Genomic DNA, 144,179 nt, shown 5'->3' on the forward strand with positions numbered 1-144,179 from the left:
TATCATTACCTCTGTGCACACGAACAGTGCCTTCAACATGTGATGGATGGCAGATTAGAACATGCTCTCTCAAATTGCAAGGCAATCCCATCCAAACAGACTGAGTCTGAAATCATGGGCATCTATTTAGGGTGTCTGGGAAATACTCACTGTCAGATATCGGTATTTCAAGGATCAGTCAATTGGAGCCATACAAATCAATTAATTGCTGAATACGTTGACTGATATATGTGGACATATTGGTTAATGACTTCTTTGCACTTTTGGTTGTTGTGTATTTTCAGTACAGTAGTCCTAGTACAACTGTGTACTATGTCAAATGACCTCGTGAAATATGTCTCCTATATATATATATCCTTGTAATGATGCATTATATATATATATATATATATCCTTCTATTGATGCATTATGTCTGCAGAAGATGATGTTTTGGTACATAAATACATCATTACAGAAAAGCTGATACATATGCCATCTCTGTGGCATCATGTTAAAGTGCTAACAGTCACTTACACTCTACTTCACAGGACTGGATGTATTTAAACTACTTCTTTAAACCTCTGTCAGGTGTGAGTAGCCCTGAAACAGAGAGTTAAAAATGGGAAGTAAACAAAGGTCAGCTTTTTGGTAGGCTTTCAAAGGCCTGCAAAGGTCTGTGGTAAGTTTTAAAGTAGTGTGCAGTGACTTAGGAAAAGATCAGGAAAATATTAGGAAAAGGTAACGGTGATGTATCTTTTTTTTTCAGAAAAGATTAGTCCTACAACTCATATACCCTGTGCTATTCAAACAAAGCGTAACTGAAACCACTCTAAACATGTTATGTAATCAGTAAAAAATAAATAAATACACCTCTCATTGTGTCAGTGGTCTTTTGATTTGCTGTAAGTATTTAAGCAGTACTGGCCACCACATAATATGATTTAATTCACTTTCAGAGTAAACTGTATAACAGATGTTGACTTTTTAAACCTCTCTTTTACACAACTGTCCACCATAATCTTTAATTGTAAACACTTCCCTCTAGTAGCTGAGAGATGGGGACCAGAGGGCAGAAAGAGAGAAAGAGAGAACGAGAGAGAGAGAGAGAGAGAGAGAGAGAGAGAGAGAGAGAGAGAGAGAGAGAGAGAGAGAGAGAGAGAGAGAGGAAAGAGTGGATGGCTTTGAATCATCAGAGGAAGGGTCACGAAGAGGGACAAAGACAGATGGAGGAAAAGTAACAAATGCAGGAGATGGAGGATGAAGAGTGAATGTGATGGGCGTAAAACACACACATATATTCCCAGGCTGCTCGTGGCTGACTTTTTTCCGTGCCTGAGGCCATGTGTCCTGAGCTTCACGCTCTCTCACCTCCCATCTGTACTGTCTCGAGAGTACTGCCATCCCATTTAGCAACTCTGCAGCTCTCTCAGAGCGCCAGCAACTCCCCAGGAGCCAGAGCTGACCCTAAGACCCCTGCCCGCCTCCCACCGATCCCTTACTCAATGTATGCACGATTCACCAATTACGTACACATCAAAGTGTGCTTTAGGCATGGGAGAAGTTGTGACAGAAAAACATCTGAGGGAAATTCTGCTGGTGAAAACTTTGGGTAGACACACTTGAAGTTCATATTTGTTTTTTAATGGTATAATCCGTTATGTCAGTTGTCAATTATTTGATTATGATTTGTGTTTTCATATAAGCAAGTAAACTTTCTCACAAATATTAAAGAAAAAATATTTACTTATTTTATATATTTTATATGGAATTACTATAAACTTATGACAGTACATGTATAGGCTAAATACATGTTACATAACAATCATACTATCACCATATCATCACTTACTGTAATGACAGGGCAAACACCCCATTACCACAACATTTTTAATGTAACTGCAACAGGTTCTCTTCTGTCACTTTGTTGTTGAGATCCTTATATGCACTTAAAAGCGAGCCATATAGGCCACCCACTCCTTAGCAAAGAAATGTATTTTCTTTTTATGTAATTTATACATGTCTTTAAAGATGGTGCTATAGTGAATTTAGAATTCAGTAGAGCAGTTAGTTGAGAAGTTAGGTATAGCTTCAGCTTGCATCCTTCAGATAAAATAACCCAGGGGAACCTCAATAGTGATGGTTGGCTCCCCATACTCTGTATTTGTGTGTAAGCGCCCTTCAGCAAAGTCAACTATATGCTACTCTAGTTACAGTGAACAACTGTTGGAAAGATCCATCAGTCTGACTGTTTGTTGAATTGACTCCTGAATTCCTAAAGTTTTTTAAACATTTGAAGCACCATTAACTTATTAGCTATCACCCTTCTCATGACCTTGTTTTCTTATTAATTTATTCTTAGCTGCGGGTTCCCTCTCAAATACTGGCATGTCTAACCTGATTAAGATCTAGACTTATTGTTTACTTTATTCATGAAGTCATTTAAACAAATGTACAACATATTAATTTATAGATGGTAATTGAAGCTTTAATTTTTTTCTGCTCTAAACATACCACTTTTAAGAATACATTGTGGTTTCCAAGGTTAGCTTGTTTCATTGTACCTAATATCTAGTGGTAATCCCATGGCAGCCATAAAGCTTCTGGTTTCTGAAAACCAGGGGAATTCTTTTCCTCTCTGTATTAAGCTATCATGGCAATTTGAAGCTGCTGAGAGCAGATTAATAGAATTCAGAGTGTGTTTAATCACACCAATTAATCATGTCACTTTGGTCAGGGTGTGACTCTCACGTGCTTAGGATGTATAATTAGACATCAAAGGTCCTTGCAGTCATAGAGAGCCTAAGTTAACAGATGTTAACTGTTGCTTTGAGATTGTGGAAACTACAATTCTTCTGTAGCATGCATTACCATGGAGAACCAAGCGTAAAAAATAGCAATGTGAAAAATGCTGGTGCTTGATGTGTCTGAGGTGAAAAATGGCTGTGCCTCCATGATATTTTGGTTTATGGAGCTGAGCTCATTACACTTGACTGACTGTGTTTCACAGAGTCAGGCTAATCGCTTGATATTACCCTGCCACACATCACAGGCTTGGGCTTCCTAAAAGTAGCAGAGCCTGACCCTCTTCCCACTCTCACACCAGCAGGCACTGAAACAGACCAAGTCCACAAAATGCTCTGGCACATTTACGGCATGCAGCTGACACTTTTATCCAAAGCAACTTACAATTATGACTGAGTACAACTTGAGCAAATGAGAGTTAAGGGCCTTGCCCAGGGGCCCAACAGTAGCCACTTAGCAATGGTGGGGCTTGAACCAGCAACCATTCAATTGCAAGTCAAGTACCTGAGCTACCACTGCCACTGTATGGTGTACAGTCTGCATACACAAGAACCCAAGTTTCTGCTTTCGGTCTTTAAACCTTTATTAAAATGAAAAATTTGAAGGAGCGCTGTTCTATGCAAGTCAGCTATATACTGAAGACAGAGGCTTACTGGGTCTCTAACCGGTCTTTGCCTTTGTTCCAGCAAAATGGAAAATGACTCCAATTTTGTAAAAAGGTTTTTAGTAGTAGTCACATCTTACCCTTGCTGTTTTTCTTGGCTAATAACACAGCAATAAACATGTCTGTGGATAAGCATTCACTAAAGTATAAGACTTTGGGCAATATAAGCTCTCCTATCATTCACAAAAATCTTGCAGTCAGGTAGACAGGGACTTAATTTCCCTCAAAAATAATTACTTAACATACACAGGCTTGTTGTTACTTGTTGTGCATTTACTACTGTATGCACTGTATGCTTTGACATTTTATTGAGTTTGAGAGACACTTAAATAACTCATTTAGGCATCACACATTAAATGTTCAGATACAAACAAGACATTAAACCTGTAGGTATATGTATTAATTTGACAACTAGCATTGGTAACTAGTTGTAATCAAAATAATGCAAGCACAAAACTAGAATGAAAACAACAGAAATGCACATCTGCTAAGGTAGTTCAGATGATTTGTCAGGTTCCAGCTGAAGTTATACAGGAAAGCCTTAGCATAACGTTTTCCTGTATATTTAAGTATGATGCAGTCCCTCAGCAGGTTATATGCATCTGGGCTCTGTCCAACATCCAACCACCTGAGTGGACCATGCGTATGAATGTATATGACATGGTAGTGGTCAGGTTATTATTCAGTTATTTCTTTTTAGCATAAGGCAAAGTTTTTTATTCTAATTTGACATTACCACCATATACTTGCTTTTTATTGGTGTTTGTAATGCAGTTCCATCAATATTTATGTATAAAATCTTTGTCATTTGAATCTGCTGCTAGAACCAGAAGATAATTTATAAATGAATGTCATTCAGGTATTTAAATACTTCAAGAAGAACCTTTTATTTCCACTGCGAGGACAATTAAGGGTTCCACAAGGCATGTACAATAACTGCATGAGGCATATACAAAATAATATTAGTAAAGTAATAAAAAAGAGCACTTTTATAAGATGACTAGAGAATATTCATGATCTTTTGTCATTAATTAATTTTCCATTTAAGTACAAATTGAGTTGTTTTTTTTGTTTGTTTGTTTATTTGTTTCATTATTGGTACCAGTTTATTTTGTTTATTAAATTTATAACATTTTTGCAATTAATCTTTTTTCCCATTTTAAAGCTTAAAGGTTTATTAAGACACTAAAGGATTCAATTATTTTACTAACATTTACCTTTCATGCCAACAATGTAAAAAAGACTAGTTACTCATAGCCTTATGATCTTCTGATTTCTATGATGTGTAACAACAGTCTGCAGTATTGAAAGCACTTAAGACTGTGTGAGTAGATGGATTACGATCACTCTTTCAAATTAAGACAAAACAAAGCATTGCAATGCATTTATGGAGAATACCTTCCAAAAAGTCAATAAATTATGTTTTTCTTCTTCCTTAAAAAAGTGATTTGGTAAGCAGCTAGCATTCTTTGGATATGCTTTGGCACTTCTCAAGTTTTTTTTTTTTCCTGTTTATCCAACACACTTATTCAGCTGGGGCTTTTCGCTCTGCAGATCCTTATGAAAACAATTATTGCTAGAGTCCAGAAAATGCCTAAATTGCAAAACTACGAGGCAGTGAGGGAGAAACTGGGCATGTCTCTGTAAGACAGTATTTAGCCCAGCTGAGGGGTAATTGTGACAGTAATTTCTGCAGTTGGCCACGTGTTGCTGATGACTCTGGAGGGAGACAGAGACTGAGTGGAACCCATCACCATTACCTTGGTTTTTTTGCGGCCACCCTGCTGCCATTTCTCTTTTCCCACAAACAGATGGTAGCCTCCAACACTCGCCAACTATTTAGGGAGAGGAAAAGCCACAGCATGTTCTCTGCACCCATATTTTAGCATTAATCTGTTGAGCTCACAGCTCCACGGAAACATCGCCTGGCTCCTTCCTCTGCAACCTCATTGCTCCATGCAAGATGAAGAATGAATAAGGAAACCAAGAACAGGGCATAACAGATTCAGGACTGAATACAGGAGTATAATAAAACAGTTGCTCTTCAAAAGTGATGGAAATTAGAGGTGAAAAAACCCATAAGTATAACTTTGGTGGTATTACATAAACATAAAAGCTGCAACTGCTGAGGAGGTGCTACCTGTTCACGATGTCATGTTGGGTCAAGTCACACCAGAGAACCTCTACCTTGGCATATGCTAAAACATGCCTGCAAATGAAGCCCTGCAAACGAAGCCCTGAAAACTCAGTGAACATGCAGAGTCAACGTGACCGGGCTATCACCCTGAATTGCCCCACAGATGTGCAGGAGAATCTGCCTCAGGGATAGGAATGAAAACGAGAGGGAGAGAATGAGCGAGGGTTGTTTAGATCATATCTTTGGGTTTTTTTAAACCTTTCCATGTCTCTATTATACTTTTTTTTTTTAAATTAGCAGCGACCAATTAACTACAATTCTGTGGACAGACTGAACCTCTTCCACAAGGAAAACTAAACAGTCTACTGGTAAATCAAACCATGCACATTCACAGTTATCTTCTGCACATGTGGAGGCCATCAATAATGCTGCTGTTAGTTTAAGTGCTGAAAAGAACGCACACGCATGCACACACACATCCACCCACACATGAGCGCACAAAAAGGGTAACGCCACAATAAACAATATTTCTAGCCAAGGAAGCAGGATGATGTCAAGGTAACTTGTTCAGAGACCGAGCACGTGCTGCTATACCATAGTTTAAAAAGTGTGTGTTGTCAAGAAACTTGTTCACGAGGTATCAAAACCTATGAGCGGAAATGTCAACATCAAAGAAGTGAAATGTGGAGGAATTCCTGTCACCCCCAACTAACTGCTATCAGGAACTGTCTGGCACACATCTAAGACTCCTTTGTGCATGACCTGAAAGACTGTATTGTTATGAAAGAAGCAATTGGGAGAGAAAGGAACTGGTTGTGAAGAGGAGCACAGAGCTCATGTGTGAAACAACGCAAATCGGATCCCCTCAGCAGAGCTGAACATGCTGCAACATGCTGAACACCATTCACAAAACCCAGTGCCATCAAGCCTTTAGCAAGACACAGCACTCGCAAGCCCCTTCGCACCCAATCCCCATCTTAGAACTATCCTTTGGGTATAAGATATCTCTCTGTGGTTATCAGCAATGTTCACCCAGGAAGCTCAAGCAGTGAACAGCAGTGAACATTTTTTTTCTCCAGATCTCGTACCTTGAGTGGGGTCAGCTGCACGCCTTCAGGCCGAGAAGATGATCCGCATGGGGATTTGTGGTTTCAGAGGACTGGTGTGGAAAAACAACGGTGTAATGAGACCAGGAGTGCATGTCTCCCTCCCCTCTTATAATCTGACATGTTGTGTAATGTCACAAAGAGAGCAGAGGGGATACTGGGCAATTGGTGGACATCAGACTGTCATTGTGCATAAGGCCTGAAAGGCCATTGTTAAAGACTTCAACAGAAAATATTAAAGATGACAGAAGAGCAAGTAAAAATATATTGTTTTTCTTCAGAGAATCTGAGCACATTTTGAATTTGACCAATCAATTCACTTACTCAGCTTCAGCATTTAGTGTACATTTATTACATGTATAGTAATTCATTTGTAATTGAAACGCACAATTGAAAATTCAAAAAACCATTGGTGCCTGTCTATAACCATCTATCTTAATTCAAAAAACAGAACATGACCAAATAAAGTTCTGTTCTAAGGATGGATCAAGAACCCACAACTGGAAATAAATGGTTCATTTTATAGCAGATAAAAATAAATTATATTGTTCCTTTTAACAAAACTTTATTATTTTTAACATTAATTTTTTAAATGACATTTGTCTGCATATATCCGAGGTGAAATCCAAATCATCAGAGGTTGAATCAGCTCCTAACCAAACTCAAAACCAAAATGTATTCTTGAATTTTTATTACCATCACATAACAATATGACTTAAATTGCTGTCTTTTAGTGGTTAGACCTCACTATGTCATTTGTAATTCTGGGTTGTACGTTTTGCAAGTCAAGTGTTTTAGTTTGGCCTAATACATGTTTAATGAGTGAAATAATGACATTACAACTGACCCTTTTAAGCACATGATTTACCAAAAGACATTATCTATAAATATGTAATTACAATACTAAAATCTGAGCAGTACTGCCTCACTTAAAAATGATAATATAAAGGAAAAAAATATTTAATCTTATTTAACATCACATATCTATCATATAGATTAACATATAAAAATAAAAAATCTCTATTTAAAAGAAATATTGGACATTATATACGTTTTAGGTTGGCATTTTTGGAGCAATGCATCTCTGCATACCCGCGAACATAAAACCTCTTCTGGTAGTAGCCATTTAAAATCAGTTATGTCTGGAAATAGCCATTTTACCCAGTAGTTAATATGCTTTGGTATTGCATAAATGCTTAAGACAGTTGGGTAAACAGCGGTAAAGTCACAAGACAGCCTTCTGTTCAACAGTGCTTGGGCTGTTTTTCATGGCAGGAACTGTTCTTGGAGGATCATTACTTGCAAAAACACAATGTTCCAGGAAAAAGTCTGAAAGAGTATAAAACAGTCCAAATGACAATGAAATATCATTAAACCTATCTTAACATTCTATTCATGGAATGAACTGGAAACAAGGTCAGAAGTTGTTCATTTAATGATAAACCTGTATTACATAACGCAAACATATGTATGGGTTTCTGCTTTTATGAAACATTAGGTAATGTAGCATTAGGTCAGGTTGCAAATAGTAAATTAAGACGAAAGATCCACTTCACAGCTGCTTAAAAGATAGGAAGATATTCCAACCATTTTATTGGAAATTGCAATTGGGATTTCTATGCCACAATCAGATAGAGAGAGAAAGAGCACAAGGCAGAGCAGAGTGGAACTGCAGTGTTCTTGGAACATCTTTCCTGACATTGCTGACAACATGATACTTGACCGCTACACTAGCAAAGTCCAATCCAGACACTGGATGCAACCCTGTTTTTCCATGGAGTCACAAATGTTTACATTTTCAGTACTGAAAATGGCTTAAAATATCTTATTTCTTTGTATAAACCTGGACTTTGTAAAAATATTGTTTGTGAGGGGTTCAAATATCAAATGTATTCATATCTATGTACAAACACACTTTATTGCAAGTAAATCCTTGTTCTTCATTTACAGAAAGGAAGCAGCTACAGAAAAAGTACGACAAAAAGATTTAAATCACTGCACACTGATTGGGTCAGGTCAGGATTAACAAATCTATGATCAAGAATTCTGGATCCATTCCTAATGCAGACAGAGAAGAATGCATCTCTCCTCAACACCATTTACTCTGTCCTCTCCTTGGAAATTTCTACACGCCAGTTCCAACAGCCCTGCATCTTTTACTGGGTTTCTTTCTTGTGGAAAAAAAAGCTGCTTAGATCAAAGTGTCTGCACTGGACCCCACACTCCAGCTGTCTCCCACTCTTATTGTAAAAGCTGGTGGATGTGGTGATGAGATGTGGACTAGTCATGATTAATATCGCTGTTAAGTCTTCACTTGGGAAGGATCCACAGAAGCTTAAATATATAATACATAGTAGATATCCAGTGTCTCCTACCAGCTCAGTGTCACCTGCTTTCTATTAATTTATTTTGCTTTTGGGATAAGGCCATACAAGTTTCTGATGTAAAGCAGCAGTATGGAGGTTTGTCCATTATATAGTTCTACTGGAAAGCAACTAAGCTGCAGATAAACAAAGCTCCTGAAAGACTCAGCTGTGATCCTGCTACTGGCCCAACCAAAGCCCTGACACAAGATAACACACAGGGCCTGTGTTGTCTTCCACACAATGCACCTATGCCTATTCATTTACACTAATTCACCTTAGACAGTCAGACACACAAGACATGATGCATGGTAAAATATATAAAAGACAATCTTTGTTGTGCATTTTGAGTCATTTTTCATTTTGTCAAAAGCTGGGAAAACACTAGGAACTTCAGGATTAAGAGATAAAACACGCAGACAGACCCATTAAGTAGCTTTAAAATGTTTTTATTTTCTACCTTGTTAGAATACTACATTCCTGAGCTTTCTACCCCGATCTTAAGTTACCTTAACATCCCAATATAAATGACTGACTACTGTGCAAATGGTCCGCCACTCTGACCCACTTCAGAATTGCAACTAAGGTTAATGTGTTTCAAAGTATAGTATGAACTCTGGTATTTCTCAGAAAACAGAAATAAGAGGAAAAACCACCCTCCTGTCTACAGATGGCACTATTGCATTATCTTGGGGCACATTTAGTGTCTTGAATTTATCATTCACACATCAAAGTGATTGACATGTTCCTTTTCAAACCACTTACAAGTATTTAATAACCTTTACAACAGAGACGATTTACTTCTTCATTCCCTGGTTGCCTGGGAGACTGGGTCCACATGTAAATGATATTCCCCCTCAAATCAAACATCCTTGATGGCTCTTCAAAAGACGTGCTTCAGTTCAGTGGTTCCCGTAAAAATAACCGCTGTCAGTCTCCCCTCAAAGGTCCCTTGGCTTTCATTGGCTTCAGCAGTTTGGAACGCAGAATAAAACGCAGACACATCCACTGACCAAGGTATTAAAACGGATGAGTATATGGGTTTCACTGCTTCTACTTTGAGCTCTTGACCCCTTTACAACTCTGGCTCATTGCACAACAACAACAACAACAAAAAAAAAAAAAAAAAAAAGAGTGAGCAAGCGAGGCCATAAAATCCGCGCTCAACTTTTCCGCCAGCCTGTGTAAAAATATGAGACAATTTCCACAACTTAATAAAAAAAAAAAAGAGATGGAAGTAGCAGTTGATCCTGCACGGGTGAGTGAGAAAATAAGACGCTCGTTTAGCCCTGACACGATTCAGCAATTACCAAACTAGTGCAGTAGGAAAGCAGACCTGCTTTTCACAACACCTCTACTGCTGGCTGGACCCAGAGAAAGCTCTGCCTGGTTCACGGGCAGTCCTTGCATTGGATGTCTTTGTTTTAATTATTGGCAGTGAAGCTCCAGCGGGACAGCCGCTCGGCAGGGCATTCTTTAATGGACATTTGTGAGCCTCCTAAGTGATCCAGCAGTTCCCTACACACTGCCTGCAGGCTAGAGCATGGCTGTAGCCCTCTCGCTTGTTCAGAAAGAGTTAGCCGAGGTGGAATTACATGAGAACAGCAGTGACGTTTATTCTACTTCATTATCGCCATCGCAGCAGCGTGAGGGTGGTCTGATATGAAGAGTTTGGAGCAGCTAGCTCTGGGTCCAGGCTCCTAACCGCTGTGGTCCTCACTGTGTGGAAAGGAGTTGATCTGCCAGACATGGGGAGCAGTTGGTCAATTGAAAATGACTTGCCAAACATCTCCTAAAAGGAGGGTGAGGGGGTGAAGGGAGTACATGTCTAGGATGTCCTATATGGAACTGATTATTGGGAAATGTGGACACATTGAGGACTCAGGCATATTGGTAAAACACTGAAATTCTTTAATTAAAACAGACATGACCAAAATAGACACCAGTCATATGAAAATTGACATCGCACACACAGAGCACAGTATTCAGTCTAAATCAAAATGGCGTGTCCTATAAATATCGGCTAAAGTCTATTCACATTATAGTTGTTGATCTTAAGTCATCTATCTGCTAACAAACACTACTGGCCAGCCCGGACACTTCAGATATTTGTAATCTATGCATACCTGTGCAGGTAGTTCCTCATTTACTGTCTCTTCAGCCCTTGACACATGTACTCAGGAGAGCTGACGGCGAAATAAAGTCAATATGTAGAATGACTGGGGGTCTGGTCGGCTGGACTGCTCTTCAGCGTGGAGAACAAAAGCGAGTTGGAGAGTGAGGCGGGGACGGTCGGTGTGGTCCACTCTGTGGGTGGTGGTGTGCTGCAGTGTGCAGGGAGAGCTGCCACGCTGTTGTGGTGACGGAGGATAAGGAGGAGAGAGTTGAGGCTTAGGACATGGTGATGTGCATGGACTCCAACATCTCCTCTACCGCCTTCATCGAGCATTTGTTCTCCTTCTTCCCACGACCAGCAAGCTGAGACAGAGAAGTGGGGTGCGAGCGGAGGGGTGGAGACAGAGAATAAAGGGTTGAGGCAAGGACATTGCTTAATTCATAATGGTTCTCTACAGATCATGGTTTAACGCAAACCTTGTGGTTCAATAGATTCAACAGGAAAGGAGATCACCTTACAAATAGATTATGTTAAATGACAAGTATTTAAAAACATTCCATATCTAGCTGCATATATTGGATCCAAGTTTGAAAGGATGAATAATGTGTAATATGAATGGAGTTAGCTGTAGCTATAAACTTGCAATAGGAAGTGGAACAGCTCCTCAGGTTTAAGGCCAGCTCTCTGACCCCTGTGGATCCTGTTCTGGCATGGCCTAATTGATATGCTAATTCAGTCTCAGAGGTCACGTTTCTGTCTACTTTCGCTTCATCTAGAGAACACCATGGAGAGGAAGTCCATCTTAATTCCTTTTAGTCTGTTGTCATTTGCTCAAACATTCCACTTTTTGTAGACAATTTCTTCATCTAGCCTGATTCACTTTGAGGACCCCTGTGCCCTCGATCTATTAAAAAAGAACAGAGATGATCATTTCAGCCATGCCACAAGGCTCCATATCCCTCGGTCCAGTGGGACTATGGACTGACACAGCACAGGCCAAGGGGCCCACACACCATTTCTCCTTATTAGTCCTGTCTAAAAGCCATGGCCAATCCAGAACTATTACAGAAACAAAGGGCACGCAGTCAGTGCTTCGCTCAGCAATCTCTGCAGTAGAGCGGGGTGGGTGTTTGTATATGTGTATACATTTATATGTGTTTGTGTGTGAGCACGTGTGTGTACAGTAACAGCTGTGGGTATGCTGGCACTAGCCAAAAAGAGGAGCATACAGTTTGAGTGAACTCACTGGATAAACAGAGAGAGAAGCAGACGGAGCATGGCCAATCACACTGCAGTGCTGTTTCTGGACTGGAGAGCACATTTCTCCGTGTCCTCACTGGTAACTCATTAGCCCCAGAGGAATAGTACTCCTCCCCACTGCCCCTCAGCGCACAAACACACCGTGAAAAATGGTACTGCCTTACTGGGAAACCTTGCTGGATAAATAGGCCTGATGTGTGATACAAATGTCAAAAGAACACAATTCACCTTCTCCTAACATGCAACTCTCTCAATTGCCAGTCTCATGTTGAAGCAAATCATATTTTTCCCCTCATAATTCAGCCATTCTTACAAGTGTTAACATAAATTTATAGAGGATTCTATACATAGTGAGGAGAACTATACAAAACATCTGTGTGTCCACTACTCTGTGCATGTCATGTGTATCGCACACGCAGACACACATTCTCTGTGTGCTTTGTCAGTGTTTTCCATGGTTAATACATTTGAATTAGTCCTGGCCAGCAGCCAGCAGGATAACTGCAGTGTGACTCATGCATTAAGAAATGGAGGGTTTAAATTCTAAACTCATCTCATCTCTGGGCCATGTTCTATCACTTCATCTGCTCTGCATGCAGGATGCTCCAATGCTACCAGCATGACTTACAAAATGTGAGCCGAGTAACGTGTAATTAGCAGCTGGCAATTGCGGCATCTATTGGGGGAAAATGTACTTACATTTTTAAAATACAAAATAAAAGATATACTTAAAAAGAATTGAAGTAGTAATTGTTACAGCCATTTGATTCTTGCTATGGAACCAAGAAAAGACCTGAGCTGTCAGACAATAGCTTCCAGCATGTCAAATCAGACTCTCTTCCACAGTAAACAGTAAATCGCTGCGATCATGAGCAAGACGGTAAGACTGAATCCTGAACTGTGCACCATATCCTAGCAAAGCCATGATAAGCATGACATAGGCTGCCCTGTAAATACTAGCTCCTGACACATGCACACCTTAAAACAGTCATTCATCAAGCATGCACTGCTTAATGGTAAGAAGTGATTCAGTCACCCCCAATACATCTGAAGACATCAAAGCATTTGTCCCAGGCCGCTTCAAAGCAGTGTAGACAAATGAGAGCTCACCGCTCTTTCTGCAAAATGACATGGCAAATACACGTGCCTTACACTGTAAAATGCAGCCATCATGTGCCACAAGTCATTTCTTTTGAACTTTTGAAGTTGCATAACAGCTATGCATATTTCACACCATGCCCATCTAATAAGCAATCAGAGGTTGAGGTGGCTGTGCTCCCTGAGTATAACAGTCAATCAGTATGCCTGTTGCTCCTCTGGTATTTCCTTCAGCTAAAAACATTAAAATTCGATACATTACGTGAGAACAATTGTAGCCCACACAGTCCACTGCAATTTTTGTTTTTGGCAAAGCTCTGGGTAAGAGAGCAAATTTTGATGCAATTTAGAGCAGAACAGCAAAGAATGTAAGGAGGAATTTTTGTCAGCACTAGTAAAGCATTGTGTGCCAATTGTGTCATCCTAAACCACTACCCTTTTCTGTAGTGAAGACTCCTCTGAGAAACATGTCTCTCAACAGATTCAAGATGAAAAGCCCCAAATGACAAATGAGCAAGAAAGATTTGTGTCGTGTTTAGTGAGTCAATTTTACCTGCCAACAACTGAAACAGTAATATGCCCCGCAGGTCAAGAGACATTAATATGCTACTTCTGAGAAGAAGAAAACGAGCCACATTATCAGGAAAAGAGCTTTAAAACACTGTTTGTCAGAGTGATTAGTACATGGTTCTGATTTAAAACCTTCTCTCAACCTTACTGACAGTCTCTCTCATGCTGATCTCAAATGATGCAGAATTTCTTGTCTGACGGAAAAGTGGTAATGGCGTGTGTAGACACCTCTGAGGAAACCCCAGCAAAAAGCAGAGACTCCCACCAATGGTGTCAAAGGAGGGGGCTTTGTGACAGAAGTCCTCCAACCACACAGGAACCTCACTGCAAGTGTGTGTGGGCTGGATCAGGGCTTGACCACATCTGCTGAGTAAGGGACCCTTTATTACACATTTAACTGTTAATTCTTAAATAAGCAACATATATGGCCCTGACAGCAGTTAAGATTTCTATTAAATGCACGTTTGTGCTTCATGTGCCATGGCAACAGTGTAAACCATTTTAGTGATACCATCTGAGCTGCTCTTCAGTTTTTCCTCTGCAAATCTCAATCCGTTATTTACCCCTTTCCCTGCAGAGGTGGTGCATGGTGTGAGTGCTGCATTTTTCCCTCGTCGGGCACAGATGCCCATATTTGGCACCAGCTGGTATGATTCATGTGGAGGGGAATCGATAGCAGCGCTTTAACATGCAAACACAGAAAACAGCTGTGTAACACAACGCCAGCCCTGTGGGCTTAAGTCAACACATTAGCTGAGCCACCCCTGAGCAAGCGTACCGAGAGCAGATCCAGCATGTAGGCAGAGCAAGCGCTCACTACACTGCCGCTTTTCACTTTCTCTATTGGACTGGGTCATCATGTACGCAGACACACAGAGAGCAGACTCTGTGGTACTCACCTGATAGGCTCTATTGATTTGAGAGGCAGCCCAAGCAGCATACTTCACATTGTCCTTCTTCACCTTTGCACTGACTTTAGTGTTTGCAGCTATGTGACTTGCTGACTAGAAAAAAAAGAGAAAGAGCTTGAAGTGAGAATGCAGAAGAAAGTAAGACAAGCGAGAACAAATGAGATTCAGTCACGCACAGCACAGTAAAAGAGAAGGATGGCTGGTGTACAGAAGGTCACACAGAACGCCTGCAGAGATAAGCGAGCTGCTCACTGTAGAAGGATGGTGAGGCTTGGACGGCACAGCAGACTGCTCTTTAGAGGGAGGAAAAAGTGAGTTTTTCCCTGCTGCTGTGCCTGCTTTCTCCTGGTGCTCATGGTCCCTTAACGCAGTCTACTTTCTCTAAGCGGCAGAGATAAACGGTGCTGACAGGGGTGAGAGTGTCTGGGAAGCGGCGTGTGGCTAGTGCGGTGCGAAGTGAATCATGCGCTCCATGCCGCCCAAAAGCTCTCCCCTTCACAACCACAAAGCCCATGTCTTTCCCATGTTACTGCCATCAGCCCCACAGAGCAAAGCCCAGAAGATCCCATTGGGCAACACATGAAAGCGCTCACTATAGACGTGCTGAAATTTTAACTACACACCAATCAGCTTCTCTTTGAATGCTGCCAAACAACCTCTGCAGCTTGTGGAGTTCTGTATTTTTTTCCTCTCATGATATCAATTTTAATTGTGACTTTGAATGCAGGACCGCTATCAGTGTCAGAAAGAGCAGAGTGGTTTAGTGCTCGTGAGTGTTTCACACCGGGCCTGCTTCTCATATTTCTCAACCGAGCTGCAGCAAGATACAACTTGCATATATGAAAACAGGGTGGGACTGCTGATGCACCTCCAAACATGTAATGAAAAAAGGGCACCCACACAGTCTGTCTACTGGCCACTGTGGAGGACACAAGCAGCGTTTTTGGCAGTGGCCTGCCATGCCATGCCTGTGACACATGCAAACAGCACATCAAAGCAAGGAGGCTGCCTGGCTCTGTGTTTGAACTACTGAAACACACACGTGTATGCATACGCATATGAGAACAGTGTGTTTCTGTGTGCGGCTCCCCCGCACAGCCTCTGCTTCCCTTCTGCTCCCAGCTGCCTGTTTGTGTTCCTATGTCAGGAGTCACTTACAAATGATGCATTGGTGTTAATGGACAACTTCCTGTTTAAATAAATACGCAGATGAAAGGCTTATTCAGCGCAGATAGGACTCAGAGCGCAGCAGCAGCCCACGTGGGATAAAGCAGTGGCCAGTCCGCTTCCAATCTTTTACTGCCGGCAGTTTATTTATCTTCCTCATAAACATAAAAATGCCCCGCTAAAGCCTGAAGAGTTGTGTTTCACTAAAATCCAGACTGAGCCTTTTCTGTGGTAGGGGGTGTGAATGAGGATTGAGTCAGCAGTGCTCAGCCCCATCCGAGAGCTCATACATGGGGGGGGGGGGGGGGGGGATCAGAGAGGGGAAAAGGGAAAGTAGTAGGGGGTTGTAATAGGGTATTTGTTGTTTGCTTTTTTTGGCTTCTTCGGCAAAAGTCATGACTCACCATGTATAGGCCAAACAAGGCCCTCATATTTCTGTTGTTCAGTTTCAGTGCCTGCGCAAAATACTTCCTGGCTAGTTCCATGTTCTCCATCCCCCCCTGGGTGTACTTCACCTAGGAAACACAGCAGGGAAAAGAGCCAGAATCAGAATCACTGACATTTAAAACACCTACAGAACAGCTGAAGTAAATATATGTTTATGAATATTTATGAATAGAAGAAAAGTACCATAAAGGACAATGCAGCTACTGACGATGAGCAAACATACTGATAGTTAAGAAGGAAGAGGAGGAATGCTATTAGTTCTACTACCTCTGCATACTGCTCACAGTACAGGTGATTGTGTGGATTGGTCATCATCAGTTCCTCTAGGCAGAACGCTGCTTTTGCATAACTAAAGGAGCAAAGAAACAGAACAGAATAAATAAACAAACAAACCGCACATACACACCTGGTAAAAGTTCTCAAAAAACATTATTCTGTATACCATGACCAAGTGTAACCTAGTGGATGTTGTGTAAAGTAAATTTTGGTCTCGCTGACAGCAGGAAAATGGACTGCCCAAGGTTTTCCTTCTATCAGTCTTTATAAGGACTGAAGGAAATGTGTGTGAACATCCATATGGTAAAATGATGGATGTAGCTTTGCATTAGCAAAGGCAATTCTGGCGTATTTTCCCCCACATCTCTTACATTCTTGGAAGCTGATGATGAGAAAGCGGAGATAGTGTGAGATCTCCACCACATTTCTAGACACGTAGCATCAATCTGTCTGCCTTTATCCTTCCAGGCTTAAATGTGCAGTTAAAGGCTGACTTGAGGTCATTGTTGAGTAGCAGCAAGCTGTGTCACCCTCAGATGAGATCACTTCTCTCCGCGGCCTGCTGAGCTGTGGACCTCAGCCTAATCTGTAGCCACTTCATGTCTCACAGACGCTTTCCCCTTCGTGGGCTCAATCAAAGGGGTCGATGGAATTCTCCCATATACACACACAGACTTTCCAACTGCTCCCTCGCACCAAATAATCAAACAATTTTACGAAGTACGAGGACTATTACGATGAAGCCGCAACACACAAAAATGGCCAGAGGGTGTCCAAAACCTGCAGACGAGTTTAAGGCTCCAGGCCCTTCGAGTCCCCAAACCACAGTGTTTTCAGCTACCGTTAGAGAGTTCTCCATCTAACATCAAGCACTGTGCTGAACGTGCCCATGCACAAATCAATTTATTAAAACATGTCAAATTCAAAAACAAGCACTGGAATGCATCCAAATTGGTTGTGGATACTAATCTAAAGCAATCTTACTGTTGGCGAGCAGACGGGGGAAAAAGTGCTCTGACGTAAACAAGGTTCCTTTGGCAGGGACAGAGCACTGGCATTACTCCCTCTCACGAGATGAAGAACCTATCAGAACACTTAAGAGTATGTTTAAGAGACTTCAAAGATTGAGGGGGGCAGGGCCAGACAGTGAAGGAGTGTAGAGAGCAAGAGAGAGCAACCAAAGAGCAAGCAAAGAGAAGGCGAAGGGAACAGGCTATTCGGAAGGTTGCAGGCTGCTTGCAATTACCACTTCCTTTCCATAAAGACTTTCAGATGTGCTCCTGCAATGGCCCGGGCTATAGCTGAGCAGAGAGAGGGAGATGAGGAGAGGGGGCAGGGATCAGCACATACCACCACACAGCTCAGCAGACCCCACCTGATCTAATGCTGATGCCGAATGTACACTACTACATTTTCGGTTTCCATTTACACAGACAAGTTCTCGCCGCTGCAAGCAATTTTTGGAGACACAAATGATATGGCGAGCAGACTAGGCACTAATGGGGTTCTAATGTTAAACAGGCTTCAATATAGGCATCTGTTCTTCCACTCCAGTCCTAGATGTCTGATATTGCTAGAACTTGTGACACTGCTTGTGTAGGTCTGATTATTGGGGCTCTGTAATAAGGTGATATTCATAAAGATTGGGACATAGCTCTCTCTCAGCAGGGCTTGGGAAGTGGCTCTAACTAATTTGAGGGAAAAATAAAGATTAAAAGTCCAAAGTCTTTTAGACCGTGTCACACCCTAGTGTATCTCATTACAACGCCTGGTCAGAGAGCCTGCAAAGTGGGGGATAAAAGAAAGCAACAAAGGTGGTGAAACTTGTTAACTGTCTCGTTAAAGTCAAGTTTCTAAGTTGTTTTTTTTTAAATAATATATTATGGAGTTTTATAGCAGGTGGGCTGGCTGATACATGGGCCTAAAAGTTACAAACATGTAAAAGATGATGCATTACAATATCATTAACCAATATTTCAGGATATCCCAAAGGGAGCTGAGGAATAGGTGAGGAACAGAATCTTCTCAGGGCCATATTCTTCTTTGTCATCTTCAATTCAGGTATGTGGGGAGGTCATTTCTAGAAGTGAATCTAAGGCAAGATTTACACTCCTGCTATTAGATAAGATCCCAACAGAAGGTGAAATTAGCCTAATTTATTTAGCTGGCAGGGTGCCATCACAGAGATATGCAGGGAGTTTATTTCACTTCATCTCTGCCCCATCAGGTCTTGTTTTTACTGGCTGGGAGAGTAAGTGCCAACACCTTCTCCTGGGAATCTCTTTCCCAGCTCACTCACTCTCGCACAGTGTGATAAAGAGAAGTGATAATACACGGTTTGGAGGAAGAGGAGGGGAAGGGAAAAAGGGAGTCTGTGACCTAAAATAAAGAAAAGAAACAAAAAGGAGGTGAAAAAAGAGAAATTGACACGCCCGTAGATAGGGGGTTGTCAGGGTGAATGGCGTGATATTAGAAAAGTTGGACTAAGCGGGACAATAATCCTCTCACCCCTGGATTTCCTCTGGCCACTACAGCAATAAAGGCCCCACACAAAAACATGAGCTAGCCAATATACAGCCCCCTCCCCGGGGTCCTGCATTCCTACAGCCAGTGCCCTCCAACCAGGGTGACCATCTCTCCCACACACACACCCCCACAATCCCAAAACAATGATTAAAGAAGGATGGAGAAGTGGGACAAACAAAATTATTTTCCTACAATGTTTATGTCTGGCAGACACTAACCCCTAGCAACAGAGATATCAATAGAGGTGGAGGTGGGGGTCTTATCCTGAGGTCTTAAGGAGCAAATCCCATTAAACCCATACTCCATGTGACAAACAGATTCTGAGCTCAGTGAAGGCCCCTGGCTGAGACTGGCATTTCTCTTGCGTTCCCTGAAGCTGTCCCACAACCCCTCAGGAGCCACTGCTCATCCACTGAGGGACGCCCCAAAGGACAGCATGATGGTTTCCATCTTTAACCCATAGACATGAGACATGGTGGTCTGACTCAGCACTCTTATAGAGAAAATGGGCTAATCTGGTACAATTCCTGATATTCCATGAAGATAATAACAGCCAAAACTGCTTTAAGAACCTGTTTACAGTGAAATAATTTTAGCATGCACAGTAAAATAAATTTTGTTATTCAATGCAAAGATTACAATATCTAAGCACAATGACTAAAGAAATGAGATCAATTGTCAATACTCGTGTTCGTTGATGTACAGCTCTGACAGCTCATGCCACGCTTCCTGGTCTCCCACAAACCTGTGAGACAGAGAGGCAGTTAGGTTCTTTCACAGACAAAAGAGGGGTTAAGGCAGGGCTTGGGGGGCAGCTCAATCAAATGCAAAGCCCCTTTTAATTAAACCATGGAGGGGAAGAGGAGGAGAACAGGGCCCCAATCCTCCTGTAAAACACTCACTGCTCCAGATATTCGTTGAGCTCACGGATGGCATCAGTGTTCCTGCCCTGCGCTCGCAGAATGGAGATCTTGCGCTTCCTTGCTGCCTGTGGATTGACATCAACAGAGGATTAGGATTCTAAAGCCTCAAGTGTTTAGTGGATGGAGGAAAAACAGGAGGAAGAAAGACAGGGGATGTGTAAATGATCAGGGTAGTGAGTGAGCTGCTGAAAGCCCCACTTCCCCTCTGGTCACATACTCCTAAACCCATGCTGTGTATTCAGTCTGCTTATTTATCAATGTTAGAGTGCCAAGGCAGGTTTAATTTCCCTATATCCATATATGCATATAGGAACGCATAAAAAAACAAAAATGTGATACTAAATTAGATCCTTTTCTGAAATGAAAACAAGGGCCATGGTCTTCTTTCACTTTTCCCAGCCGCTGCAGGGCAGGACTGCAGCATTCAGCATTGCCTGGGACTCTTCTATCCAGCACACTGATCAAACTGTGACTACTACAATAAACAGCTATATTTTCTGCTCTTATTCTGGTTTCATGCTCCGACTAACAGTCATTACATTTTCACATGAAAGATAGCACTGAGGCAGCCATTTATCCTCTATGAGTAGTACTGCATAACCAGATTCCCCCCTCCTCAATCCCCGCATTCTAATAAACACCCTTGCATCACAAACCACTCGAGAATGATGTTCATCTAAAAGCACATTATTGACGACACAGCTGCCCCAAGCCTAAAGTGGTATAGGAGATCAAGAAAGGTAAGGGCTTTATCAGAGAAGAACACTCATGGACTCTGGCATCACACATCATGAGCCTGCTAACGAAGAATGGACAAGGGCACTGCATGCTTAGCAGGAGCAGATAAGTGGTGACTCATCCCATTTAAGTAGAGAAAACAGCACATTACCCAAAAGCCCAGGGCTGTGCACATTCATATGAGCTTGTGAGGCCTAGCCTGCAAATGCTCCAAATAATGTTCACATAGCCTTCTGCTGTAGAAATGACCTTCAGGCAGATTAGACCCTCATCAATCTGAATCAAAGTACTATGCTTACTTCTACGACTTTTCCAAAAGCCATCTTTTTCTATACTCACAAGTGTAGAGCAAAAATTAACAGCTTTACCCACAGAAGCACACAGTCTTGCCACAGAGATTATTTATGGACTGCCATTTGATAGAGTGGGTCTTCCTCACTCCCACACTACAGACCAACCCCTGTTGAGCTGAGCATGAGTCACATCTGAGCAGCCATAAATCTGGAACTGTTCTGACACCATTGGCATTGCATATCCACTTATCCATCATTGGTGCAGGCAGGCAAAGTCACTGAGTGGTCACAGCATCCCTGTTGGTTACAGGGATTACACCACTCACTCAATCTACTTTCAGTCCTGCCATAATCTGACCTGACTTTATGGTCATCAATTATCAAATAATACTTAATATGGATAATGTGTCAAACTGAAGTTTGTTAACTTCTCCTACAGAACTAGGATTTTCAAAAGACTGAACTGTTCTTATCCACCTGTTCTCATGGACATGGACTAACATCCATCTTTAATTAAGAAGAATCTTCCTGTCATGCTGATAAAATCTCTTTTACAATTCTAAGCAGTAATTGTGTCCTGAAAGACATCTCATTGATCCCAAATGATTTAAAAAATAATACCATTACAGAAAGAAGAAGAAGGCTGGAATTCAATATATTATCTGGCTATCTGTATCAATGAACAACTAATTAGTATCTAATTAAGATATATTTTTATATACAGAAGTAATGGACATTTTGCCAAGGGAGCAAATTGACACCACTTCAAAACTATGGGAGGGTGTGAAAAAGAAGGCCAAATAACAAAAATTGCAAATAGGAGCAATGGAGTATGACACCAGATCATTGCTGTAGGTACTGGAACACAATAAATAGTGGAAGGGCTAGAAGTTCTAGCATTTTTTGGACACCACCATGGCACAGAAACCTTGAACAATTTTTGTTGATTCAACAATTTTGGTTAATGGGTACCACATCTATTCTACAGCCTATAATTACAACAGCTCAGTTTCCAATCTCAGCTCAGCATGCTGGGATGCCTCACAAGTCCTTACAGTAGTCGCCAATTTTCCGCCATTTTCTTGGCTCTACCCTCCCTTCCCCCATTCCATGTTGATAAAATAGCGTCTAGATAAGCCTCATTCAACCAACATTTACAGACAGGTAACCTAGATGATGTCATCCCCTCCCATACCACAACCTCCGCCACACCATCTGCTAACCAGCCAAAGAGCGCTGGATTGTGGGAGGGAAATGGTCTGGTCGACATCACACCACAGCTCCATTTTGTTCCACTCCCGCCCCCAGGTTTGAGAAGCACACAGGAGCTGATGGAAGGTGGCGGGTGTTTGGACATCAGGAAATAGGCTGATCTCAGAGAAATCTGGGCTGGGTCTCAATTTGTCAGGATAGTTCACAAGGCACCTGCTTACTGACATAATGTTCCCACAAGTGGGTGAATCCTACAAGGAAAGAAAGCATTTCTCCAGTAGCACATTTGTTGTTTTTAGCCTAGTAGTGCTGAAAGAAACTGAAAATGTGTGTGAAGCGCAGTGCAACAGGAGAGATATTATATATATATATTATATATATATATTATATATATATATATATATATATATATATATATATATATATATATATATATATAAAGTCTGGAATAAAAAAAAAACATTTAACCTCCCGGAAACTGTCACAGACCAAACAGCCTGTTCCTGCAATATCTCTACCATGACAGATTAAAACGGTCTATCAAAAATGTTGCTGCCACCTAGCTTACCTATACCTTACCTGTCATAAATTAATATATTATTTAATAACCATCATTCATAAATGATTCTGGCACATGGCACAATCTCTTTACTCTCCATTTAGTCAGATAAGAGCACAATAGATTTGCATTTCACAATGATTCATGAAAACATTCAATCCATAACAAGATACTGTCTTTGAAACACTTGACAAACAAGGGTAATTATCTTCTTTCACCTTCCTAGTTGCTCTAGGGCAAGACTACACAGTTAGTTAGTTAGTTGGTTAGTTAAACCTGATACAATAATACAGTTTATTAAATCAAACTTATTTCCCCACATGCAGGATGTATCAGCTATAAGAATTAACCATTTGGCTAAAAGCAGAAGGTAAAAATACCAGACATTTGAAATGTTTTCACTTCACATGTACAGGAATTTCATACATTGCTCACTACAACACTACCCAACTTGATTCTGATTTTCAGGATTTTTAAAAAATTTTGTTTTTAGTTCATTAGTAATGCTGACCTACACTGTACAAAGTCCAATTTCTAAAGTGTTACTCAAATCCTCTTTTTGGATAAAACCTTGACAAATAAAAATGACTTAATTTTTACAACCATTGGAAGAAAGGATATAAACATAAAAAATTAAAATATGATTTCTTCAAGCAGTTACTTAAAAATGATATAGGCTTTGGTTTTGTTATAAACACTTGGCCTAAAATTGGTATGTCCGGATGGCTCACACTAAAACAAATGATTAAAAAATTCTTTTACTGCCCTGGGCTCTGTCATCAAGCAACTAAATATTTAAACATAGTTCAGCTGTACTATTAAGAAACTTGTTTAGAAGGAGACAGTCTTCACTACTTTCCTCCATCATTTTGCATGAGCACTTTATTTCTTTGGAAGAGGGGCTCTAGGGAAACAAGGATCAAGGATTCACAAGCCCACCTACTTTGGCTAGGTGATTCCCTATCATTTTTCCCCTAACCCGATACCAATACCAAGCTAGTATTGTGATACCAATACTTATTTTTGTGACGGTGCAGCTGGGTGGCTCCTCAATGCTTGCTGGGGATACTAGAGCTGTTTGCATCTCCGCCAGGTGATCTGGCTTCCTTGTCTGAGGCAGCGAGGGAGCCATTATGCAAGCTCCAACCAAGGGAAAAGAACCTCAGCCAAGACCTGCTGTTGCCTTCCCTTACAAACTAAAGGTTTTGGTGTCCGTAACCAGCCCGGTTTCGTCGGGGGGTAGGGGGAGTTCTTAGCAGTCCACATCTGACCACTATATGGGCAGGCCAATCGGTCTGGAGGTGTGCCTAGGGGTCAATAACCAGTTGTGCCTTGTTTTGCAGGTGCAAGCATGGTTGCAGTCACCCAATGGACAATAGGGCGATCATCCCATTGACGCAAGTGGTCACCAGCTCTTCCCCAGCTGACAAGAGAGGGCTCAGTCGATGTAGGGGGCACCATTTCAATTGCCCTGTAAAATTAAGGGGTCCCAGCTGCTGTAGAGGGACAGTGTAGTTGACTAGAGGGGGCACTCTCTCCATGCCCAATCAGCAAGGGGCCCAAGACGGGCCCCATCGAGACAACAGGGCAACTTTCTGCATCTCCATACCTAGTTGACCTTGAGGGACCCTGTTGAGAAAAAAGGACGTGTCTCCACACATCCGTATGCAGTTGGGGAGAGACGTCTCAATGGAGGAAGACGGTGGCCAGTCTCCTCCAGATATGTGCATCGTCATAGTGCCCAGGGCTTCGGGAAGCGTGGCATCTTCCATGCCCTAGGCTCTAGGTGGCACAGCATGCTCCGTGCCACATGCCCAGGTGCGTATGGTGCCCACTTTATCCCCACACCTTTGCTTTGCCACTGCCATTTGATTGGGGGGGGGTTTACTGTGATGGCTTTGTTATAGTTATGGTTTGTACCCTTTGATGTTTGGTTTTGTTAGTTTCATTAAACTCTTGAGCTGGAGACTCCAAGTTTGCTTCCTCTTTTTGTCTTGCGGATTTAAGTTCATATAAGTATGCTTAAATAGTAACGGTGAGTTTGTTGAACTTCATATAGTAGCTTGAATTAACTAAGACAACTTTCAAAATGTTCACATAACAGTATAGTTGAGTTGCTTCAAAATAACTCAAGATTGCTTTATTTTTCAAAATGTTTAGTGTAGCAAAACTAGTCATTAACCATTTCACGGATTGTATGCAGGTAAACTTTATATATTTATTGCTGAATTTAAACCTACTTCAAGCATTGATTCTTATTTCCTGATGCACATACTCTCACTGTAACTTTCCAAAGGCAAAACAAGCAACAGACCTTGGTGGGTGGTGTTGATATGAGGTGCAATAGTACACTCAGAAATTAGATCCCAGTATCTATTTATGGATAGTTCTCGTGACAAACAAAAATCAAAAGCATACACTGCTCTTCTCAATTTGCACTTATGTCTTTGCACAGCAGTTCTTTTTTGTCCATTTGTTGCAATGTCCATGCAAACTGTGTATCTGCAGACTGTTATGAATATTATGTGTAGAGAGTACTGCATATTGGAGGTTTGCTGAAATGACTGCATTAATATTTCAACTGATTTTACGTTAAGTAAATATTGATATAAAATTAGAAAGCCTTGACTACTTGAGAGACAACAAATATACAATTAAAAGTACCATGAAAAACAAAAAGGGATTTTAAATGAAAAAGGACCTATACAGTATAAGCAAGTCAGCAGTAAAGTTTTTGTTGCCCTTGTTTTTGCTGCTGAAAAAAATGCCTTGCAAGCAACAAAAAAACAAAAAACCCACACAAACAAAAACCAACACACCTGACAGTATTGGAATTTGATTTTAAAACGAAGCTGTCTGATAAAAACTGTGGTTGAGTGATTTTTTTCAGTGCAGACAATTGTAGCAATGGAATATTTGATAGCTTTTATGGGAAGAAAGGCTCTACACAGTCCACACATCAGGAATATATAGTTTATGCTGGCATGAAGAAAAAAAAACACTAAAGTCACGCCAACTTCCACTTGGCAGTTAAACCGCAAACTGGAAACTAAATGATTCCTATATTCAGGGCTAACATTGTAAAACTTAAGAAAATGTGTTTTCTAAATATTATTAATGCCACATTTGATTTGACCATCCATGTATAACTTGGACAACACCATTAAAGGGGAAAACAGGTTTCCCTCTGGGGGTGTATTGTTTTCATACCTTCTGAATGTTAACAGAAGGACAGAGATACGATTACCAGATTGTGAAAAATAACTTGACCGCACTGATTTGATTACAACCATTTTGCACTAGTATTCTCAACCTCTTGTTTATGCACTGTTCAATGTGCTTGCAATTTAACTGTGATCATGGGAAACAGGGAGTGTGTCTTGGTTGAAATGCCTGAAAAACAAACAGAGGATTTCTACTTTTCATATGAAGAAAGACTGATGGGGCCGCTTTAGTCCAATAGAAACAGATAATAAAACAAATAGCAACAGTAATGATAAAGGGTGGAGGGGGGTGTTAAACAGGCAGTGAATCTTTGCTAGTGTGACAAGGAGGACCAGAGAGGAGAAAGAAAATAAGAGAATGTGAAGGGCAAAAACAAATGAGAGAAGTGACTGCATGAATGCACATGAGGGATTGTTGACTTTGTCAGCAAAGCCTCCCTGTGTTTGAAACAGACAGTTAGGTGTGGAATCCTCAGGCGGAGTCCAGAGAATAAATGTCTGTGCTTCATCTTGCACACTTTGCCAGCCCAGAGAAAATGTTTAATATTACTAAGCAAGTCCATATGTTAGAGAAGCACAGGAAATGTGTTGAGTGTCTTCAAGGGAAAGCCAAAACAAATAAGGTCATAGTTTCTTTTGGAAACCATTCAAAACCTTTATTTTCTTGTATGACCACATGTCCTTTTGGAATCAATTAACAGCAGGTACATTGTGTTTTAGGGTGATGGCTGGGGTGGGTGGCAACGAAGGGCTGCCAAAATATTGAGCAGACTTGGGTGTTGCAAATAATTCAACTGAAACAATGTAAATCAAGTATTCAGAAAAAAAAGACTGATGAGTGACACCAGGAATCTGTAACCTTCCCACTGTTAACTGAAATGCAGTCTAATTATGAGAAAATGGATAAGAGTAAAAAGTGATCGATCCCAGTCTACAGAAACGCAGCTTTTATTTTTGTAGAAGTTGCCTGCAACATGGTGAATACTACTAAGGTGGATAAATCAACAGTTGTTGCTCCTTCTCTTGTATGTTGTGTGCATCTGCGTTGTTGAGTGAGTGGGGGAGTAAAGGGAACAAGAGAGAGAGAGAGCAAGAAAGAAAGGGACAGAGAGATGAGCGCTGTGGTTGTAGAGATAATTTAACTAAACAAATGCTGACACCAAAGACCTTCAGCACTTTTGTCACAATACATCTTTAACCACAATGTAAGAAAATGATCTTCAGTTCTTTACTTACTGTATTAGTGGGGTCATCTTGTAGTACTGAATCGTACAACTTATTGGCGTCTTCGTACCTTTAAAGCAAAGAGAGATGGTGTTGTGAGGGTGATCACCATTTACACAAGCCATATGATATTAGGCAGCGGTGAAATCAAACAAAGCTCAAGGCAATCAACTTGTTGTATACAAAATGGCTTTTCTCTATGGTTACAGGAGAACGATCGCATAAATCAGTGGTGTGTGTAGGGAAGGAAATAAACAGTTGTTACTGTAACAGCTTGTATGGTCCATAGAGAAAGCCTTTGTACAGTTTAACAATGAATCTCTCACAAATGAACACAAACAAAAACAAGCCTGTTGATCTGTATGTGCAACGACTGCCTGCTTTGATCCACCTCCAAACAAACCGGGCTCTGCTTCCATCACCAATTACACACCGTTTACAACAGTAAGATGGGGGAAAGTGGGGGGGATGTGGCGGTATTTAGTTATACTGAGTTCACCAAGTAAAAAAACAAAAAAAAACACTTCAGAAAAGGATGATAAAGTACCATTAAAAAGCAACACCAATGAAATTTCAAAAAAAATTGATCTGGTAATCTGGTTAAAGATGTAATCTGGTATAGATTATATATATATATATATATATATATATATATATATATATATATATATATATATATATATATATATATATATAAAATACGTTTGTCTTTTTATGATCTGGTAATTCGTTTGTCTTTTTATGGAAAAAAAAAGCAAAACCCATCTTTGCCTTGCCTCCTTAACAGGATCGTCTTTAATCATATGTCATAGATTCGTAGCAGGATTATGAATTTTTCCAGCAGAAAATGGAAACATCTAGTTATTTGCAATGCAAACATCACAGCTTGTCCACGCCAAAAGCCACTATTTGTGGAAACAGCTGCCAATCATGCAGATTTCACCTGGAAAACACTTGTGAAGTAATTTGATAGCCATTCCCCCTTGGTACTCATAGGTGTAAATGAACAGCACTAAAAAAAATGGCTCTTTATGTCCCAAAAGAAACCACAGAAACTAAGAATCTAGAAAAGAAACCACAGAATCTAAGAAAGGATGGTCTTCTATTCAGGAGGGCCTTATATTCTATTCACTGCTACATGAGTAAGGTGCATTTTGTGCGAACTAAAGGCTTGCATATTTTGTGTTGGGTTACATAGGAAAAGAATGAGCGTTTTTGTATAGAGACGTGAGCAAGCAAATAAAGAACTTTATATACTATTTAAACGTCACAAAGTTGCTTTGATGGTAACTGAATTTTCTATGACAATCTAAAATTACCTTATACTGGAAGCATATTTTAAAATGTCCTTTAAAAGGACAGGCACAATTATTGTGGAAATTTACCAAAAAAACATGGTGTATTTAGTGTGGGATTTCTGGCGAACGGTTATACATATACAACTGAAAATCAGTAAGCCAGCACTTATAATAGACCTAAGAAATTTTATGTTGATAGATGTACTGCATTTTAAAAATATCCAATGCTATCGAATAATTTATTTGATTATGCAAGATTATGCCGCTAGAGGGCACGGGGGCAATAGGAGGTTCAAAGACACTACATTCACCGATGTTGACTAAATTGTTTATGTTATGAGGAGGACAATGTGACCTCAACCAGCAGGATATTTGCAGTGCATTTCAAGAAGGGAACATTTCAGAATCATTACACTTTTGAAATGGTGTCTGCAAAAGCTCTCCTGCTCAGCCCAAAAACTCCATGTATTCTGCTGGTTCATCAGCATTTGGCACACTAGGTAATTAAACAACCATAACAGTTCTGAGACCTAGAAGTAGGACCCTATTAAATTCACAGGGAAAAATCTTACATTTTTTCAAAAATTATGGATTTCAATCATTTTAGAAGGCAAATCCTACTTTCATGGCATTTATTAAATACAACTACAGCATATTGCTAGCTATAACATGGCAACGTAGCTTCACCAGGCTTAACACCTGAGTGGTAAGAACTGAACATCAGGAGACACTGTTAGGATTCACCTAAGATGAAAATTCTGACCAGTCATTCCAGAGAATTTATAGGCAGCACCATGCTAATGTTTAGCAAGATGCTGAAGCCTCAAACAACCTCCAAAATACAAAAGCAACGTATGCCATTCTAATTTATCAGAATTAGTATTATCGGTTTATTAAACTTAAATCAGCATTAGAGATCAAAAGTATAACTTGTGCAGGTTTAAAAAAAAAAAAAAAAAAAAAAAAAAAAGTAAATAACTAACATCTCTACTTTTAGTAAATCCTCCAAAATGATATTCTTGTTTGACTCATCTATATAGAAACAGAAAAAAAGCAACAAGTGTTGGCATTTAATGCTGCAATGTCCAGTTAAGATATGTAGTGAATATTTGTTTTACTGTATTTCACAGAAAATCTGATTTTTCAGAAGAAAAGGCTGACTGTACACTCCATGACCTGATTTTCATGGCCATGAATTTTGTAGGGTTCTACCTATAATCTTATTTTCAGTGACTAAAGTTAGCTAGCATGTTGTATTTGTGCCATTTAATTTTTTTTGTATAGTTAGCTTTAGTTTATTTCTACAATACCACTGGTAATAGTAAACATTTAGGTTAAGTATCTCATTAGGTTAGCACTGGCCAATATTTAAACTGAACTTTTCCAGAGAAGTAACCCAAAGACTTGGTGTTGGTGTGTGAATCTGAACTGACAACAAGCTCACTAAAAGTTACAGAACCATCACTCTTGCTGCTACTTTCACTGTGTGCCATGTCATACTTGCTAGCCTAGCTAACGGTATATGTTAATCTGGAGGGTGTCAACTTCACCCACTTCATAATTATGCTGCTGAGGTTGCCACAAACAGCCTTTATGAATCACTGGGTATAGCAATTTTAGACAATAGCTAAATAGTTTAACTATATTATGGTTTCACTTCCTATGTCGCTCAAGTCAGTACAAGAAGCTGAGGACAAACTAGTGTCTCAAACGTTTTCTCCCTGCGGGCTGCCTGCTACCACTTCAGCAAGCAAACCTTGGCCTCATGATCAAAATTAGTTTTTCCCCCCACAGCTGACAACAGAAGCAACTCTGGTTCCTATTATCACTGAACAGCTCTACTTTCAGTGCCACCCCTACCCTCACATCCACTTCATTACTGCACTGCTCTCTGGCACATCTGACAGGGCACTAGGCAACCACGCTGCCACTACCATACTTTATTTATGTAGGATTCAGGCATGTTTTGTGTGCATGTGTGTGTTTGGGGGGGCTTCACTTAGGCTGCAAGTGTGATAGCAATTAGACTCAAATTTGCAGTTTATTTAATCTGATTGAGCAGGAGCAATCACACTCAATTATGGCATAAACCATAAACAAGTCGATATGGTGAGCAGAATCAATCCAATGACTCATAAAACCCAATATATTAACACTTATTTCTTTTTCTGTAAATGGAGAGAGGGTTCAATAGAAACATAGGCTGAAAACATATGGAACACTATATGTCTGCACATCTACATTTCACAGAGAGGAAAAAAGGGGGTGGGACCTTCAGAATAATAGTGGGAGTCACCACTTCCTTCCTGGGAATTCCTCATTCAGCCATAGGAGCTATAAGACAACAGAGCACTGAAATTCTCTCTCTCTCCCACTTCACCAGTGGAATGGTGGCTCACTAAATCAACAGCCCCCTACCACTCATCCTGCCTCTTATGGTCTGCTTACATCTGAGCCTGCCTGAAACCCAGTAAACACACAAGACCAGCTTGCTAAGATGGTGCTACTGTGAGTCTTACCTCTCCAGAGCCTCTAGCCGCATACCCACTAATCGCTTCACTCTGTGACTGTCTGGAAACTGCCTCTTCAGCTCCTGTAGACAACTCTGTACCAAATATAAGAACATTTTTGTGTAAAAACACATGCAGCCATGTACAAAATCAGTACTTAACCTTGAAGTCTTTTAAGCATTGGGCAACAAAGCAGAGCGTGCACACAGGTACATTTTGTTGTTAGTTTACACCACTTAAGGGGAAAAACATTTTCAAAGAAATTATATCCAAAAGGTATTTAACTTTACTATATCTACTGTAGAATGCATGAACTAGATGGTTTAACACAGCAATATTATGTTGAAGGTTTCTGTTGACCATAAAGTGAAATACAATAACTTTCCAGTTGCAGGTTCCATGCTAAGTCAGCAATAAAGCTGTGAGAGACAATGAGAAGAATTGCAACTGACGTGGGTGAGAAGTTAGAATGCTGTGCTGTGGGTACACACAATTCCACACCAGCTACTATAAAAAGGAGGGACAGGATGCTACTTTTCCCATCTTTTTCCTCTTCTACACAGGTCTTATTTTCCTTGAATTGGGTGAGGAATGGTTATCATCAAATCTAAAGTTTTCCTGGTCAGAATGGAAAGTTTGTAATGTGGTTCAGCCCAGTTGACCATCACAGTCATGCTAATTTTCCATCAGGTTTTTTTAGCAACTCAACTTCAGAATCAGTGTTTAGCTGAATTCAACAGTAAGCATCTCTCTTTTTACTTGCTTCTTTGCATATAAAACTCTAGTCAGAATTAAGCAAATGAGTAATTATTCTAAATATCTCTAAAGGGCTGTGAAGAGAATGACTGCATTAATACTTATACGTTCATAAAGGCCACACAAGGTAACTTTGTGCTTCAGTAGTTATAAAGGTTGCTCAAAGTAACTTTGAGCTTCAGTAGCTATTTTTCACATTTTGGATTAATCTTTTGCAAATTGTTTTTCCAAAGTACACACAGAGTGATGTTTTCTGGCTGAATAAAAATCGTTTTGCATTTGGCAAGCCGAGTGACAAAGCAACACGGCATGTGAGAGATGAGGTGTGTGCTGAGTGGACGTGGGAAGGAGGAAGGGAAGGAGGGGAGACTAAACTCACCCATGCCAAATCATCCCGACTACAGTCCAGCGCTGCAATCATCACCTGCTCATAAATTATCCAAACTGGGCACAGGAGAGCATCAAAAAAATGACACCATTCAATAAACCTATTTTCAGTCAGGTACCAGAGATGACAAAGTAAAATAAACGCTTTTTGGCACTGCATTTGGAAAAAAAAATATATAACATTTAACATCTAGCACTTACATTACTGCTAGGATTTCTCCTTTTAATGTTCACATCCTATTGCTGCAGCTCTTGCACAGGTAAGTTTAAACTGTATTCTATTAAACTCCACAAAACTCATCTTTTACATTACATGGGTCATGTTTAAGATGACATGGTATAGCAAGCAGATAATGATTGCAGGTAACTATTTAAAACCAGGTCAGAATAACTGAGACCACAAAATGAAAGGCAGCACAGAATTAAAATAAATCTGAGTAGAATGTCACAGCTTTTCCTTGTGTGTCTAAAACTGCTAATGACTGCTAAATGCTTAGTAGGGTATTTTCTTGACCAGTGAACTAAAACAATTTTTAAAAAAAACAAAAAAACAATAATGGTCATGGTCAATGTATGTAATTAATGGAATTAATGCTCTATATCCGTCTACTATGATTTGAAAAAGATAGTTAACTAAACAAGAACAATAAAATGCTACATGAGATAAAAAACGAAAAAAAGGAGAAAAAAAACAAAACAAATGCCTACATCTCTGTTTTTATGATTCCAAGTCTTGTTTTAATAATTACTATCCTGTTTCACAGCCAATTATAGAGCTTGTTTCAATAAAACAGTGTTAAGTGTTTATCATTCCCCTTAAAGACTTCATGAATCATAATGACAGCAGCAGCCAAAAAAGCTAAATCAAGGACCAATAAAAAGCTATCTAATGAGTTGCAGTTACTATTTCTGAGCATTATACTATTCTGAGATCAGTCTTATACATTTAAACAAAAACCCAAAACCATCATTACCATATCCTACCTGCTTCAGATTCAACGATCATGTCACTGAGGATAGCCTTCAACCTAGTTTACTGTGTAACCCGGCTTACCACCCTGAGGCCTACTACATCACCAACATGAATAACCATGAACCACAGGGTGTTAAAGCAAGCCAGGGAGCCCGACAGCAAATACTGATTTTACTGATACCAATTACCAAAAATCAGTGCACACAAATTAGATGTGTAGGGTAAATAAGAAAAGCTAAATCAAGTTCACTCCCTCAAAAATTCAATCTATTGTTGCTATATTTATTTTTATTAGCAATAACTCGTAACATTTAGTTGTGTGCAATATATACCTACGGAACTTTTCATTCATAACTGAATATAAATGGTGATTTGATTGTGATAGAAAATCACTTGTGAACACCGTCTTAAAGCAGTATCAAAAAAAAGGACATTATTTGACCTAAATAACAGGACACCCTGGCTTATTTACACATATGTCCATTGTATTGTCTTGCCTGTAACCTCAAGTTCTCGTTACTTCCATCAAATGTAAATCCCACATAAGCAATACAGGGCTATAAAACAAAAATACTAATTTTCACTAATTAATATTTAAGCACCTATATTCTGCACCAGCCCATGTTTGAGCCCAGGAAGAGAACAAAATTTGTGTGGGAATGCAGTCATTAGCTTTTTTTTTTTTTTTTAAACAAAAAAAGCAAAAAAAGCATAGTCCCTTAGGGGCTCTGTATCTTGGTATATAAACAGTGGTGTAAAAAAGACTAGAATCACACAGCAACATTAATTTTTTACTTTATGGATTACCTTTGACTAAAATCAACACTATTTCTTTCTGTGGTAAAGATTACAATGCAATCAAAGTATTTGGTTTTGCATCACTTGCAAGGACTTGTTCCAGTGACTTTCACCATTTCTAAAATAGTTTTCCCTGCATTACAGAACACAGTCAAATTCAGCAAAAACAAAAATTTACCACAATGAAAAAAATCTCTTTTGCCTGGAAGAGACTAGTCAGACTGAAAGAGACCATAAAATAAGACAGCACAGTAAATCTATTATCTCCCACACCACTGCACACACCTTTTAAACTATGCCCTGTACATAATCATACTTGAAAAAGTTGATCATTTTGATTTTTGCAGTTGACCAGCTGCGAAATTCCATCCCTTATAACAGTACAATCTTAAGTACCCATCAAAACTTTTCATTTAGAAAAATGCAATGTATGTACACAAAGTCTTACTGCAACTCAATTGCTGTTTGCTTTACTTTAGGCTGTTTTAAAAATGACTGCACTCAAACAGCAAATGCAGTTATTTGTGTATTAGGGATATCGTTATACCCAAAGTAACAATTACAGTTCAAGTAAAAAGTTAAAGTACAAAACCTTTTTTTTTAAATAGCAAACAGAAAATTAGTACCATTTGGGATGTACTGATAGCAGGAGACACAGTTCTAAAACTATATCATCTTATGCCATTGTTAATATTTATTTTCCATTAACTCATCTTGAAATGACTAACAGCTAGCAAATGTCTCATAAATGGAGACATTCAGGTTTGAAGGTGAGTCAAGAGCACTGTATAACCCAATTGATAATATTCGTGTTCGTCAACATAATACAGATATTAAAATATCTATAAGAAATGCTTCAATGTTCAAATGTAGTCACATATTTGGGGCAGTTACTTAACATTGTGTGGGCGTAGTATTAAATATTCACAAGATGAAATAAGGGAACACTGACTTGGGATCCACCTATATTTTATGTGGAGGCCTGTATCTGAATTAATTTTTATGCACAGTGTGCAGGGTTATATTAATGCACTGTTAAATCCCTTCTCTGTCAATCAGCAACAGCATAATAAAACAGGAGAGAGAATTCTATCATTCAAAAGATCATTCAGATAAGTGGAAGCTCATAGACCCGAGCATTGTTCCATCGTGCAAGTTCAGACTTACTGTCATCGCCGAGCTTTGAAGCATGTTCACTGATAAGTTCCTCACCAACATCCACAATCTGCTCACTATTTCTGTAATTCTCCTCTCTCCACTTTCGGAGTTTGTCTCGCATCTCTAAAAGAAAACACGGACAAAACCATTGTTTCAACGTGAGCACTTAACTAGCCATATACGATCAGTTTTGAATTTAACTGGATTTAAAGAAGGAAACGGATATTTGTCTGGGACAGTAACTAGATAAACTAGATCTAGCCGGCAAACCTGTTCTATAGCTAGCTAAGCTAACTAGCTACATAACTCGCTAAGAAATTGTTAAAGTGACTAACCATTCAAAATCCAACCTACATATTAGTTAAATCACATACTTGATTTATCTAGATAGTTAGATAGATAACCCATCATGCTAAAAGCAGATTTCTGGTAGCTTCGTTACAAGTTTAGTACCCCAGCTGCTGAGCGAGCTAGCCAGGCCATCTAGATAACTTTCTCACCCAACACGCTAATGTTACTACTGTCAGACAACAGGCCAAATTGCTGCTGTTTTTGAAGTCAACGAGGAAAATCCAAACAAGGCCAACCAGGTACCAGCATCAGTGAAACATTGTAGCTAAGTAGCTGGTTAGCTACGATATCTAGTAAGCTATCTAGCTAGCGGTTAGTTATATTTGCAGTTACCACGTAGGTTGTTTAGCCAGTTAGCACAGCTAGCCCTTGGCTAGGTAAGGAGATTATCCCGTTTGCTCGATTAATGCAAACATACAAATCTGTTGAATGACCTAGTAAGACCACTCTCTGTGAAGTTTAAAATGAGTGTTTATGCTTAAATTGCCATAAGGTTCGTACAAACAGTCAAGCCAGAGATGCATAAATCTGTTATTTAGCTACCTTCCCAAGTGACATCGTACAGTTCCGAAATAGACGCCATTTTTCCTTAGGACCACCTTCCTCGTGGCAAATAATTGGCTGACTCGTTTACGATGGAAGTCAGGGGAAGGTCACACTGAAGAAGATGGTCAGTGCAGGGTGGTCACTTAAGATCATCATCTTAAGATCATCATCACTAGATCCGAAATTTAAATGTGTCCTTATTATGTGTCCTTGTTATACCTATTTGTCTAAGGCCAGGCTTCTGTTTGAGTAGATCTGTATGATAAAGTACATTATGTTAGCGTTGTATAGTTTTGTTTTTTTTTTACCATAAATGGTTAACAAATTATATCTTTATATTTAGATTTAAGAAAATGTTAGGCCTGAGATCACTGCAGTTATGTATATGAATCTAAATCTATGCATTGGCATAGGTGAAAAATGGCAAAATCTATATTTAAATGTGGTTATGGGCCTAGTGGTCTCAGACTGTTGTTTTTTTTTTTTAAACTGCTGAATATGTGAAATGAACTTTAGGATTAATAGGCAAAGCATCAGCTAAATCCTAACTGAAACTACTTTTAACTCTATTTCTCAGATAATATTAGATATTTGTATTTATTGTCCATTTAAAATTATATTAATGAGTTCCCAAACATCTCTAGTCTGATGTAAGTATAGAGAATCATAAATACATTTATAAAGTCTACAATGGTTTCATGTGTTATTTTTCTTCATCACTGGTTCAACAGGTTTCTCAGACTCTATGGATCTGGCATCATATATGCTCTACATCTAATATAATCGCTGAAGTTGACTCAGCACAAACTGGCTTAAATCTGATGTCACACCTTTTGATGGATCTAACTGCATTCTCAGTAGGATTCACAGGCTTGCCTTTACGAAAATGGGAAGAGCTAGTGTTATAGTGTAAGACTACCATAACATATCACCATCTCTACAGCAATACGAAAAATACACAATGTGTGGTTTATCTTACGTTAAGCTCTAGCAATTCATGAACATGTAATTTCCCAGTCTGCAGATGGCAGTCAGTTGATATGTGGTCAAACTTTTGCTGGAAACCCAAACAACACTGCAACCACATTAAAACAAGCAAACGTTGGTCTTTGGATTTAAAGGGCTTCTCTTGGGCTGACAGGGCAATGTGTTAAAGGCTGGGGGCCCACTTACAACCTGTTGAGCAGACTGGACTATGTAACCTTTTTGAAGTAAGGTGACAGCAAGATTGATGAACTTTCCTGTTCATAAGTTTAATGAACTGTCCTTGTAGGCTTAAATTACAGCTGGATGCACAGACAGTGAGAAAAGGGTAGTTTGTTTTGTTTGGGAATCGTTTGGCATCATTGTCATAATGTGGTGAGATGACAACCATTTTAATTTTAAATTTGTAACTTACTTTTGGCTCTGCATATCATTTGGTAGCAAGCATCTGGCATACAAGGCAAGCATGTATTTCTCTCTTTGTTTGGTAATATCAAATTAAGTATGTGTAGATGTGTTTTTGTTCCTGACATAAACATTTAGTGATGGCTTTCTCCAATGTGAGCAGTTATGGAATAGAAATTGATAAGTTAGTGTGAGATGCCTTGAGGTTTTAAAGACTTCCAGACCTACTTTTTATTAACATGCAATTCTCTAAAATGAGGGCCAATATGTTTGGAGTCTATTTCAACCCATGTCTCACTGGACCACTTTTTCCCCTCAGACAATCATTCTCGGCATCTGATTTCAGACGTGATCTGGATCTATTGAGATAAATCTCCTTCCAAAGTGTCTATGGTCCACTAGAATTGTAGGCCAGGGTTCATAAGACCACATCATAAATTAGTTATTTGTCCCCCCAATCCCCCCCCCCCCCAAAAAAAAAGATCTTCTTCAATGCCAAGAATAATATTCTGCGCTTCTCTTGGTCAATCAGTACTTGCCTGGATGATGTATAGGTCCCCTGACACCTGGTGTAACTGTAATTGCCCAGGGTAGAGTAAGGTACTGCCACATGCACTATATTATGTGCTCCTGGATTAGGTTTAATGGTTGCCGTTCCTTCTCATTAAATTCAGTTTAAACAGGAGCTTTAATGACACCATGCTTGAGGTGACTTTCAAAGTCAGTGCTGCTCGTGCCTTACATGTGCACAGATGTGTTCACACTTGCAAGTAATCTCCTGAAATTAGGTTGCCTAAGCAATAATAGAGTATTCTAACTTGCTAAAGAAAGTATACAACATAACTACACCACACCAGTTTTGTAACCTGGCTGCTATTTACTAACACAAGGGCTGACTAAAGTTTATTTCATTACATGGGATTTTATTTTTTTCAATTTACAGTACAGATTATTTGCTAAAAATCCTGAACACTGCATTTAATTGATTAAAGGAATTCTTCAGTACCACAAGAAATACATTTTATTCAGCATTCAGAGTATTTAAAAATGGCTTTGAGTTGTGTTTTGTTAAATAGTTGGTTTAGTGTTACAGCTAATATACAGACTGTGTCCTGGAATTATGCCTTGTGGAAGTCTATGGCAGGTATTTTTGCCACCTGTTTAAAATCTTAAAACCAACAATTTGAGAAACAACATCCTACAATCATTTTAAGCTATTCCAAATGTTGAATGAAGTATGTTTTTGAGGTTTAACATTGGAATATTTCTTTAATATAAACATTATAGATTAATTTAATGTTAATTTTTTAGGCTGGATTATAATCATTTTCATTTTTGAAATCTGACAGTTATTATCTTAGTCGGAACCTAAGATGCAACCTACTAAGTAACAAATTGAGGTAAGAGGTAAAGGTAAGAGAAGAAAGCAGATGTGAATGAATGAAGGTGAAGCATCATCTCTATAAAGTCTTCCATGTGTTCTAAAGATGGAAGAATGCAACCAAAAGCAACTCCTTTATGCTGACAGGCAGAAAATCTTTTTTTGTGTTGTGAAACACTTTTTAGGCTCAGGATACGTCACACTAGTACAAGTCTTCTATTAGAGCTTTTTTTTTTGTTGGTTTAACTTCCCAAGACTGAATGGGACATGCATCAGTTCCTGTCAGTATGTGGGAGAAATGAAGCATAACCCATAACTCATCCATGCCATTGAGATCACCTTCTGTACTCTTCTTGGTCATATCTTTGGAAACCTTTTCATTGCTTAAAGCTTAAGAATAATATCAGTATCGAATGTGTTTACCACAATGATAACATGATGTAGAAGTGAAAAGGTTTAAGAGTTATAACTCTTAAGCATTATCGCACAACTGGGGGAAAACATTACTAATTTCTGCAGCTGTGGTTAATGGAGTACGAGAAAAAAATCAGAAAAACAATTTCATAAGGTTTATGCCTCCTTCTTCCAGAAAGTCCCCCTTGTGCTGGTGGTCTGGCCTACAACTTGCAGCTTTTTTTTGTAACTGAAAACATGGTCAGATATCTATATACAACAGGGGTCTGCAATATGTTGAGGTTTTGTTTCACAAGTAGTTGATGTCTGTATTACTTTCAGTAAAAACCTTTTCAGAAACAAAAAATATTCTTATTTCAGTATTATATTGTCAAGTTGAATGGTTGAATGTTTTGACATATAGCATTTCTCTACAGGTATGACTGGATTCTTTAAACAAGACTTTGAGTAATGCACATTATATCTACGTTGTTTGTGGCTTGTTTTAGACAAATATTTGTTGACTTCCTCAAATAAGTTTACATAGCCAAAGAGATGGTAAGCTGAAGCTTTTCCATTAAATCATTAAAAAGTTGGAAATGCATCCTTAGATTCTCAGGGTGAGAAGTCTAGTTTCTCTATGTGTTTGGTTACATGTGCACTGCAGATGTCTTTTTGTGCTGCTGCTAAGGGAGGCTCTGGGTGAGTTTGCATTGTTTGCTGGCCCCCTTGGCTCCAGTGATAACCCAGGACCAATGGTATTGAATACAGTGCTGAAGTCAGCATCTGGCACAGAACCAGCAATCTGATGATTTATAACCTCACATGGCCATCGAATGAGGAGATGCATATCTAAGACACATAAAACATTGTTTAAATTCACAATTTAGCCCCCCTGACGCCCCCCCCCCCACAAAAAAAGTGAATAAAAAGGCAAGTGTTCAAAGGCTATTAATAGAAATTCTGTTTAATCTTGGAATAAGAAGTAGTTGTAGGATGTCTCTGACAAGGTCATTCCCTGTAAAATTGGTCTTTAGTTCAAGTTTTTTTTATTATTATTGAACATTTGGCTCCTTTTTTCCATACAATATTCTGTTTTATTTCATTTTCTCTTTTGTAATGTTTTCACGACTTGGGGTTCATTAAGATGTTTGAGATTTCCTTGGACCGCAATAGCTTCTTATTATGCCATACACTTGGAGTAGTGGGTTTGATGGGATGTAAGCAATATGGATTTGAACAGATATGCAAAGTAATGCACTATAATTTATGTTAGATTTGCTTAAGTAATTGCATTACAGTTTGTAATTACATTACAATTTCCTGAACAGGCCTGGGTAACTTGCACGAAAAGGAGTGGAACCTTATGTAGTTTTATTTATATATATATATATATATATAATATATATATATATATATATATATATATATATATATATATATATATATATATACCTATAATAAATACCTATACAAAATACACAACAAGTTTTAGGCAATATTAAATTCTTATTACATAGCAATGAATGAAAAAAAAAATCAAACATTTCTTGGAATAGACATTGATGGAACTGAATCTAAAACTAAATCTATTAGAATATTTTGTATTCTAGTTGTATCCAATTGTTTGATTTGAATTTGTACAATAATTCTAAAGAACATGAAACCTTGAAATTACAAAGTGAAATCATATTTGACAACTATCCCTCCAGAGGTAGCCATATTAAAAGAAATGTTAATGACTTAAACATAAAGAAATAGTTCCAACACTGACGCTTTACTACTTTTCCCAATGTTTTTAGTGAAAACGTTAACCTGCAAGGTAAAAAAATACTTTCTGGTATGAAAAACAGTATGAAAAATCAGATCTATGGAGGACAGAGAGAGGAAAGAAAACAAATCACTTCTGTTCCCAAATCTTGACATTTCAGTGTCAATATTTCTACACAGTTCCGCACAATCAAGTATGGGAAGGTTATTGAGATCTCAAAAGATGATAGTTATGTGCGACTGTGGTGAAAATTATGCCTTCGCACACATTTGCAGATCATGAAAGATTTATTTGGTCTTGACTTAAAATCTTTGGGTTTTGAATATGTAATGTGTTATGCTCCACGGCAGCTGATTCAGTGCCTCTGCGACAGCCTACGATTACCTTCTGGCAGTATCAGAAATTGTGAGCGCTGCTAAAAAACAACCGATAGGGAGCCGCCCGGCTGCCCGAGCCGAGAGACCACTTTACGAAGACAGAGCTTAATCCGCATTGGCTCAACTATTCGCTGACTAACATGACCACAAACTGTAGGTAATAAGGCACGTAAGCTATTAAAACATTTAGCGTGTGTGGATATTATGCTCACATGAGAATAACAGGGCTGTCAGCTCACGTGTTGTGCGGCAGGTAAACCTGTCCGGCTTGTCGGCTCTCTGCTCATCTCCACCCCCGACTGCAGTCGGCTACTGTCGCTGACCAGCAAGGGTTTCTTGAGATATATGCTTTAGTGTAAGCCTTACTTATAAATAATATATACTCCTTGCAAAATGTTATGCCTCCGTCACTACTAGTATAATTATGAAACATTCAAATTCAGCATTAAAAAACGGAGGCTTCTATAAGGTCTACCTTTTTTAGTTTCGAGGACAAAGCAAAGGAAAAGTGTGTTGCCCGGTGTTGTTAAATGAGAACATTAATTAGACTGATTGAGATGCATTGAAGTGACTCATTACTTAAGTATTGATTTACTAGATACTTTCTTACTATTATTTGTAAGTAATCATTTAAATGACTACTTTTACTTCGGCTTGAGTCATTATTTTAAAATAATATTTTTTTCACTGAGTATAGTTTTCGGCTATTCTACCCACCTCTGGATTTGAACACTGCAGAAATGTGCACTTGTGAATGAATGTGCATCAGGTTATTTTTTAAAATGCTATTTATGTAGTCATTGCCTTTCTATTTGCCATCATAATAACTTTTAAAACTGCAATATAGTCTTGCTATATTTGCACTAATTTCCTACTCAAAAATCACAGTAGTGCTACCTTATAATTACTTGCTTGGAATATTCACTTTACTTTTATGCAATGACCAAAATGTAGAGAAGGCCCCTTTTGGTCATCATCAGACCATAACAATTAAATGAATCTAAAATGGAATGTTTACAGTGGAGCTTTCAGGGCACTGTTTTACAAGCATCCACTCCACACTAGTTCTTTTACCATTACTGTGCTGAGTCTCAGACAGTTTTTCCTTCTTTTTCCTGGTCTGGGCTGGGGCTCCTCATTAAGGCTGTTTTTGTCTCTCACAGGTTGGGTAGACTGGGGAGTGCCTGGCAGCAGTAGCCCACACAAAGGTACAGAGAAAATGCCCAGACATGCTCAGTGGACCACCCTCTCACCACCCAACAGACTTGGATAAGTAGAAGCAGGGGTCTCCTCAGGGTACTGCTTAGCAATAACTCCCTACAGCTAAGAAGGCGCCTAGGACTATATAATGGAGAGAGCATAATGCCAGGCATTTTGTACACTACCCATATCTACCCTCCCATATAAAACTGGACTTTTGATGGTGTGTTTTGTGTTGCACACTTCTATACCAGAACAAATCTTTATTGTGTAAATTATGTTTGATATGAGTCGTCAGTGCTGCTGAATGAACTTTCTTTATTTCTGCATCAAAGAGCTTACATTTTTAACATTTTAATATTTCATTGTATGTGTTTGTGTTTTGGAGGCCAATTCTTATTACTTGGAGGCCAATCTTGTTATTACTTTGTAGCGATTTTCCTACCCATTCTACCCCTTTCTTCAGGATGGGTGGGGGGTGGGAAATGTGGGTGTGTTCATTCAGTCCATTCTGGAGCATCCACACACTTCAGTTTCCAGACAGAACAGTAGTAAAAATGCAGCAACAACATCTGGGGCAATCAGAACTTCTCCTGCAAACATTTTACAGTCTACCACAGCTATTTAAGCCATCCATTTCCATATACAAAAACATCAAGTCGGATATTTTAAAATAATATTAATTGTGTCAGTTTCTTGGATGAAATTGATTTGTTATGTTTTACTGGAAATCTTATAGCAAACACCATGAGCTCATTCATTATGTCCTCAGTCAAATGAACTTATAAAAAGTTAGATTTAAATTAGTTCTCCTTTCAAGATGCTGAATTATAGCAGTCCAGAAGGATTTGGGTTCACTACCTTCTTCAATTTACAAAAACAGACAGATCTTTTATATACTGCAGCAGTGTAAGTGTTTCCCTTAATGGATCTTTAACACATTCATCATCTTATTTAGTTATTTATAGTTTTCCCTTAGCAGCAACCAAGACATAATTAGGTATGATTCACCATAAAAAGCTTCCTCCATTAAATGGCCATGACTGAGATGAAATGACCAACTCTAAAGCATTGCTGCAACACACCTAAAGTATTTTTGTATGACAGTACCTTGTTTCACGTCTGTCAAGTTTCACAAATTTCACCTTTTCCTTAGTTCTGTGACTCCATCTGCAAAGAGTTTTGAGTGACCTCTGCTAGGCATTGGATTTTAAGTGCAGTTTGCTGTCAGGCTCTATAACTGCAAAGAGTAACGTGCCATGATGGCAGGTGTTCTTAATCATTAGATAAAGTGTCAGTTTTTATCACAGACAGGTTTCTTTAAACAAAATCTTAAATTTCAGTTTCTATAAAAGCTGTTCCCTGTAGCAAGCAACATTCAAATATAAAATATGTATAACTATTACTGTCCCCCTTCTCTGTATTTCCCTGTACATAGCAGCTAATGTTTTGTTTTGAGTAACTCTTTTGGGGATGCAGAGTGCTGTGTTTTTAGGTACCTTCATTAGACTGACTTGCTGGTTGGAAGGGGACAAACCAAAAAAATCCAGATTTTTTAAAACAGCTTATGGGTGCAATGTATTGATTGACTAAAATGTATAGAGTACTTTACCAAACTTATTCCTTTTTCTAACAGTTTGTAAATGTTTGTTTGTTCATTCACATTTCACATGGAAAACATAGTTACTAAAATTTATTTTAAAAAGAAAATGGGCAGTTACTTTTTTGTTATTCAATTATAGTTTTACTTGAGCTATTTTTTTTTTTCAATTACCAACCACAACCACTGCTGAGAAACATACTAAACAGGAATTTATTATGATTATGTTGTGTGTTATTTATAGCTTAGATAATAATATTATTTATAATTACACTCATACTAACATAATATAGAATAGATTCAGTGGATTAGTATTATTTGTGAAATACATGAATATTGAATTCTAAATAATGGCCTTGAAATATAAATGGAGAATATATTTCCTTTTTCCATATGATTAATTTATAATATAAAAGTTCTCTTGCTAACACTATGCTTGTTCCCCTCATGTCATGTTTCAGTCATACTTTCTGAAGCAGCTGGAGGAATTTATTTAAAAATAGGGTTTGATCACGGTTAATAAAATAAAATATCCCAAAATGTTATCAAATAAATACAACTAAAAAATACATAATTATGTAAATAAATAACTGCAAAAATATATATTGTTATTGGTACTTACCCCTAAAACTGCATTGTAGTTGCTGCACAAAAATCTTAATAAATTACTTAAGATATCCAAATATATAATTTGTTTTAACATAAAACTTAATTTGTGGACATAATATAATCACTACATCATAACATTGTTGACATGAAATTTTGACGGTCTGAAATGTATCAGCTAGCCTACTCAAAAGAAAAAAAAAAGTTCCATATGTTAATTAAAATCAACAGGACACTGCACTATTAATAACACAGGCAATTAAAATTGAAAAGAAACAGTTCATACCAAAAATAATAGAACAAAAACAGGCTTTCTAAAGAGAGACATTTTAAAGAGTTCCAGAGTGCTCTGTCATTTGGCTGTATGTCTCTTTCAAAGACACCCAGTAAAACAGAACAGGCCATGTTGGCTACTATGTGTTTATGATACGTTTCTACCTGAGGTCCTACGTCAGAAGGAGAATTCACTGTAACAAGAGACTGTTGTTGCTATGTGGTCATCAAGACAATATAGTAGGAGTAGTGGAACCTGCTAAAGATGGGCCATTTAATACTGACTAGCACAAATGAGAACTAGAAGTCTGTATGTTTTCCTTTTTTCATTTTTGTCTCTCTCTTCAACAATTTCAGTCTTATACAAAACTGATATAAGTCTGTATGTTGTAGCCAACATTATTGGTAAGTGAAAGTATACATTTCTGAACACCGTTAATTTTGCCCCCTTTCCTCAATATTTACTTATCTTGTGCAGTAGGCCTGACATTTTTTGCGCAATATTATACTTCCCAGCAAGTGGTAATAAAGGCTGCATACCCATTTATAAAGCCTTAACTAGGCTATTACAGCAGTCGATTACATGAACACCTCAATATATTCAGAGGATATCGTAAAACACCAGAATGTGGAGCATAGCGAATATTGTGTTATTGCATGATTTTACATTGTGGAGGAAGACCAACAATTGATTTTAACGTCTATTTAAACCACAGGGAACTAACAAAACACTATACCAGTGCTTATATTAAGTACACACTTAGGGACAATAATTAAAACTAGTCTCTTTTATTTGTTTTTTTTTACATTTGAATATTTGTTTTAGATCATGTAATTGGGAAAATTTCGTTGGTGTCTGGGCAAAACGTTTAATTACTCAACCATTTAATCTGCCCATTCACAGGGTAAATTATGTCTTAAAATCTAACCCAAGAATAAGGGGAGTGAAAGGTTTATGTTTCGATTACAATCGGAGCACGAAAAGCCGACACATCCACATATGAAATTGAAACACTTTAAACCTCGTTTATGTTTACGAAACATGTGATTCAATATTTCATTTATAATCAAAAACCAAGGTGTGGTTTTATTCTGTTCTAAAATCCACACCCCTTTGCCCGAAAATAAAATGCAAAATTGTATCTGACATAATTAAACTTTTAACACCCAGGATAGTTTCTCTAATAAAGCTTCGTTGTTTTGAATTGGATCATTTTCCGTGGCCAACATGGCGGAGTACGACTTGACTACCAAAATTGCTCACTTTTTGGATAGACATCTTGTTTTTCCTTTGATGGAATTCCTGTCTGCTAAAGAGGTACATAGAAATTGTGTGTGTTTATTTGAAGATAGAGATAGAGGGTGATGTGCCTGAAGTTATATTGTCTTTGCACGTGTGGGGATCTGCTGGAGTCGCTGAACATGTAGCATTAGCCAGAGCCTGTTAGCGGACAGACTGCGAACTTTGCAATTCGAGAAAGCTTTTGAAGTTACGTTAGTAAACTCAATTGATAACGTTTTTTTCTGCAGCCATCGTAGTGCTATTTTGTGCGGGTAGCTAGTTGTAATTTTAGTCAGTTGGGTCAGCTGTCTGATTATGTAGCTACATAACTATAATAATTATGTAGCTACATAATGTTAGCTAGCGAATTTAATAGCTAGAGATTTGGAATACAATAGTAGATAGCTAGCTAGCTAGCTAAATGATAATGATCCGCAATTTAGCAACATTACTAGGAAAAAAAACAATACACAGAACAACCATTCATTAGCAGTATATACCTGTCGTACCTTTTTATTGTGGTGTACCATCTGCCTGCCTGGTGTAACTGAGAAACGTCTCATTTAATAATGTTATTTACATACCCCCTCCCCTACAGATCTATAATGAAACTGAGCTTCTACATGGGAAGCTTGATCTTCTCGGTGCCACCAACATGGTGGACTTCGCCATGGACGTCTACAAGTGTTTGTTCCCTGGCAAGGAATTACCAAACTGTGAGCTCCATAGCCTTAAGTATACCATACCATTGGTACAACAGAACCTCTGCAGTGATATACCTAAGATAGTTTTGGGACCCTGTTTGTTAATAAGCAATGATATTTTAAGTTGAATTAAAGGGAATTTACAATTCATAAACAATTTGTCCCATTTCAGCCCTAAAAGAGAAGAGGAGAGCAGTTGTAGGCAAGCTCAGGCAACTTCAGTTCTTGTCTAGACCACTAGACAAATGCAGTCCGTGAGGTTGTTGAAGCTGCTAAGAAGCATGCATGTGATACCGGACATGTATACTTCTGATACAGAACTCTAAAGGTAGCTGTCCAGATGATCGCCTTGCTAGTAGATTTCCTAAATAGTTTACTCTGAGATATGTGGGAGAGATTTCATCATTAAGAGATCTTCATTTGTAAACATTTTCTCAAATAATGTCAAGAAAACTTGGAAGAAAGCCTTGTCTTTTAGTATAACATCTAAAGACACACATGTGAGCTTACTTTTATCAAAAAGACAGATAGACTTTGTTCTTTGTTCTTTTTAATCTTTTACATAATTAAGATTGGTCTATTAATCTGGCCCTTTATACTTGTCCCTGTTTCAGATATGCATTTGGGTTCATTAATAGTCATCTGTTGCATGGTTGATGAGTTAGAACTTTTCCCAGGGAAAGAAACAAGTGTGATCAAGAGGAAATTTATATTTTGTGGAAGCAGAAAAATTCAGACTTTGGTTAATTAGTGTCATTTCTTAGTGTCTAGGGTACCATTCAGTCAAAATTATGATGACTGACTTACAGTCAGCATAAGTCATTATTATTTTCAGTGTTTATTCATCTGTAATTGAACACAATTACTTTGTTTGATCTTTTCCCATGTTTTTCCTTCAAGTAGCTGAAATATTCTTAATGGGCATAGCCAGAATTTATGCTCATATAATGCCTGTGTGGTTTGATTCTACACATGTAAAGAATATTTATATTATGCAATAATAACAGTAATAATACTAATTATGTGTATATATTTACAATGTTTATTTTGTATTTTCTTTTTAAAAAGTAACTTTTTCTTAGTGTTTTAACAACTTTTGGTAGTTAATGTACAGTGAAGCATCAATTTGACAGTTTTTGGTTAAGGTACATTGATGGATTTGGTTAAGGTACATTGATCTTATCAGAGTTTTGCAGTGAATTACACTCACTAATTTCACTTTTCCCATTTAGAAAAGATACAAGTAGAATGCTACAAGGGCCTGCAGTATTCAGCGTATGTCTTTGGTGCTGAATTTGCCATAATTAAAAGATTTGGTTAAACTCATGTTTATTCTTTTCTTAGGTCTTCGGCAGGGTGTTCTTTGGTTTATCAATGACTGTTCTGTCCGTCAGCCGGTCTGCAGTTTTAAAGGAGCATGTTTATTTGTTTTATGAAGTGTACTCATTACTAAAACCACTCTTGTTTTCGAGACTCAACAAGCTAACAAACATTCACATCAGTATGCAGTCAGGAAGATCTTTGCTTGGTTGCAGAAATCATTATGTTTTCTTTTAGGCATTATGGAAGAATTTGTCATATGAGTTTTATAAATCAGTGTAGTATTGTGCTTGGACCACTACAATAAATGTAAAACTATAAACCCAGATACAGGCATGTCCATGGTGTGTATAGTGGTTGTTCGGTCACTCTGTAAAGAAACTCTCTCTCTCTCTCTCTCTCTCTCTCTCTCTCTCTCTCTCTCTCTCTCTCTCTCTCTCTCTCTCTCTCTCTATATATATATATATATATATATATATATATATATATATATATATATATATATATATATAAAGATATAAAGATACACAAGGACCAGGGGTTTGCTTCTTTTTTATATCAGATTTAAAAAGAAAATACAGAAAGTGACTGCATCTGATTAGATTTTTATTATTATTTTTAAATATATCATTTTGGACATTTGATGCTCTGCTTCATTTTTGGTTACTTTCATAGTCATTTGACCCTCTTTTTGTTTGCAGTTCTGGGTAAAGGGAGACTGCAGGATTTGTTTGTCAATGCTTCTTGTTCACATGGAGAAACCATTGAGCAGTGGACAAGTTTTGTCCTTGCCCATCTGTAACATGATGCGGTCACTGTTCAGTATGGCTTTTTTTCCATGTGTGCAACACAAGCAGTGGTTCATTCAGTCTCATTCTGAACCTGATACAATGAGTCACTTTGTTTCCATCGGCCTGTATTTTCTCAGGAAATTGTAGCAAATGGAAGTTTGTGGGCTGCCTCTCTGCCTCTTGTGAGGTACCTTGGTAGGTGGTAGGCATAGTAGACATCTTTAAAAACCGGTTTGCTTTTCGTTTCTCCAAAACACATTTATCACAGTTGAGGAGTACGCTGTGGCTTAAAAGCAGACGCAGTTTTAATTAAACTGCTCAGATGCTTGTCTGCTCCTAATTAACGAGTGCCTTTGAGGTTTATTTGTTCGATCTGAATATTTAGGGTTTCAGGGGGCATTTTTTGGTGTCTGGTGTTTCGCAAGTTAAAAGGCAACCAGGAAACATGGAACATTTCTCTGTTCTTGTGAAATAATAGCTGTGTTTTTGTGTCCACTCAGTCATTTGTACGCTAACTGTGTTTGATCCAGCTATAGGACAGGCTGTCCTTCAGAGCTGATGGTGTGTAGCAGGTGACATAGTGGTGAGAGATGCATTGAGGCCCATATGAGGGAGAAGAGGTGGATGAAACAAGGATGGACAGATAGAGAGAGACAAACAGATGGATGCAAGGACAGAGGTTGCTGCCATGGTGGAAGAGCTGTGATAAACTGCTGAGGCCTGAGTGTATCCACCTATGCAACTCAGCAACAGCACCTTCACCTCCACAGGGAGGCTGCTCCGGTCTTGGGATCACTGTCCAGGGAGGAGCTGCTGGCAGCAGATTGGCTGGAGGACTACGGTCTATTCTGCTGTCTCACATATCTTACACAAACACACACACACACACGCAGGCTCACATGAGGATGTAAACAAGTTAGGCACGAAGGCTCTGTGATTGGGAAGGCTGAAGGTTGGTTACAAGCAAAGATTCTCCAGGATCAGTCCTCTCCTAAATGGCCGTCAAGTGTGATTGTTCTCTATGCGCTCATTCCCTCTTCTGTTGTATTATAGTATTATTTCACAGAAACAGTGCAATAGGAGCATGCCTTTATAAACAGCCTTTGAAGCTCCCCTCAAATAAAATAAACTTGCCACCTCCTCTTTCTGTCTGGTGTGTTCAGTACCACAGTTTCATTTGCCTGTTCTTCAGAAGCTGGCCACATTTGGTGCGGGTGGGGGTTCAGAAAGTATGGTTACCAGTCCCCTGTACCTAGTCATCTCCTGCAAGTCACCAATTCGCAAGTCACATGAGCAGCAGTAGCTCATCGCTCAGTGCCATCCGACTGGGACACAGCCATTTATTGCTATTTGCCTTTGTCTCATTTTTGCTTCTAATTTTCATTCATTTTAATTTTAACTGTCCTTGATCTTTGAAATATAAATTATGCAGTAGAAAAACTTTGATTTCCGTTTTTTTTTCCTCTGTTATACTTACAAAAACAGTTTTGTACGTTCCTTAAGCTGATTACAACAACAAGAAATTGTAACCTCCAAAAAGGCCCTGCTGACCACAGAAGGCTTTTCTTCCCTCTCTGTTCCAGGGATGGGCGTATGCTGTTTGACTATTTGGCTGAGAAGCATGGTGTAAGTAATTCTGCTGTCTCCTCCGCGGAATTCTCATGACTCCTCTGTGAACTCAGCCTTGTTTTGGGGGGCCAATGGGAGGGGCAGCACTGAGCGTGGAGACGTTAAATGACTTCCCAAAACCTTAACTCATTTTCGGGGTTTTTATGGCTTGCAGAAATTTCTGCGGACATTTACTTTCTGTGGTGAATTGTTAAGAATAAACTAAACAGCTCCGGACCCATGGATCTGGCCGCAAAAATGCTTGGGGATTCTATATTTGACGGGACGGCACTCCCCTCCAACCCGGCATCCCACTGACCTGGGGCCTGTCCTCAGTGTACCTCAATTCACAGGCCCCAAGGCCTTTACTGCACTAATGCAGGGGCTATTCACATTTACAGCCCTCCAACAGGCCCCCCGAAGGGCACATGTCCCTCAGCTCTTCAGCCCATGCGCTGGCCTCCAGTTCGCGCAACCCCTCTTGCTGGGAAGTGAAAAGTGGCACGTGTGCAATTGCAATGAGCTCTCCATTGTCAAATGTTCTGACAGGCTTGGTCTCTCCCCAAGCATGCTGTTGAGGAAGCCCCATAACTCTGTCCTGTCGTCAGCATTTGCTGAGCTTGAAGAGTGCCTTGAAATAACATGATTTACATACACAAGGACGGTCACAGACAGTTTAAGATGCAAATGGTCACTCTTTGAGCCCTCTTGCTTTTCTCTGCAGTTTCGTCAGAAGTATTTGGACAGCCTATCCAAATACGAGTATGAGTGTGGGAATTACTCTGAAGCTGTGGAGTACCTCTAATTCTTCAGAGTCCTGGTCGGTCTCAAACCATACCAACAGCTTAAATAGACAATAACTATTTCATTGACATGATGCTGTCATTTCCACCAATGGGACTGTGCTGGGGCAATTATAGCCCTGAATAAGTTGCTATTACTTTCCTTTTTCATTAAGTGTGATCTAGTGTCTACTCTAAGTCTAATGGACAAACAGTTTAATTTTGATATAGGCTTCCTTTGTAAATGTTAATTAAGGAAACGTATTCATTCCCTTGGGGAAATAGTTCTTTATGTTATTATTTTCAGCACTGGACAGTGCCAAGTGGCCTTAGTTATGAGTATTATGCATACACTTAAACTTTAATTTTTATGAATAAAGTCAGTGATGAATGGATTCTGTTCTCTCACAGGTAGATGTACTGAAAACGAGCAGTTAGCAACACCGTATCTCTGTTTATTAGGAAAACAGTCAAACTACCCATTGCCTATTTTGTTTGGTTGGAATACATTAGTTTTTCAGCAATTTTGCACTCACTATAAGGCTTAAAAAGGTCTTGATGGGTAATTGTGAAAAGCAAATGCCATGGCCTGTTAACCTCTCTGCATGTCCTTGGTGCTAAAAATATGCTGTTCAATGACTCGGGTAAGAGTTTATACTGGGCTGAGTGCTCAGAGTCAGACTTCATAATAAACTCATAATCTGACTGCAGTTTGCTCACTGGCAATGCTGCTTTCTGTACATTATTAATGGGGAGCCTGTGGCCAGATCACACTCTTTTGGGATTCCCACAATTTGTAGTGCTTTAATACTATGTGTGTACAGCTAGATCTCTTAGGGCATGTGGAAATGTCACGATGACATTAGTTTCCTCCAGCAATTTTCTACGGTTGATTAACATTCCTTCAATGTGTTTAAAATGTGAAAAATGCCAATGCAGCATGAACACACTTGACTTTGGATCCCCTCTTGTTAGTTTTAGAAATCCCCAGCTCTTGTAAGACTCCTAGCTTTTGTGTTTTTTTTTTTTAGTTTTGTTTTGTTTGTTTTTGTTTAGTTTTTTTTGGTCTGGTGAAAGATTTAGACAGAGGTAGACTGAGGGTTTTGGATTAAATAATTTTCACCAGTGGAATACTTTGGAAATCAGATAATACCACCGTAGGTTTGTGGGGGAAGATAATTGCAGTTCACCGAGAGTACTGGCAGTATCCACGTTACAAATGCGTACTTCTTATTTCCTCAATAAACAAAGGGCTCATTGCTCGGGCTCTGGTGTGTGTGGTTTCTCTCCCACTGCCTGCAGAAATGAGTGAAAGATGAACTAGCGCGCGAGAATGGCCGAAGCACAGGGCTCCACGCGATGCTGGCTGGCTAGCGGGCGGAGGGTGGGGGGGTTAGCCTGGGAATAGACGGCCTGCGACCTGCTCCCGCCTCCCCTCCCTCACGCGCCCTGCCCGGGGCCACGCCGCCAGGAGAGAGGAACCCTTTGTCAGCGGTGCCCTCGGCTGGGAGTGTGCGGCGGGCTCCACGCCTGGCCGAGTTATCGGACTCCCCTGGCGCTGAGCGTTTCTCACAGAGCCATTTAGCCTGCCTTCTCGCGTGTAATGTGCACTTATTATTCAGATGGCCGGACAGAGCTGCACTCAGGGATGATTCATTAATGCTCGACTTGAGAAAATTGTCTTTATGTTGTGAGCAAAGTCAAACATTTGGTAATGAAGACCATGATCGTTGATGAGCTTCTTAGCAAATGGTGGGTGTGCTTGACAGTTTTTTGTGTTAGCCATTTCTGCTGTATTTGTTTTCATTGTGTCCTCTTATTTACAAAATCATCGACATGCTGTTTTGCTTATTTGTTTGTAGGCACTTGGGGTTTGCGGCAGTAGAAGGAAAGGCGTGCAGGCTTTTGTTAAATCTGTGTGTTAAACTGCATACCTTGACAGCGTTTCCATACTAAATCTAGCTGCAGTGTAAAAGTGCATTGTAACTAAATTTCAAAAGGTAATTCAAAGCCTTGGCATTAGACTCTGGCTCAGAAACTGCACACAACTCTATCAGATGCCTTACCATAAAACAAACATTAGCGCAACATGTATCTGTCATCTCTCTCATTTCTGTTCATCTTAATTGTGCATTCTAAAAAACAAAGCAAGCACTGGATTTAAATGCAGTGCAGGCATCCTCTATAAACATGATGTCAATCCTTTTTTTGTTTTTTCTTTTTTGCCCTCACATGACTTTTGAAATGGTACTACAAAGCCATTCTCATTCACTCCAAGCAGGCAGAAGTTAAAAAAATGAGACAGACTCCTCATTTCTAGAAAACATGAAAAATGGCATCATTTTCTATTTTACACACATCAAACACTTTGAGTAGATGAGCTCTTGGTACCGAGCAACCATGATTGTTTATGGCATTGCAGCTTAGTATAAATAAACCCAAATTGCTCAAAAGCTCTGATTTTGCATACTTCTTCCTGTAGCAAGCATGGTTTCAAACCCTTATATTGTTGACCCTCATTTATAGAACAAAGAGAATGGAAAAGCCATGCAAAGCTTGATTTGAGATAGAGTACCTGGCCTAACCAACTCCGCCCTCAGTCTCCACCTACGCTCTCCCTCATTCACGTCAGTCCTGCCGTCCCCTCATATGGCTCTTAGCTAGGGAGATGGTAGGCTCCAGAACTCATTTAACGTGGGAAATTTAACAGAGGAAGCCAGGCTTGCAAAATCCAGAGCCGAGGTCCTGTTACAGCACGGGTCCAGCGCAAAAAGAGCAACTTATTCATATCATCTGTTAATGCGGGGATTGGATGCTGAGAGTAAAGATTGAGTGTCACGTTGGATCTCTAGCACAGTAAATTTATTGTTGCTGGTCAGTCATCGAAAATGTGCCTGTTTGGAGAAGTGGTGGAAACTTAAGGTAACTGCTGGAAAAACCCAGGTATTGAAACTATTCTTGCATGGTCAGTGCTGAAAGCCAGGCAGTGTGCAAAAAGAGGCCATAATGACATGGAACCTTGCCAGACTTAGCAGGCAGGGACTTCAGGAAAAAAGAAAAAAAACAAACACTTTTAGAAATGAAATGTTGACCTTTATATTGGCAACACAGTGTTATCCCCTCCCCCCAGGACACACTCCCTTTCCACTGGACTATCTTAGAAGTTTTCTACTTTGAAAGTCATTTAAACTTTTCCATTTCCCCCCCTGCAAGTATATAGCTTTCTGCCTCCACTGTGCTGTGCTTATAGGAAATTGCATACAGTTTGTTGAATTTTCTCCAAGAAACTTGGTTTGCACATTGGGATAGTTCTTCTTGCTCTTTCTCATTAACAGGCTTCACAGAATTTTCAACATTTGGTTTCTTGGGTTAATAATGCTGTGGCCTAACACTTTGATTTATTATGTGCGCTCTTCCTGGCTTGACTGCTCCTTTGGCTGTGCTGGCTTGAGGTGCCATGATATCTGGAGACGATTTAAGAGCTTTGTGGACCTGTGAGAGGCACCTGCCTTGACTTCCTGCTTGAGTCACTGTCTCCCAGCCATGTGGTGTTATCATGGTTTCCTGAGGCCCCTTAGGAAGAGTCCAGTACATGGCCTCTCTGCAGGATGCCCTGCCTGCACTTGATTATCTATGCTTTTTTGTTTGTTTATTTATTTTTCTTTTTTGACATAATTAAGAACAGGAGTTTGTATCCCTTTGAAGTTGATTGTCTCTACAAAGATGACTTTTGTTAATTAGAGCCTATATTTCAGTAGATTGGACAAGTGTCTGTTTTGGCTTTTATAAAGTGACTCAGTAGGAAGTTTTCTCTTTCTAAATGGAACATTTGGAGTTTTTGTGTCATTGCACCAAAAAGCCCTGGCATGAATAGACTTAGAGCTCAAAGGTGAAGAGTGTGAGATTTGGCCCGTCAAGCACTTCTTCCTAGCCAACTGTTGGACTGGCCCTATAATTGCCCAGTATTCATACATAACTGCTGCATGGGAAGTTGTATCTCATCGTAGCTCCTGGCCAGACATCAGCTTGTTTGTCTTATTGTCTGAAGATCATTGTTCCTGCACTTCTCCAGGAGAAGTGACTTTTATTAGCCTCCCCACCAACACAAACACACACACACACACACACACACACTTGCCCCTGTTACAGAGCTGATCAAAGCCCCTGCACATGTGTTTAAGGGACCAGCAGCAGGAGCAGCACACTTCATTAAAGAGTCTTGGTGAAGGCCTTGTTCTGAGGTCAGGGCAAGGGCACAGCACTTTGGAGAGCTTTAGTCTCCACTCTGGGTGTCTGAACGAGTGAAGTGTTTGCATACCATAATAGGGATGGTGGTTGATTTGGTTTTGATGTAGGCTTATGGGATCCTCTAATGATTGAAACACACACTGTGGAAACAGATCGGAACCTTCCCAAAAACATGATAGCTTTAAGAGCATCTCAGTGGTCCAAAGTGTTATTGACTCTGCTTGTTACTATGATACTGATGCTAGGACAGTTTCGGGAAATACACCCAAAATGTTTGTTTAGTGAGCCTTACCCTTTTGGTGACCCTTTGAACCTTCTGCTCCTTGGAGCTGACTAACTGAACATTTCCCTTGACATAGCTAGCATTTGACCCTGAGCCTTGTTAGAACTCACTTCTTTAATGCATGCCATTACGCCACAGTCGAGCTGATCCTTCACCTTTCACCTCAAGAGACCTTTTCAACTTAACCTCATGCAGTAGAGCTCATTTTGAGTGAAACCAACCCACCGTGAGGCCAGTTGGATTTAATCTGTAGATATTGACATAAATCGTGATAAATCAGACAATCTAAAATGTTCCATGTTTAGAAACCCCCTTCTATTTGAGAGCTCGGATATTTTTGAGAGTTACAGCAAAACTAAACTAATCAAAAGACACCCTTAAAAAAAACACCAGAAATACATGCCAAATGTGCTTTCAGTTACCCCGGCAATCTGGGCGGATTGTGGAGGGCTGGGCTGGTGTGGGACAGTGGCTGCTTTATCACAAAAAGCAGCATATGAGGTTTTAGAAAAAGCTAAACAGCCTTTCATGGTCCATTTCTCTCCCTGTCAGACTTTGGTCCCTGAAGATGACTTGGTTTAATCCGTTTATCGGCCATAAATAAATAAAAATGTTAACTGTATCCAGCAATTGTGGCCCTGTAGGGGAGCAGGGCTCAGCTCCGAGCCTGGGTGGGGCTGCAGAGCACGGGCTGCAGGCTCTAATGTTTCTGCCCTCCCCTGACCGCTGCCCTTGAGCCCTTGAGCAAGGGACTTAACCCCACTTACTCCAGGCCTACTGCAATATCCGTCCCCCATTCCATGTCCATCGAGGTGGCCTTGAACAGAGCGGTGACCATTTGCCATTTAATAAATAATACATGCATGTTTTCTCTCAAGCTTAATGGTGTTTTATTTTTGCACGTGTGTGTGTTGTGCTGCACATGCAGGTCCCTGCGACGGATCGGAATGCGTTGAACTCCCTGTGGGGCAAGCTGGCCTCCGAGATCCTTATGCAGAACTGGGAGTCTGCTACGGAGGACCTCACCCGCCTGAGGGAGACGATCGATAACAATGTAATGCCCCACCACTCAGAATTCAATACTGAGCTCGGAGTCCTTTACATAGGTCGTGATATTGACCGCCTCATGTTTCAGCAAAGCACAACCACCACTACTGCTGCTGCTACTGTTGTTTTTCTCTCTCTCTCTGGCTCTCTCTCACACACACATAAATACTCACACTCTCACGCTTGCTCTTCCTTTTTCTTTCGTGCTTTCCTAGACGATCTTTTTTCTTCCTTTCATTTATTTTCTGGTTAACTGTCTTCCCTGTTTTGCCTGCAACTCCAGCTGAACCTTAATTGTGTAGTTCTACTACACGACCAGGAAAAGGTGTGAGGTGAGGTGTTTTGGCTTGGAGAAAAGTACAAAATTTTCTTTGACCTCTTAAATGCCTTTTGTGGTCCTGGATTAGACTGAAACAGTATTGCCAACTGAAGCTGAGCTTTTGACATGGAGTCGATAGCACAGAATGCAAATTTAGCAAACCCATTAACCAAACAAACAAAGGACTCTCATCACCTTATCCATCTATCTCTCCCTACCTCCCTCCTCTCCTCAGACGGTCAGCTCTCCTCTACAGTCTCTTCAGGAAAGGACATGGCTGATCCACTGGTCTCTTTGCGTCTTCTACAACCAGCCCAAAGGCTGAGACGTTACTGAGCTATTCCTGTACCAGCCGCAGTAAGCACCTTCAACAGCTGCATGGTTTCGTTCAAATTTTATTTGGCTTTAGTTTGGTCCTAATAAAATCGGATGAGGTAGGATGATGTACGGGTCCAGGTTGGAAAGCCCACCACAGTCTGTAAACGAAAATGCTGATGTTGTACTTCACAGTCCAGTGTCTCACACCACTGCTCCAAACTTACACATACACACACACACACGCAAACGCACAATAACAAACATACATGACCCCAGGGGCCCCAATGAAAGCAAGATGTCAGGTTTGTCCTATGAACACCAAGAATAATAGATGGCTTAGCCAACAAAGCATCTCAGCCCCAGAACAGGAGCTCTGGCTTAGATGACAGCTTCACATGACATATCAACAGTTTTTATAGCAAGCCACAATATGTAAAAGAAATCAAGCTCTTACGATAACAAGGCCTCGCTGTTTTTCTTAAGTGGTCTGAGTGAGTGTGCTTTATTTTTCTCCCTCAGACCTGTGCGCTTATACAATTTCTGCTGCAAGCTTGGATGGGAAATCTGATCCCACTACATTAAATGTACACTACACCTACTTTAAGGTTATATTTTTTTTCCCCAATGTAGTTTTGCGTGCTTGATCAGATGCCTGCACTTAATGTAAAGCTTGACGTCTCACCACAACACCCAAGATTAGGTTTATCTGCCTTTCAGCTACTCTCCCCTCCTCTGACTCCAACAGCAGATGATTAAGTGAGGCCAGACCAGTAATTACTAATAAGTACCTCACCATAGTGGCTGTAAGGATAGACTGAGGTTGCTAGTTGTGCTGTTGCAGGCTGGAAACCTCAGTGAGGCTTAGCCCTTCTCTCCTGCTGGTGACTGCTTGCTTTCTTTGGGCTGAGGCCAGGGCCACTGACCTGTGGATGTGAGCCTGGGCTGGGTGTTTGACCCTTGGGGTGAGCCTGCAGTGTAGGCTACACCAGACCTTCTCTGCTTACTGCAGCCTTGCTGCAAGGCTCTGAGACGGCGAGTCAGCTGGCTTTGCAGCGGCTCTGTGGATTTGGGTGCTCATTATACCAGAAGAATCTTTATGCTAGATTAAACTCTCTCAAATAGGTACTTCTAATTTGTGGTTGCACTCTTCAAGTCTAGGATCTTTCTATGTTGGCCACATACTTTATAGTTCTTTTCTCAACATTACAAAGTTTTCTCACCATTCCTGATTTCATGCTTGTTTTCAGAGTTGCTGCCTCAAAACAAGATTAGACTAGATCCCATGAATCTGAATCTCAATTTATGGTGTTTGGATACATTGCATATTATTGTTTACCACAACAGAGTTATGTTCATATTGATTGATAGTTTAACTTGAAGAAGAGCGTTATTAATCATGAATGGTCACCATAAAAGATAAATCTCTTTTCTAACCAATCATTTGGATATTATCATTGTACAAACATTTAAGCTTGTGAGTGTTTTGGTTCTGTTCAGATGGCAAATGTTTAGAAGACTTACCCTCAAGCTGATGATGATGATGATGATAATGATGATGATGATGACACTGCCATGCTGTCGAATGGATAGACAAACAAAATCAAAACCTGAAAGTTTTTAGAGAAGAAAAATGATATAGAAGTTTGGCTATCAAATTATGCAGTCTGTCCAAGGGCAGCTGGAGCGAGAATATTGTCATAAGATGATCTATGATTTAGGTGCAAACAGGAAAGATAATACTGAAGTAATACTATCCTTACCCTTACGCAGTGGCTCTGTGTGGCACGTGATTTGCCTCTAATTCTAATCCCAACCCCCACATGTATCATGAAATACATGAAACTGAAACTGCACAGCCATTCACTACATATCTGGACTTCTGTCTCTGCGCACTTTAAATCTCAAACCGCTATTAGAGCGAAAAATAGTTTGAGCATAATTGTCTGAGTGACACACATTTGGTAATATAAACTTACACCCTTGACATCTTTGTGAAATTATAAAGCAGTCTGTTAAGATGAATGGTGGTTACAAACTTAGCCATCGGGCTGCTTAGATAATTCTCTCCGTGTTGGAACATGAATCCCAGATATGGCATCATGACTCATGCAAGCAGGAGGGCCTTCGGAGCCCCCTCTGGTGAGTGAGTAGGTGTAAGTTAATCAGGAACATAGCATGCAGCGTTGTGGTTTGCCACCGACTACAAAGGGAGGAGGGGCCCACACCAGCCAGGATCACACGCCACCCGAACCCACTACCATTTTTAGCCCCGACATCTGAAGTGCCACAGGCCTTCTTGTCCCTCTAATTGTTTTGGCTAATTAAGCCATCCGCTGGTCTTCCTCTCTTCTAGAACGACATGTGTTTCTGCAGTCTGACCCGTAAGAGGGCTATAGTGGCTGGCCAAGGCAGGGCAACTCTACTTCCTCTTCCAAATTTAATTTGATCCTCGTAGGAGGTTGTGGCAGAAGTGTGTGTGGGGGTGGGTGAGTGGGTGAAGGGTTCCGAGATGTTCACTCCGATACCACAGGCACCAAGGTTGTCCTTCCAATTGACTTGATATGTTAAGTGCACCTTAAAAGGAGCTCTCAGTCTTATGACAAGGCGTCCGTTGTGTGTGTATGTTTTTCCTTCCCTTTTATGATTGAATGCTAAGGTCTGTCCCCGGCTGCAGAGAAGAAACTTTGTCTTGGGTTGTAATGGTAGTGCTACTCAGTGCTCAGTCTTGCACTCCATCTACAGCTAGTTGACCTGTGGCTGAAAAACAAGCCCCTCGTGGGTAGTATTTCACCTGCTGGCCAGGCCGGTGGCCATTGATCCATATCTAGGTAGGGATTTTCCTTCTCTCCCCTTCACAGTGGCACCAGTGAATAAAGATGCTTTCACCATTACCGTCCATGTTTTTTTTATTTGTGTTGGTTTTTGTTTTTTTGGTCAGTAGCCACCCCTATTCCCTACTGACCATAAAGGAAACCTTCCTTTGAAGTGTGTGTCCTGCGTTCCCAGGTATCTTGATGCTATTCTGGCCATGTGCCCACATATTCTGCCCTATCTGACCACAGCTGTCATCACCAACAAGGATGTGCGGAAGTGTAGGCAGGTCCTGAAGGATCTGCTCAGAGTCATCCAGCAGGTTTGGGGCTATGGTTTCTTACCCACTAACTGTTTAACTAGGACCTGCTCCTGTATGCGGGAGGGCACTCGCACTCATTCATGTGGCCAAGTAGGTGTAGGCAATATCACTGATCAGATCCAGCACTGCCCCTCCACCCCCATGCCCATGTATTGGGGAAGGCACTGAAGACCCCATTGCAGTCACGTGTGCTTGCTTTCCTCTTTGAAGGATCATTTAAAATAAAAGAGACCCTCCCATAACAGATAAACAAAACACTGCTTCTCATTTGATCTGAAAACCACCATCACTTCAGCATGCCCCAGTAGGGAATTGTCAACGGTCTGTGTGTGTGTGTGTGTAAGTAATTGTGTGATTGTTGAAAAAAGAAATGCACAATCTACATGTCTGAGAAAACTTCGAGTCTCTCCAGGTCCCTACACCAGGCCCACGAGTCTTGAATCCATTAAGTGTGATGAATGGAACTGGACTGTCTGATTGTAGTGTTCCAGTGTCTCATCATCCAGCAGCAGTAGCTTCTTCAGAGATCAGTGGCTCTGAAATCTAAATAAGAGCCGTGTTTCCAGCCCATGGGTAATCTCTTAAACATGCGAGTCAGTGCGCTCAGCGGCCCACTTGCGCTGCTCTCTCCTCTCATGGTTTCTCAGACATGCATGGTATTTATATCCTGGGAAGACCCAAAACCTGTATCAAGTATCCCAGTGGGGCTCATCTGCTAAAAGCATTGTTCTGAACCTTTACAAATCATACAAATGTTTATAGATTCGGGAGAAAGGAAAAGCCACTCTTTAAAGACAGATGGATATGGACAAAAACATTTTCTCACATGTTCCTTCAGACACCACAATGAAATGTGGCTGGAAAATAATCTTTGCTGTTGTTGTTGTTTCCTCCTGTCCATTCAGGAGTCCTACACCTACAAAGACCCTATCTACAGAGTTTGTTGGAAATGTCGCATGTGAACTTTTACTTTGATGGCGCTCAGAAAAAGTTAAGAGAGTGTGAATCGGTAAGTTGCAGGTGTCTTTTTAATTTGCGTTTTTCTTAGCTTGGTTTGGAGGTCATTATCAAAGCCGTTGTGCACGTCTAAAAGCCAAAAGATTCTTCAGTATCAGACACATCAAGATTACTTAACACATAAAGCTTCTGTTACAGAATGCATTCAGGGAAGTAAACCTGTATTTATTATAATAAGATCATTCAGTTTGATTTTTCTGTCAACAGAAAGTCTACAAGTTATCAGTTTGCTTCCATCACGCCTCTGGTTCCTTAAGAACAAGTAATAAGAGTGCGCGTGGCGCGGGCCCACGCCTGGTCGGAAGAGCCCCAAGAACATCCCAGGGTGCTGGTGGGAGTAATTAGCGGAGTTGTGTCATGAGCTGTGCTTGCCCACAAATGGCCTCCACTTTTGTCTCGGGGCCTGAAAGGAGCTTGAGAACCTCGACCGCTCTCTGTGGGTGTGTGTGTCATGGGCCAGGCAGAGAATGCCTCTCGGAAAGCCTCTGACTCACCGTCTGTTATGTTTTTATGATGCCCAGTAAGCGTCCATCAGCGGGATGGTTAACAAGAAGCACTTTTGGTGTGTTGAGGCAGGCCCCCACATTGGAAAGAGCCTCCTGCAGCTCTGACTGGGCCAAGGGTCTGTGTTTTCTCTTTGGTTTGTAATGGCTTTGTGTGATGGCCTGTACAGTACAAATCACCATGTGATTTGCTTTGTCATACAAGTGTCTTTATGGTCAGAGCATGGAGTCCTAGTGCCAGCAGAGCAATGCTTAGAAAAAAGGTACCAGTCATTTAAGGTGTATGTATAAGGCAACATTCATTTAGGATATAAGTGGGTGTTGACAGACACTTTCGGTTTTTCCAGTGAAGTTTGGTAGGATATGATTTCCCCCCTTTTCTTTCCCCTTATTTCTTCATATTTTGGTGTATCATAGCTGGTGTACATGGAACATTAATTCTAAGCAGCAGCCTGTGCCTGTTGCGTTCTGTGGTCATGACCAAACTTGGCACATTTTCCTAGTGCCCTGACCCTGGAAAACGTTAGTATTAAACATAAAGTTGTTTAGTAATGTTCTACACAAACTTAGTGGCCAGATCTTTCATAGTATTGCATATAGTTCGGCATTTGGACGTTGTCTTTGTATGAATAAATCCAGACATGTCCTCACAGTGCAGCTCTTGGGTGAATTAAACACCCTAGGCTCTGCACTCACAAGGCTTCTAAGTAGAGCGGTTTAAAAGGTCAAGCACTTTGTATACAAAATTGTTAAAAAAGACAAACTTTTTATGCCTGCCTTTGCCTTCTTATTCCATAATCATTTATACTTACATGTTGATTCTTTTTTATGGTTTCACATCTTGTGATCTAAGTAATGCCTAGAGCATACTTAATCAGGGTAGTGACTAATTAGGGGCTGTTCACACGATGCACAGCCTTCAGCGCAGGGAAGGAGGTGAGAGTGGTTTTGCAGGTCCAGTGGCCAGAGGGCTCTCCCACTGCAAGATCAGGCAGGTGTGCTAATTACCACCACTCTCAGAAGACTTGTCCGCTTAGCATGCAGAGTGTAATGGAGATTTCCCTAATGGTTTGATCATTTGGACCTACCCAGACATAAAAGTCTCAAGTGTGTGCGATTTTGAGTCTCATTTTCATCCTTGCTTCTTGCCGATAAACGTTTGGAATGAAAAACATCTGGCCTGATCAAATGGGTTCCCTCACAGAAGTAAATGTTTATAAATCATGTCACTGGTTTGGTGGGGGTATCATTTTTCTGTTAACATGGTCTGTCCTTTTTTCTATTATTCTTACATACAATAGTCTGTTTTCCTTGACTTTTAATGTCATATGCTTAATGTTAATTTTACCTTGAGGTTCGTAGTACAGCAGCTCTGAGTATTAAATATTGTGCCAAACTGGCTGAGAGGACAGTGAGAAAATGAGACTACGTCTTGTTACTGTTATACTGAGCACTCCCCCCCCCAAATCCAATGAATATTGTTTGTGTGATTGTGCAGTTCAGTGTATGTTTGCCATTTGACTGTAGTTGTCATTGGCTCGATGTAGTTTGTAACAAGTATGTTATGCATATCCGTGGAGAGCAGTGTTAAACAGTTTTTAATCTTATTAAAGGTAAAAATATGTATTTCAAAACCTTGTATAATACACTTAAAAATACATTTTTGTATTGTTTTAAAAACAGTAAACTAAGAGTTTGTCTTGAAAAACACAGATGACAGTAATTATGGAACTTAAGTGATCTTTTTTTCTGGCTTAAGATAAGCAATGTCACTGGTGAAATGTGCGCCGGCTGATAGAGCCATGTAGTTGGTATCTCTTCAAGCAGAACAGCCGCGATAGCGGCAAACAGGGCCTAAGCAAACATTGCGGGGGCTTGTGAGGGCAGGGGCCTGTGAGCATGTGAGTGTGGGGTCCTGTGAGTGCGAGGGGCTGTGAACATGTAAGTGGAAGGCCCTGTGGGCATGGGGGCCTGTGAGCGTGTGAGTGCGGTGCCCTGTGGGCCTGTGAGTGTGGAGCTCAGTGAGTGCGAGGGCTTGTGAGCGTGTGAGTGGAGGGCCCTGTGAGTGCAAGGGCTTGTGAGCGTGTGAGTGTGGGGCCCTGTGAGTCTGAGGGCTTGTGAACATGTGAGCTCGGGGCCCTGTGAGAGCAGAGACTGTACCCAATGCTGAGGATGGGCCTGCAAGTGAAGCATGCAGCAGGCATGGGCGGTGATCACATGCCTTCACCACTGCGGAATGCACTTGCCCCATAACACTCCGCTCCACAGCCTACTGAAAAGGTGAGTGTGAAGTGGAAGGCTGAGGTGGGGAGGAATGAGAGTTCCAGGCGTGTGTGCGCACTGGGCAGCACACAGCTGGGCTCTGGGTCTGGGATTGTTATGAGACAGCAGAGCATCCGTGTGAATGCAGTGGCAGTGTAAATTGGTTCCACTGTGCAGCTCGCCAGGCACTGTGGCAGTGGGCGAGATGAGTAGCGATAAGACGAAGCCACTGCGGCGGGCTGGGCGCCTGGCTCTGTTCCTGCTCTCTTCCGGCTCTGTTCCTGCTCTGTTCCTGCTTGCTTTCATGTGGAAACTGAGGAATTCCAAGATTTGCGGTTGATTTGGAGTGTTGTGAATGGCCCAGATCATGCTTTTCTATTTTTTTTCCTTTGTCCTTCTAAATGGAGGTTTTCTCCTTTTATGACAATTGCTAAAGCAAACTTCTGAGCATTGAACTTTAACATGGACGTATTAGGAGCAGACCCCGTCTTTTTCTAATCATTGTATAGGGGATGGTTTATTACCCCACTCCTTAAGTGTTCAGCAGTATCTTTAATCAGCATTTTAATCTCCTGAAGGTGCTGCTAAATGATTTCTCCTTGGTGGTGTGTCTAGAAGACTTTATTGAAAATGTTCATCTCTTCATCTTTGAGACCTTCTGCAGAATTCACAAGTGCATCAGTATAAGGTAACTTAGAGCTTTCCAAACATAAGTCAGGGGTCAAGGTTTCAGCCAAGCTTGAGTAACACGGTAGTTACACAAGGTAATGCCTCAGTAATAACGTCTCTGGCAGTAAATGACCTGTAAATGTCTGGATGGTTGAGCACAGATTTAGACTAGTCCAGTGGTCTTAGTCTGGCCCAAGGATAAATCAGCAATTATTGAGTGTTATGAATATTTTTAATGCTTGGAGCGTAAAAAAAGCAGCAGTTCTCCAAATGTGTCCACAATGTGGCATTGCTTCCTGCTTCTTTCTTCAGTGCTCCCATTCCACTCACATCCTTTTTATTACCTAGCGTGCTAGAGGAAGTATGTCCAGAGACCAGCTGCCAGCACCTCAGCCTCTCCCCACACACACATACAGAGAACCAGACATCGCAAGCACATCTACTCGTATGCTTTCAAGCAGTTCTATAGAGTTTAAATATTACCCGTAGGAGGCCTGCACCCAGAGCTCTCCATTCAGTGAATACTACAGAAGCTCATTCTTTCACATCCCTTGCTGCCCTCTTTCTCTCTCATTCACACACACACACACACACACACACACACACACACACACACACACACACACACATATATACATGTGCACACACACTGCCATTAAGATAAATCTCTTGCTTTCAGTTCAGTGCTGACAAAATATTCAAAGGCATGTCTACAGTTAAACAGAGTGACCAAAGCTGGTAAGGCTACAGAGTAAGCAGGGATTGCTTTTAGTTACAGTTCTTATTGGAACCTGTTTTGTAGACCACTCACCCACCTCCTGCCCTGCATTGAGTGGGGCAGGTGTTTTATTGCCACTTTACTCTGGTTGCTCTTCTTTATTGCCCATTTTTATGGTATACACCCAGCTTTGTAGGTTTCCAGAGAAGACACATGATGGTTTGAGTTGCCTTTTTTCCCCCCCTGTTGGAAACAAGGCAGTGGGGAAGCCAGGGACATTTGGGCGGGTGACATTGGTCTCCCTCTACCTGCTTATTAGCGCTCCTGCGATAGCACGCAAAACAGCGAGGCATGCACTGCTGCACTCACCGTTTAACAAGCTTTTTGTAAGTAGTCGTCTGTGAGCATCTGTCCAGCAATGTCGTTTCCCTCCCTCACTGTGTGGAGCGGGAAGCACATGGCAGGCAGCGGCTGGGGATTTAACAGGTTGCATCCACCTCAGGGGATTTCTGGCATCTTCTAAAACGCAGCACGAACACATGCACGCACATGTGGGTACGCACACGCTGAACTTTTCCAGAATTACCTGTTTGTTTATTTGGAATTATTTGTCTGTTTATTTGTTTAGATAAACATACAAATTTAAAATGTAAAATTACAGATTTATTACCTGTTGTTTCGAAAAAAAAAGTTTGTCTTGTTTTAGTTCACAAATTCACAGACATTAGTGCATTATATCAGACCGCTTTGGACACCCTGTTTCTTCCTGTATATTGAATGAATTCTGTAAACAGGGGAAATGTTTGGAATTTGATCAGACGCTGCCCAAATCTTTAGCTGCCGATAGTCTGGGATTGATTACAAGCCCTGTCTGTTCTTGGCTGTCTTGTTCTAGTAGGATAGTAGGAAACAGTTATTTGATAAAGACCACAGCTTAGTGGTAGAACTCAAGAGATACTAGAGTTAGTAGCTACAATTGCGATAATTTATTATCTGTTTGTTTTAGGTTTTTCAAAGTCTTAGAAACAATGCTAGATCCTTTTTAGTGTGTATTGAATAAAGTTTGTTGATAAAGGGAGGCTTCTACCCAAGCATAGATTTACATGCACCTCAGGCTTCTTTATAACATGGACATTTTTACAGCTGCTCACTGTGACAGTTTCATAGGCTTTTTTGCTTTTCATCCTCAGCAATGCCATAAGTAAAGTAAATCTAAGAGTAATTGAGCAGTTTAATGTAGAAGACCCAGTAGAAGTGTGATGCCATGGTTTTACTTGAAAAACTTTTTCATCGGTTTTCCTGGACATCTGATATGTTCATTTGATTAAAAAAGATCTGTGTACAAATCTCTGGCATGGAGTTTGCATTTTCTTTTTTACATCACTAAAATCTAAGGGAGTTTTGATCTCCAGTTGTGCACTAGACTGAAATTTTGTGCCGTAATCTCAACATGTTTAAAATAAATAAACTAAAATCTTGAAAACTCAGTATTTCAGTGTAATAACGGACAGCTTTCTCTATATTACAGTTAGTTCACTGACTACTGACTAACTACTGTGGTCATTTTGGTTTATTTTGAAAAAAATTAGAAAATTCAGTTTTACTCTAAACCTTCAGGGGTCTCTCCAAATGGCATGGAATGTCTTCATGCCTTCATATGGAAGTGTTTAGCAATGCATTTGTTAAACTCCACTATGTTAAAAAGGGGGCACTTCTGTGGTTGGTGTTCTCCCTGGACTCTGCTTGTCCCAGCTTTAATGCCTGACCTCTCTGTTAAGCACGAGGCTCCTGGAGCGAGACGGGTCTCCCCGGTCCTGCTGGCCCACAGTCAGAATTGGATAAATCAGTGGAGAGGAGCCAATGAATGTAGGGATTGATGTGAAAGCGATCTCCACCACCACCCACCCCCTGCACCTAAGGACCTAGGTTAGGTCTGCGTAAAATGAGCCTGCAGCAGGAAAAGGCAGCTGGCCTCCAACAACCAGGGCAGGCCATAAGCACTGAAGGTCCATATTTTTCCCCACTTCCTGTTTTTTTTTTTTTTTTTTCTCATCTGGTTTTGTGCAATTCCTTTTGCAGAAATATGTTTCTAATGAGATTACACCGATTCAGTCCTAATACCTCCATCTTTGGGATATTTTCCCTGCTTCAAATTGGATCAGGGCATGCAGGCATCTTGGTGTGTATAAGCAGGGGCTGACCTGGATTTGTTAAATGAGCATGTGCAAAGGTTGTCTGGTCAGTTCCCTTCAGAAGAAACACAGTCATGTTTATTTTCATCCAGTCTCTGGCTGTGACTTTGCTGATACAATGGCTGGACAAATGTTTGCTTCCATCTGCCACAATCAACAATTTGACCAATTTGAGTTTTTTAAAGTGACCTTTGATGCTAACCATTTAGCATCTGAGAAGGACCAGAGCCTAGTTCTGCCTCTCTTTAACAGAAGTACAGCACCGGAGAGAGATGTTCTGAATGACCCAGTGTTCTAATTGGTTTCCTGTGCCTTTTTAGCTGTAATTGGTAATCAGTCTGCAACGTGCTTTGCTGTGCTTTTTCGAGATCTGGAAGAGCACAGCTTTCATGTTTCCCTCTCCAGGCTCTGGAGTCTACAAGCATTCCTGTCTCCAATGTCAATAGGGTCCTCTGCTTGATTTTGGACATGTGTTAACCATCACAACCTTAGCCCTTCTGATTTGACAACTGGCACTTTTGGTGGTGGTTAGGTCTTAAATAATGAGCTCTATAAGCAATCTACCTTGTCATATGTCATTTTCTGCATGTTGCTGCGAGAGTAAATGATATCAGCTGTCAGTTCTGCCAGGCTGAGCACGGGCTGCGTGAGAGGTGTTTTTTACAGGCTACTAGGTTGCCTTTGTATATGTGTAGTTCTGACTCCTTAGTGATCACTCATATCATTCTAATATCCCATGCTCGGTACATGATGCTGATATGTTACAGCTTTCTGAACGTGTTTTTATGAATGTGGATAAAATGGTTAGAATGAATAGAGTATTTGTACTGATTCTGAGGTATGGCAAACATTTTAGATAAGGTAGTTTTAAAGGGCATCAAAGGGCAAACAACATAAGCCTTGTTTTTGGTAAATGAGAATAAAGAAACTTGGTCTACCCAAATCCAATTCTATATATTCAGTCAGGAAAGTCAGATTTTGGAAGAAATGGCCTACAGTGCCAAAGAAGACCTGGATTTTGGAAAGACAGATGAAAAGGCATTTGATCAAAGAGCAGTGGTGCCTCCACCTTCTCTGCGGGAGCCTGTAGCCATATACAGGCCTTGGTGGCGTTGAGCTGAATGCTGCTTTTCTTTGTCAGGGGATGGAGTGAGTGGACAGCAGAGGACCTTTAAGACTGCCTGATGAGTTGAGGGCCAGTCTGTCAAGCTCTCTCAAATGGACTAACTCTCTGGACTCACTTCATCACGTTTCCAGTTTTGGAAGGACATTTCTATTTGTCTGTCATCATTACCTCAGCCTCACTCCATTGCTGCACAATGATGTAATTGTATTCCTTTTTTATGGGCTTCTTAGTCCTGGCACAAATCATCATTATTGCTTTGCTTACAAAATGAAAGGCATTTGTCACTCTGGGATACTGTTCCAAATACTGAGGTTTGACAGCAAACTCACCTTCCCCCAGCACTTAGGTCAGGTCTATAATGCCTATGCCTACATGTTTATTTATGTACGTACACATGAAATGCACAAGTTATGTAGCATTTACGAAGAGTTATGTGTAGCACATAAGCATTCCCCTCAGCCACTTGTCCCAACAGCCTCTGTTTGTTTGCAGCATGCTGGCAGACAAACTGAATATGACTCCCGAGGTGGCAGAATGATGGATTGTCAACCTCATTCGCAATGCCAGGTTGGACGCTAAAATTGACTCCAAACTGGTGAGAAGTCACTGTCTGCTCATATTTGTTTGTTCTGTGTCACTTTCTCTCGAGCATCCCAATGCTCAGCTGATTTTTCCCTTCTCCTTGGTTCTTGTGCTCTCTCTCTCTCACTCTTACTCACTAACTCTCATTTCTTTGTCGTACCTTCCTCTCTCTTGTTCTCTCTCAGCTCTTGTATAGTGTTAGTGTTGGTGCTAGTCAGGAAAAAAATTCCATACTTTTTGGTGGTGGCTTTTCTACCTTTTCTGTAGAAAGTTACTTGGACATAATCGATCAAGTTTTAGTTTGGTGACCCAATGAGAGGTTCCACCTCAGACACACTCCTTCACTGAGACTGGAAAGCTGTGTTATTACGGCCTTTCTGCAGTACCAAATGTCATCACACACCCACCATAGAGCAGGTCCTCTGTAATCTCCTAAATCACACAGCCTTATAATGGTCTGGCCTAGAATTAGGCCTCCGTGTTTGGGACCCAGTCAGCCTGTGTTGAGATAGCGACTGACGATGGAGGCTTTGCGTGGGAACCAAAAGGGCTCAGTGTTTTTCCACTTCATCTAGTCCTGAGCCAGCCTCCTACCTTTGGCAGGGCCATGTAGTCATGGGCAACAATGCCATGTCTCCATACCAGCAAGTTATGGAGAAGACCAAGAGCCTGTTGTTCTGCAGCCAGATGCTGGCCATGAACACTGAGAAGAAGTTGAGCTACAGCACCAGAAACAAGGTCAGAGCATCTCTATCACTTCCACCCCCACCCCCCACATGCCATACGTCCAACTTTTATCTGATCTCATCTCTCGCTGTTTAACTTGCACCCTGTAGTTTACACACGCAAATGATCTGTCCAGAGAGCAGAGCTCTAAGAATGTTGAACAGCCCTCAACCCAGAGCTATCTTTACACGGTATAAACCAGTAAGAGCAAGTTTAACAGAGTGAGGGCTTTCATCAGACCATTCTTCTTCAAAGCACTAATGACAAGGTAGATGGTAGTGCAGCCGTAAAGAAGAAGGCCTGGGTCCAGTGACTCAGCTCTGCAGAGTAAATAACACACACTTGCACACAAGCCCTTGTGAACTTAACTTGAAACTAGAATTCCCTACACTTAGGAATCGCCACAGATGTTTTGCTTGGGGTCCAGTCGGTCACTTTTTGATCTTTGTGTGTGTACACATGCTTGTGTATGAGTGTGATGTATATGCTGAATGCCTAAGCTAGCCTTCCCAAATGTGTGTGTCCTGAACTTTTTGAAAACCTACCTTTTTTCAAATGCTTAGTGTGCTTTTCCAATGCTTTTCAAATTGCATTGTCCAATATGCATGCAACATGACTGAAGTCCATTAAAATGTATTTATCAACTTATGTTACAGTATAAAAACTGTGTTTAGTCACATTTGTAAGGAGAAATCATAAAATGCTTTATGCAGAGTTTCATGTGGGACTCTCAGTAAGTTACCTACAGTGCTAATGAATCTAATCTAACACACAAACAATGTGATCTCAAAGGCATAGAATAATGTAGTTCCATCGTTAAAAAACTTCATACACTACATCCATCACCAGGCACATACAACCTACCAGCCATAAACATGTCTCTTGTATTTAATGTGAATTGGGTAAATAATGTTTGGCCCTCTCGCCCTCTTTCCTTAGGCACCAAACTGGGCTGCTGTGTTCTTCCTGTTAGTCTTCAGCATTCCCAACCTGCCACTGACCATGTCCTCGCCCTCCTCGTGACCTTCAAAGGAGTGTGAGAGGAGCCTTATTTTACATCTGGAATTCAATAAAATATTTTACAAAACACCATTACGAAACCTTTTTCACCCCGTGCATACTTTTTTATTTCTGGACATTACTAACAGTGGTTGAGGCTAACGTGGTCAAACTCCTTTCCTTAACAGATGAAGTTTTAATGTGTGCACTGAGTCACTGAGTGGGACGGGAGTCGAGTCTATGTTTTCGCGAAGCAGTGCATGTATGTGCCGTAATGATAAATGAGTGTTTAGTCTGCTGCATTTTACGGCTTTAAACCATAGTGGCCTGCCGCACCTCTGCAGTGGACGCACTTGCACATGGGAGGGGAGTCGGGGACCGGGGCATGCTGAGGTGATGTCAGCCAGCTCCTTACCCTACTCGATGCCAGTCATGCCTTCTGTCTGTGCACGGCGACGCTGGGGACTCATAACCCTCCATTAGCCAACAACACAATCAACTTAATGCCCCCTCCACCTTTACCTCCACCCGTCCTCCTCTTCTCATCTGGATCACAACAGCTGTGTTCTCTCTTTTTCTCCCTCTATATGTCTGTCTCTCTCTCTCTCTCTCTTGCATGCTTACTGTCTCCATCACTTGCTATCTCTCCATTTTGCTCTCTTTCTCACACTCACACAGTGGTGGCTAAGACTCAGTCCATGTCTGTTTTGACCTCCCCATCAGCTGACACATTTATGAGTGCTGTCTCTCTGGTTGAGTGAACAGGGGGCTTACAGCTGCCATAGTGTTCAGGCTCCAAGCCAGACAACTAAAACGCTGACGTCACCTTTACTTCCACAGCAATGGAGGGAGAGAGGGAGGGAGCAAGTGAGCAAGTGAGCGGGTGGGCGGGTAGGCAGATATCCACGATGGGAGGAGGCAGCTAAAGTGATTGGTTTGCCATGACACATTATGAAAATAAAGCTCTACTATCCCTTAATTATCACATGTACCTTAAAGAGTGCTGCCTCAGATGTTGTTTTAGTACGACATCCAGACCAGCATCAGACATGTGGTTGATGAACCTCTCAACTACGTCTGTCGTTACTCAAAATAAACAAACAACAGTGCAAATGGTCCGCACAGAATTTGGTTAAAACAACTACATGACCTTTCCTTTTGGTGTTTTTCATTTTTTAATCATTTTTTCAATTCTTCATGGTTGCAGGTATTGCCATTAAAAATGGCTTATAATGCAACCTTTCTCATGTTTGCTGGTTGTCTACATACATGAATAAAGCTTTTCTCGTTGTTTTGACATAATTAAGGATTTAAGTTAAAACTATAGCTTTACCCAGAATTAGAAGGGACATAACCTTTTCATATGCTGTTGTCACTCATTAAATGTGGATGAAAATTCTGTGTTAAGGTTGTGGGCATTTGTAAAAATAAATAAGGTTGACATCAAACTAGCAATTTCTTCTAATCAGAATTATGCAGTAGGCTTTCAATCACCCTCAAAACTACACACGCTAAAACATGCACCATATATTTGTTAAATTCTGCCTTCGTAAATCTCACTGAGCTGCTGGGTAGGCTGTGGTGTTGCTACAGGTTCAATTCCTGAGAGGTTCTTTGAAATGAGAAATTACACATTTAATGTTACATATTATGGTTAAATAAGCCTAATCCTACTTTTTTTCTTCAAATAGCTTCAAACTAAAGCTAAAACATGGTACTTCATTGTACTTTGTAGCCACTTTAAAATAACTCATATCTTAGTACTTTAAAAAGCTGAGAAATGCTTAGTAGTCATTTGTCACAGTATTTTACTTTAATTTTTACATTAAAGACCTAAGAGTAAAAAATAGTATGAAAATGTCTTTGTGTGTGATAGCAAATGTTGAAGAATAGGCTACTGGGTGAAATGAACACCATGTATTTTTGTGATTGTTCTGTGGCATCAGTAAGACCTCATGATCTCTCAAAGGTGCTGTGCGACTTTACGCAGGTTTAGAAAGTCTGCACTGCATTCTTCTCTTTGACCAAACCTCATCCTAGGGATTCTAGAGGCTTTTTCGATTATTATGTGTAAACCATACTGGAAATGGAGACGTCCTAAAAAGTGAGTAACACAAAAAGAACAAATAAATAAAAGATTAAGTGCCACACCTAGTGGTCATGATGGGTATTTTTAATGATAAAAAAAAAACCCCGACACGACAGCCTTCGCTGGGCTTTGAGATGTAGATGCACGGATGCTTACAGGTGAATTTGACAGCAGCACGGTAGATTTCCTTCTGCGCAGACAGCTGTATATGTTCTCTGAGCTTTCTCTATAACGTATGCTTTTTATGATATGGCATGTAATAGCGGTTTTCACCCAATTCTGTTAAATCGTACAAATACGCCATAATTTGCCTCAATCTATGAACTCGACAATATGACACCTGAGTTTCTCAGTAGTTAAACCTTTCATTAATGTGTTTAAACTGAGCTCCAATGAATATGCAGTCCTTTAACACTGGTAAATGGTACATTGAAAACGCTCTGTACAAGAGCGTCTGCCAAATGCGTTAAAATGTCAAATGTCACAGTATAAATCTGAACCAACAGTTTACTGTCATAGGATAAGTCATTAATGTGAAGTGTGCAGTACATTAATCAAGTTCATTTAGAGTTGGATTCATTTGGTCATGTCCTGGTAATATGAACTTTCTCTAATTACTGTGTTGGATCGAATGCATTCTATGGAGAAAAGAGACGAGAATTATAATAGGCATGTGGGATTAAGATGTTTCGTAATTCTCGGCGATGGTCACTTTTAATTTGAGACCTGCACTAGGACCCTGAGGAATCTCGTTAAGTCATATAGAACCAGTGAGTTTAATTGCATGTATAATCTTCGAAATCTTAAAAGGGAAAACACCCCTCTTTTGGCCGGGGGGCTTCCAAACTCTGAAAAGATCCTGGGAGTCTCCACGTGACAGGAGCAGCTATATAGTAAAAACAGGCAAGCATCAGGACCACTAGTGGTACCTCATCAGCCGAGCGGTGAAGCCTATAGCCTACCGAACAGTGAAGAAATCCACACCAATCTTACATGTAAGTTTAAATTATAATGAGATTCAGGTGTTCGACATAAAGACTTGTGGACATCATAATCAATGTGCTTGCTTACACGGAGTACCGTCTTAAGAACATTTCTGCGTACAAGAAAGACTGATAGGCTACAAATAACGGATCTCTGTCGTTATAAAAGTGAGAAACTTTCCCGCGAAAGGGATGCTGTATGCTCTAAGTCCTCTTTGGCATTCTGAAGGAACTTGATATTAGTTTCTCACGCGGATTGGACTTATTTTCCGTCGCAGGTATTTCGTTTTCTATATGTTTCTGTATCGAATATTCTCAACGTTTTCGGAAAGTGTTTGGTGATTTGTGCTACACCATAATGTTACGCCAGAATAATTTTAATTCGTTGTAAAATACAGTGTGTATTATTAATTTAAATGTATTTTTAATTGATTGAATAGATTATTCATATCGTGCTCTAGGCTATCATCCATGTTGATCGATCACCGGGTGTTTTACATATAACCTCGTTTTGACTCTTTCCGCAGACTACTGGGGCATTTTCTTATGATTATCCTTCTCATAAGCTTTTCACATGCTTCATAAAAATGACATTACTCGTTGATGATAAACTGTTTGCGCTACCCGTCTAATGAGTGGCACACTGAACTACGGACTTTTAAACTCCCTATTACACTCTGGAAAAATCTATGTATTAAACCCATATATACGGACCTTGAAGACTCTGGAACGGGAAAATCACTTCAAATACATTTGGCTCTTCTAACCTGAATCGAAAGAACATATAGCCGCCCAGATGCAGTTTCGACTTTTCTCCTTTGCTTTAATCGTGTTGAACTGTATGGACTACAGCCACTGTCAGACTCAGTCGCATCGCTGGAGAAGGAACAAAAGAGGTAAGCAGGCTGGGCGTTCATGCTTTGCATCCTCCAAAAAAATCGCACTCTGCATTGTGTTTACACACCTCTTGCTATTGTTTTAAGTGACAGAATCGTTCACATTTTGTAGCTAAACGTTCACACGTTGTGAGCAAAACCGACGTCCTTTATACTTACTGTTTTTGCCCGATACTGAAACCCAAATTTGACACCAAATTTTAGACGTGTCGTAGCCTATAGCCTAGTTGACCCTGTGTTCTGTGAAAATATTCACCGTATATGTGGGTTGTTATTTTGTGTGTGTTTTTAATGACTGAGCGGCAGAAAAAAAGCAACTCGGTCTAACATTCCCTCGCGCCTTCGCCACCTCGGTAGAAATGTTCCCACCGATTGATTCGGCTGCGGCTTTTGACTTGCGCGTGAGTAAACTACGCGTGCTATAACCCAAGCTTGTAAGCGCGTAACGATAACAGCAGGCTGTTCGTAACCGTCGGAGTGGCTTGAATAAAAGTCACGCAGCAGTCGTTTTATTGCGGTCAAACGATCTAGCCTAACTTCATTTTAAAATGTCATGAGTCACTCCTGACCTATCTCAGAGTTATCAGTCGGCGAGATGACGCGTATTGTGATGGAGCTCGCATCTAGCCAGTCTGAGAGGAGGCTGTAGCAAACCAACACGCACTGCCAAGTCTGGAACGCTCTCTCATTTTCAGATTTCTTAAGTATTCCTAGCTAACGTCTGGCGGACAGTGAAGCCCCTTTCGCAGTTTATGGCTCTTATCCAAGTGTGACATCATTGTAAATGACTTCGTTTTAAAACAACCGTTTGCCTCACCGGATAGTCTATACGTTTGGTCAATTCAAATTTTGTCAGAATGAAACTGGGAGTCTAATGTTAGCTATGGCAGATAAAATGGCTAACTGGGCTACATCTGTTTTGTACGTTGGTTAAATTTTATAACAATGTAATAATTAACACTTTGTTACGCAGGTCCATCCATTGTATCAGAGGGCTCATAACAGACGAAGCATCTTAGGCTATAGCGTACTCGGTCGTGTCTGTACATCTATGAGGAATGAACTCCGTAGTCATCCTCAGTTGAGAGCTCGGTAATGCGGCGTTGTCCATCACTTAGAGAAGACACTTTAGTTTCGGGACGAGTGGATTTTGATGAATAGGTGAATGAACACCTCCCTACTCTTTTCAAATGCATTAGGACTCCACATAGCATAAGCCAATTTTAATTAATCACATAGGCTACTGTAGCTACTGATTAGTTGCTGCAGTGTACAAGAATTTAATCCTGATGGGAAGAAATTAATGACCAGTGTGACTTTTTCCCTTAGTCACGGCAAAGAACAGGAACTTGTATGTGAGACATTATCACTTCAGTATAGTCTAGAATTCAGTTGATACTGAATTTGAGGCATCCATATGGCTGAAGAAAGAGGACAAGAATTACGACAGATATTCTCTCTTTTTTTTCCTCTGTTCTCAGAGATGTTGAACTGGGAGGCAATCATAGGTTTAATCATATGCATGACATGCCAAGGGCAACCTTAACTCCGGCTGCAATCCTTCTACTGCCCATCTGCAAATAATCAGGCAATCACTGCAGGGTACTGGCACACACACATTTTCTGCTCCCCTATTTTCTACGAAAACTGTGATCTCAGATACTCCGTAATATAATTTTCTTAATTGGATCAAACTTGCTGGCAGAGGGGAACTTTTCCTTTTTTAAAATGGTGGCTAAGGTATCTTGAAAACATGCGTGTGTGTGTGTGTGTGTGTGTGTGTGTGTATGTGTGTGTGTGAGAGAGAGAGAGGCAGAAATACATTAATCTTATGTAGCAATTCTGCATTTAAATCTGAGGCCCCCTCAGCCTTGAGAGTTTTGACTGCAGGCTGCTGTAGCCACGCATAGGCTCTGATCTGCATGTTTCGAAGGGGTGAAAGGAGGAATGGTTTCTGTTGTTTTGAAGTAACAGAGGCCAGGAGCGACATATGAAATGCTGTGGCAAGCAGCCAAGCTTAGATTTGCTTCCTTCCTTTATTTATCATGCTTTTTGAGAGAACCACCGGATAGAGAATCATGGTTCAATAGAGTCTGAAACAGTCAAATATTTTTCTTGCCTTGAGGATTTCTCTGACAGCTTTATATACAATCTTTGCTGGCACGCTGCCGTACAGAGGTATTTTAATAATTCCGGAAACGCAAGCCACATGTTCTCACTGAATGTCTTTTTGCTCTCTGATGCATCAGACAAACATTAATTAGCACGTGTTGTGACTAAAGTGGAGAAGCATAGTGTCTGAAGTGCTGTGTAGGCTTCTCAACATTGTAATGCTGACATTAGTGACCCCAGCCTGAACAAAGTTGATGGATGAATTATGAAAAATATGATGAAGCTGATGATGACTATAATCAGAAGTCCTTATTACAGATGGTGTTGGTACACCTACCATCCCCCACCAGCATCAGACTTGGCTCAACTTTGTGTTTGAATAAAACAAAACCAATGGTAAGGGCACTTCTTTACACCTACTTTGCACTCTACAGAGAGCAGAAAAGCTCCCGGTGTGCTCAGCTTGATATCATTGCTAGACTCTGGGGTGTTGGTTTTTATTTTTATTTCCTGGTTAATGATGCCACCTGCTGACTACATAAAAACCAAAAGCTCAAGTACCAATGTAGCCCAGAGGAGGAGAGATGCAGGAATCTGCTTTTCACATCTGGGGTGGAGTGGGGGGTGTTAACCTTTTGTTAAGGAATTTATTCAGAATGTTTTTGACTATGTTGGCAGTAGGGAAGCCACATTTAATTTTTTTTTAGTTTTTGGATTTTAAATAAATAAGAAACGTATACATTAATATTTGAAAATGTTGTATCTTAGGTTCCAGTGAGTAAAAAAAAAGACTTGCTCTAAAAGATGTAGGTGATCAAAATTGCAGTAAAGTTTCCAGAGAAACAGGACATTTCGGACAGAGGTATTTTATCTGCTGTGAAAGGTTAGTGCTTCTGGAGGTGAATCCAGTTTATGTAAGAAACAGTAGATGTTTAAATCATAACATTCATTCCATGGGCTTCTGAAGTTGTGAGAGTGTAGGTCAGTTCTTTTTCTTTGAGTTTTCTAACTTATAAAAACTGATCTAAATTCTGAACTTTATTATTCCTAATAATGCTGTCGGATTTGTCTTTACAAACACTTGGTTGTGAAAAGTTATGATCAGAGGGTTTTTTTGTTTCTGAATTAATAATCTGTTGTCAAGTAGAGTATTCTGCAGAGGGGCTGAAGAGTAGAATGGAAGGACAGAGGACACAAAAACCTATAAACCCCTGAAACATAAAGCGATTTGAACCAGTAACCTTTAGGTTGTGGATTTGAGGTTGTAAACCACTGCTATTTTTTTCTACTTAAATCTTTAAATATTTACATGTAATTTTGTTGTTGTTATTATTATATTTCAGTGTAGTTATGGCTTGATCTAGGGTTATACTGGGAGATATTTAGGAAGCCATTTTATTTTATAGAATATAAATTGCTCTTACCACTAATGCAAACATGATACTGAGGCATTGTGATTCTTCTTGATTGAGTCATTCTTAATTTGACTATGAAAGGCATTTGAAACAGGTTCACTGTTTTGGCACTTAATTGAATGTACTCTCAGAGAGCAAGAGAGGTGTGAGTGTGGGGGGTGTAAGGGGGTGTAAAGTCATGAAGTTTAGATTCACTTTCCAGACCTCATTAGCACATATACATGCTGTATCACTGCTTCCTTTTTTCATGAATGGCATCTGTTTCCATTGGTTGTGTGCCACTCCAGTCCACAGTGAAACTCCATTAGACCCAGGCACCATCGAAAGAGTCAAAGGTGGCAGAAGAAGTGGACCAGGAGTGCCTGGCATTTAAAGGGTGATTAAATTACTTAGTGAAGTGTAAGAATTGGTGAATGAATGGTTTGAATAAGATGATGGTACTTGGAACAAAAGAGATAAATCATTAACCAGATTAGAAATGAAAGATGGTGGAAGTTTATTTTGAGAGAGAAGGTAACAGTTTTTAAAATAGACTTTTGTGTTTTAGTTTGATTAGTTCAGTGAATCCAAATGGGTATAAAACCTCATGGCAGAGAGAGAAGAGCACATTTGAATATAGAGTGGTGTTTGCCGAAAGCTTACACAAGGTCCCAGGTTAATGGGCATAAGTGTTAATGTTGGCCTCTGCTATGTTCATGTAATATAATACACTGATTAAGTGCCTGACAGGAGGAAGAACACTCCTAACAGCTTTTTTGAAAGCAGAATTTGCCACTCCGCATTTAGAAAAAGTGAAAAGGACTCCAGAAGACATGTCTTTTAATGAGGGATTTTACATGGTGCTGATCCATTGGAAAGAGCATTGTGTGCATGCGCGTGTGTGTGTGTGTGTGTGTGTGTGTGTGTGTGTGTGTGTGTGTGTGTGTGTGTGTGTGTAAAACAGTGCCCAGTGTCCTTCACTCATTGCTGCTTGGGCCATTGCCTAGGGTGATCCTCCTATGCCACCAGCCTCAAGGCACTGGACAGCCATTTCCCTCTAACTCCTGAAGTAGTGCATGCAAGCTGTCCCTCACTTGGCAGCACAGTGCTTGTTTTATTGAACTCCTGAAACATAAGCAGAGGTTCATGATTGTAAATAGTGTGCATGCAACACTCAGGAAGAAGAGTTCTTAACCTAGGCTGAAACAGGTATAGGGAGAGGGGCCATATTTGAGGAGATCAGTTGATGAGGGTTTAGTCTGAGCTCCATCACCTGTGAAGGATTAGAGCTTTTACAGTCATGAAGTAGCACAGTATGGAAGGGAACATTTTCTGTCCCTGCCTTTTTTTCCATACCTTTCTCACCTGTGTGTCTATAGATAAATAAGTTAAATGTAACTCTCCAAAAGATATCTCTCAGCAAACTGGGGCACTCTCGGCAAGCTTCAAGTCTTTGTTTGAGCTGAGTTTACTGGTTCATCCCCAGTCTTTCAAAGAGGCAGTGTCTTCTGTCTTTATTCCCCCTGTCACCAGTAGATTTGTCCACACATTTGTCTTAGCTCAAATCACATGCCTGTACTTTACTGTGTTCTAGCACTGCTCAGATCCAGAACAGCTGGGGCAAATGTGTTCTGCTGAAGCACCGTCAATCTTCATTTAGCTGTTGTATTAATCCAGTGACAATTTAATGACCATAATTGACTGGCTGGTGATAGTGTCAGATCTGAGGGTGTACATGGGGTTGGGACTGCTGGCCTGGTGATAGTGTCAGAGCTGAGGGTGTGTATGGGGTTGGGACTGCTGGTTGGGGTGATCGTGTCACAGCTGAGAATGTGTATAGGGTTGGGACTACTGGCCTGGTGATGGTGTCAGAGCTGAGGGTGTGTATGGGGTTGGGACTGCTGGCCTGTTGAGAGTGTCAGAACTGAGAGTGTGTAAGGGGTTGGGACCACTGGCCTGGGAGAGTGAGGCGCCACCGAAATGACTCTGGCTGCAGCAATTGGCACTCTGCTGGCTTGCTCTCAGCGGGAAACCCAGTGGCATGAACTCACGATCAGACGGATTCCTCGAGCCCCATATGACCCTCTGTGGCTTATCTGGTTTTGGTTTTCTTTGTTTTCATTTACCACAATGACACCCCTTCCCCCAACAAATTAGGTTAGCTTTAGCACATTTAGAGAGACCCACAGTCTCCAGATTCAAATTTGGAGTGCCGTGTTTCCCCGCCAATGGGAATATCTCTTTGTTTGTGAGCTGTTTACTAGGGAGAAGAGAGAAGTGGTCAGTTCATGCAGATAAGCAGTGCATTTCTCCAACGTGTCTCCATTTGTCATGTCAAAGCACTTTGTGGGTGAAACATACATTTTATGTTAAAATTTCACTCCCCCCCCAATGGACTCATACATAAGGGGATATTCCACCCTCCCTCTCACCTCCCCCTTTCAGTCATTGTCATCAGAGCATCCCATATGCTGACAATTTTAAATGCCAAACAGATGGTTTTCTTTCAGCCCACATTTTACCGCACTGTAAAAAACGAACTTATTACATACAATCCACATTTCCCAATGGTGATAGGAAACTGGATCTGAAAACAAGTCTGACGTCCCACCTGAGTGAGTGGGAGATTTTTTCAACCTTCACCTTTGTTTTTCCCTCAATAGCAAGCCCCATACATCATTGAAGCCTGAGCCAAAATAGCAACATCTGCCTTTCAATTCAGTACTCTTCCCCTTAAGTAAAATCTCAAACATTTCTTTTTCTTTCCTTTAAGATCACTTAATGCTTACAGTGCCTATTGTGATAGAACAAGAAGATGATTAATCAAAGCTGAAAATTTGTAGACTTTTGTCACAGTCTGCAATTTTGGGCCAGCCCACAAATGCATAGGAATATCACCTGCTTCGTTTTTCAGTCATTACACGGATCGAACAAAATCTGATATAAAAAAAAAAGCAGTTAAAGATCCAAATTCCTTTTGGAATGCAGTTTGTACCAACATCTGATGAGTCACTGCCACACTACTTCTAGAAGTTACAGCAGTGTGAGAGACCACTGTGCTTTTTTATATAGACTAGCGACACAGCTACAAAGTAGTCACTTGCACAAGGCTCAGATTTCGTATGCAGATACATGCATATGCGTATATACATGGCAGCGTCTTAGTTTCAATTTGAAACCATAGATGTGTTCATTGAATGGACTGAGGTCACCGGCTGGTCTGCCACATGAGGCTAATGAACAGGCTAATATTTCTAATAAAGCTACTAAATATGGTAAACCAGTGAGTCACTTAAAGGCAGGACATGAAATGAACACATCAGAAACATAAGAGCTTCAGCAGTTCTGTGTCAAATGCTCACTGCTTTTACTTTATATTTCAAGTAATGAATTCCAGTCATGGTAGTTGCAGTATATCATGGATTTGCAGATTAGACAAATGGTTAGATATTTCCACCTGTGCTGAGTGTCTTTATTATTTGTTTATTACCCTGGGTTTCAACTAAATGTTAAAGTAAAGATTAAAGATGATATTAACATGAACGTTTCAAAAGTCAAAAAGTGAGTGAGGTTAACCACTGATACTTGACTTTATGTACATGTCCTGAGTGCATATCAATAAGGCCTCTCACCCTGCAACCTGACCTGTACTTGACCCATTATAATTATTTAGGGCACCACAAGCCAGAGCTCACATCCTCAACACCCTGTGTAATGTCAGCTCAGGAGAGCCAGGAGCCATGACTGGTTAATGGGCTGTCGACGGACTGTTTGGGACAGCTTATAGAGTTAATCAGCATCTCTAAGTACAGCTGCCGAGATTGAGAACTCGAACTGGTTCTACTTCCAGAATACGCATGTGCCTGTTCCTCCGGGAGTTAGTGCTGTTCGGTTTTACATTTGGGTGTGCTGTTGCTAACATGTCTCCCTGTGTGTGCTGCCTCCTGCCTAACTCTGATCAATCTCTAAAGCCTTGCTGTAACCGGAGCTCTGGAGGCCTCCACAGATGCGTACACACACACACACACACACACACACACACACACACACACACACACACACACACACACACAGCAGGCGCTAGGCACAGGGGCCTGTCTGATAGATATTTATAACCACACCTACATGGTTGGCCATGATGATGACAGGGCAGTGCATGGCTGCTGGCACCCCTCCCCCAAACCTCTAGCGTTGGACAGATAGACAGGCCCTCCCTGTTCCCCTGCGTGCTATAGGGCATCTAATTATGCTGCCACTCCACGTCGAAGCCCATGTCAGCACGCCTGCTCTTTACTCCGGGATGGACGGAAACTGGTAAGATGGAACAGAGGCGCTCAGGGCTCTGCAGGGCTGTAATTAGGCCGGCCGGAGGACGTGGACAGAGTCAGGGTCAGGCCTCCTCTTGCTGCCCTCTCATAATCTTTGTCCACCCTTAGTGCTGCTTGGCTAACTTACTGTGGAGCTTAACCTGCCCCTGCTGGCCTGTTGGGTCACCCTGCTGCCTGTGCAGAAGCCCTGGTGTTGTGTCAGTCAGGGCCATGCATGAAAGTCAGTAGAGACTCCTGGTGCTGTCTCTCCTTTCTCTCCATTCTCTCCCTTCTCATTCATTCTTTACCTTTCTGTCTCACTCTCCTTCCTCCCTCTCCCTCTCTCTCTCTCTCTCTCGCTCTCTCTCTCTCTCTCTCTCTCTCTGTCTTTAAAGATAGGCTCTGTTGGAGGAGAGGTCCTTGAGGGTCACTAACAGTAGATACACACTCTCACTGGCAACAGGCTGTTTTTTGAATACTATTGCCGGTCCATTCACCAGTCACATATGCCAGGCAAACGCGTTTTGATTGACAGGCTCTGATACATGCTCCTATACTGTAAAAGTAGTGATAGGGTTATAACATTGTTATGGCTTTGCATAAAAAAACCTTCAATTAGTTCTATCACTGTCACTAAGATGTTTCGCGAGCCTTTTGTGTTAGAAAGGCAGGCAGCCGCAGAAGCCCAGGAGGCAGGCCTGGGCTGTGTGGCACAGGTGTAGCTGTCTTCTTTGTTGAGTCCATTGCCCAGAGAAGAGCAGAAAATTGCCATTTCAAACAGCTGTGCATTATTTGGGCAAATTCATATGATTTTAATACACAAATACCTGCCAAAACAATATTCCGCCTTCTTGGCTTCAGATTGTATTTTCTCGCAAAGAACCTCTGTTGTGGTGGGATTATGCATTTTGCAGCACGAATCTTTGTATTTCTTCTCCCCCACCCCAAAAACCTGGGCTGTGCAGCAGGAGCCAGCCTGTGGTAGAGAAAAGGCATGGGGCAGGGAAAACTAGCCATCAGCATTTTTCAGATTCCTGCTTTTTTCCCCCTCTTGGTTATCCACTTGTATTACATCTTGGCTGACTTTTCTTCAACTCTGTGCTGTTTTATTTGGACCAGAGCCAGGCCTCAGGAGTAGCCTGTCTTCTCTTGCGTAAACAGCTGTCACAGACAGGGGGTCGGGGTGGGGGGTGGGGGTGGGGGGGGGGTAGATAGGTGCACACAGGCAGAGGTCATGTGTAGTTTACATGTGTACTCGCTAATGGTTTCAGTGATGCCACTGCCTGACCCCACATTCTACATGTGTAAGGCCTGGAAAATGTGTCACTTCAGTTAAAACATAGGTAGATGCTGATAACACCGCTGCTGAAATAGTTTTATCAGTGGGATAGATGACTCTCAGGGCAGTGGGGAGCTGTGTGTGTGTGTGAGAGAGAGAGGGAGTGTGTGGCAGGGCTCTTTGTGTAAGAGGAAACAGCTCTTGGCTGCAGCAGGTCTGAGAAGAGTGTGAATGGAACGCATCTGTATGGGTTTCATTTATATCTACAAGGTGTGTTGCGTGTCTTCACCTGCAAGGTAGGAGTTTAGGTCAGGATCTGGAAAACTCATAATGACACTCAGAGTGCATGTGTCATCTCAACCATGTGTGCAGGAAATAGCGAAAGGTGTCATTTTACCTTCATACTATCTTAACCTCCTGGTGTGAGTACTGTTTTCACAAATCATTTGCCTTTTTCTTAAAAATGCTAGTTTTTATATAACCTCTTTGACAAATATCTTAGAACTATATTGAAGTTTATTTTAGTGTTATAACTGCTTTCTTTATATAAAGGCAGATTGGTGTCTTCAGTTTGATTTTAAAAAAAATATTTTATGTCTTGAGACATTATGTCCTATCTGAAGCCTTATTTCCGTGTCATGATAGTGAGGTCTGTGGAGAATAAAGAAGGTGCTAGGAGTCATGTAACTGCTGGTGATGTTTGACAAACCAGAATGCCAGTATTGGGCATCTGCCTTTTGAAGTTCTGTCTGAGTGGCCAGGGCCATATGTGTGAGTCGGTGCTTGACTGTCTGTGGGCACCCTGTGGTGCTCCACCCTTTTGACCCTGCGGAGCATTTCTTAGCTGGCCTCTCGGAGCAGGTTGGAGCTAGCCTACGATAGGAGCTGGTGAGGGAATCTTATTAAAGGGTAATGATGTACAACTGTGCAGCAGGATTTGGTTTCTCAAGGATTGCAATGGATGGATGAAAAGTTTAAGGCTTGGGAAAGAGAGAAGTCTTGGAGTTGGTGTGTATGTGTGTGCGTGTGTGTGTGTGCGTGTGTGTGTGTGTGTCTGTGTGTGTGTGTGTGTGTGTGTGTGTCTGTGTCTGTGTGTGTGTGTGTGTGTGTCTGTGTGTGCATGTGTGTGTGTGTGTGTGTGTGTCTGTGTGTGTGTCTGTGTCTGTGTCTGTGTGTGTGTGTGTGTGTGTGTGTGTGTGTGTGTGTGTGTGTGTGTGTGTGTGTGTGTGTGTGTGAGTAGGGGTGTCTGTATAATGTACAAAAACCTCAAAAGGGTCAGGGTTCCCTGCTGGTAAGACATGTTGGGTGTGGTGTGGGGATGTGCTCTGGGATCCAGTGGCCCAGAGGCGGTGATGTGGAGAGGGAAGACTCAGTGTATGATGATAACAGTCCCAGACTGCTTCACTCATCAGTGGCTAAGGTGCCGGTGCTTCTTCCTGCACTCAGCACACAGCCGGCTCCTGAAGAACACCATGTGGGAGTGAGTTATAGCATGCCGAGCACATCCAGTTACAGGTGTGAAAATTAGGTGTGAGTTTTATGTGTGATAAATCACCAACAGGTGTGCTAATTTGAGCCATTCCATTTCCCACCCTTTCTAACTTTCTCTCACTTCTCTCTCTCTGTCTCTGACATTCTTGTTCCTGTGCCTCTCTTTACACTTTCTGTCTTTTCTCTTTCCTCTGTCTTTCTCTCCTTCTCTCACCTTTTCCCCTCTGCTTCCTCTGTCTCTGGTTCTCACTAGCTCTTTTCAATAGTGAGATTAACACTATTTTACTGCCCTGGGAGTTACTTGAGAAGTGGTAAAGGTCCAAATCATGCCCCCCCAAAAAAAGGAAAACACAAAACACATGCTTGTGTCACCTCACACAGCCTTTGATGGATTACTGTGTATATTACCTACAGTTCCAAGAGGCTCCTGACCTCCCAGCACCAGTACAAGTCATTCTGGCCTCCCAGCGACTTTCACATGAATTGGTACTCTGGTGTGTCTGCGGAGAGCTTGGTGTGTCTGCGGAGAGCTTGGTGTGTCTGCGGAGAGCTGCGCCTGAAGACGTTCCGTTGTTTTGGTACTTAAGCAGACTCTGTTGCACCCTCAGTGGGAATCAGGCTGGTAGGTAGCCCTGGAGCAGACAGGTGTGGTGCAGTCCTCCCGGCCCTGTTTGGATGGTTCACGATACTCTTCCCACTTTAGTATCAAGCAGTTCACAGTATGATCACTGCAGCTGGAAGACTGGGTATAGATAACTGATTAATGCAGATTTTAATAGCTATTAATTCATCAAGCCCAAATACAAGAGACTTTGCATTTCAGTAACAGCAGTGTTCTGAGACACAGCTTTAGTCACTTTCGCTCAGACTGCAGGCTACCTGTTGTTTTTGGACACGTTTTATATCAGATAAACCAATTTAAGCGCTGAGATCCAATCTGAGATCCAATCTGCAAACCTCAGTGTCTGCCATGCCCCCAGGCCTGCAACCCAGGAATGTAGCTAAGCTATTAAGTCCATAAAACCAATGTGTTTACTCAGACACGTGCTGCAAAATCATTATAAGTGGTGGGTTTGCCCTAAATTGTAAACATATGCATACAGTACGAGCTGTTAAAGAAAACTGGAAAAATAAAGGCTTGAATCCCAAAATCCCGACTACTTCCAGCTGTAAAGTAGTTAGAGGCAATGGCCATATTTTCTGCTAAACTAGGATTGCAGAGTGCTTTCTGGGCATAATGTGCCCTGCCTGCTCAACCACCAGCACCAGTCCTCATTTTTTATAACTATAGTGTAAAGTGATTTGTACCAAATGTAGGTGGTTTAACATCATTTTTCATATACTGCCCCAAATAGCGCAGAACCGTACAGAGCTGCCAGGGACACAGCCATGCTTCAGGTAGACCATCTGAAAGTTCTGCTGAATGGACATGAGTCCCAGGCACAGGCAGCAGAAGCATTTTGTCATGCATTCAGTTCATTTTTCAAACTTTAGCAAAGATCTTGATGACATAACATCTGAAGTCAGAGAAACCAACTGCACATTTCTTCTGTGGTGGACTGTAGCCTTTATAATGATGCCTTTTAGAAGTGCACTACCCAAACACTTTCAGGAAAGTTACACATACATGGTTCTGTTGGCAAACTTAATTTTCACCGCAGAGCAGAGACCGCATAAGAAGCCTGTGGGTTTAGCTGTTGAGGGCTGAGGTTTACCCAGTCCTTTGGCTGTTTACATAGAAAATTTTCTTGACATGATTGTGAAGCTATTTAATCTTTTTTTGTGAACAGGTGCATATTTCTAGTTTTCTTTCTTCATGTGCACTATATTCTCACTTGAGTTTCAAGAAATCTTGTCTTACATTTTTTTGTGAGGGAACTCTTGCTGAAGGCTGCTCTGCTCTGATGTTGAATATTCTCTCTTTTGAAGATGGTGCACTTTGCATGACTCTCGTGCAGTACAAGTTTGAAAAGCAAATGTGCTGTGCTGTGTGAGGCTCTCATTGGAACATTCATAACTGAATAGGAGAGTATGGGGGGGGGGGGGGTTCCTCTGGGCCATGTTCTTGAGTTGCTTACTAATGACACCACATCTGTCTTTTACACAACTCTCACTAATTGGATGAGCACAAAATGACCCTCAGTGATGTGGGTAACTTGCTTTGTGTATGTGATCTCCATAGGGAGTAGTTAGAGCTCGCAATCACAGAGTTGAAATCGCAGCATTTTATGGTTCTGAATTTGCAGAAACTTTAAATGAGTCATACTACACTATGTGGTTATAGAGACCAGCGAGGGCGTGAGAGCAGTGTGTGTAGGGGGGTGTTGCTGTTATATGTGCATGTGTCTAGGAGAGAAAGGGAGGTAGGAATGAAGGTATGGAGCCTGCCAAACCTTCCCCCTCCCCCCATCCCAGGCAGGGCCCTGGCAAATGCAGTCGATGCCCATCACAGTTGTTTAGAAGTCATTAAATGTACCTGAGGCCGAGCTCTCTGCAGCTGGGTCTTGCTATGGCACTAATTGCCCTTTATCACCATTCAAAACAGACTTTATGCACTAAACCTCTTTGGGCTGAATGAAAGCAGCCCAGTCCAAACAAGCCGTTATGCCTCACATCTTGCACCCGTGATGTACACAAATGAGGGGGCGAAATGTGGAGCTCATCTGAAGTCATCTCCCAACTTCCCCATTACAGCCAAGACAGAGGAACAGTACCACAGAATTATGTTGGAAGGATATTTTACCCTTAACAAATTGGATTTTAGTTCTCATTGCCTTGAGGCTTGCGAACTGAAATTATTGCGCCGTTTGTCTGCACTGATGTTTGAGGTCTCTCTGTAAAGTACATTTGGAGCTGCTGCATGCTGATTACTCCAAGGTCAAGTCACATCATTATTAGTTCCGAAAGAAAAAAAGTGTTGTCCCCGTGACGAGTTATACATTCTCAAACCGGAGAGAAAGCCTGAGGAATAAGTACAAACACAACTAAGAACAAAATAACAAGGATAGCAATCCAGTCTTACTAAGTAAATCAAGACCTGTAGTCTGTACCTGTAATCAATTAGTCCAGATGCATGTCTCCCACAGGCACCATTCTAGCTGACAGACATGCATCAGATTTATTCTGATGATCAATTGTGTCGCTTTCTCTAACATCACTTTCACACTGAAAATTTTTAACAGTATTTTCCTTGACTCTTGGTCATTGTAAAGCTCTTCTGTGTCTTTTTATTTATTTGTAATCTTTAATGGTGATTTTGACTCTAGAGCATTTGGCACGTGTCGATTCTTTAGATGACTGTGCTTAAATTCTAGTCATTGATGTTTTGTTTGAGTGGCATTTTTAAACTAGGTTATGTTGGAACTATGTGATGGGGAATACCTCACTGAGAGGTAGGTGTCACTTTTTTACACTATGGCGGTATGGGGAAAATATGCCTTAACTTGTGTCATGTTTTTTTAAATAGCGCAAACATCTAAGCTCTTTATTTCCATTAGCTCTTGGAATACAATGTCAGGGTGTAAAAAATAGGGGAGTTCCTTGATTTGATTTAGAGCAATAATTTCTTCTGTAGAATTCCACAATACACACATTGTCAGCATAAAGCACTCTCTAGATATCGGTGCAGGTGTAGAATATAAAAGCACACACTCCCACAACTCTTGGTACAAAAAAAAAAACCACTTTACAGCAAAATTATGGTTATCTACTATAATTCACTGTAAGCCAGGACTTCCCAGGCACCAGTGCACTTCGACTGTAAGAATTCTACTATGCCTTAAAAACATGGTCCATGACACGGTTTATATATGAAGGAAGGCTGGCTTGCACAGTTTCTCTTAGAAGCAGTGTAGCATTATAATGGCAGACTGTTTATGAGTGAGACACAGACTTTATCCACTAATAGCCTCCAGTTGACATTGATTCATGTGCAACCATAGTTCGCTATTTATCTCAGGTTGAACATGAAAATGAGTTGACTGTTGAGTATGAAATAAGTGCTACTGATGCATGTGCCTTTGGTTGTGTCCTTTCCTAGATAACTGTCTACTGAATGTGAAAGGTTGTCTTCAACAGTGATCTTGGCATAAGGCCATACTTTCTGGTTTAGAATTCAATCCTCTAGAGCAATTGATGAAATCTGTGGGGGGGAGGGGGAGGGTAAGAGACTCCAGTCATAGCTGTCATAGCCTCAGGTATGAGTCAGTTGGCAGTGGAAAGATTTCCATAAAATGTGGAAGCCCTGTGTCCTCTAAGGCAGCAGTTGGACACCCCTGCCCGAGACTGGTTGAGTCTGATCCTTCCTCCAAAAGCTCACTGCAGCTAAAACTAAGGCCCCTTCAGCCATTGGCTGGGCCTTCCCCTTGCAGTTTTCCGTCACTCTTGGCTGCGGTGGTTAGAGCGAGCTCACACCTGCACGTGCGGCCGACACAAGGCCAGGCTGCATGTTGCACAATGAACAGCAAGCTGAACGATTCCTCACAGTGCACATGCCCAGCAGGAGCAGGTCGTGCTAGCCACAATCAATTACGTGAAGCAATTAGACTTGATATCTGTGTTGCTCAAACTCACAATGATTATTTATTAAAATATTATTAAATATTTTGTTGAAATGGATGACTGGGCTGGTGGCTGGATGAATTTAAAATAATTACACATTAGTAGGAAAGAAGAACAGTACCACCCACCAGCTAGTTAGTCGAACAAGTGGCCCAAAATTAGCCTGCATTTCCCACCTCTAGCCCCATGCTGGACCTGGTTTCCTCAGTTCTCCATGCTATGATAGCAATCAGGTCTAAAGAGTTTAGGTTGGGGAAAGGAGAGCTTGCCAATTTGCTGTGAACGTCAGGTTACTATAAACACATCCAAAGTGTACACCATATGTCTGCATTTATGCATGATGCGGTTGGGTAGCGATGTGTCCAGTTTTGTTTCCTCATCACATGTTGAGAGTCCAGAACATGAAACAGATAAACAGAAATTTTATATATCCTTCTTTGTTATCACTGCCATACCAATTACCTAGTGTAAAAGCAGCAGTTTTAATCTCCTTTGGTGTCAGTATCAGCTCTGTTTGAGAAGCTGAGCTGCCTTTGATATTTGCTTAGGGTTCAATTTCCTGGAGGCAGCCACTCAAACACTGTTTTTGTTCTAATAAAATATGTAATGACTGAATGAGATGCACTATTTACCTTGGACAACAATATATCCAGTGTGGTATATACATGTGTATACATTGCATGTCTGGAAAGACTCACAGGGCATGTTGATAGCTTGATAGCATTGGGTACTGTTAGATTACCTCCTGCTGTATTGTTGTTTCCAGAATGTATGTTATTTCAGTTTGGTTTTGTTCAGTTTAGTTTAGGTTAGTTTACTTTCTAGATGATGGAAGAGGTATGGTGGGGTGCGGAGCAGAAGATGAAGGTTATAAGAGGTGGAGAGTTGTGTTCACACTGAGCGGTGGCTTACCCAGAAAGATCACTGAGGGATTGGTACAACACTCACACTGAAACAAACATAGATTCTGCAAAGGCTCAGTATAATCTCTCTAGAAAGATTCATATGTAGAATACTTATCTGTGAGCAGGCTTTAACATTCCCATTTCTCCAGTCTAAGATAATAAATTTACATTTATCGAGGTTGATTAACAACTAGATTCTCTCTATAGCAATTGTCCCTTGATGACCGTAATCTTAGTTCTTAATGAAAAATATTCTGTTTTTTAAGACTGTCCTTAAAAAGAGGTTAGAGATATACTGGTCACCATAGTACCTTTTTCTGTTCTTTCACCCACAGTTCCTAGCATGATATTTTATAAAGTATTGTGGTAGGTCATCCAGTTAGGCATGTTACCCTGTCTTGGCATGTAATATTTAAAACTTGGCTCCAATCAATAGCAGTGTCTCTCGTTTGCAGCGATTGTGTGCGCCCAAGGACATTTTCCTGTAAACTGGACACTAAGGAGTTTACATTAGGAGACGTTGACTGTGGAACAGTCTGGTTGTTACTGGCTCCTTTGTCTCCCACCAGCAACACGATCCTTCTCGTAGTCACTGTGGTTTTGGGCTTTCAGGGGTTGTCTCAACGCTATGCTCAGGAGTTAAGCCCTGAATCAAATCAGTGCTCTGTTCACATGCAAAATAGACTTTTTTTTCTAGAAATGTAGAAGAGGTTCACATAAATGACTATTTCTTGATTCATTGTATTTCTTTTACTAGGAATAGGTGAAAATTTTCTTCCACAGATGTACTGCTGGACAATTATAGCTATTGAATATAGTATCATGCCTTTTAAATGTGCCTTGTAATTCTACAACCTACAGCACCAGACTAACAGGCCTAACTGATACCCCTGCTTCTTGTATCATTTGGGCGAGTGAGCCCGCAGTGTGCCTTCATTACCCCGTATAACCAGGATCTGTTTTCTCTTGTGTTTCAGCTAGCTATGTTTACCCAATCTGCAAAGGCTGCTCAGTGTGTTCGAAGGACAACGGGTGTATGACATGCCAACCTAAGCTCTTCCTCTTCCTGCGGCGTGAGAGGATGAGGCAGTATGGAGAGTGCCTCCACGTCTGTCCCTCAGGCTACTACGGCACCCGGGGCCCCGAGATCAACATGTGCTCAAGTATGATCCGCTCCCCTCACTACACTGCATATGTATGGTTCGAGGACACTTGAAAACACACACACACACACACATACATGGATTTTTTATTTTTAGCGCAGCTGCATGAATGATCTCTAAAGTCCTGCCAGTTCAGCTGGGCGTGAGATGGATGGTTTTTGGAGTCGTCAGGCTAAGTGAGCAATATTGCCACTTGGCTGACATGTTGCGAATTCTGGAAAGTGTGACTTAGAAATGAAATCAAAAGCCTCTCACACTTCTGAGCAGATGGATAAAACCTTACATTTAGGCGAGCTGACTGTCTGTTTGTGCAATGAACAAAAACAAACAAGAAGCCTAGTTTGAATTTAGTTTCATGTCCAGCCATCATGAGATCTGTATGGACATCTGGATCCAATGCAGTTCAATATGGAATCAAGTGGAGTGGAATCTGATTGGTTCCACATTCCACTGGAAGCAACTGAGTGACAGCGCTGTGCTCCAGTATCCAATAATATTTAGTCATGCCTGGATGGTTATATGATTCATTAAAACTAAATAACTACCATTTGAAGCTTCCTGTCTCCTCCCAACTGTGAATTTTGTTGTGGAGTCCAGCTGATGCAATCACTATAAAATCTCTTAGCTCACGCTTACTATTTGTCAAACTAGGCTCACTTTTTTTGCATTTTACATTCTGTGGTTATATCAGATGTAATTGCAGTATTTTTAGACAAGCTTCAGGTGTTGGCAAAGATCTTCTTGTGAAAACAGAGAAGAACTTGAACCCAATGGGTTTTGTGAGGTAAGGCCATTACAGATGTGACTGAAACAGGCACCCAGAGGAGTGTGTCAGGACCTGCAGGCCCAAGCACCCAGACATCCTGGGCTTGCTACATCTAAAAAAGTCACTTCCCTGCCTTAGTGCAGTGGGGCTTCCAGTTTTAATCACCTAAGATAACCTTCTGCTTATAAGCTTGTGGTATAAACTGAAGCTGCTATCCTTGTGGAATAACCTCTAACCTTGCCCCACTTCTCCTCGTCTCCACAATAAAAGAGCATGCTGAGGAAGGCAAGAAACCCTTTGTTTTCTGACAGTTTACAATTCTGTTTTGCCTGGATCCTCACCCCTTCCACGTCCTCTGTGAATTTTGATTTTAAGCAAAAGTGATGTGTGGCAAATTAATCTGGGTTCCTTTTGAGGGGAGCTTCTCCCAGAACAAAACCTCACATTGTCACGTGGTATCAGATCCCAGCACAAAGCCCACTTTGATGTGATCACAATTTCAGTCATGACTTCATAATCCAGCTTCGCAGTTGACCCTCCCAAAGTTACATTCTTCCTGTCATCTTAGCTAAGATGTTCATGTCTGTCAGCCATAACGGGATGTTTTTTCAGGGCTAACATTAAAGCTAATTGCTGACTTACTGGAAGTGATTTTAGGAATGACACACATAAACTGTTACAAAGTACTGTCCTAATTTGTCCACTCCTCTGCTTATTCAACACCTTACAGTGCTGCATTATGTTGACTTAGACATGTTTTTAAGAAAAAAACAACAACACTGAATTCACTTAAGAAGCAGCTGTTTATTATTACATTTAAGTGTGTCTGTGTGATCTTATCTCACTGAAAAATACTTTGCAGACTGGCAGGCTCAAGTGAAAGCTAAAGCCAAATTAAAGCAGGTTCACACTCTGCCAGTTGCTTTTTCACTAGGAGCCGGAGGGACAAGCAACAGCATTCACATCCACCTGACCGAGCGCTCAGAGGGTGTTCTGTCACAACAAGCCCTCTTCACAGAGTGCAAGCTTTGCCCAGCCAATTCCTTCTCCTTATGTGGGAAGATGGTCCAGAGCAAGGGGTCTGTGTGCTGCAACTGAAGCTAACCAGAGAAAGAGATGGCAGGCTAGACGAGGGCTAGCAGGAGAGATAAATGCTGGAAGAAAGGCACTGAAGGAGCGAGGAAGAAGGGAAGCTGCTATGCTGAGTTTTTCCAGCGTTGTCAAGCCAAAGGCCTCGCTTTCATCGATCTCGAAGCCTCCCTTTCTGCTGCCTGTCCTCCCGAGTGACTTCCTCCCCATTTTAACTGTGTTTTAACACACCGTCACACCACACCCACCTCCTCTTCGCTCCACACACTCTTACTCACAATGCAGAGGCTGTAATGAGGTTCAGATCCTACCGGTGGTAAATGGAGAGTCTGATACCAGCGATAGCTTTAACAGCTGTCATCAAGACACTTATCAGGTAATCCATCTAGTTCATCTCATTTGTCTTTCTGGGTACAGCGCCGTACTGGGAAAGAGAGAAGCATATGGAGAGAGGGCGTTGGATAATGTAATCATTCTAAACATCAGCTCATGTTCATAACATTCTGTTCTGGCTGTGAGTTATTCAAAACAGTCCACGAGGACTGCAGTAGATCTCATTCTCTGAGAGGAGGACAGTAGAGTTTACTCCTTCTGATCTGCAGAATTATAAATTGATTTTACTAGTCATCTGCTTGCTCACATAGTGAGCTGGGTGCGGAGACATTGCAAAATGAAACCTTCCAGATATTTCAGCAGGCAAGCCATAAAAATGTGTATTAAAACATTCAGGTAATGTGTAACCTGAATGTTTTAATACACGCAGTTCATTACAAATGATTTGATTCACTCAGTGACATGCTGAATGATCTTTGAAGTCTAAGAAATCTAAGACACAAAGGTGAGGGGGGGGGGGTGAGAGAGAGAAAGAGTCTTCTATACAGGTTCTTTTTGTTGTGACACACTCTCTATATATATCCACTGTTGTGTGAAGTCCAGTCTATCCTCCTTAACAGCATAGGACATTTTTTGAAGGACAATTTTGATTAGCAGTATCCTTGAATATCCTGTCACTAAGTTAACATATCACTAAGTAATGAGTATGTCTCAAGTCTTGATACTCCCAAGTCAATAAGGGCAAGCCTTAAGTCAAGTCTTCAGCACTTAACTTGCGTGTTAAACCCTACATGGAATGTCGGAAGAGAACTCCCTCACATTAGGCTTTCACTATTAGCCTTATTAGCTCCCTATTTTTAGTTAGCTAGCTAATTAATTATTAAGTAAACTCATGTATTTAGGCAAAGACTTATTGTTCTTTGTGTAGCTTCAAATGTCAAAGTTTGATGTTGCATCTTCATCAGTGTTCTTTACCCCACAATTTGCATGTTGCAGTTCTTGTTTTTATTCACCAGCGCATAGTCTTTATAGTTTTTATTTGTGGCAGCATCTGTCAAGCCTGCCCAAAGTTTTAGGGCACAGTCACATGCCAGAGCAGATGATTCCACCAAAATTCCACATGCAAACCATGACAAAATCTGCCTGTGATAAGTTTTGCCAAGAGCAGAGTGGATTTTTATATGCGGTGTTTGGTCAGGAAGTTATTATTGATTTACTTTCACTCTTATTCTTTATTTATTATTATTATTTTTTATTACTGATCAATATTAGCGGTTACCTGCTCTGGCAATTCTGTAAATCTGTTATTGCAATGTGCTCTAGTTATTAGCTTCTTTGCTAGCATGTCTGCGTAGAATATTCATCAGCAAGCAATGTCCTATATATTTGTACATCATATTGAAGAATTCAGTAGAAATGGGCAGTTTTTTAAATCATTGTAGCTATAGAATCTGCTTCACCATGTGAACAAACCCTGAATGTACACTGGAGCCCAAGAGGTTGCCAGTGACTGGCTCCAGAATTTCTCTGGTTGCTATGTAGATGTAGAATCAGAGCTGAGCAGTTCAGTTCGCTAGAGTTACAGCGAGTTCCAAGATGGCATTATCAAAGTCGGTTATATGACACTGTTATTTTGACTCTTGGAAATAAATAATGTTGAAAATGGATTCGTGAGGCATCTCAAGTTTTTTCAAGTCTAAAAGCTTAAGTCCAGTTCCAAGTCAAAGTCGAATTGCAAATCTTTTATTGATATTGTCGTGTTGAGTCATAAGTTTTCAAATTCGCTACTCAAGTCCAGGTCGTGTGACTTAAATCCACACCTTTGGTAAAATCTATTAATAAATGCCATTTTTGTAGTTCTTGCCACTTTGTCAGTGTTTGTAATGGGGATTGCAGGCATGTCTGTCTTTTACATATGTACTGCAAGCATTGGCATTTTTAAGGGACTTTTGGGGAATTCTGTGCTGCTGGGCTGGAAATAAGTCACAAAAATTGTCCAGTACCCAGTGCCCAGAAACTATGTACCCAACAGCCATAAAGGAATCAGCGATAATCCCACAAAATGCCCATCTAAATCTGCCACAGCAATACACCCCTTTGGTTATGAATGGGCTGTTCTGTTCATGGTGAAGCTTGCTTTTGGCCCCTGTGCATGTGCAGACCATGGTGTCAGGCAGTGCACCTATACCTAATCCATCAGCACTTGTGCAGAAACAGTGCAGAAAGGGTTTGTTGCAGATCTGTGGCTCTATGAGAGTATCCACTGTGCTCATTTTATCCTGTTTTGGCTGGAAGTATGCTGTCTTGGCATCCCCAGAGGTTTTTTGCCTGTTCTGGAGATTACTGGGACAACCAACATGCCTTTGCAAAGCTGAACTCCACAGGGACGGTGCCCATCGTCCCTGCGAGAGCTCCAGGGAAACCCACAGAAGCTGGGTGTGAGCAAGCAGCAGCGTGTTATATGCCTTCAGCAGCGTCTGCCGAGAAAAGCAGCTCAGAGGAGCCTGGCTGCCCCAGCTGGTCCTGCTGAAGAAAAGATGGAAAATGTGGTTTGATCTCCCCCCAAGCCTGGCAGGGTGTGGACAGGCTGGTTTGAGCATGGGCATCCGTTCTGCACCAGAGGTCTGCTGAGAGTTTCACGTGACCTGCTACCCGAATTTCAGCTTTTGTGTCTTTTTTTTTTTTTACCTGTAGCTCTTTGGTCAACTTGTTTTACAACAAGGTGTACTTGCTTAAGGTCCAATGAAAAGTCTCAAAATTTAAATTAGCTCCATTGTGACACTGGTTTGAATGTGCGCAAAACATAATTTGCAGTGATGTTTTTGTGTGCATACATGCATGATGAAAATATGAAGCATGCGCTATCTATACCAGCAACAGAGGAATTCTAATTCCAGATTTCCAGAGTGTACCCTAGACATGTACTGTACGCAAACCCATGTACCACAAAGATAAAGCATCAAAATTGAGCAGTATTATATCTATGAGGTAGGGAGCAGGACCAGATGATTTCACACACCTGCTTTTTTTGTCCTCCTACTAATTCCACTGAAGTTCAGACCGAAAGATAAAGCTCTTTAAGAAGTGGCAAATTGGCTGTACTGGACTTCCATCGGATTTGCACATGTCTGTGACAGATCGGATGACCTCATTATTTCTCATTAGTTTCCTGAAGGCATATAGACTAGGCTTTAAAGGTGGCACAGAGGTTAATCTTGCGGAAAGACCACCTTTTCTCAGATGTCTGCCTGACTGCGGCACATCCCAAGAAATTCAGATGGTATTCTTTCCCTGGGATCTGTACGCCCATCCTGGGCCATGTAGTCAGGACTTTCCTTCTCAGAGAATCTCCAAAACACTGCTGCCAACAATTGTTTTGTTGTCTAACACAAACCATCTCCATCATTCCACAGTAATAGTCTATGCAGAAAGATTGTAACACATCTTTGAAATAGTTCCAAATGAGGCTGTGTAAATACTTGTATTTCCATATGTGTTCTTTTGAACCGTTAGTATGGCTATCTGTGTTCCTGCAGATGAACTGCTGGACTAAGTAACAAAACCATCAGAGTTTGGACAAAAATAATTTCTTGAGGATACCTAAAGGAAATGACTACTGACAGCGTAGCAAATTTCTTTATATTTTAAGCACAGTGCTAAAGTGGCTGATGATTTTTCTGCCACTGCTATTGCTGTTGACAGCTTTCAGATTAAAGTACAATTCTGTTTGAAAGCCTATTTAGCTTTAACTATAAGCATTAATGGACTCTAAGTAAACATAGTAAATATATATGGTAAATATAATTTTTACTTAATGATTTTTAGTTACGTTTTCCAGCATGTAGGCTGTTGTTCACTAATAACTCCTTGTTGCTCAGGAAAGGTGCGTGCCGGCTTTTGCTTGGAATTTTCCCCCCGTATCTTTGTTTTAAATAACATATTTTCAGGTTTTGACAGGCTCACCGTGGCTGGCGTTTAACGGACAGCGGTGATTTATTAGCTGTTACTCTCTGTCATGTGCTGGACGTGTAGGGACATCAGACAGCTCAGAGCTCTCATTACGCGGGGAACAAAGGCACGCTACATCAGCCTGTGTGGCCCGTCCCCTTCACGCCAAGATCCCTACAGCACGCCGTAACCCGACCATCTGAATCGCATGTTTATGAAACAGCGCTGGGCTGTTGTGGTGTCGGGTGGTGGGATGGTGTGAAGGCGGTGCATTGGAGACAGAGATCTGAGGGGAGGATCTGTTTACTCTGACTGCATGCCCTGCATTCATATCCCGTAGTGAAGGCATGAGGTATTTAAGGATTGCTAGGCCTGTCTTGTGCATCATGTGTCACATGAAAATGCTCACCGTGTGGTTTTCACAAAAGCCTGCTCTTCTCAGAGCGTACGCTCCTCCATTCAGCTCCTGTTTGATGCTGCTACTGCCGCACACCCTTTGCTTATTGTTTATTGGTCCATTGCGCCACAGATGGAGCTGTGTAATGGTTTGTAGAAATATAGGTGGTGGTAAGGATTGTTGCTGAGATGAGTGTCATGAAAGGTGCATAGTTGTGTGTGTGTGCAGGCGGGTTTGTGTGTGTGTGTGTGTGTGTGTGTGTGTGTGAGAGAGAGAGAGAGAGAGAGAGAGAGAGAGAGAGAGAGAGAGAGAGAGAGAGAGAGAGTGTAAATGTGATGTGAGGTTGTTTAGATTGGTTGGAGAGAGGGTGAGAGACCAGAATGCCTGCTGGATGCCAGCTCTAAAGTTCAAAGTGAGAGAGGAAGGGTTTCCACACTATTAAAATTCCACCTAACTTGATGCATTTTAGCATGATGATAGGCTCAGACCCACAGAGCGTCAAAGACACAATCGTCTCGTCTTTTTTTCTTTTAGAGAAACTGAAAATCTGTACAACATGCATATTCACATTCAAACAGCAGGGCCATCTTATAGCGAAAGAACGCCAGAGTGGATACCACAGAGATGGGAAACAACCTAATCCAGTGGCAGAGAGCAGGCCTATAATGGCTGTAATCTGATACTCAAAGCCTATCAGACGATCAGATGAGCATCATAAATTAGACAGCTCTAGGGGACTCCTTTTAATCATGGAGCCCAGTGCGTCTCCTTGTAGGTGTGGCTCATGTAATTTGGCTCTGTCTGACATGCTATTTGCAGAGCTTGAGCCCAGTGCCACAGGGCCACTCCATGTGATATGCTGCAGCAGGGTGGGGCGTGGGAGGAGGAGCGGGGCACACCAGATGCATTGGCCGGCCTCGGACATCGGTCTCCCCGAAATGTGTGAACCTCACCTCACTTACCAAAGCAAGAGCTCAAGCCGCAGCCATATTTAAGTATGAAATGGAGGATCAGAGGTGAAACAGAAGTTCTTCGGCTCTTCTGTATTTGGTTGTGAATATTAAATGAAACACTGAAGTAGTGGCAGCACCTACCCTTTGCATTCAAATGGCCATGAAAGTGAAAAAAATGAAAAAGAGATCTTCTACTGTTGTGTTGTCTCCCCCTCCTAAAAGGGGTCATGGTGAGGTAATCCCTTATGCCCCCAGCAATGGAGGTTTGCACAAACCCAGCCGCACTCACGCCCGCACTGCCCAGCAAAAAACATCTGTCAGAGGAAACGAGCAGTTTCCCTCTGCCCTGGAGGGACATTTGCAGGCATCAAACTCATTTTTTGTTAACCATAATCTTTTCACAGTCCCTCTCTTTGCCTAGATCAGCTCCAGATGAGCACATAGTGATTCCTGTGCTCACCAGTGGTTTTTTTCTGTCTCTCTCATTCATTCATGTCTTTCTGTAGGGTGCAGGATAGAGAACTGTGAGACCTGCTTCAGCAAAGAGCACTGCACAAAATGCAAGCCTGGCTTTTACTTGCACAAAACCAGATGCTTTGAGAAGTGTCCGGAGGGATTTGCCCCTCTAGATGACAGCATGGAGTGTGGAGGTAAGTCACCTGGACAGGACGCCAGCCCAGACACAATAAAAACATGACAAGGCTGGCATAGCTGTGATGAAGTATGCTAATGTTATAACACGGCTCCTAAATGTTGGCCTTCCTCTGCTGTCAGAGGGCTGTGAGGTGGGCCAGTGGAGCGAATGGGGCACGTGCACCAGGAGAAACAAAACGTGCGGCTTCAAGTGGGGACTGGAGACCCGCACGAGGCATATTGTGAAGAAGCCCCCAAAGGACACGATACCATGCCCGACAATTGCTGAGTCCAGGAGATGCAAAATGCCCATGCGACACTGCAGAAGAGGTGAGATGCTTAATTTGCACGTGTGTGTGTGTATGTGTGCGCACGTGTGTGCGTATAGTTGAACTTAGTGTTAAATTCGTTAAAGCTCCACACAGAGGTGCTAGCTGTTGTTTTTCCTCCCTGTGGGAGGCCTGGGAATAGCCTTCAGCAGAAGACACGAGTCCTGCACGACACCACAGCTGTTTTCCCGCACACTCACCTGCTTTATCCCGCGCAGTAACCTATTTCATCAGGACTGTGCTTTCCTGGCCTTCAGCTCTGACCTCAATCCTCGGTAGATTTTTGTGCATGATACTGAGTTTTTCCATGCTTACTTTAGCCAGGCCTATTAGGCAGTGGTGGGGTATATTATCTCTTGCCTTCTCCACTCACGTCACGGTGGAATTGCTGTGTATATGAAGTGCAGGTTTCCTCTTTTCTAACCGAGACTTATTTGCGGTATGTGCTGCATGTAGTTTCACCATTAAAAGAGAACAGCATTCTGGGGGGAAAATATTTTCACTTTAAATGCAGCCAAGGTAAAGTTTTTCATAAAGTGTTTAGTTTTAGACCGTGGGGCCAAACTCACTAATGAAAATAAGCATTTTATTCGTTGGAGAATTATCAGGTAGGAGCTGTAGTAGTAATTTGTTTTTTCCCTTTCTCTATATGTCTAGTCCTGCTCACCTGAATACAATTATACCTTTTGAGGCCTTTGAATTATAACACTGTCACACTAAATACACATGTAATTTCAGTTTTAGGTCAGCTTAGGATAACGTAGGCTTTTACATTTAAAACACATCCGCTTTCATAGCTCTGCATGTGTTTTTGACTTCTGCTTTAGTGAGGCGTCAGCAGTCCAGAAGCCCAGGAGTGGAACACTGTGGACTGACTAGCTGTGGCTCTTTGCTCGAATATCAGTATTTATTCAGCTATTTCCTCCCACGGGTCCACTTGTCTGAGAAATTACTCTGAACCAAAAGACTTAAAAAATCAGTTAACGTCCTTTTTTTGTCCAAACCACTGTGTGCCTTTGCCACACACAGCATCCCTAAAATGCATTTCTGCATTTTTGCAAATAGTGCAAAGCAAAATGGAACTAAAAGTATGTCACTGCACAGGTGAGCTGAGAGAACGGCTTTGCACAGGTGAACTGTGAGAATGTGTTTGCACAAGTGAGCTGAGAGAATGGCTTTGCACAGGTAAACAATGAGAATATTTTTGAGAATGGCGTTGCACAGGTGAGCTCTGAGAACATTTTATTTAGGTGCTTAATAAAAGAAGAAATCTGAGGTTATCCATGGTGCTTGTTCCTCTCTCTGTAGCCATGAGACATAGAAAAGTTGGGGTCAGCGAAAATGATTACCTGGCACATTTCTCTTCTATACCCCATGATGGCTCAGCTCCAAATAATTAGTTCAGTTCTTTTTCTTGACCTTTCTGAAAAGTACTTTATAGTCCTCTTTAATTAAAGCTGCCATTGTGATGCACTTTTACCGACATCAATTAAGTAATATGAGAAGGGTGATTTGGGTCCATTGTTAGGGTTTTATTGGACTGCACCATGGAGCCATTCCTTTGCAAGCTCCTGTCAGCTCAGTCTAAAGAAACGTCCTCCCTGCTGATGAGAAAAAGACATGGATATAAATCTCTGTGCCCTATGTGGAAGATGCCTGTTGGGAACACTAGGCTTAGACTCAGTGTCCGTTGGGTGGATACACACGTATGGGTTTTTGGGGGGTAAAGGGAAGATTACCATTATTCTACCTGTTGATAGCATACATTTTTACATACTTGAAGTCACCTGTACTGCAGGTATATGCACATAGCTCCTTGTAATGGCACATTGTTACTTTATTTGTGGCTTATTTTATTGAAGACTTGCAAAAGATAAAAGCTAATGAAATTGATCTTTAAAAAAATGACAGTTGCAGCAGTATCATGTTGCTGCTTTGGTTGCGAACAACTATGAACAGTTCTAATGTGAAAATGTTTATTTAAAAAATGCTACATATATTCATTCAAAATGTTGAAGATAAGAATGTTTTGCATATTAAATATCAATTTATTGCCATTCCTTGTGTAGCACATCCTGTATTTTGTTTATGATAAAAGCCTGTTCCTATGATAAGTAAAATTGGTTGATGTGAGGAGTGTCATTCCCCCAACCCCCTGAAAAAAGTTTAGATCAATCGTGTAACACTGGGTTAATGCCGTCTTGGTACAGTTGCAGGAACAACATGGTTGCTCTCATTTTTATGTTTTTGCGTACTCTTAAAATGGAAACCATCGCCACGACAACAAAACTGACTCTGTAATGTATAGTGTAATCAGAAGACGAGAAATGAGAAACGTTCGTGGTAATCGCTGATGGCTCAGTGCGGTTCCAAGCAATAGTAGAAATTTTACATTGCCAGTGTTGCCCTGAAAGCAGTAATATGCAGTTAGTAAAAATGCCGAGTACCAGGAAATGGCCAGAGCCCCTCAGCAAAGTTCAGGGAGCAGTCTGGAAGCTCGGTCAGAGCCTGGATAACATTCCTCCCAGCTGACTTCTTAAATTACACCGGATTCCATGGGCTTTTGTGAATATGTCCCTGAACGCTACCTAATATGACGCTTTACTTTGCTATTAAACAAATTACATGTAGTGACATAAAGAGGATTATGGACAGACTATGACCATGTAGGCATGTATGTATATGCACATGATCTGCAGTGCGAAGAAGATGATGCTACATCGATGCAGAAGAAGGAGACTAAGGATGCATGTGCTGCAATAAGATCACTTGTACCATAATATGCCTAAAAGCAGACACTAGACACCAGCCTCTGCAATAAGTATTGACTTACGTAACAGCAGATCTTGTAGATAGTTATGGATTAAGTGGGTACAGGAAATTAGAGAGGGAGAGAAAAAAATTGCGGTAAGGAATAACAAAGAATTTTGAAGGTCCGCTATTTCTGGAATTGTTTATATGATCATCCAGCTTTCATTACTCTCACCTTAAATAACATCTGCACCTTATTTCACAAATCAGCAGCCTTGATCTGACCTTAGTGATAACCTGCTACACTAACAGGGGACTGGAGAAAGCAGTTGGAGAACAGTATACATCAGTGAACTGTTCAGCACTCTGATGATGGTGAAAGTTATGTAGACATTGCATTCCACGGCAGCCAGCAGGCGGAGAAAGCCAGTGCTGCTCGGCTGCTCCGAGCTGGAGCTTGGTAGTCGGTTGCCGGGCCGACGCCTCCCCGCAGGCATGTCAGCCGCTTTCTGGCAGCGTGTGGTGGGACTCCCCGGGGCGGGCCGCTGCGTGGCCCATAAACACTGTTTATTAATAGCTGCTTGACTGCTCGCGAAAAGCATCGCCTGCTGAGCTCCATTCTGCACCTCCCTCTGCTGCTGTCATCAAAACCCTGGCCGGCCAGCCAGGGAGAGGAGAGGAGGTGAAGAGGAGAGGAAAAGGATGTCTTTGTGGCTGTGCGCGTGCAGACTGCCCTGTCAGCATTCATGCTACTCTTCCAGCATATGACTGACATTTCCACCCTTACGTTCTGGGCAGTTTATTGGGCATATTGTCTGTGATTGCCCCGTGGAGGTTTTCCCTGGTGTTCCAAATAGCCCCCATCTGTCTCCCGAGCTGCAGGATGTTATTGCCTCTAATGGCAGCAATACAGTTACATTCTCAGACAATGGGAAATAGCGTGATGAAAACAGACATAATTTTGCTTGTGTGAGTAATATTAAAGAACTGTGTCGATTGAAAAAACTCTTTTGAGAAGAGTTAGACATGCAGGCAGTGATGTGATTCACAGGCCGGGAGAGAGGGAGACACTTGGTTCTACAACTAATGGCTTAGTATAGCCCTCGGATTTAGTACCTCTGCCATGCACTAAAATGCCTGCTGTAGTGCCATTGATTTCCCATTTCTGTAACAGGAGAAACATGTGCCTTTCTTCCAGCTTCTGCACTTGGAAAATTTGCTTTTATGCTTGAGTAATATAAGACCATTTATTGCGTACTCCTACTACATGTGTGTGTTTCATCGAGACTGCTCATCTGACCTGGTGATTACCATTGTGCTGTGCTTGTTTTGTGCTTCTGCTTACTTTTTCATCTTTTTCTCTTATGTCAAATTATTATGTCAAACAGCAAACATTTCACTCAACCTGTAAACACACATTTTCTGATTTGAATACAGACAGCAGCGGCTCTTCGCTCATTGCAGCTGCATGCGCATGTTAGAACTATGCTTACAAACAAAATCCGGCTGGATCAGAAGTCTTCCTTATCAATCACAGGCCAGTGAACAGAAGTGCGAGGTGACAGGTCTATGCATGCTGGCTGGCCACTCGCAGCTCCATGGCAGTGCAGACGCTCGCACAGGTCTGGAGCTGGGAATAATCCTCACACTCTCGAAGCCTATAAGCCGGCCAGTCTGGGAGCCATATGGGAGACCACGGTGAAGTGGTGCCCATAGAGTAGCAATTGCTTTTAATCTGTTACGGTGTGAGAGGCGGGATAAGGCGTGCACAGAGGAAGTCCTTTTGAGGGCTCTGTTAACATATAAACATGGCCCCATGCAGTATGCCGTGTTTATGGTGAGATAGTGGCATGCCTCAGGGCCCTGCCAAAATACACTTCGCTCCACCTCTTCTCAGTTAAACATACAGTATGGAGCACCATGCTTGGCTTGGAAAACCTAAACACAAAATTGTCTTTGAGCATTTTTGCATCAGCTGGGCTCCTTTCTTTACCCTGCTATCATGGCAGCCCTGATATGCTGCCAGTCCTGACATGCTGCCGACAGCGGTGGATTCTCATGTGGCACACGGTCCCATCCCTGTCTGCAGAATGCCGCGCATGGTTGAGCCGTCTGGGAAAAACAGTGAGGGCTGCTTCCTCAACCAGGCCACCGAGCCAAATTCACTCAGCAGGGAGAGAACGAGAGGGAGCAGGGCACTACCTTAGTTATCTGATTACTGTCTGGCTGCTTGGCCCTCTTGAATGGCCAGGAGGCCTCTCGAAGGAGAAAGTGATGCACAGATGATGGCTCCTGACGAGCCCTGGCCTCGGTCCTGAAACGCAGGGATGACTAAAGCCAAATTATGCCCGGGTAATAGCTCAGGCAAACTCCCACCAGAAGGGCACAGGAGAGTGGGCCATGCCACTTTCCCAGAGCAACTCAAGCTCACTAATTGGTTGCCACCATGCCGGAGGGATCATCTGTGCCCCACGGCCAATCCTGTTGAGACTGGTGGGCCTGTGGACTAATCTTCCTTTAATTAGTTGGACCTGTGAGGCAGGACGGCCGCCTCAGAGCTGACTCTCTGTGTGTTCATGCGTGCAACGGCTCTGTGCTCCATCTCCATCCTGTGCATGAGGATCAGAACCTGGAGGATGTGAGCCCAGAGGTCTGCCACTGGCTCACCAGCAAGAAGGGTTTCATTCCTAGTTATTGATCCTGGTTTTGATTTGTTCGTAAGGTATTCTTGAAATTGTATCAGGCAGATATTATTTTCAGAGGCCGAGGGGGGTCTTGCATGTCTTGGGTTGTCATTTTCTCATCGAAGAAAATGCAAAAGACTAAGAGAAAGTGGATTGAGTCTGTTGCTGATATCCTGGGGTTAAGCCTTGCTCAGCTGATTGGGGCTTTCAGCGTTTATCCACTGGCACTCAGAAGAGTGCCTGCTTACGGGAAAATCGACGTCTTCACTTATTCCAACTGAAAAAAATTCCCTGTCCGCACACCGAGAGCTGTGTTCACCACTGACCTACCTCGGCTGGATCAGTGAATAGTACAAGGCTGCTGTGTTTACAGTCCAATTCCGAAGACTTTGGAAAGTTACAGCTCCAAGCCTGTTGGTCTACTTCCATATTTACAAGAGTCGTGAATAACTGAGATGTCTATAGTAAGAGCAGAAATGGTATCAAGATAAGGTATGTCTTTACATACAGTATGCTAGACCATTTGGGATGTGTTTTATTAACCAGTTATGCTCTTATGCTTTGAAAGCAGCCCTGATAGCATTTTCTTTAGGCAATTCTCTCTCTTAGCAGGGCTCAGTCAGTCTTGCTCCCTATGGCCTTCACCTGATTCACTCTCCTCGGACACGCTATGCAGGCTGATTTGATGGTGCTTCTGGAAACTTTTGCCAGTGCTAACTGTTCCAATGGGAGAGAATGATTGCCAGTAGTGTCATCTCTCTCTGTCTCAGACTTTTGCTCTTTCACAAACAATCTTTCTTCCTCTCTTTATTGCCATGGTTACATTGCTTGTGTGTGTATGTGGGGTGGGGGGTGGCTCTGATTAACTTCCCACAAAGTGCCCTGCTCCCTGACCAAAATAAATATGGCCCCTGTCATTCTGTCAGCAACTCTGTCTTTGCAGAGTAACGTTTGAAACACCCCATGAGCCGGCTGGCTTTTATATGGAGAATCCATCGTCATACCACAGGCATGAGTGATAAACATGTGGACCTGTGGAAGAGGGCTTAGGGTGACGGGGAGCTCTTCTCTGCACATCTTCACCATCCGCTTCTGTTAAATCAGGAGGAGCATGTCTCAGTTGGGGAGGGGATTTTTTTCTCATATTTGACAGCAGATATTCTGAACAGGCTTTCCTGGATTCCTTTGCACTTCTATGCATGAAAGAAATGAAGGAAAGAAGTCATCCTAATATCAGAAATTACGGCAGTATGCGATTTCCCCTCACCATTAGGTTACATGTTTCATTAATGAAGAAGGTTTGTTTGTGGAATGCTGGCTCAGTGGACAGCACTGTGACATGCGGTAGGGGTGTCTTCAGGCAGCCTGGTCACTACGCTGAAGTGTGTGGCCCTTAGCTATGTCAGCCAGGATAAGTCTGTGGCCCTTCTGCCAGACCCTCTGCCCTTCCTACCGTCGGCACGCACCGGTAGGGGGGGGCGGAGGAAGACGCACTTTCATCTCCACACACCACACATGGCAGGCAACACACTTCCGCCTTGTCTGCAGTAAACATATGTGATCGTGCATACACCCACATATGCGTGGAGGCAACATTTAGCTGAATATTGGCAAGACCCAGATCGAACTTTGGTTGAGGAAGCTATGCCATCAACATCTGGAGCACAGTTGCATCAACTCAGTTGCAACCCCCCTTCTCTCCTTTTCTCTTTCTTTCACTCAATCTTGCTCTCTCACATACACACATTCTCTCTCCCTCTCTCTCTCTCTCTCTCTCTCTCTCTCTCAAACACACACACACTCAGACACTCTCTTTCTCTTTTCTTTTTTTTCTCAGGGTCTGTTATGGTTTCTTTATTTCACTTTTAAGCCCCTCTTTCTTGTGTTTGTGGTCTCTCCAATCCTCTTTATCTCTTTCTTTATCTCGTCCTCTGTTGCACTCTCTCTCTCTCTTTGCACCTTGCCTGTTTCCCTCTAGGGTGTATCCATGCAGACATCACAGATTGCAGTCCGAACAGAATGATGCAAAATTATGTGGGGTCTGACCAGTACACGTCCACAGGCATGGACATCCAGCCCAACTGCTGGGTACTTGACTGTCTCCAGCTGCCGGGTGCTTGACTGTGGGACTTTATGCATCTATGCAGACTGCACTCACGCAAAATTGCAGGAGAGGGAGCCGACTGTCAGGCAGAAGTGGGTTTCCAGTCCCTGGACCAAAGTAAATGGCAGAGTGGAAGATTTACCTTTAAATATACTTAATCCAAATGTTGCTTTTGTGCTTGTTTGTCAGATTGTTGATTTTCCACCCCTGTTCAAGTCCTTGGCCTCCATCCTCATGTGCTTAGACTGAATAATACCTGGATCCTGGCTCAATCCCCAGTATCCCGTGGTATATGCTGGATCTTTTCCCTGACACGCTCATAGTTTTTTTTTCTTCCTGCGGGGCTTTTCTGGAGCACAGACCCCACAGGGCTTTGCTCAGGCTTACTGGCAGCAGGACCTGCGTGCCACATGCACTCCTTAACGTCTCCATACTATGGCTCACCCTATCAGCGGCTATGTGTTGGAGCGCCCCGAATCCACAGGTCCCCGTTTTACGAGGCAAGATCTTGAAATCGCCCGCCGAAATTACACAGCAATCAGAGGTGGCGTGAGCGGCCATGCGCAGAGGAAAATGTTTGCCATATGCTGGCAGAGCTCCGTGTTTGCGTTTGCGGATGGGGGCTGGGTGGATGTTGCTGGACTCACCCAGCCCCTGTAGGTGCATGCTCCAAGCCCAGCAGCCCCGTGCAGGCATGGGCATGAGCAGCCCAGCGAGGCCTTCGGGGAGAGTGGGGCACAGCTCTGCTGCAGCTCGAGCGCCAGAGCCAGATCTGTTTGCCACTGATGATCTCATGTCCTTTTTCTCTTTCCTTTTCTTTCTTTTTGGGATGTGGGCTATCTCGAACGTACACAGGCTTGATTGGTTTTAGACAGACGAAGGTGACGTCGGCTCAGAGACTCATTCTGGAGTGGAGGTAGTGGCACGGCATGGCCACGACGGCATTGATTGCTTTTCACAGAGATGCACAGCAGGGTGTGTTGTGAGGAGAGAAGCCTCAACCCAAATATAGTAAAGAATCCCATTATCAATATTTTGTTACCATACCTGGTAGTAGTACCTGGTATGTGTGTGTTGGTGTGTGTATGTGTGTATGTGTGTGTGTGTGTGTGCGTGTGGTAGAACAGGCAGAGCAAGTTCATTACCCAGAGTGCACACACTGTCAAACTCATATATGTAAGTCACTCTGGTTCAAAGTATCTGCCAAATATTGTAAATGTGGATGTGTGTGTGTTCTGGTTTTGTGAATGTTCCTCTGAGCTTGAGGTCCCTTTGAGCAACTCTAGGGAGTCCTTGCTGTGCCCCCTAAGCAAACCAAACAATCTCACACACACACACACACACACACACACACACACACGCTTTCCCACTCATCAGTCTCCTAACCTTAGCTCAGCTCCATGTGTGTTTATTTCTATAAAGCCAAATGCTGTGGAGCATTGAACACTGCAGTCTACGGTTTTTGCAGGTCTCAGTATGTTACACTGACATGTTCAAGAAATCTGGGAGGCCTAGCTTCTCTTCAAGGGGGAACACAATGATCTCATTGGTTCTGAGATGCGCGCACACACACACACACACACACACACATGCACACACACACACATACACACACACACACAGAAAAAAATCACCCATTCTGTCCATCATCTGAATGATAAGCAGGAAATGCAGCTTTGAGGGTAAAATAGAAAACAAATGTTCCATCAAATGGTTTGTGTAATAATAGTGTGAAGAGGTCACTTCTTTGGCAGAGCTTTATTTTTGGGCTGGGAGTTTATTCTCATGACAGCTATGAAAAGGAGGTATTAAATTTACAGTTGCTGTGGAGTTTGGTAGAGTTTTCCAGAGTTTGAGATCCTTAGGCCTCTACTAAAGCAGTTTCACTTAGACTTCCACAAACTGCCAACATATCCATTCACCCCACTGCCATCCTCTCACTCACCCCGTAACATCTCTCAGTCACCCCTCTGCCATCCTGTAACTCACCCATGAGGCATCTCTCACTCACCGCTGTGACATCCTTCACCTTCCTGTGAACATCATTTACTCATCCCGCTGCCATCCTGACGTCTCTTCTTCACTCTTGTGACATCTCTAATTTACCCCGTGACATCTTTTACTCATCCATCTGTCATCCTCTCACTCATCCCTCTGTCATCCCTCACTCCTGGGCTGTAACACAGACTCACGCACAGACCTGCACTGGTACCGGTGTTGAGGAACTGTTTGATAAAGCAGCCAGCTTATGTCCCTCATCAGAAATGCTGTGCAACGTTTAGGTAGTAATTAAATGTAACTAAGGCTGATTATGTATTTTCGGAGGGACACAGGACCGGAGAACCATATGCTTACGTCCAGATGTGGGGCTGAGTGCGGAAGATAGCACACACAGAGGCAGTGCTCTCTTTGCCTCTCTGTGCTTTCAGTGGCGATCGTAACAGAATCGTCATGGTAGTCATGGCTCTGCCATGATGGCCATGGGCTTAGGGCTGGGGTAGCTCAGGGGACCTTTTCATGTCAGAGGTGCTCAGATGCACAGGTGAAGTGCGGTGACTGTGAGGTGCCCCCTTAGCATTCTTCTCCATAGCTTCACCTGGATGGGTGAAGCCACCAGTTTAGATATGAGTGAAATGCATTCTATTTTTTTTTTTAACATTAAATGATGATTTATTGCTAGATCATGGTGATATCTGCAAATAGTGTTAGTCTGCATATTTCAGTATTTCGAGGGCGGTCCAACCTGCTCGAGCCATTCTAAACTCTTATCACTTAGTTTATACGATTGTACGTGTTTGGCTGCTCTCTCAGGCTAGAGATTCTAATCAGGATTCTTAATCGTTTGCCTCAACATAATCATCAGTTAAGTTTCAGAGAGCTGAGCAGGGAAATGAACCTGCTACGTAATCTGACAGCACCTCCACCACCATGCAGAATGAGAAAATGATGACGCACCTAATCTCAACGTTAGCTGTTTTTCAACAGGAATGGATGTGTTTGGAATCGGCCCATCGGAACGGAAGCAGAGCATAGTGGGACAGAGAGAAGAGGCTGATCCGGAGTAATCTTGTTAGGCTAAGTGAAGCTCTGCAGAGAAGTCTGTTGTCAGCTGGCTGGCAAGACGTACCTCAGCTCGGGGACTGGGCTCTATCCCTGCATTTCAGCTCGCTCTTAGTTATCAGTCATCTCCCTCTCACTCAGGCTTGCATGTACTGGTTCATGTTGTTCTCGCTTGTGCTGTATCACTCTCTCTCTCTCTCTCTCTCTCTCTCTCCCTCCCTCTCTCCTGTCTTTGACTCTCTCCATCTCTGTCTCTAGCTGAATAACTTTGAGATTTCCAGCGCATGTCCGAATACCCAGTTGCTCTAAAGAAAGTCATGGCCATTCTAACTGGCCCCAGGACCACTTTAAGGAAAGAAAAAGACCTCTATTTGAAAAGTATGATTAATTGACAGCAGGAGTAACCATACACATATATAATTATTCAACATTAAACAAATAGAAGAGCCACAAATCAAATGAGACGAGTTTGAAAAGCAGACTGAAAAAAATATGCAATGGTAATATGGTAATATATTTTTCACAATGGTAATATATTTTTCACATTTGTAACCATGCATGTCATTACAACAGCTAAAGAATGCACATACATACACTCATAAAAACATGCAAGGTAATGGAAAGAGATATATTGTATAAAGAAATATGAGTTTGTGAGAAATATAGTCTATGAGAGATATATGAACTTTTTTGACAGACTGTTACACATGCAGGGTCACAGCCACACACAGCTACACACTCACTCACTCACACACACACACACTCACACACACACACACACACACACGCACACAGTACTTTGCGATTGCTGTGTATCCTCTTCCAGGCAGTGTGTGAGTTGAGGAAAGCTGGCTGTAGCTGTATTTCCCTTCACAGCATTATAAATGTATGTGTGAGGAGGCCCTTAATGGCTGCTAATCCAATTTCTGCCACTGAAATCAAATCTCACTGGCGCCAGTAGTCCTCTCCTTCATGCACAAATAATGGCTTTTGCTTTGGTGTGTTTATGAGAGCGGTGAGCAGCCAAAAAAAAACGCTGGCCTTACCATTCCTCGGGCTACCTGAATCTCTTCGGACGGACCCCATCTTCTCTCCCTTTTCTCCCCCGCTCTAACTTTTGGACAGGGTGGGCTGGGGGGGGGGGGCAGTTATTAATTGTTGGTCCCTTGAAAGATGAGAAGGTTTGAACAGAAGGAGCGGAGAGCCTTCGCAGAGAGGCCCATTTACCGCTCTCTCCTAATGCCTTCCTGAGGTCAGCCATCGATTTGCTTAAACCGCATGCTGCACTGATAAGATTAGGCCTTTCGATTCCTGAACTACTTGAGTCATCCAGATGAAGTCACTTCGGCTCGCACAGCAGGCCAAATAGCTCTCTTTTCATTAGGTCATGGCCTCTCTGATAACAAGCTGACTTTGCCTCTCTTCTTTCTTTCTTTCTTTCTTTCTTTCTTTCTTTCTTTCTTTCTCTGTTGTTCTCTCTCTCTCCCTCTCTCTTTCTCTCTATCCTTGTCTCTCTATCTCTTTCTCTGTTCCACCTGTTCTTCTGTATACTTGGCCCAAGCAAAAACAAACCAACCCTTTAGAATCAAAACAACCTTGGATATGTGTGCATTTTACACAGTCGCACAATTGATAAAACAGCTCGTAGTCTTGGAACTAATGTGTCCTTGTAGATATGTTTGTCAATCCACATGCTGTAAACATTCTTTGCTGTTGACAGGGAGTTAGACATGATGGATGAGAGAAGACAAACACACTGAGGGCCACGTTGAGGTGGAATGAAGACACCTTACTGAAAGTAAAATTTGGGAGAGTCCTTTTTATCTTAAGCGCAGTCACATTCAGAGTTATAGATAAGTCTCTCTCTCTCTCTCTCTCTCTCTCTCTCTCTGTCTGTCTCTCTCTCACTTTCATAAAAACACATGCTTAAATTTACATGCACAGATTTACATGTATTTCTGTCAGTTAACATTTGCCTTAATTTGATTGCTTGTAACAATTTATCTGAAAATGCATGTCTAAAAGATCTTTTTTTAATAGATAAAGACCAAAGTGTTTATCTACTAAGGGCTATTCTGGCATATAACTGTTTACAAAAGTTTCATTCAAAGTAGGTTTTCTTTTTAAATTTTAGTAGTTCAGTTCCATTTTATATTAATTTTCAAGGTATTCCAGTTCACAATTAGCAGGCTGGATCTAAAGACCTATTAGCTTGAGGAATGGGCCAAGGAGTTGGTGGGGGTTATTACATTTACAGCACTTTTATCCAAAGATACTTACAGTCATGACTGAATACAGCTTGAGCAATTGTGGGTTAAGGGGCTTGCTCAGGAGCCCAACAGTGGCAACTTAGCAGTGGTAGCAACAAGTGGCTTGAACTGGCAACCTCCTGATTACAAATTGAGTACCTTAACCAGTGAGCTACCACCACCCCACACCCCTATACCCCTTCCTGCATGGTCCTGGGATTTAATTCTGCATATTAATTGTAAATAACCTAAAAACTACTGTTTATTCAGTCAATAACATGCGTGACTGAGACACACAGATACATTAAATGCTTCATACATTTGCATATAATTTTCCATTTCTAGGAATTACCATGACTTAATTGTGACAGGGCTTTCGGTTGGTGCAGGTTGCCCTCTAGCTGTCAGTCATGAAATATGACATATAGCTCAGTGTTTACAGATTCCCAAAGCAAGTGAATAGTGATTTGTAGATTCCATAAAATGCAGTCTTTACAGAGTACTTTCTGGAAGACAATCGTGGTAACTAATTGGGACTCTAGTGGCAATTCACTCGAACGTTTGTTGTATGTATCTGGTAATTGTGAAGTAATCATAAGTTTCAGGAATGTAGAAGGTAAGGTCATGCTGTAACTTCGTCACAGTTCACTGCCATATAGACTGCACAGCTTAATAAGATGCTGAGAGGTAAGAACATGCACTTTGGTGTGCCACAGTGGCCTTTGTTAAATACAGAATTGCATGCTTTACTTCCATCAAGCGTTGTTCATTTTGAGCTGATTGCAGCAAAAGCTCTGTTTATGAAGTGTGTAGCAGCAATTCTTCAAATGAAAATGACCCTTTAAATGACAGTTAGTGAAAAAACAAGCCTGTGATCCAGATGTACTTGTGCAGTATGGTACCTCTGCGTAGGCTCATAATGTTGGTGTAACTCACAGCAATAGAAAGTGACATTTTTCTAAAAAGATCAGCAACTTTGGTGTTTTTAAATGAGGCTCATGGAAACCTTCATAGCTGTGTGACTAGCAGGACTGGAAGTGGAGCTCTGTACTGTGGGAGGTTATGGAGGCCTCACTGGGCAAATAACAAGGCATTGCATGAAGACAACATTTTCACATCCTGCCAAATTGCTAAAGTACAAGATTTTAGTCACCAAAATAGAGGATTAATAGCAGGAAATTACCCTTGGAACATTAAGTGAAATTATTACATTTGTGTGTGCGCATATGTGTGCGTGTGTGTGGGTGAGTGGGGGGGGGGGGGCACGGGGTGCGTGTGTGTGTGTGTGCCACCAACGTGAGAGCAAAAACAGCCGCACTCTTTTCTCAGGGTTGTTTCCACTTAAGAAAATAATTTTCACGGAATTTACAGTGGTATGTTGGGAAAGGCAGTCGAGCAGCTGCTGACAGCAGAGTGGCCAGCCGTGCCACAGAGAGGATCGCTGCAGATAAACTCGCCGCACGCCGCTCGGCTTTGTCTCATTTGGCTGAGCTAAACGGGCCAAACAAGTGCAATAAAGGAGACATTAAGATGAGCACCAAAGTCTGACTATAAGAGGAGGTTGTTTTATTTCCCCACTCTTTCCCTGTGAGTGAATCATAGAGAGCACTCAAGGTCCAGCTGGCTCAGGTTCATCTGCCATCCCAGCATCCAAGCCATGCTAGTTTTCCCAACACTGACAGGTTTGCTCAGTTATCCCTTCTCCTCCCATTACACCAATGCACTCCAACCCACCCACAAAACCAGCCCGCACTATTTTATGTGCAGACGCACACTCTTGGATTGAGGAGTTTTCATGGATTCAAGAGTTATCGCGGTTTTAGGAGTTATCATGGATTGAGGAATTATTACGGATTGAGGAGTTATCACGGATTGAGGAGTCATTGAGCTCCTATCATTGCTCTGTTTGCTGTACAATATGTGATCCTTTCCCAGCATACTATGCTGTTTTGTTCTGTCAGTTGGGCTGCTTTGAGCTAGGATATAAACTGTCTCAAAAGTGAACTGGTGTTTCTCTTGTTTCACTACATGAGAGCCTGAGACAGAAGTTTCAACCGGGGCGATGCTAGGAATGCTGTCGATGGAGTCAGTAGGTTGTAGACCCAACTCATGGGTGGTTAAACAGCCCATTAAGGTCTCTTTCTTTCTCTTTTGTGTTTGCTGTAGGAGGATCAGGGAAGCACAAATCCAAAGACCAGAAGAAGAAATCCAACAAGCAGAGGCTGCGTTTCCGAGCCCAGAACCAGCACAGCGAGCATCTGGCCTCCCTCAGGGCTGGCCACTAGAGACTGACACATCCCACAGGACAAAGATCACAAAGCTGCTAGCCGCTGCTGAACACACATGTGTACACACACCAACACACAGACAAATGCAGTCACACATACACACACATACACACACATACACACACACACACACACACACACACACACACACACACACACACACACACACTCACACTCACATACATACACAGTAAAGGTACAGTTCTTCACCATTATGTTGTGTGCGAGCGCGTGCACACACACACACACACACACGCACGCACACACACACGCTTTCTCTTTGTGCCTCCTGCTGCTTTCCTCATGTTGGTGACACGTGGCCCAAGCCGTGACCCTTCCTGGCATGCTCGAACTGCACAGCAGCTGTTCCCGCACTGGCTGATAAGGAAGAGGAAAGAGGGCTGATGGAGTCATGGACATTTAGGCTGGAGGATGAGCAAAGAGGCAGAGAGCAGGCCCTGAGATGGACAGAAGGAGGATAGGTGACAAGAAAGCGGGAGCATGTTCAGAATCAGTGGCTAACCCCGACGTGCTCAGAAGAGAGAGACTTGTCTGTATTTATGTAAAACGACATGCCCATCAAAGGCTGCAGAGTGCGCCCTATCTTGCCTTTTCCAGTGGCTCTGTACATTTCTGAAAGTAATCCAACACCATGCATAGTTGCAAAGTATTTGATTCTCGGCACAAAATGTTTACGTCCAGACTGCTTCATGCTCTAAATGTATATTGTGGGTAACAAAATTTAGTTGTTCAACTAGCATGGCCACAAGCTCATGTGTACATAGATGGTGAGTTTATCTAATGATAATATTAAAATAAAATGTTACTGTATTTTCAGTATTGACTCCTTCACCATTAAATGTTAGAAAAAGGTTATAATACCAGCTACAGATTTTAAAAAAAGAACAAAAACAATAAATAAATAAAACATAGCCTTCGCATAGTTATTACATTAATATGGTATATATTTGATTTATTTATTGATTCGATTTTGTACTTTTGTGTTTTGTGACAATTTTGTCCCTGTACCTGTAACTTGTCTGTGCAGAAATATTCTTTGAATCACTTATAACAATACAAATATCTCCACCAGTGGAACAAGTTTGTGTCTGATGTGTCTAATATCTGTTCTTCAGAAGAACTTCCTATGCTGTAAGCTTTAAGCTGACCCATAACAGAGCAGCTGGAATATTATAGGCAGTGAAATGACAATGTATATGATGTTCTATTAAAAAATGCAATTCATGTCGCCTATATGTGATATTGTTTTGTATATTTGTTACATTAAAGTAATCTTCCTTCCACTTCAATATATAAACACCATTATGTTTGTCATTTTCATAATGTAGTACATATCAGATGTCTGTGAAGAGAAGGGCTTTATTTCTTTCTGACATGGATGCATGCCTCATCTATCAATACAGAAGAACATCCTGGCAATATTTCTATAAATCAGTCAATAATAGTCCTGCTGTCTCTGAACAAAGTCACGCTACTGTTCCTAGTGTGTTGATTCTGCAGCCATTCATACAGACCTTCCTACTGTACAACTCTCTGCTGACTTCTGCTCACTGTCAGCCTCTCCATGCAAAAGGGCCTGAAGTGAATAAACACATCCCATGGAAGCACCAGAGTGCCAGAACAATTTAATATGAGCCATGGCCAATTAAGCCAGCGTGGCACGGTGTAAAATCACTGCCTGAAGAAAAGTACGAAAGAAAGAAAGAAAAAAAAACACGAAGCCCAATCTGGCAGACAGCTTATGGATGTACGGTAGCAAATGAATCAGCCGGTGCCCCATATATCAAACACAGACCACTCCACCACAGACATCCAACCCCTGCAAATCTTGTGGAGTCACAGAGAATATTTCCAGAGGAAAGTGGGGAGCGGGAAAAGAAGGAAAAAGAGGGCTTTGTAGTCTCCAGGAGTGTCAGGTGGATAATGTGTCAGGTAGAGCTAACATGGCCATTAACTGGAACATTCTCTCAGCAGCCATGCGGGAGGATGAGAGACACTGGTTTTAAGAGCTTTACAGCTTTAAAGGTGCTACAAGTGCCCTTAAAACCCATGAAGAAGAACTGATTCATTGTAGTGCCGGTGAAGTGACCTAAATTAGTTTTATCCAGTTTATCCATTTAGTAAACTGAACTTCTATGTTTGCAATGTTCATAGTGACTTTGTTAACTTTAAGCACATATGTTAAAATTGACGCTGGACTCATAATGAGGATTAACACTGGTGTGTCTGGCACTTATGCAGTATATCCCCAGTGTAAGATTAGATTCAACCAGATGGGGAAATCTGTGATAACAGCAGAATGTGGGTACATAGTTGCAAGTTTGAAGAAATTCTGTTCCTGGCCCTTAGGGACCAAAGCAGGAGTGGGATTAATAAAACTACTGTGTAGTGAATGTATATGTAAACTTACTAACTGTGTTTAAACAGCCCTCTGTTGTTGGTTATGAGTTAATGAACTACTCACACTATGAACTATTCGCCAGAATGTCATTGCACTAGCGTTGGACATTAACTTGTCACAAGAACTACACTGAAGTTGATTCATTCAAGACCACCAAAGATACTGCACAAATCTCAAATGAATTTGTGTTCTTCTTAGATTTGAACCGTGTTAAATTCCCTTCCTCTTTCTCCTTCTCAGTCCATGTGTCTGTGTGTGTTAGTGAAACAGAACAGGACAGACTGGCACATGTTAGGGTCTGTCAGTACATCAGATGTCTGCCCACACATCAGAAGCTTGGGTTCCCCATTTCCTGCTGCCATCTCCTAACTGTCTTTTCATCAGAAAACCACCACTGTAAACTATGTGGCTGTTTAAAGGCAATGGATCATACTGAGGATCTCTATTTCTTCTCTGTGTGTGTGTGTGTGTGTGTGTGTCTGTGTGTGTTGTGGGGGGGAGGCCCTGGTGAGGCAGCTAAGTCAAAAGACTTCTTTAATCTGACAGAGTGCATTTTCATTAGCTCAATTCAGATCTATTATTATGGCACGCATCAAAGGCTGAACAAGTGAAACCACAAACAGGAACTGTGTGTGTGTGCGTGTGTGTGTGTGTGTGTGTGTGTGTGTGTGTGTGTGTGCGTGTGTGTGTGTGTGTGTGTGTGTGTGTGTGTGTGCGTGTGTGTGTGTGTGTGTACATGTGTGTATGCGTGCATGCGTGCTCTCTCTCACACCATCAGGTCGTCACGTCATAAACAGCACTCACTGAGTGAATGACACATTAGTTCCAAAGCACACTGCAGACATGGAAGTAATGACATCGTCAGGTTAATAACTATGCCCAGGACAATAAATGTTGAAATAATTTGCTGTTTTCAGTAACTTTATAATGGGGCATCGGTTGTCCTCTGGGATGTAGGAAATGAGGAATCATTAGAGCTCTCATTGAATATGACGTTTTGGCATGAAGCACTGCAGGAGAACGTGTGGCTGTATGCTCTCCAACATCTCAGACTGGTAGAGTATAGATCTACCATATGTCAGCTATGAAGACCTGACACATACAAAATTAGTGAGGGGAAGCTTAAAAGCATGTCCAGGACGGATAAATATTCATATAATTGCCGATCGTATCCGGAGTTCGGTCCATTTTAGCAAATTAGTCATATTTGGGTGGAGGGGAGTTGCTAAGTTACACATTTATTACACATATAAATACAGCTGTCAATGAATGGTAATTGTGTGTGACCCTCTCTGCTTTCTACAAGACAGAGTTAATGGGGAATGGAAATTGAGTGAGACCCTACAGTGTGGGAGAAGGTTCCATCTTAAGACTGCTTTATAAGGCCTTTCAAGCATTACATAGAGTAGAAGACACAGTTGACAGAATCTTCGGTATGAAGTGAATCGGTGGGGTCATCATAAGAACAAAGAACCTTGGTCAGAAAATCTCCCTCTGGCCTACCCCTCTTGATGTTCAACTTGAGTAAGAAGGGATAAAACTATATTTATGACCTAATTTTGGGGGGTATGGCCTTCTTGGTTTCATTAGGGCAGGTGCACCAGTGGATAGAGTCCCTATTACTCCCACTGGAAAAAGGGTTCCTGGCCTGAACTGGCATGAGGTTTCAGAAGAGGGACTGGCGGGTGTTCTTTGTCATTCTGGATTTACTTTCTCTCTTATATTGCTCTTAACATCTTTTCCTTTGCTATGGTGAAATGCTAGTGACCACCATCACAGCAAACAGAGCAGCCTTTCAGAGTGAGTAGACAGCTGCAGCAGAACTTTCTGCTTCCCCCGAGGCCTCAAGGTCTCGTAATCACATGAAAGGTCAAAGCCCTAAGTCGACCACACCATCACTACCCAGCTTTGGCCCTGTTGTAGGACCTCAAACACATGGTCTTTATAAGCGGAGATGAATACTGTCTGCTCAGTTGACAATAGCTGGGAACTCTGAAATCCCTTTATAGGCAGACAGTGCTGCATGGACACAAAAGTCACGTTTGGCTAAGTTATCAAGCCAGCTGCTAGAAACAAAATAAAAAAACACCATCATTGCTGTTTTCCCACTCTGTTTGGCAACAGTTCCCCATTTATTGGATTTTATATGAGTCTAGTAGCCACATTAGCAAAAGGTTTCAAGAAAGGATTAATCAAAACCAGAGCTTATTAAGCCTTACTAGGAGAATTCCTACTGGATATAATATTACAAGTAAGGACCCAAAAGGGCAATATCTATTCCATAGTTGACACAAATGACCCAAAGTAGGATAAGGGACATTGTTCCGCTTTGAACAGAGGAAAGAGTTGGTTAAGAGTCCAGGAGGAGAAGATTTGGAACACTGCCCTGAGAGGTGTGCTACACTGCTCCTTAGGGAGGTGAATGGGTATAAGTGTAGAAGTTGTAATGACACTGTCATAGTTCAGGAATGTTTACCTCCCCCTCAGCTCCAGTAAGGAGGAGGCCCAGCTTGAGCCTCCCCTCCTATTCATGCACCTCACTCATGGCTGGCAAAGCCTAAAAGTCCTCCGGAAAAAGAAACATGCAGTTGCTCCTTTAAATGAGATTGCGCAGGTGTTCTGCAGAGAAGATGATTCTTCTTTTACTTGCTAATCTTTTTTTGTTTGTTTGTACACTTGCTTGCTTTTTTTGTGATGAGTCAGGTACAGGGATAGCTGAAACCATTCCCCCTTTCAATGGACTATTGTAAGTAGCTGAAATGTTTGTAGGTTATTGGTTTTGTTATTATGTTCTGGGGAAGCATGTAGCCTGAGCATGCCTTTAGTTTGCTTGATGTAATGAATTTGAGTTTAGTGAAATCTACTCAAACATAGTTAGTGCTTCTCAAAATCAAGGGTGGAGTTGTCCTGATAACTCTGACCCTGACCTCTGGCTGTCGCCCTGTACTTAGTTCAGTTCTAATGTATATACCGCTGAAGTAACTGATTAAATTAGGGCTTAAGCTACTGTAGATGTAGATCTGCAAGAGGTTCTGAAGTTGTGTTATCTAACGTTCTCAGTGGTTGGCAAAAATTCAGCCTTGAAACGAAATTAGTAAAAATTCCTCATAGCGTCAGGCATAGCGTCAGGCTTTTATTAGCTTGGTGTTAGTCAAGTGCCATGCATCTTACTGTAGCCATGGCATTAGGCATGCGGATTATTGGGTGAAAGTAAAATAATTAAAGAAAATAAAATTTTGTTCCTGTGGTACATTACTTTCTTTTTTTCTCAGCTGGCCAAGTCTAGTGTTGTCCAATAGACTGAGTATGTAAAAAATATATATTAAAACAGATCACAAGATAAAAAGAAGTCATTGGCCTGTTGTCCAGAGTATTGTAGGCCCAAGGAGAAATGCAGCTCTACCTGCTGATGCCCTGAGAGCAGCTTACCAACTCTGAAATTCCCTCATGTCAATATGGACTGCCAGGCTGTTGACCTGACACCAGAACAGTGTACGTGAGGATCATCAGACTTCCAGTGAAGTAATTCAGAGGACAGTTCTGTTTTCTAAACTGCCAGCTGTCTAAACCTTAGCCTCATTACAAATGTTTTCCTCTCATCAGTGTGTGGCAATGACAGGCAGTGTGTGGGGTTGACTAAAGACCTGCAGAATGTATACCTGCTATCTCAGGCCTCTAAATTAGTGGCTGGAGTTGTGTGTCAGTCTCTAATTCAAAACCAGTAGCAGTAGCCTGTGTTTACACAGAATGTTTGTATGCTTTGAGTATGCCCCATACAAATGTGTCTGTCTATGTGCGTTTGTGTGTGTGTGTGTGTGTGTGTGTGTGTGTGTGTGTGTGTGTGTGTGTGTGTGTGTGTGTGTGTGTATGCGCATATGCCTGTCTGCAAAATTCAGTCCAGACATATGTATTTTTCAATATGCAGTGCTTTAACTGGTCTTGGAGAGTAAATAACACTGGTCAACATCCCTTAGAAACAATTAGGAAAACAAACAAAGTACTCCCATCAACTCCTGGGGGAGAATTTTAGACATTTATAACGCACTGATTTTCATAGGAAGAAAGAGGAAAAGGGATTAGTCTCTATATTAAACATGTACTCAGCATTAAGCCATGGGACAGAATAACTGCTAAAGAGCTGAACTGCTGCATAGCTGAACTACTGAAGAGCTGAGACCAGCAGGAGAGCTGCTCTTGTGAATCCTAATCAGATACATAACTTCAGCCACCTTTGGAAAAGCATCCACAGTGCAGGGTGTAGGTTAATCGGCCCAGTCAGTCCAAAGAATCCTGTAGGGCTCCTCCAATTCCCACCCTGCACTGTGCTTTAAAAACTCCAGAGTCAACGTTTTCACAAACTGTATATTTTGAAGGGAAGTAGTGAAGGCTTCATCACCACCTCCACCGTAATTACTGACTGAATGCATCATTCCAGATAAAGGGAACCACATGGAGGTGGAGAGGAGACAGACGGGCTTGGCCCGGACAGCTCCTTTGCTGTCTCCCTGTGTGGCTCGGGCTGTGTTGGGGCAGGGGAGGCTGGGCGACCATGTGCCTGGGCGTGAGACATGGCAGTCATCCCAGCTCCCCTGTGCTGCTTAAAGAGAGGACTTCCTCAGGAGGGCTCCATGCTCGGGGGTCTTTCTGCCTGAGAGGGCGGCTACGAGGCACCAGTCTCGGCAGGGGGAGTTTAAGCTCCAATCAAAACAGGATTATATAGACCACAGGCTTAAAGAGGGAAGTGCCCACACACACACACACTCGCACACACACACATACACACACACACAGGCACACAAATAACAGCACTCAGGCTAACACCATGCTCAGAAGAATGAAACATCCAGGGCAGCATTCACTCATTCAGTGTGTTCAGTACCTGCTATAGGTGGCAATACATTATAGCAAAACACCAAATGATTTTGGAAGGATGCTCCATATGAAAACTAGCAGAACATCCAGAGTAATGTGCGGTTACAACAGTAATGTCAATGAACACCACCATTACAGGTAATCTCTACTGTCCTGGACAAACACCTCTTGAATCCGACATCTCATGAGTATCCATACTGTTTCATTCAGCTAACACTCATGTTGTCTAAAATAACCCCTCCTTGCCAGGATGCTAAAGTCGGTTGGAGACCTGGGGAAACCTCATTTCATGAATCACACCATACTGCCTCAATTTGCTCTCTATTTTTGCACTCAGAGCTGCAGTGCTGCATAAAATGACATTGTGACACAACATGGGATCTCTGCCAAAGCATCTGTAACACAGGAAGAAAATTCAATGGGAGCTTGTTGTAATTAGTCTAATAAATGTTTTACCATGAATGTATTGGAAACAAAGCAAGGCTTATTGCAGCAAGCAGGACTTTAATGTGAGACCTTGTAAGTGGATGATGTCTTCTCTTCTGAGTCAAAGGGCTCGTGCTTAGTGCAGTAATGAAGCAATTTAACAGGAGCACAAGCACAAGCACAAGCAAAAAGATCAATCCCTGCTACCAGGGAAGCAAATGTGGAACTGCTTTCCCTATTTATAATGTAAGGATGTTATAAAATTGATATGAGGCTTTTGGTTCATTCCGAACTATTTGTACAGTCACTTAAACCTTAATTAATGATGCAAATGAGGTGTGGAATGAGCAACAAAACCATGTGGATATGACAACAGCACGATAATGTGTGAAACATTAACAACTGTAGATGCTCATGCACAACTGTTTCACCATGTTACTCTTTTCAATGCCACAGTGGAGCAGGGAAGGTGCCGTGATTCAGATTTTATTTGGGACAGATACGTCAGGTTCATTACTGAGTAGGACTTGTATGGTCACAGCCTCTGGCATGAAACCTCAGCCCCGGATGGACCTGTTTAATGGCTCGGGGCAGCCGTTTCCCATTCGGCCAACCTCAGCCATAGATGTGGTTACTCAAAGACTGCCTGGGGAATGAGAAGGCCACCGAGGGGGTCAGGAATTTATTCACCTTTGGTTTTAGGCAGGCCAAATTGCTACCACATGAGTGGCACCAATTGTTGAACAGGGATGCTCACTTCAGACAAGCCAGATTGCCAATCATATTGAGCAGATTGCCTAATATATTGACAATCCAAACATGCTGGGATAGGGCTGAGGAGCCATTATGGCCACCATATGCATGCATCCAGTCTCCTATAGGGGAGATTACGTTGCTCTGTAATTTGCATTGACTGTGCCCTTTGCTGGTTAATTAATCTGGACGACCAAACCCAAAACAACCATGTTGGTCTCTGCATTGCTTTTGCTGCTGATTTTGATGAGAGCAGTTATATTTAGCTGTCTTATGTGGTGCTCTGAGGTGGCTGATGGGGAAGTAAACTGTGAGCCATGGTCTTGTGGGTTACAGACTGTCAAAGCTGTAAAAATGTTTGTGAAGTGAAAATCCCCTCAAAGCGCTTCACATCACCCCAGAAAAAACTCCTCACTTAGACATGGACTGTAATGAGAGACCAATGCAAATTGGACAAGTTTCACTCATCAAAGACCCTGTACGAACTGAGTTAAAAATATATTTGCCGGTGTGCTGCTCTGGCATCTGGGTTTTCTGTGGGGCTATTTCCCGAGTGAAAACAAAATGGCTCACCACAGTTCTGCTCAAACTTTCATTTGATAGCCTTCCTAAAAGAAGTTAATGGCCTACATACCCTGATACCCTCCGGAGAGGTCTAGTTTATGTTTTGGCTGAATAATTCAACATTTCTAAAACCTTTTGTGAGCACTAATTGATTTGATCTTTGTCCAAAATTTCTCTTGTTGCTACCTCCTTTTAAAACAGTTCAAATGAGGCATGCTGGAAACTGTGTCTATTTCAACTATCTTGCTTCATTCCCATCTTGCTTTCATAACGTAATGTGGCAAATATTATGCTATGAGGGACTAATTATATATTTTCTCAGCTGGGCTTGAGCAGAAGTGTCAGGTCTCAGTGAATGAGCATATGTCACTAAGTGAAAAATGAGTCTATGGCACATGTCATAAAGCTCACCACTAACGGGGAACCCACGTGCCACTGTGCAGGGAAGGCTCGGCGCAGCTGGGGACCTATAGGGGAAATGGAGCACTCTGCCAGGAAGAAATTCACAAAAACCCAGACTTCACCCTCCAGACAGTTCGGAAATATCCGCTGTAATGCAGGGAAAGCGGGTCTGGCCAGACCTTTTTCATTTTTGGTGTGTGGAAGTCCAGGAGTCTGTGGCCTGTGCAGCGTGACGCGACATCTGTCACCTCAGACAGCATGGAGTGAAGCGAAGAATAACCAGAGAAGAGCATTTGGCCAGTTTACACGAGGCTACTTATGAATCCTGCTATCTAAACATATTTCAAGTTACACTTGGTTTCCACACTTCTTGGAAATCTGTAGCTCCGAGCACATGAGGTTTCCAACTTCAAATGCCATCCACATCTGTCAGATACACATCTACTGCACTTTCACTGATTGAGTTGGCTTTAAAAACCTTTCAGATATCCTCATTCATTTCAGGTTCCTGATTTTCCCAGCAGTCTGCATGCAAGGCACTTTTCTGTAGTCATGGGAGGCTGAGGTTTTCCTCTGTGTGCCTTACTCAGCCCTCATGAGCTGTGTCTTTAAAGAAACCTGGATAGTACATGATGCCTATGGCTGACGCTTTTGATCCTGGTGAATCAGATAAAAGCCGGAGCATTAATACATGAAGTTATTTGGCATGAATACCTTTGGAGAGAGGAGAAGCACCTCTCTCTTATGGGAAAGTGAATTAAATTCACAGAAGAAAATAGTGAAGCTAATATTAAGGACATGATGAAGAACATACCTCCAGAATTTCCAGAATATGTCCCTGTGATAGTTTGGCAGCACAAGTACCTTTGATAAATCCTGCCATTGTAACATAACTTCCCTTGGTATATTTATGTTAAAACAGACTGCATATCAAGCATTTGATGATGACTACCACCAAACTCTAAAAGTCCATGGAATTCAGATATTAAAAAAGCGACCATGAGCAAATTACTCATTCCAGTTTCAGACTTTTAACTGACTGCATCCCTCTTATTCATTCATTCTGGGCCATGGATAGATGAACTGTGTGCATACTGGGTTTTTAATATCTAAATGTACAAGAAGACCACATTGCAATTTTATGATTTTGATAATAATAGTGCCTTATCAAAACCAGATGAACATAGTAATATACAGCAGCTGCACAGTCCAGGCTCCAGGCTCCTTCTTAACTTAGAAAAAAAGGAAAGAAAAACTTCCACATGCTAACATTTACACAGTGATTTCTTTTAATTGCACTCTACTTTTTAATTTGCCTTGGACTAATGCTTTTTAAAGCGGGCAGGAGGTATTTTATTGAAGTCCTGCCTAGTGCAGGGCAGAGGTTGCTTGATTGCTGTAACCCTGCTCTCAGGCCTAAACCTGACAGCCCATGCTCCTCTCCCAAAGGTAAACATGCCACCCAGCGTTTAAGGCCGGAGCTGAGAACGAGGTCTGGTGAACAAATTGGCTTCCTTTAGCTTAGACCTTTCAAACGAGCAGTGGATAACGTCCTCTGCATCAGGCGTGCGGACAGGTACTGGTGGAGCATGTTTGAGTTTCCAGTTCGGGTTGGACTGAGACCACTCGTGCCATAATGGATGCATGTTGCGGTTAAAGGAAAAGTGCACGCTATGTTGATCTTAATGTGAAGGGCCAAGAGTCATAAAGTAATAGATGTAGTTAAACGCTTCCAGTGATAGCAGCTGTTGAAGCGAGTCCTTCAGAACTTTATGTGACAGGGTCAGAGTCATGGACCTGGATGCATTTCTTACAAGTCTTTGTGTACTTTGTAGCTGAACATGACCATGGCCTTGACCATGTGTAAAACCTGCACTGTGTTGACTCTTAACTGTGGTCATAGAGACAATGATTTCCCCAAGCTTTTTGTTTTTGTTTTTACCTGCTTTGAACAGAGAAAAGGTCATTGCTGCTATATAGATATAGACTTGTTATTAAATTGACAGTAAATAACATACAGTCTATGAGGTACACTGCAACTTCTCCACCTCTTGATTGAATTCGCCCTTGTACAGATGAGAAAAGCAACAACATAAATATCCTGGGCATATTTCTGGTTATGAGCTTGCAGTGGATGTCTGTGCCCCCCACAAGGCGGTGACAGACACAAGAGCCCGCAGACATGGGGCCCCGTGCCTGCTGCAAAGCACCTTAGCACAGGGGGTACAGGCTGCCTGCCTCAGTGTGCAATATCATCCTCCAAATGAAAGGAGAATGGGAGAATGAATGCTGAGAATAGGTGAAGGCAAACAGAAGGGAAAAAAGTCAGAATAAACGTTCCTCCGAAGAGTTATGGTGGGGCTTTGACCCCACAGGGTAACCTGCAAGTCACAGTGCTACTGTAGCTCATCTTCCATGCTGGACAGCCTCACACTTTATGGCCTTCATTTCCCATCTGAAAAAAAACCCAGGCAGCAGATGGGCTGCCTGAGCAGTGTGTTTGTGCGTGTGTGTGTGTATGTGTGTGTGTGTGTGTGCGTGCGTGCGTGCGTGCGTGCGTGCGTGCGTGTGTGTGTGTGTGTGTGTGTGTGTGTGAATACATGAACGTTTATGTATGTTGTAGTTCGGTGAATTATTGCAGCACATAAAAAATGGGAAAGACAGGATTCCATTCTGGATAAACAGGAGTCTTGGATTAGACACACAATCACTACTCATGGGTTATTTCTCTACTAGCTGGATAGGAGAAATAGTGCATTTGAAATCAGATACAAACCTCAATCACTGTTCAGCATTCTATAATACTGTGCAGTTACCTTCTCAGCTAAGCCTAAAACAGCTTGTTTCTGGCTAATGAGCAGTAAGTATGTAAGCATGTGGCTACAACCTTTCTTGGGCTTCTCAGCCAACTATGAAAAAAATACAGTATTCTGCCTGATCACTTTTTTCTATGCTCCAGCATAGAATTCATTTCATGCAGATCACCTGTTTCAGTGGAAGGTGCCGTTTTGTATTATTAACAGAGGACAACTCTCTAAAATGTACACCACTTTAAGATCTTACAGTCACTGCAGCTTTGGTTACTGTAACTGATTATTCATAGCTGTCAGGGCAGGTGTCAGTCTTTACCCAGCCCATACCCTACCCGTACCCTACATGTACACATATCCTGCCCATACCCTACCCGTACCCTACATGTACACATATCCTGCTCATACCATGCCTGTATCCTGCCCATACCCTACCCGTACCCTACATGTACACATATCCTGCCCATACCATGCCTGTATCCTGCCCATACCCTACCCGTACCCTACATGTACACATATCCTGCCCATACCATGCCTGTATCCTGCCCATACCCTACCCGTACCCTACATGTACACATATCCTGCCCATACCATGCCTGTATCCTGCCCATACCCTACCCGTACCCTACATGTACACATATCCTGCCCATACCCTACCCGTACCCTACATGTACACATATCCTGCCCATACCATGCCTGTATCCTGCCCATACCCTACCCGTACCCTACATGTACACATATCCTGCTCATACCATGCCTGTATCCTGCCCATACCCTACCCGTACCCTACATGTACACATATCCTGCCTATACCATGCCTGTATCCTGCCCATACCCTACCCGTACCCTACATGTACACATATCCTGCCCATACCATGCCTGTATCCTGCCCATACCCTACCCATACCCTACATGTACACATATCCTGCTCATACCATGCCTGTATCCTGCCCATACCCTACCCGTACCCTACATGTACACATATCCTGCTCATACCATGCTGGTATCCTGCCCATACCCTACCCATACCCTACATGTACACATATCCTGCTCATACCATGCCAGTATCCAGCCCATACCCTACCCGTACCCTACATGTACACATATCCTGCTCATACCATGCCTGTATCCTGCCCATACCCTACCCGTACCCTACATGTACACATATCCTGCTCATACCATGCCTGTATCCTGCCCATAACCTGACCAAAACCTGTCTCACCACTGTTCTGTCACCTCAAAGCCTTATTCCCCAAACTCAGGGTTTTTTGGGAAACAATATTGCTGAAAATATCAGTTTCAATGTTAATCATTTTCATTGTATAGATAAACCTTCTCAAAGCCTTTGGAAAAACGCACATGGTTTATGTGACCAGAGGTTTTGTATTATGAAATGCAAGAGACTGGACTAGAGATGTTTAGACAGACTCTTCTCATGCAGTTCTCCTGTAAAGAATTTTTGACTGCAACTCATGGTTGCATGAATTTCTTGTTCTGATTTAATCACATCTGAGCATTCACTCATGGAATAGCATTTGGATGTGATTTGAGCTGCTGAGGTTTTTAGCTTTAATTGCGTGGCGATGCACTGTAATTTTGAATGGGTTGCAACATATAGTCATATCTGTGTGAACAGTAAGTGAACCATCATTTCAGGCTGACACCATCCAGGGCTGGTAGTGATGGTATTGTGTAAGTGCATTTTGCAACAGGTTTGTAAATCATAGAGCATACTTACCCAAGACTGTGGTCGCCATCTTGTGGTGAAAAAGAAATAAAACTCTTTGGAAACTGGTGGTGGTATGAAGCTTGTCAGAAATGACTTGGTGTGCAAGTGCAAATATGATATGACTATGGAATGCCGTGAGTACTGATAAGCCAATGTAAAGCTATATTATGTTGATTAGGGAGTATTAAATTATTAAACACAAAATGATAGAACTGCAAAGTGCTTCACTGTTTTTTGGTTATCAGGCAGTTGCTTTTTCTCACTTCAAAGACTGCCAGTGTCAACAAACCATGAAGTCAATGCATCCAACTTTGATATCTGAGATCAGAAACCAGCAATTTCACAGCCTGAGAATTTGGGCCACACTGGAGTTGGCAGTAGCTGTAATCTGCGGCCATGAGTTATCTGACCACCAGCACACTTGAGTGTGTATGCCTGAGGACATGTGTCTCATGATGTAGTCCACCACTACTATAAATTGGGACAGAGCAGAGCAGGATAGAGCAGGACAAGGCTGCTGATCAGGCATGATGAGCCTGGTGCCACAGAGGTCCCATATGCCACCAAATGTCTTCAGCCCAGCAGAAGCAGAACAAATAGGCTCATGTTTTTCACTGCTCACTAGCTAAAGAAAATGTGGGAGTTGGAGTGTAGGACAGATATTACCAGACAGATATAACCAGATGTGACAATATAACAGGATCTCTGGTTTCAAACCTGTTTTAAGAAAGAAGCATCAGCATATTTTGAAAGTATAGCTCGTGTTACAGAATTCATCTAAATGATTGAGTGTTAGTATTTAAATGATTCTGGCAAAGTGATAACACAGTATAACAACATGCTATTATCTTCATGTATATCTTCATGTAAATATATGATATTTTCTTTGGGTTCTGAGTGTGTTGGGCGGGGGTGATTCAGAAGCTGTTTGTATAGGGGTTTCCTCCAAACAGCTGGTGCACATCTGCTCCAAAAAATGCCTTGTACTACAGTGATACAGAGACAGAGAAAGAGAGAGAGCAAGAGAGAGAGAGAGTAATTCAATAAAAAATGTCTTTTCTTCTTATAATGTCACAGATTAACCAGATGGATAGCATACACACAGTGCTCTGCAGCTGGTGAGGCCTGCCACTGAATCTTCTCCACTCTATAGTTGTGCATTCACAGGTGTGTCAGAAGACTTGCAAGATAATGCCAGTTTCCCAGCTATGCATGTGCAGGACTGAACTCTTTCACTGTGTGAAGGAGTGTGAAGGGGTCCGAGGAAAGAAAGTGATCAATGATGTCCAGTCCGAGGAAGGAGAATGATCCATGCTGTCCAGTCCGAGGAAGGAGAATGATCCATGCTGTCCAGTCTGAGGAAGGAGATTGATCCGTTCTGTCCAGGCCTTGGTTTGTGCCGTGCCTTCTCCTGCACTCCTCAGGCCCTAGTTCTGTCACACAGATCAGAGTGTGTGATAAACTCCAATTAGGCTTTCTTTTGTGTTCCTTTGTATTTTGAATAAGCTTTTGATTCATTTATTGATTCTCTGAAGAAGCTTGACACTATACCCAAAACCTCATAGCTGAAGTAGGTTTATTGAGATGATACTATCAAATTCATGAGTCACTACAAGCCTGTACCATTTCCTTCCAGTCAAGGTTTATGTAAATTACAGAGATCTCCATGCTGCCAGGTTTCCATCGATGCATTATGTAAAATGCGGTTTGGTTTGGGTGACTGCTGTATGGAAGTATGTGGAACTCAATGCAGGCTCTAAAATGAAACACTCTATTTGAGTCCGATGAAATAACAACATTTCATTTTACAAATCCCTGCTAAAGGCTATACTTACAGAAAACACATTGCAAGGCATTAGTGTATTTCATAACAGCATTTGATAGCATATGGAATTGACATGTAGCCTGGCAGCTCTTTCAAACAGAGGATTCATAACATTCAGACTGATTTTCCTCCAAAAAGTTATAGACAAATGATTGTAGGAGAACTTCCAATTTGTCCACTGGAGGGCACTCTAAGTGTTAAATTCTTAATGTCTGGTCAGGCCGTGGCTTATGGACCAGTTCCATGTTTGTGTCCATACTTGCACAGGAACATTTAACCCTCCGGCCATAGGTCATGCATTCAGTCAACAAATAATCAGAGAGTCACTGGAAGTTGTGACATACATATTTACATACAAGAAATTTGTTTCTATTTTATTTTATTACTCACAATAAACTGTGCATGAAGAGTTTTCTCACATATTTCCCCAGTGAGGTGTGTCATGTAAAATGTAAATGAGGGAAAGAAATATATTAGTGGTGGGAAATTAACAAAGTAGTTTAAATGATAAGAAGAAATCTGCTGATGTCCTACTTCAAAGCTCCCAGAAGAATGGCTTAAACACTGCACAGGTTTTACTGGGGAGTTCTTTGCTGAACACATTTCTCATAAGGCTGCACACTACTACTTGTTTTCTTGGTAAGAATCCTTGTTAGGGAAAAGATCAACTTGAGTGTGTGCACTGTCTTTAGAAGTCACTGAACTGGCTAGAGCTTTCAACAAGGGACCAGTCTCACCAGACATTATAAAAACTGGCTCAGAAGCCATGAGGCTTGATCCCTACAAATGACAGCTCTGTTCAGCTCTTCAATTAAAGTCAGACCTTTAAAAGACTGTGGATGCTGCATGCAAACTTAAAGTGGTGGAGCTTGTGATTTAATGGAAAGAAATGAAAAGTTTTAAAATAGTGGAAACACTGTTTGCTGACCTGTCACTGTATGTCATCAAAACAAGCAAACAAAAAAAAAAGATTTCTGGTGTGCTTTCAATGAAAATGTTTGTGAGCAAAGTCATAACCTTAGCAAATCAACTTGTTCTGAGATAGATTGAGGACTTTGCAGTACACTGAGGTGACACCGGTGTTTTATCTGCTCTATCTGCCATGTGTGGGAACTCCTTGCTCTTTGGTTGCTTCACTGATGCAATACAAAACATATTTTAGCACAATATCAACAATATTAATGTCATAATTGAAAGTTAACTCTGAGGTTGAGACTCTATGAACTCTAATGAGGTAATCTTGAGTAATATGCAGTGCATTACTTGGTAGCTTCATGACACTGCAGGGTGGTGGTAGCTGTTAGATACTCCTTAATTAAAAACATTGACAGCTTTTTAAAGGGGACTTTCATTTTTGGTTAGTTTATACAGTTTTAAGGTACATTGCCTAAAGGTCACCACCTGGATTTAACTAAGCAAATAGGTAAGAGCCTCCCATTGGATAATTACTGCATGTGTGATTATGTTTCAGCTGGCAACAAGTTCTTTAACCCTAACTGATGCAGAGAGTAGCTTCTCATTTGTTAAACAACAATGTCAAAAGACACATTCTGTGGTCATGGAAAAGATGTTAATCTGTTTCAGAAGGGTCAAATTATTGGCATGCATCAAGCAGAGAAAACATCTAAGGAGATTGCTGAAACTATTAAAATCAGGTTAAAAACTGTCCAACGCATTATTAAAAAGTGGAAGGACAGTGGGGACACATTATCTTCGAGGAAGGAATGTGGTGGGAAAAGAAATCTTGAATGATCGTGATCGGCGATCACTTAAACGTGTGGTGAAATCAAATCGTAGAAAAACAACAGTAGAACTCAGGGATATGTTTAATAGTGAAAGTAAGAGCATTTCCTCACACACAACACAAAGGGAACTCAAGGGATTGGGACTAAACAGCTGTGTAGCCTTAAAAAAACACTTGTCTGTGAGGCTAACCGGCAAAAACGGCTTCAATTTGCTAGGGAGCATAAAGATTGGACTCTGGAACAATGGAAGAAGGTTATGTGGTCTGATGAGTCCAGATTTACCCTGTTCCAGAGTGATGAACGCATCAGGGTAAGAAGAGAGGCGGCTGAAGTGATGCACCCATCATGCCTAGTGCCTACCGTACAAGCCTGTGGGGGCAGTGCTATGATCTGGGGTTGCTGCAGTTGGTCAGGTCTAGGTTCAGCAACATTATGTGCCCAAAGAATGAGGTCAGCTGACTACCTGAATATACTGAATGACCAGGTTATTCCATCAATGGATTTTTTTTCCCTGATAGCACGGGCATATTCCAAGATGACAATGCCAGGATTCATCGGGCTCAAATTGTGAAAGAGTGGTTCAGGGAGCATGAGACATCATTTTCACACATGGATTGGCCACCACAGAGTCCAGACCTGAACCCCATTGAGAATCTATGGGATGTGCTGGGGAAGACTTTGTGCACAGTGGTTCAAATCTCCCATCATCAGTGCAAGATCTTGGGGAAAAATTAATGCAGCTTGCCAAGAGGAAGGTGAATGATCTAGAATCCTGGGCTTAAAAAGACTCATATACATAACTATAACTATACTACCATATCAATCCAGCCCAAATGGCATGTCAGCATGTGATGCATTTGAATGAAAGCCTTTAAATACTTTAAATACTTGACATTCTTTCGAATGTAAATAATAAATTGCTGCTATATACAAAATTATTACATGTGGTTTTAATGACTCTTTAATGACTTTTTTTGTGGTGGAGAAAGAAAGCTACAGTTTTTGAGGTAAAACCTTTTTGTTGGGGTAGCCATATGCAGTCATTTTCAGTGACTGAAAATGAAGACAGCAAGTTCAAAGCATAAATGAGAATGACAACATTCTAATGAGCTGTAGAGAAATTACTCCTTGTTGATTTTATCAGGAGGACCTGAAATTATCCTGAAAGCATTCCACTAACAAATCAAGTTTGTAAATCATACCCACCTGTCCGGTCAGCTGCTGCCTCGTGCTTGTAACAGTTGGCCATTAGAAAGATGTAGTTAATCTGCTGTGGTATGCTAATCTTTGAGCCCAGATGTAGTGCTGTCTTTCTTGCTGTCACTTGTCAGACATTGTTTCTCAAACTTTGCTGCTGGGAAAGGGAGAGAACCTGATCCTACTAGAATACCTGATTCCACCAAGCACTTTGGAAACAAAGTACTACAAAAGGTCAGTTCAGAAACACTTGAAATCTAATTCTCCAGATGTATCCAGGACCATAAAATAGAGTCTATAGGCAATAGGTCCTCAAAGACTATAGCAAACCTCTTCAACCCCTAATTCGACTCATGAAGGGCTAGATCATTTGGTGATTGTCACGGTGAACCCCCCCCACCCCCCCCCCCCCCCGTTGACAGTGACTGGTATTTGGTGTCAGTGAACACGTGGACTTCTGTTTATGTTGTGTTACGTGTCACTTGTCTTGTTTGGTTTAGTCCATGCCTCCCTCAGGGGGAGTGTGTTAGACATCAGTAGCCACACCACCTGGGGTTTATTCTATAATTATGTTTAGCCTTTTTTAATCCCTGTTCAGTTGCATGGCCACTGTCAATCATTGCTGTTATGTGGCTTTTTTGTTATACTGTAGTTAAAACACTTTTATGTATGGTTTGATTTTCATTCATTTTCATTAAGCTCTTTAGTTGAAGATCTGCAGCTTTGCTTCAGGTCTTTCTGTTTGCACATTCTTTGCGCATGACAGTGATGAATGAGATTGTGTTAAATAAATACACTGAACTGTGTGGTGTATTGGTTCTACAGATTTCCCTGATGTTTGGCAATAAGCACATAAATAGTCGTGTAATTCAAAGTGCTGGTAAGGTTTGGGGCAGTGGTAGCTCAGTGGTTAAGGTATGTGACTTGTAAACAGAAGGTTGCTTGTCCAAGCCCCACCCTTATCTGATCTCAAAAGTTGTTTATGTGACATGTCTCTACATATTCTTCAATTGCATTTCTTCTTGAAAATCCATAATCCTGTCCAAATTAAAAGACAATTTTAAGATTTGTCAGTTTCTAGAGATGAAACACCAGTCCTAGCATCTGACAAGACCTGCCCCCAAAATTATACTGAATATGAACTGACTGGAAGTTGAGAGAAAATACTTTAGAAGAAGAATTGATTACAGTGATTAAGCATAAAATCTTGTAGGATTTTGTTTCATTGCATTGGCCTGTCGATACACTATTCTTTTGCATTGCAGATAGCCACTGTATACAGTGTTCTAAAACTGTGCCATTTGTTTACAGTCAAATGACACACATCAAAATAGTAATGGTGTAAATAAGATAAAGGAAATGAACAACTGGTGACACAGATGTACCTAATGCACTTTGCTTAACCAAAGGTGGAAGAATTCCAAGATAAATCACCAATCTGAAGCACTGAAACACCACCAGCAGCAGCACTGAAGCACCTGTCAGACACCGTCTAAAATCTTTGATTGTACATTGTTCTTGGTATAACTGTACAAATGTGATGCTTTAACACATATGGCTGAATATAACAGGAGCCTGAGAATTTAGCAGTTATTTGGTTTAACTATGTAGCTAGTTAGGTTAAATCTACTTTGAGTAAAAACTAACCCTGAGCACAGAATTCTGTCTGTCCTTCCATTAAATTTTACTGCAACAACTAAAATAATTAGTGTGACAAACAAACATGTCTCTTTCATTTAACCATTTTATCTTGTCATGTTCCTCTCAGTCCTGCAGACAACTCCCTGCATCAGCTGCGCTCTGCTTGGAAAATCAGCTAATTGATCTTAGGGTTAAAATGACCTCCGAGGTAGAAGCGCCAATGTACATCGTTAAAAGATCACATGGCTATGCTTCGGAACTCTGCCATATCTACCATTCTCTGGATTCAGTTAATTATTCATCATTGCTGACGTTCCGCTTCGACACTGAAGGGACGGTGTGTACAGAAGAGCAACTCACAAGCTCTCTACGCGAGCATAGACTACTGCAGCTCTAGTGTTTTCGCCGACGCCAGCTTCTGTCACCAAGTACCCGCCCAGTCAACACGGTGTAAAGCCAAATCATTCGCTACACTGGGAATCGTAACAGAGCTGACTGGTTTCATGTCTTCAATTTTCATCACAGCGCAAGAAATTGTCCAGCCGCGCCAGTACCTGCATTCATGTCTTTCTGACAGGACCGCGGAGAGCTGCAAGGCAAAGACCACCATAGCCTACTGTAGAGGAAACAACGGTAAGACAATCAAGCGTACTGTCGGCTTTTTAGCTCACTAGACGATTCATATCCTATAGTGTAATTAATGGAAGCAACAATAAACACGGAGAGATTCCGTTTTAGAAAGCAGCATATGATATGATCCTTTAATATTCCTTTGTAGCCCACGCGATTTTAAGATTAGCACAGTGTAGGCGGGTGATTTACGGTACCTTGCAGATAGGTTTACTGACACATGCAGCATCCAATAGTGCGATATAACGAAGAGAACTAAAATCCAGACTATATAGTACACTTACATTAACTAAAGCAATGTATTACCAAATAATCTAGAAGGTTTTTTTTTCAAATTAATATGGAAAAAAAGATAAAATCTGGAATCTGTACCTTTTGTCTCTGATACAGTTCCTATCTGCTTTAAGTTTTTGTTATATATCATATATTTATTTTCTCTTAATAAACAAGTCCCTTAATTCTGCCCGTCCCATACATATCCAAGTATGGGCTTCAGAGACAGGCATAATTAGAAGCCTTGGAGATACATATCTGGCTCTCAGATGCTTGTCTTAAGAACTTTCATGTAAAGCAACAGAAAGTGATATCAAAAGCTATAATGCCTTATGTATACTGTGCAGCTAAGGAAAGCTATGGACTACACGTTGTTATCTATAAACAACTGCAAGGAGTTCATTTGAAATCATCAAATATATAGGCAGCTGTAATCAGCTATCATGCATGGTTAATGCATGATGACATTTAGATAATTTGCAGGTAAAGCAAGCCTGTCAGACAAAGCTAGAACAGTGTTTTCCCATTATGGGATCTGAGGTACCTCACAGAACTCTTTAGTGTTTACAGTACTCCACCACACCTGAATATATTCAAGTTACCTGTCAAGCCCTTCATGGGTGTGTGATGGCACAAGACAAACACTAAACTGTACAGTGCTTTGCAGAAGTACTCCAAATCTGGGACTAGGAAACACTTAACTAGACTATTATTGGTCTAAGCTATATTTTCACTGAGATTATAACTTTCACTATGTTATGGGCTGGTCTGGTGTCTGACTACAGTATGATAAACCTGGAATTTCTCCATCCCCTGATACTGTACAGGATTATACAAGATATATTGCATGTTATTGTATGTCCATTGTATGTCAAAATTATTTTATTTTCAGTAACTTTCTTTTTTTAATTTTTGTGTGTTTTGTTAATTTTTGTGTGTTATGATTTTGGAAGGGCCAGGTAAAACCTTGAGCTAAGGTACATAATGAATCCTAGCAAAATAAGAACTGAAAAGCTAGATTCACAGAGCTTACATAAAACTGCAGCTGTGATTGCTAAATGTATACTTTAATACTTTAAAGTTACAGTTCAAATTATTAATTATAATTTGACATGCCTTTCAAGTTACACCTGCAAGCCTGAAAACATCCACTACAATAGCACTCGCACAACATAACACTAATACTCACAATTAGCTATTTAGATCATGTACTGAGGAACCTCTCTAGTGGCTCCAAGAGTGTTTACATTTCCTGATGTAGTACATTTGTGTTCATCTCTGCATTCATTTAGCCTAAAAGTGCTCTTACAGAACTCATTTACAATAAGCCAAACATAAAGGCTATTTCCAAATAGACTCTTAATGTATTTGGATAGAATGTATTTTTCAAATAATATATGTTATTTATAACCCAGTCTGTCAGTATGCCGTTACCACTTTTAAGAGTATGTTGGTAAGTGGTACAAGATAATACAAATGAATGAAGTGATGCAGAATAAAGTGATGCAGAATCTTTCAGACATCAGGAAATAGTTCATTTCACTGTGCAGTGGAATAGTCAACCTGCTACTAGTAGGACACTGTCTCTCTGGTGCGAGACATGCCACTACCAGGCCAAACCCTGCTATTACCATTATGAGTAAACGCATTATTTGACTGGACTGCCTCCTGACAGTCAGGTGATGTTCATTTGGCTGTTCAAAACAGTCCGATGCCTTGACATTTCCTAACCAGCTTATCAAAGCTGTCTGTTCTTTAGTTTAGATCATACAAAGAGGCTTTGAGTATAAGGATGTAGTTTGATTCTACCTTCATACAAACTATGTGTGTGAGTCCAGGAATACATGACATTTCAGCTGAAAATGCAGCACAGATACACGATGGCTATTGCATCTGTAAGCATTTTTCCGTTGTATGAATTTGTATGTGTAATTGAGTGAATGACAGCATGTCTGTTCAAGACAATTCTGCACTCGACACATCACTTATGGGGTAGAGTGTAGAGTGTTTGCATGCTATGGTTAAAGTCCTCCAGTACATTCATCATTAAAAAAACATACATACATAACACACATACATTTTACATAAATTAAGTCTGTAGTTCAAACCTATGTCTATTTTGTGTGCCAATCTTTTATCAAACATGCTTTACTTCAATCCACATTACTGCCCATGACTTGTGCAAATGGTTTGAAATATTCTAGTCAGACTTGGAGAATTCTGTAGTTAATCATTTAACTTGAGTGAGAGTTTGAGTATTTTACCTTTGATACATGTCTTTACTGACCTTGCTTGAATAATGGCACAAGGTCAGACATCTTCTTTGTCCTGCATGAAACATGACAGTTGGCCCACTGACAGACAGTGTCTGCATGCATCACAGAGCTTGGCCAATACACACAGAGAGCAGGGTGGATATATGGAAGATGTAATGGATGATGTTCTAGCTGCTCTTTAGATTGCTTTTGAGGAAACATTGTGGATTACTGTGGAAAAATACAACCAGTAAAACAACCAGTGAACCATTGGTCTGTGTACGATGTAAGCACTGAACGTTTTGATTGTAAGTGTGTACTTGGATTTATGTGTCTCGTGGAAATGTATTTAGTAGTTTGTGAGTAGAGCAGATATGGCTCTTTTTGGCTCTTGTAAGGCAAGAGAAGGCAGAAGTGCCAGCACACGTGTTGGTATGCACGTGGACGTTTTTCTGTGCATGTGTCACCTGTATGATTCTCTCTCCGTGTCCCAGGTGATGGCTACAGGCCGCAGGGAGAGGCTTCGGGAGCTGGCGGTGAGGGAGGAGAGCTCCAGTGAGAGGAGTGTCTCCCCCTGTCCTGGAGACACACTGCCCTGGAACCTGCCCAAACACCAGAGGGTGAAACGCTCCAAGTCTGCCTCGGCAGAGGTGCTGGACCCTGCTGAGAGGGCCGTCATCCGTATTGCAGGTGGGCCACTCAGATCCCTCAGATCCCTGACCTTATGTCTGACCAACTCTTCTTAGCATATTCTGCCACACTAGTATGACCATGCAGGGTGCCTCAATAAGGAAGTGCCACTTCAACAGAATAATCAAAATTCAACAAAAGGGAATTAGGCCTGTCGTTTTAATGGCCTATCATGGTCAGATATAGCATAGAGCAAGTTATTCAAAAACAGACAAGTGTGATTGTTGTATAGGTCATTTGTAAGGACAAATGTGCACAGGTAGATATAATGTAGTTTGTTTTCATGTTGTTATTCATTTGATATTAATTAAAAAGTGACGTTCAGTGCTGTCATAGACAGCTTTGTTTTACTGAAAAATGGTGTGTTTAGCCATGTGAGCGTTTGAATAATAGCTGTTCTGAAGCACATTTTGACATGAAGCATGATGGTAGTGAAGTCAGAAACACATGATGTTTACGTTCATGTTATCATAAAATGATGTCACCAGTGCTCCTATGCACAGTTCATGGAGTTAGTCTGCTGGCTATTACAAGCTGCTGTATGCTATATACTGGTATATGTCTTCATGTGGACCTTTAACAAACCTTGGCGTCACATAATCACATTACAAGATATGTTGTGCTTTCTCACCTTGTATCTTCTTCGCACCGTAACTGTGTGTGTCAGTGAAGGATGTGGTTAATCTGGGTATCGAATTGCAGTAGGACAGCTAGTTTGGTACATTATCAGTGCTGCCTCCTTTCTCATTCTTACTGCATGAGTCAGCACACACACACACACACACACACACACACACACACACACACACACACACACTCAGATTCATCCATAAAGACCAGACATGGACCCAGTGGAGGTTTTGTATACAGACTATATTTTGGTAGATAAAAAGCTCTAAAGCTAAGTTCCTACCCCTGCTCTTCTCAGTGATACTGTCCCAATTTTTAATACTTTAGTCTTAGTTTGACATTTTACTGCTGCTATAGGGTTAATTTATTTAAGGGATATGAAACTTGTAATTCAGGATTTTTGTTATTTAATTTTACCTTGTTAAAATGTTCCTCCTATATTTTACTATATAGTTACTGTGAACTGCCAAGAAAAAGTCCTTGTAAGTAACATTTTTATGTGGCAATGAAATCAATTTGAAATTGCAATTAACTAATATCACTGGAAACATGTAAATCTCTCTTAAAGGGATGACAAACTAATGTATGCCCATTGCTGCTACTGTTTCACTGCACCAGTGAACAGAAACCCTTGCAGAGCTGTTACCAGAAACAGTCTGCAGTAGCCGGGTGAGAGACTGATAGGGATAGAAAAGAGAAGGAGAATGAGGGAATGTCCTTACTGAAGTCAGTGATACACACACTGTCTTCCTAATAAATCTCTGCACTAGCTCATATTCCTTGATAGCGTTTGGCAGGCAAAGACAGAACAAAGGCACCAGAAGTGCCACATATTGCATAAATTATGGTATATTGAACATGCTGTCCAGGCATACTTACCAAGAACCGTCACTGTTTGCTTACTGATTCCTTATGTGGCTCTTGTCAGAGCTGTAGCCAGTGGCCGTGTGTTGGTTATTATGGCCTCCTTCTGACACAGACATATCAGATAACAGTGTGCTATTGATGACTTGGTGACAGGGCTCTCTGTTTGATCTGATCTGGCTGTGTGTGTGTGTGTGTGTGTGTGTGTGTCTGTGTGTGCGTGCGTATTATTGAGCAAATCATTACTTAACCTACTAAAAGCCTGGTGAGTGGTGGGGCCATTTCAAAATTCAGAAAGCAGATGCCAGTGATGGCCCCTAGCCGCACACACAATCGGCATACACCAATAAAAGCGTAATGTGGGAGGATGTGGGCCAGCTGCCTTGGAGAAGAACAGCTATACCTTCCTGGGCTAGGCCAGCGATTTTCACTCCCACTCACTAGGTGCTTCTCTACTGCATTATTTGAGATCTTGCAACGAAAACCATACATATCCATATACTGATCTCCCACATTCTTTAAAATAAAAACAATAGTATAAAACACTATTACAAGTTTTTTTAATGCCACATGAATGAAGTAAGGTAAGCCTAAATAAAGCATGTTTAGCATTTTAATGTAAAGTTTGTACAAAATAAAAAATTTAAATAACGGATTACACAAAAATAGAAAATGGCTGATGAATTGTTTTTAACTTCAATGGCTCATTTAGTGTTTGTGCTGTTGTAACACATCTGATTCTGTTCACTGGTTATCAAGTCTTTTTCCAGATGAATCAGGTGCGATTTGTAATGTGATATTTGTGCTGTCACACCATTACAGAAACTATTATATAGAGTATTTGTGAACTTAAAGTTTTTATCCTGAATTTTCTGATATTTCTGCTCATATAGGGAATCTGCACTGGTCCATTTATTATTTGTTGTATGGTATAAAGTTTTAAAAATTGATGTTCATTTTGCAACCACCAGATGTCAGCATAGAGCTTCCTCAAGTACAACTGAGAAATCTGTTTTAGCAATTGATCCCTCAGTTGCTTTAATCTTTCATCTTTTACAGTATTTGTTAGGGTCTTTATCCATGGAGAATTATCGGTTTTCCGTAGCCATTACATTAGTCTCAAAGTTATTAAAATATTCTGCTGAATTATGTCCTTAAAATTATTGTCAGAGCTGCTTCCTATTCTGTGGCCTCAACCATGAAATTGTTACTTATTACTATAACTTACTACAAAAATCCTTAAGGTTATTTGAGGAAATAGAGCTACAATGTTAGCATTGCTGCAAGCAGCAAATTTTTCACTCTGGGGACAATTCATACACTTCCTTCCAATCCAGTGTTTTTATACTTCTTATTAAGTGCAGAGACTGAAAATGTGTGGTGTGTGTGTGTGTGTGTGTGGTGTGTGTGTGTGTGTGTGTGTGTGTATGTGTATGTGTTATATTTGGCCATGCAGCCTCAGGAAGATGCTGTTTTATGCTCCAAACTGCGGTCTCTCACCCTCGTGATTGTGATGTACATGCTCTATCTTCATTATATCTGCTTTAAAAGCACATGTTCTTTGTGTACTTGGTAACAGTCTGTTGCTTTGTGTGTGCAGTAGTAACTGTTTAAAATCTACTGTCATAGGTGCCATATAGTATGTTTTATGACTGCATTGCTTACAAGTTTTTTTCTTTTCGGTTTTAATTGTAAA

General features: G+C 41.5%; 4 protein-coding genes and 1 long non-coding RNA gene across 9 annotated transcripts in view; 3 read left to right on the forward strand and 2 right to left on the reverse strand.

The window, feature by feature from the left end:
• Positions 1-10,940: 10,940 nt before the first annotated feature.
• Positions 10,941-36,456, reverse strand: emc2 (ER membrane protein complex subunit 2). Its single transcript, XM_027024271.2, has 11 exons — positions 36,371-36,456; positions 35,486-35,599; positions 32,540-32,604; positions 31,414-31,499; positions 27,609-27,666; positions 20,326-20,411; positions 20,109-20,168; positions 16,889-16,970; positions 16,579-16,689; positions 14,996-15,100; positions 10,941-11,530 (listed from the first exon to the last, which is right to left on the reverse strand). The coding sequence occupies exons 1-11, from the start codon at positions 36,408-36,410 to the stop codon at positions 11,444-11,446; spliced, it is 894 nt and encodes a 297-aa protein (XP_026880072.1). The 5' UTR covers positions 36,411-36,456; the 3' UTR covers positions 10,941-11,443.
• A 10,125-nt stretch (positions 36,457-46,581) lies between these two features.
• eif3ea (eukaryotic translation initiation factor 3, subunit E, a) lies at positions 46,582-73,388 on the forward strand. The gene is given in 15 exon segments (XM_035530491.1): positions 46,582-46,681; positions 47,244-47,361; positions 47,522-47,603; positions 50,110-50,139; positions 51,044-51,086; positions 51,793-51,888; positions 57,310-57,435; positions 57,983-58,104; positions 61,072-61,198; positions 62,104-62,130; positions 62,133-62,207; positions 65,559-65,668; positions 70,178-70,280; positions 70,871-71,005; positions 71,933-73,388. Coding segments are annotated over 15 exon segments (1,368 nt in total). The 5' UTR covers positions 46,582-46,591; the 3' UTR covers positions 72,017-73,388.
• LOC113586266 lies at positions 58,127-61,165 on the reverse strand. Its single transcript, XR_003411592.2, has 3 exons — positions 59,587-61,165; positions 58,989-59,123; positions 58,127-58,223 (listed from the first exon to the last, which is right to left on the reverse strand). It is a non-coding gene; the product is annotated as an uncharacterized LOC113586266 (long non-coding RNA).
• Positions 73,389-75,033: 1,645 nt separating the features above from the next.
• rspo2 (R-spondin 2) lies at positions 75,034-116,879 on the forward strand. The gene is made up of 6 exons (XM_027024278.2): positions 75,034-75,342; positions 75,592-75,960; positions 92,986-93,171; positions 101,164-101,307; positions 101,432-101,620; positions 116,634-116,879. Exons 2-6 carry the CDS (start codon positions 75,861-75,863, stop codon positions 116,750-116,752), a joined length of 738 nt encoding a protein of 245 aa, XP_026880079.1. The 5' UTR covers positions 75,034-75,342; positions 75,592-75,860; the 3' UTR covers positions 116,753-116,879.
• A 20,619-nt stretch (positions 116,880-137,498) lies between these two features.
• The window catches only part of plecb (plectin b), a 104,584-nt gene continuing 97,903 nt past the window's right edge, over positions 137,499-144,179 (forward strand). For all 5 annotated transcript variants that reach the window (XM_035531216.1, XM_035531218.1, XM_035531217.1 and 2 more), the window contains exons 1-2: positions 137,499-137,774; positions 140,794-140,989. In XM_035531216.1, the coding sequence (XP_035387109.1) occupies positions 140,797-140,989 (193 nt within the window). In that variant the 5' untranslated portion in view covers positions 137,499-137,774; positions 140,794-140,796. The remainder of the gene's footprint in view (positions 137,775-140,793; positions 140,990-144,179) is intronic.

Source organism: Electrophorus electricus, chromosome 10 (genome assembly GCF_013358815.1).
Source record: "Electrophorus electricus isolate fEleEle1 chromosome 10, fEleEle1.pri, whole genome shotgun sequence".
NCBI classification, from domain to species: domain Eukaryota; kingdom Metazoa; phylum Chordata; class Actinopteri; order Gymnotiformes; family Gymnotidae; genus Electrophorus; species Electrophorus electricus.

Coding starts and splice junctions, on each gene's coding strand:
- emc2 (XM_027024271.2), bottom strand. CDS start 36,410: ATGGCGTCTATTTCGGAACTGTACGATGTCACTTGGGAAG. Junction 15,101..16,578: donor CCTTGTTTGGCCTATACATG/GTGAGTCATGAC, acceptor TTTTTTTTCTAG/TCAGCAAGTCACATAGCTGC. Junction 11,531..14,995: donor AAATCAATAGAGCCTATCAG/GTGAGTACCACA, acceptor TCTCTGTCTCAG/CTTGCTGGTCGTGGGAAGAA.
- rspo2 (XM_027024278.2), top strand. CDS start 75,861: ATGCAGTTTCGACTTTTCTCCTTTGCTTTAATCGTGTTGAACTGTATG. Junction 75,961..92,985: donor CTGGAGAAGGAACAAAAGAG/GTAAGCAGGCTG, acceptor CTTGTGTTTCAG/CTAGCTATGTTTACCCAATC. Junction 101,621..116,633: donor CATGCGACACTGCAGAAGAG/GTGAGATGCTTA, acceptor TGTTTGCTGTAG/GAGGATCAGGGAAGCACAAA.